Source organism: Grampus griseus (genome assembly GCF_964374135.1).
Source record: "Grampus griseus genome assembly, chromosome: 8".
NCBI classification, from domain to species: domain Eukaryota; kingdom Metazoa; phylum Chordata; class Mammalia; order Artiodactyla; family Delphinidae; genus Grampus; species Grampus griseus.
Genome location: NC_139002.1, coordinates 98718995 through 98860039, shown reverse-complemented (window position 1 = coordinate 98860039; position 141045 = coordinate 98718995). Strand labels below are relative to the sequence as shown.

The 141045-nt window shown below is 45.5% G+C and overlaps 8 protein-coding genes across 14 annotated transcripts; 3 read left to right on the top strand and 5 right to left on the bottom strand.

Annotated features, from left to right (window-relative positions):
* Positions 1 to 1998: 1998 nt before the first annotated feature.
* Positions 1999 to 49223, bottom strand: CTNND1 (catenin delta 1). 4 transcript variants are annotated; one of them, XM_082659756.1, is made up of 20 exons: positions 49018 to 49223; positions 26053 to 26169; positions 24323 to 24613; positions 22251 to 22322; positions 21361 to 21513; positions 20411 to 20946; positions 16767 to 17230; positions 15481 to 15664; positions 14502 to 14619; positions 13889 to 14042; positions 13466 to 13483; positions 12947 to 13015; positions 11982 to 12109; positions 11729 to 11879; positions 10779 to 10971; positions 10311 to 10425; positions 9150 to 9237; positions 5809 to 5871; positions 4935 to 5038; positions 1999 to 4174 (listed from the first exon to the last, which is right to left on the bottom strand). In XM_082659756.1, exons 3-20 carry the CDS (start codon positions 24515 to 24517, stop codon positions 4163 to 4165), a joined length of 2817 nt encoding a protein of 938 aa, XP_082515882.1. In that variant the 5' UTR covers positions 24518 to 24613; positions 26053 to 26169; positions 49018 to 49223; the 3' UTR covers positions 1999 to 4162. The 4 variants fall into 4 exon arrangements, 3 of the variants coding, with proteins under 3 accessions (XP_082515882.1, XP_082515883.1, XP_082515881.1); XM_082659757.1 differs by having other exon boundaries at positions 1999 to 4171; XM_082659755.1 differs by lacking the exon at positions 1999 to 4174 and adding an exon at positions 4225 to 4528.
* Positions 49224 to 56814: 7591 nt separating this feature from the next.
* Positions 56815 to 61957, top strand: BTBD18 (BTB domain containing 18; the record flags this gene model as incomplete). The annotated part of the gene is made up of 2 exons (XM_082660268.1): positions 56815 to 56938; positions 59946 to 61957. 2 exons carry the CDS (start codon positions 56815 to 56817, stop codon positions 61955 to 61957), a joined length of 2136 nt encoding a protein of 711 aa, XP_082516394.1.
* A 765-nt stretch (positions 61958 to 62722) lies between these two features.
* On the bottom strand, positions 62723 to 64465 carry SELENOH (selenoprotein H). Its single transcript, XM_082659964.1, has 4 exons — positions 64177 to 64465; positions 63944 to 64089; positions 63671 to 63801; positions 62723 to 62903 (listed from the first exon to the last, which is right to left on the bottom strand). Exons 1-3 carry the CDS (start codon positions 64296 to 64298, stop codon positions 63701 to 63703), a joined length of 369 nt encoding a protein of 122 aa, XP_082516090.1. The 5' UTR covers positions 64299 to 64465; the 3' UTR covers positions 62723 to 62903; positions 63671 to 63700.
* Positions 64466 to 64863: 398 nt separating this feature from the next.
* On the bottom strand, positions 64864 to 73521 carry TMX2 (thioredoxin related transmembrane protein 2; the record flags this gene model as incomplete). 2 transcript variants are annotated; one of them, XM_082659871.1, is made up of 8 exons in its annotated part: positions 73283 to 73507; positions 68560 to 68620; positions 67985 to 68098; positions 67645 to 67721; positions 67303 to 67409; positions 67061 to 67126; positions 66852 to 66981; positions 64864 to 65744 (listed from the first exon to the last, which is right to left on the bottom strand). In XM_082659871.1, the coding sequence occupies exons 1-8, from the start codon at positions 73469 to 73471 to the stop codon at positions 65598 to 65600; spliced, it is 891 nt and encodes a 296-aa protein (XP_082515997.1). In that variant the 5' UTR covers positions 73472 to 73507. The 2 variants fall into 2 exon arrangements, with proteins under 2 accessions (XP_082515997.1, XP_082515998.1); XM_082659872.1 differs by lacking the exon at positions 64864 to 65744 and having other exon boundaries at positions 66889 to 66981; positions 67072 to 67126; positions 73283 to 73521.
* A 362-nt stretch (positions 73522 to 73883) lies between these two features.
* On the top strand, positions 73884 to 80438 carry MED19 (mediator complex subunit 19). Its single transcript, XM_082659754.1, has 5 exons — positions 73884 to 74136; positions 77899 to 78155; positions 78303 to 78399; positions 78714 to 78808; positions 78909 to 80438. Exons 1-5 carry the CDS (start codon positions 73920 to 73922, stop codon positions 78975 to 78977), a joined length of 735 nt encoding a protein of 244 aa, XP_082515880.1. The 5' UTR covers positions 73884 to 73919; the 3' UTR covers positions 78978 to 80438.
* Positions 80439 to 80574: 136 nt separating this feature from the next.
* ZDHHC5 (zDHHC palmitoyltransferase 5) lies at positions 80575 to 103504 on the bottom strand. 2 transcript variants are annotated; one of them, XM_082659753.1, is made up of 12 exons: positions 103445 to 103504; positions 99193 to 100387; positions 90974 to 91095; positions 87261 to 87418; positions 86335 to 86507; positions 86077 to 86179; positions 85391 to 85482; positions 84838 to 84970; positions 84242 to 84365; positions 83695 to 83807; positions 82367 to 83226; positions 80575 to 81934 (listed from the first exon to the last, which is right to left on the bottom strand). In XM_082659753.1, exons 2-12 carry the CDS (start codon positions 99294 to 99296, stop codon positions 81769 to 81771), a joined length of 2148 nt encoding a protein of 715 aa, XP_082515879.1. In that variant the 5' UTR covers positions 99297 to 100387; positions 103445 to 103504; the 3' UTR covers positions 80575 to 81768. The 2 variants fall into 2 exon arrangements, with proteins under 2 accessions (XP_082515879.1, XP_082515878.1); XM_082659752.1 differs by lacking the exon at positions 103445 to 103504 and adding an exon at positions 103224 to 103349.
* Positions 103505 to 108411: 4907 nt separating this feature from the next.
* Positions 108412 to 111754, bottom strand: CLP1 (cleavage factor polyribonucleotide kinase subunit 1). 2 transcript variants are annotated; one of them, XM_082659597.1, is made up of 4 exons: positions 111651 to 111732; positions 111399 to 111473; positions 110261 to 110888; positions 108412 to 109850 (listed from the first exon to the last, which is right to left on the bottom strand). In XM_082659597.1, exons 3-4 carry the CDS (start codon positions 110864 to 110866, stop codon positions 109179 to 109181), a joined length of 1278 nt encoding a protein of 425 aa, XP_082515723.1. In that variant the 5' UTR covers positions 110867 to 110888; positions 111399 to 111473; positions 111651 to 111732; the 3' UTR covers positions 108412 to 109178. The 2 variants fall into 2 exon arrangements, with proteins under 2 accessions (XP_082515723.1, XP_082515722.1); XM_082659596.1 differs by lacking the exon at positions 111399 to 111473 and having other exon boundaries at positions 111651 to 111754.
* A 6467-nt stretch (positions 111755 to 118221) lies between these two features.
* Positions 118222 to 119440, top strand: YPEL4 (yippee like 4; the record flags this gene model as incomplete). The annotated part of the gene is made up of 4 exons (XM_082659256.1): positions 118222 to 118449; positions 118631 to 118674; positions 119013 to 119121; positions 119351 to 119440. Exons 1-4 carry the CDS (start codon positions 118309 to 118311, stop codon positions 119438 to 119440), a joined length of 384 nt encoding a protein of 127 aa, XP_082515382.1. The 5' UTR covers positions 118222 to 118308.
* Positions 119441 to 141045: the final 21605 nt, after the last annotated feature.

The following is a 141045-nucleotide window of genomic DNA, read 5'->3' as shown; positions in this document are numbered from 1 at the left end:
GCCAGGGGAGTCGAAGCCAGTCATCCTGGATTCTAGTTTGAAGCTGAATTCTTAAGCAGGTCTTTAGTGTCTCAAGTTGCAATTAACTCACCACAGGCATTTGAATAACCTAGGTTACTTAAGATTTCAGATTCCTGAGTCCCACTTATTTAAGCAATTTTTGGAAACGCAGCATGGAAATCTGCATTTTTAACAAGCTTCCCAGGTAATTCCTGTGTACTTGCTCAGATCTATAAGGCTGGGTGTAGTTCGTCTGTAACTCTATCTATGAAAATACCAAGATAAACCTTTACTATCCTGTACTTCAGATATAAAGACAGACAAAATGAAAAATAACGATCTAGAGTAACTGATCCTTAGTTCTTCCTGGGTGAGATACTTCTAGTCTGTAACAAAGTGCATTAGTTCAGCAAGAAAGAGCAAGTGGCCAAGTGAGGTCATAGCTCTGAGCTGTCAGAAAGTATGTCACAGCAAGACTCATTGCAGCTATTTCACAAACATGTTCACAAAAAAGACTCACTGAGGCAGAAGAGTGGTTGAGCATAATCTATAACCGCCTCCAGGGGAAAAAAAAAAACAACTCAGGCTCTAAAGGATCAGGGAACAAATGGGCAAATCTTGACAAAATACACAGGATTCCTAAAGTTCGTATTAAGAGATACCAAGAACCTTCAAAAGCATTACTAAATCAGCGTCAAGAAACAAGATACAGGGACTTTACAAATCATTCTTTTAACACCTTGTTTTAGTTAAGGGCAGAAAAATGTTTTTAAAAGACCACAGATCTCAGCTGCATAGAATTCTCATGGATTGCACATGAGAAAGGGTCCATCTGTTTCATTCTCTAATCTAAGCCTAACATACACAACAATGCCTGGCATATGGAAGATGCTGGGGAAATATTTATTGAATGAGATAAAACAAATGGACCAATCGAGAGAAGAGTAAGGTTTCTATGTAGCTCAATGCCAGTGCATAATAAAGAATATGACAGAAATAAAGGCTATTCACCAGTAGCCGGGTTTTTCTACATTAAAAAAAAAAAAAAATCTCCAGCAGGTCTGCCAACCCTCTCTGCAAAGCAAACTAATAGCTTTTGCCTCTGTGCTTCATCCTTCTGAAACTACAACTGCCAGACACAAACCAAGCTTTAAAAGGTTATCAGCTACAATGCTTAGATTTCCTGGTCTTAACTAGCCCAAGAAAGTTTTCATACCCAAGACCTAGTTCAACAAAATTGAGACATGAGCATCACCAGAAGAAGCTATATATTTTTAATCTAAAGACCGGGCATACAGAAAGCATTTTACATAAATTCTCGACTCTTAATAATGTAACAGGAAATATGGGCCCCAGAGGAATAAGCCCCTTTCTGTAGGTCTTAATCCTTGGCCTCTACAGTAAAGACAACCCCTGGTAATCCAATGAGTATTTGCTACCCACCCACATATTACTTGGGAGGACACAGAGGAAGCAGCTATAGGCCTGCCCCTTATCATCTTACTAAAAGATTGCGAATAGCCTGAGAAGCAACATTATGGCCTAGTGAGCCTTTTAATTCTACATATTCAGACTTATTAGGATGATAGCTGGAGCTGGTAGTTTCTAATCTTCTACCCATAAATGTTCAAGAGGGTCATGAATTGCAATGAGCTTTATTCAACGTTAGTTTTGTCAAATGTCGCAAAAGAATCCCAGTGACTTATTAATTCTTTATACTTCAGTTTCCTATCTCTAAGTTAGCAATAAGCTTCCCGTGCTCTACTTAGCCACATTTAATTTTTAAGAATCTTCAGAGGAAAAATGTTTCATATATAATTAAAAAGAATGTTTCTTGTTAAGAGTTGGGATTGAGCTCAAAATAAATCAGTCCTGGTACAATCCCCTTCTAGTTGCTCTGCAGAGAAAAAGGACACTGATACATAAGGAAGTAACCAAGATGAAAAGGAGAGAAGAGATACAGCTTAAAGTGAAGAAATGACACACACCCCCCACATACACACTTTAAAAACTTTATTTATATAAAAAAACTCATTTGTTTTTAAAAGCATTAACAAGAGAGAAAGAAAAACAGAAAAGGTATGGAGCAGAAGACATGCCCCTTAGTAGTGTTCGGTGGGAAGGTGGGATTTTTGGTTCTCTGAAACTGAACGTTTAGTGTTTTTATAAATGAAAAGGAAAAAACAGTTAAAGGTCCCCAAAAGCCCATGGCTGTTCTATTACCCACACCCCACCGACAAAAAGAGCACCAGGAAAAGAGCAGAAGAAGACAAGAGAAACCAAGAGTGGAGCCACATCTGGATGGGGGCGATCTCCCCTGTGCAGTATGCTCTCAGGGTCACAGAAAGGAAAAGGCTCCTTTTTGCCAGAAAAGGAGTGGGACGAAATGTGAAGGGGAAAAGGGGTAAATAAGGAATTCTAATGCAGAGGGAAGGCGGGTGGGGGGTTGTGCACTTTTCTCCTACCCCAAAGCCTCAATATATAAAGGAAGGGGGAGAGAGGAGCATAAAGATTTCCAGTTGCATTAAACAGAGCTTTTAGATTAAGGGGAGGAGTAAAAGGCAAATAAGGGAAAGGGTTAAAAAAAAAAAACAAAAAAAATCAACCGCATAGCAGCTGATTCCTCTAGCCCAACCTGCTAATATACATTAAACTAAAAGGAGGAGGAACAGGGGTGGGGGGGTGGTCGGGGAGGGGGATATGGACACGACTTCCCTATAACCCCTTCAGAGTTGACAATCATTCTGCGCAACTAAGGAGCAAGAGTCACACCACTCACTCCTCCCACCAATCTCATTTGGAGGTTCATCAGAACAGGATTTTTGCAAAATCCCAACATATACAGTTGAGAAAAACCTTCTATGACTAAAATTAGAGGCTATTCCAATTCCCAGTGGAGGGACTGAGGTTCTCTAGGCCACCTCTCCTCTTCTTTCTGCTATTTAGGGCCAAGAAGTAGGTAAGAAAGCAACAAAATATAATTTGCAAAATCATGAGAAATGAGACTGCAGAGGCAAAGAAAGGCACATGGAAGGGAAGGAGGAGATGCACCCCAGGCCAAAGGCACAAAGAAGAGGCAAAGCCAGGGGCGAACCCCACCTTTTTAAGGGTAAAGGGGGCAGGAGTATGTACATCAAGTCCTTTAGTCAGCCAACCAATCCAGGGAGGAAGCAGGGGAGGATGGGGCTATAAGGGTGAGAAAAAGGAGAAATAAGGGCAGGGGGAAGCCAGCTTTGTAGCTTCCTGACAGTTTCAGACTAAATGATTCATGTACATTCCTACTCGCTCCTCCTAGAGGCTCTTCTCCCCAGAAGACATCTTTCTGCTCCTTCTCACCCAAGAAGTCTTCCTTGACATATTCTCCTCTTTCTACAGCCTCTTGAAAATGGCCAGGCCAAGTCAGCAGACATTATTATCACAGGATGGGAGAGGAGGGTTAAGGACAGCCTCAGTAAGGGGCAGCAGCTGCAGCCCAGGGCTGGCATGAGGCTTGGAGAAGAGATGGAGTCTGTAGGTCCTTGATGGTCCCTGCCCTGGAGATGAGGAGGGCAAGGTTTCTTAATCTCCGCTCTAGGAAACCTTCACTTGCTCAAGGGCCCTTGCCAAGTGGTATGTGCCAATGTCGCCGGCCGTCTTTGCTTCAAAAATAGTCATTAGGAATAAACGAAGAGCTCACGCCCTCCACTCTCCAAAAAAGTAAAGGTCCCTTCCCCACCAAGAGAAGAAAAATCTTGCTTAAGAATCATGGGTTTATCAGATTGCTGGACACTGCATATATAGCATATAACTTCCAATTCTTCCCATAGCTTCCAGTGAGGATTCCCACTCTCTCCCTCCCTCCACACAAGGCCAAGAGTTCCAGGGAGAGCTGGCAAAAAGAGCTAATCTGCAGCAGTCTCTCAAGATATGCATATAACTGAGTCAGGCTTCTTGGGAGTAATTGCAGGGGATCTGGAGGGGGGAGGAGGGACAATTAAGCTTCACTGGAAGAAGTTAGGGAGTTGATGGAAAGAAGGCAGCCACTTAGGGCTACAAGGGCAGGAGGCAGTGTGGCAGTGGGCACAACAGTCCAGCGAAGAAAGGGAAAAATCATCAGTCCATTTCACCACCAAAAAATAAAAGTACATATATTATAAGCCCAGATGTAGCGGAGAGAGTGGTGCTAAATCTTCTGCTGTAGGGAAAAAAGAGAAAGAGATGTTAATAGGGTTGGGAATAAGGAGAAACAAAAGAGAGCTGAGCAAATCTGAAGGGAAGAAAGCAGCACATAATGGAGAATCAGATCACCAGCGGCACGTCCCAGCCTCTTAAGAGGTAACAATCACAGAAGCAGCACCCCTAAGCCCCGTGCGGCTGACTGATCAGATCAGCATGATTGGCAAACTGCTGGCACAGAGACCTCCTCCTCAAGGATGATCTTGGGGGTGGCTGAAGGACGTACCATGGGGGGGTAAGACATTTGGTCCCCCTCATCATCCAAAACCAACACATCCACCTCTTCCTCCAGAGATTCCTGCCCCTCGTCCTGCTGTGAACACATGCAATGTGTTAGTATGAGAGTAAGAAAACATGAGTGCGTGCCAGATCTAGGGAAAATCCCCAGATTCGTAAACTCAAACAAAACAAGGTAATAGTAAGTGAAGGGCAAGATATTCAAACAAAGGCAGGCACAGAAAGGGAGCGACGCGAGGACAGGTCAGCTGGCGCTAGCCACACAAGCAACGTATTTATAGCCTTCTTTCTCCCATCTCGACCATCGCAGAACAATGGCACCAGAAATCCCAATGTGAGTCAAAACTCCTACTTTTCCCCTGAAAACCCCTACAAGGAAAGGTGCTGTCTTTCACTAAGTCCTTTTTTCCTATTTCACAGGACATGCAGGCTTCAAAACAGAACTAGCCTCAGAAGGACAATAGTATATAAAGAGAATTTACCATCAGGGGCGTTCCCTTCAATGGCTCCATTTCGCCTAGATCCCCAGATCGATCCAGTGTTCTATTGTGGTCTCCTCTCTCATTCAGTGTGGAATAGTTGTTATCTAGTTTAAAAAAAAAAAGAAGTACAGAGACATGATGTTCCCCTCTAGTGTAAAATATGTATTAGGCAGAGAAACGTGATTTAGGCACCTCTTTGGTAAAGCATTTGAGCTTTACCAAAGGCATTAAGGTCAGGTGGTCCTTGACATAAAAAAACTTACATCTAACTGGGAAGGCAAAATATATCATATATGATAATAAAGCTAAACTGAAGAGATCTATGAAGGGTACTGGAATTAGGAGAAGATAGTGAGGTGAGCTGCAATAGTTAGGAAGGACCTAACAAAGTAGACAGGAATTCAGCCAAGCCTTTGGGGATGAAGACCGCTTACAAAGCAAGTGGGAAGGACATTCCAATAGGAGGTATTACAAGAGCAAGATAAAAAAGTATAGAGTGAAGAGACAGGATAGCAAGTAGACTAGGTGGGCTCAAACAGAGTATATGGAGAGTAAGACAGAGCGAACCTGGCGTCAGACTGTGAAAGGCTGTGAGCAACAGTTTAGGGACACACGCTTGATTCTGTATTAATGGGGGAGGAATATGAAGCTTTTTTTTTTTAACCTTTGAGCATTTGGGAATGTGGAAAAAGGTAGACAGATCAGATTTTACTACACTTCCTTGAATCCTTCCCAATGGAATGTCCAGCCAGTGTCCTTCCAGGAAGGTGAATGGTGCGGGTGCTGGAAAGAGCTACAGAGCCACACGGTTCTCCTCATCCCATATGATATATATGGCTTACTCCATATCCTTAGGCAGGAATTAATCACCTACCTAATGATTTTGTGTTTGATCCCATACTGCTCATCTGAATTTCTTCCCGATCAGGTTTCTTATCTACAGGGAGTCAGAAAGTTATCCAGGTCAAAATCCAACTCTTCAAAATCTAAACTCATAAAAATTGCTCTCTAGTCTGTCCTCCCTTCCCCCTCCCTCCCATCAAACTTTTACTAAGCACCTACCACAAGTGCCAGGCTCTAGACAAAGCCCTCATGGGACTTAAAGAGATCCCTTTCCTCCAGACTCTAACATAAGAAACGATTCACTCTAAGCCAGCAGGTTTCAAATTATTTGGTCTCAGGGCCCCTTTATATTCTTAGAAGTTATGAGGATCCAAAGAATGTTCACTGGTATAGACTACATGTATTAATAGCTACAGTGCTTTTAAATATTTATTTCATTTAAAATTTATTTTAAATATTTATTTCATTTAAAAGAACAATACTTATTCCGTTAACATAAATAATACTTTTAATTTTTTTAAAGAAAGCATTGTTTTACATTTTTGCACATATTTAAAGTTTGGTTTAAGAGAAGGTAGCTAGATTCCCGTATCTGCCTCTGTATTCAATCCGTTGTGATGTTATTTTGGATGAACATAAATGACTCACTCTGCTGTACAGCAGAAACTGACACAGCACTGTAAATCAACTACACTCCAATTAAAAAAAAAAGGATAAAAATTAAAAATGTTTTCTTCTCACCAGAAAGTAAAAAAAAAAAAAAAAAAAAAAAAGAATCAAACTGATTCTTATTTAGTAGCATCACAGTGGATAGTGTACCAAATTGTTCAAGATGGCTTTATAAAACGTACACACTTATCAAAAAAAATAAAAAGCACTGTTTTACATTTTTGCACATCTTTAAAGAGAAGATAGCTAGATTCCCATATCTGCCTCTGTATTCAATCCGTTGTGATGTTATTTTGGATGAATTATATAAAGAAAATCCAGCATCACACAGATAAGAAGTTGGAAAAGGGAGGAGAACTTTATTAGTCTTTTCAGATAACTGTGGATATTCTTTGATAGTATACTAATACTCGACAAGGCGAGTTTCTTTAAGGTTAGCGCAATAAGGAATCTGAATCCAAACTAAGCCTCTCTTCATAGTCTGTTAAATTAATATCTATTGGTCTGTCTTACACTTTGAATGGATCAGTTACTCATGCATGATTTTGAAAATCATGCACTGGTCACTTGGAAAATACTGGTTCACAGAGTTATGCAGATTTTCTAAATGTTAACACATTTCATGATATAATATCAAAAAAATCACATTCATTAACATCGCCACTGATTTCATTTAAAAGTATATTAACTATTGGGATGTTACCAGGCTCACAGTGACAGATACAATTCTTCCAAAATTTAAAATTTTCGGGCTTCCCTGGTGGTGCAGTGGTTGAGAATCTGCCTGCCAATGCAGGGCACACGGGTTCAAGCCCTGGTCTGGGAAGATCCCACATGCCGCGGAGCAACTAGGCCCATGAGCCACAACTACTGAGCCTGCGCATCTGGAGCCTGTGCTCTGCAACAAGAGAGGCCACGATAGTGAGAGGCCCGTGCACTGCGATGAAGAGTGCCCTCCGCTTGCCACAACTAGAGAAAGCCCTCGCACAGAAACGAAGACCCAACACGGCCATGAATAAATAAATAAATAAATTTTAAAAATAAATAAATAAAAATAAAATTTTCTCTTGAAAATTCAGGCAAGTACTGTCAGTTATTTTTCCTCAAACTGACAAGCTCACTGTGTTCATTTTCAAGAAAATGTCTATTTTTTTTTAAGTAAAAATAGTGTTCCAAAAAAAAAAAGTGGTTAGTGTACCTAGTAACTCCAACAATAGCACAAGTGCTTTTCCTCAAGATTACCATCATGCTTTGGTATGCTGCAGGGTGCTTTATGAGAACCCCCTATATCATCAACACAGGTTATTAAAAAGCTGTGTACTCAAGAGCAGAAACAATAAAATTAACATTGTTACAGTTCCATCAAGTACGTTCTTAAGTGAACTTGGCTCCTTTTTTTCCCCCTACCCTCCCAAAACTGGCCCTTCTTATAACTGCAAGTACATGGCAACGAAGACTACAACAACTAGTTTGGTTTGGTGTCATCGCCCTGGTTTACACTCAGCCTCCAGCAATAAAGCACCACCACTGCTTATGCACCATCAGCACAAATGTCAACAGATTTGGTGATCCTCAGACCACATTTTAAGAACCCTGACTGAGGCAAAACCCAAGTGTCACTAAGATTAAAAGGGTTACAATAAGCACTAAATATATGATTTGTCTTTTGAAGAAAAATGTATCTGCTCACATGGCAGTGTTTAGAGGATACAGAATAGGAGTGGTTATCTCTGGATAACAGAAATAAGTGACTTTTTTTGTTGTCATTTTTCTGGTTTGTATTTTCTAATTTTTCAACAGTAAACATATACTACTTGGTATTATATGAAAATTCAAAAGGGAAAAAAAATCATTTTGCAATATACAGATCTTCCTCGGACTTACAACGGGGTTACATCCTGATAAACCTATCATAAGTTGAAAATATAAGTTGAAAATGCATTTTAATACACCTAACCCACCAACCATAGCTTAGCCCAGCCTACCTTAAACGTGCTCACAATACTTACATCAGCCTACAGTTGGACAAAATCATCTAACACAAAGCCTACTTTATAATAAAGTGTTGAATACCTCATAATATAATTTATTGAATACTGTACTAAAAGTGAAAAACAGAATGGCTGTAAGTGTATCGGCTGTCCACCCTCATGACTGCATGGCTAACTGGGAGCTGCAGCTGATGCTGCAGTGTGAGACGCTGTCCCACCATGTTATCGCTAGCCAGGGAAAAGAGCAAAACTCAGCATTGAAATACAGTTTCTACTGAATGCACATCACTTTTGTGCCACCACAAAGTCGAAAAATCATAAGCCAAACCGTCGTTAAGTCAGGCACTATCTATATACATATGTCAAATCATTATGCTGTACATCTTAAATTTATACACTGTTATATGCCGAGTATATTTTAAATAGAGGAAACAGAGTAGGGTTCGCTCCCTGGTCATTTTAAGTCCACAAGCAAAGATGGGGGAGTCACACGCAGGCTAACTGCCTGTCTTATTTGCTGATGCTCAGGTCTACCAGCTTCTGGGTTATAATCCTGAGGTGAAGTATTACTCTCCCTCCACCAAAAGACAAGCTCATTCAGAAATAAATATATATGCTATTTCATTAGATGGTAAGCCATCTAACGAAAGAATAGCAGAAGAATAGCAGAAGTGGAATAAAAGCAGAGGGCTATGTCCCCTGGTTACTGTACCTGATTTCTGGTTCCGGTCAATGAGAGGGAGAGTGCTATCATCATATGAATGACTGCTCTGGCTTCGAGAAGCATTGTTTAGATTCACCTGGAGGCAAACAAAACACAATAATGTCACAGAGTACTGAATTCACCCTTATCTTATTCCTTAATGGGCTCAGACTTCTAGGTCCTTATTCCCGAATACGATTCTTACCAAAAGGTAACTCGTAAGGGTTAAATAAACACCTATATAGTGAAACAAAACTAGGATATTAGGGCTTCTCTGGTGGCACAGTGGTTAGGAATTCGCCTGACAATGCAGGGGACACAGGTTCGAGCCCTGGTCCGGGAAGATCCCACATGCCGCGGAGCAACTAAGCCTGTGCGCCACAACTACTGAGCCTGAGCTCTAGAACCTGCGAGCCACAACTACTAAGCCCGTGTGCCACAACTACTGAAGCCCACGCGCCTAGAGCCCATGCTCCCAACAAGAGAAACCACCACAATGAGAAGCCTGCATACCACAACAACGAGTAGCCCCCGCTCGCCGCAACCAGAGAAAAGCCCTCTTGCAGCAACGAAGACCCAATGCAGCCAAAAATAAAATAAAATAAAATAAATTAAAAAAACAAAAAAAAAAACTAGGATATTAGGCTTCTATTTGTGTTCTGAACAGATTACAAAGGTATCAAACACTCACGCTATCAAGGAGATACAGTCTCAGAAAATGACAGTTCAGAAAATGGCAAACTCCTTCAAAGGGCTAAGGCAGATTCGGAGAAAGTCAAAAAGGCCATCATCATCCTTCATTACCACTGGCATTTACACTGTGCTATGACACAGAGGAAGACCAGAGCTATTTCAGCAGCAAATGAACTATAGGCACCATTTTGGGGGGAAAGTTAATAAATGATTTCTTTACACACAGAGACTTGGGGCAAAAGTAGACTCAGGGGAAGTTCCCTGGTGGCCTAGTGGTTAGGATTCAGCGTTTTCACTGCGGAGGCCCAGGTTCAATCCCTGGTTGGGGAACCATCCCACATGCCGTCAAAATACAAAAGAAAAAAAACAAAAAAGTAGACTCAGTGTGACAGTGAAACAGAAGAACCAAAGACAAAAGCATTACCTGAGACCAAGGGGAAAAAAAGGTGAAAGTCTCAGTCCCAAGAGTTATTCTACCTGAAAGTCTGACTTCTTCCATCCTTCTTTTTCCAGTGGCTTCCGCAGTTCCTTGTATCCCCAGATTGTCTGTAATACAAGCGCTGCTGCTCGAACTTCTTTTTCTGAGCGGTTCCTTTTGAGGAAAGTAACACCAGATGGAATTTGGATGTAAGACAAGGGAAGAAGCTGAAAACTTGTACTCTCTAATATAATGTAACGTACGGATATAAATCCCAAAACGGGCAAGATCAAGTATTCACCAAGTCCCATATTTTAACTCAAACGGTGACACAAAGAAATGTTTGATGTAAGAGTCTTATCAATTTATGGATCAACATGAAGACAGAAAAAAGAGCAATACCTCTTTATACTTTCCATGTAAATAAGGGAAAATAACCTTAAAAAGCAAAAGGGGAAAGCCCCTTCCCAGCAACCCCTCTCTCATATTCAAACTTTTCCAGTTGTAATTTTAAGTGTTAATCTCACCCTGATTTGTTGATCAAAACCAGCTTCTCAATACCCTGTGTTTCTCGAAGCTTTTTGGCAGCCTCCAAGTTCTCAGCAATAACTTCATTGATGGTATTCAAAACAGAGACCACAGTGTCCTCAGAGAAATTCTGGGAAGAGCTCTGTTGCCCTCCTGGCAGATTCTTTACCAAGTTAGGAATAGCATGTTTACCTATAGCGGTGAGACAGGAGGAATGTGTGCGGGGAGAACAAGCTGAGTCAGGTTGTTAGGAGCCTAACACTACACTTAATCGCATTGCTCATATCAAGCATAGATACTATCCACATGAATCAACTTCCTTCTCCTGTAGGATTATCATTTCAAAAGAGCAAAGGACCTGGAATAGCCATGGATATACTGTCCTTCCTACTCTTTTATTTATTCTCTCTTTCAGTCACATTAAAACAATCTGAATACTTTATCTCAAATATGCTACACAGTCCATTCAGAGAGTCTAATGAAAATAGTACACTGAATACTATACTACAGAATATTATACTACTATTATAGCTTAATAGAACAGTCATTGTGAATTTAAGAAAAACAAAAACTGGGCTCTGTCACTTATGAGCTATATTAACTCGGGACAAATTACTTAACTTCCCTGACCCTCAGTTTCCTTATTCTAACAAAAAATTTTAAAAAAAGGACCCTTGTAAAGTGGTGACATTTAAATGAGAATATACAGACATGCTTAACAATCCCTAGTAACAAAGTACATACTCAATAGATAGATATTGTTATTCTATTTTTGAAGAATCAGCCCCTCTTGTCTTTCCAAGAACCATTGAACTATAACCTTCTCCAACCTCCAGATTCACAAACTACGGAGGACTAGGATTCTTCCTCAGCCCTTTCAACAAATAAATTATTTAGCACCTGTTGGATCAAAGGTGCTGTACTAGATGCTAAGGTAACGGCTCCTCACCAATTAATTCTTTGTTGCGAGCATCCACAGCCAGATTTCTCAGGGCTCCAGAGGCAGCTTTCACGACCCGCTCATGTTCACTGGTCAGGAGGTCAGCAATGGCAGAAAGAGCCTTCTCTTGACGCAGAGCTGAGCGGATATATCGACCATACTGCAAGTAGCACATGGAAAGAAGTAGAACAGATTATAAATGGTAGCAAACTAGTTAGCTAAGTCCTCCCATCTCCAAATCCATTTTGTAAAAGGTACTCACCGTCCAGCGCCCAGCACACAAGTTCTGGATGGCCCCTGCTGAGGCTTCTAGGATGGCAGGATTCTTGCTCTCCTTGAGGAGTGAGATGTATATCCGAACCACCTCTGGCTGAAATAAAAGTTCATAGCCTGCACAAGAAAGGACAAGAAAGCAGAGGATGCTTATCAGTACCTACGAACCAGGCTCTGGCTGGTTGAACTCCAGTGTTAGTACTCTGGATTAATGGGTTTATGCTCCAATACCAGTAAACTCTCTAAACCCTCCCACCCACCCAACAGCAAACTCAAGAGATCTGACTACTACATCTGATGTAGTCAGATGTAGCCTTAAGAATGAATCAACCATGGCAAGAGCAAAACAGATATCAACTCATATGCAACTCCTGTCTCTCCCTCCTCCTAGCCTCTTCTCTCCTCCCACAGTTTACTCTGACCTTGCTTGGCACTCAAGGGATTCATTTACTCATCGATAGCACTCAGAGTTAAAGATTCCTTATCTCAGATGAATTATTTCTAACTTAACTGAGTCATTCTGCCCACCTGAACTATGATTAAGTGAAAGGGGCTCAAATTTAATAACATCTGAATTTTTATATCCATGGGGAGCTGTGAATTTTGGACTCACCATATTGATGAATATAAAGATCCAAACTGTGATAAAGAGACTTCTTATAACAAGTAAAGTTTGAGTCCCAAGAACTAGTGGCTACTTAGGGTACTTAAGTTTCTGGTCTAGACTACCATCAGGTCCTTATCCTCAAGTAATCTGAAGAGTTGCCATAACAAGAAGTCCTTTGAAAGTTACTGTTATTAGTTTCCAAATACTTCTGTCATCACTTCAAATCCTTAAGTCAGAGGAGACAGAACAGTGAACGTACTGTACAGCCTACTGTCAGGCTGCCAAGCACCTATCTGTGGACTACATTTATGAGCTCTATGGAGCCTGAGAAGAAAAAGATGACTTACCTCGAGCAGGACTAGTTCTTTTAGGGAAATCCACTGTGTCATTTATTGGATCCTCTGTGGGTTTTTTCCCTTTGGAAATTAAAAAAAGGGGGAAGGGGTAAAAAGTTTAAGAAAGGGAAGAGTCCATCCAGTATATTTTTTTATTCTTCAGTCAAAATCTTTGGATCAGAGATGCATCAAGAGGGGCAAAAAACAAGAAAACAGACAAACAGACAAAACACCAGGATCCCCAGCTTGTCCCTATCAGATACAAGAACAGAAAACAGGCAGCACGTGGGTAAGACAAGGATAACCACTACTGTTGCTGCCGTCCTGAGTCCTGATAACTGGGGCTGCTGTCCAGAAATAGCATGCCATGAGCCATTAGCTCAGAAGAGCTACACTTGTTTCAGTGGCCATCCTCAACTGAATTTTCCTACATGCATCCACAGGGAAGGGTTAGGCAAAGAAACACCAGGGAAGCTAAAACCAAAACATGCAAATTAGAAGTAGGTAAGCGCCTTAAAAGATTCCACTCACCTCTGGAGAACCACTCATCTTCCAGTGCATCACCCAAGGTGGAAAGTAGAGGAGAGAAATGAAGGAAGAAAAATGCGGCAGGGAGATGTCAACAGGATCATGGGAAAATAAGCAGGAAAGCGGAGAGGAAAAGAAAAACACAGGAAACACAAAGGAGGAATGGGGGAGAAGGCCCCAGATTAGTTGAGTTCTCGGCCTTCACTGCCCAATTACTGATGCCAATACCACCACCGCCGCCACCACCACCACCGTCACCACCATGAAGCACACGACACAGGGGAAGCGGCAGCAGAGCAAAAAGACACCCTTGACTGGGCTGATTCCTGTACTTGCTCAGCAAGTGTTTTGTACCTAAAGCTAAACGTGTTCCTTCCTCTCCCCATCCTTACATTAAAGAGCAAGGAACAAGGAACCAAGACTCACCTTTGCCCTTCTTGGCCCCAAAGCAACTGGCAGCATGTGGCCCAGTACTGTTGGCAACATTGGGAGGTGCCTCTTGGTAACGTTCTGCTTGTGGGATTTCTCGGTGAACTTGATACGACAAGTTCCGAAGGAGGCAAACACAGTTCTCCACAAGCTTGGGATCACAAAATACAAGGTTCAATGAGAGAAGAGAACAACTATAGTGAGTTCCTAGCAAGTACAGGCTTCCACGATTCACGTATTAAAATATTTATCCTCAAAAGCACAGCCCAATTCATCATCTCTCACAATACCTCAAGTGCCCACGCTTCTCAAAATTCTTGTAGCCTCAGGCTAACAGAAGGTTTCTGCTACCATTTGGTGTGTTAACACAAAACTCAGGCTCACTCTGACTTTTCCTAATCAGAAAAAAAATGCAAGTATGGCTAAACAGCTTTAAAATATATAGGTGAAGGAAATTCTAAAGAAAACAGTTTTCGTCTATGGTGAACGCCCACTTTAAGGAGTGGGGGCTGGTATAGGTATCTAATGTTATTTGAAAGCCTGAGATGATAGGTCTGCACTATGGGTACCTCATGGTTGTTGTGAATGGAATTCTCACCCATTAACCTACCTTGCTGTCTGAATCTTTCTGTCCAATCTCAGCCTGAACAATGAAAATGAGAGCATCCACCAAACCGTCACATTCCCGAAGTTTCCGGCGAGCTTCACTCCTCTCCGAGCTGACATTCCTGAGGGAAAAAGGAGAGGCTTCAAGATGACTAAAATCTAGAAACCCTCTCTTAATATCCTTAACATCTACAAGCCCCCTTAATATCTTTTCTTTTCACTGTAACAAAAAACGAGTACCTGTTATAAGGAAGGCACTGGAGTTGACAGAAAGTTGAATAAAACAGTTCCTGCTTTCAGGACATTTATAACCAGGCCAGGGAGAGGGGTGTATAAATAAAGTATACCAACAACAATAATTTAAGACAGAATAGATACTTCTTCTATGGAAGTACAAGTGAAGAATAGGGGCAGAGCACATAGGGGTATATTCCAAAGAGAGAAAGAATATATCGCACATTTACGGGGTATTAGAAAAAGAAATCAGGAAAACTTACATGAAATAAAAGCACTTGAGTTTAGCTTCAAAAGATAAATAAGCAGAGAAAGGCATTGCAGACAGAGGAAGAGCTCTTCCTCACTCTATCCTTCTAGTAGTTTGTACTCCATTTGTTGCATTTATCGCAGCCTGACTTGAAATACAAATAATTGAAGGCAAGAACACAGGTACACACAAGCCTAGGACTAAACGACTGCCTTACGTGGAGTACGTATTGAACAAATGTTTACCAAATTATATGAACAAAGTCAAAGAGGCACAGAAGTGAGGAAGATATGTGGTTTACTTGCCGTTCCCCACATAAGGCATATATGATATGCAAGGGAGTAGTGACAAAGGTAGAAAAACAGGTTGAAGTCATAGTATGCAATACAAATAGGAACGGAGGCTGAGTGACAGGCTAAGGAGTTTAAACTTTTTTTAAAAGCAATTTAAGTTAGTCTTCAAAAATTCTACCTTCATACTCTCAGAACCCTTATGTTACCTAAGGCAGCCAGCTGTGTTGGTGAGCACGGACTCCCACTCAATGTGGCGCGGCTTACAATCTTCACTAGGTTCCCGCTCCCAACCAGAATGCGGAATGATCACTTCATCTGTCAAGGCATGCAGTGCATGGTCCACAATCTCCATTTTGATTGAGTCATGGGATGAGAGATTCCACAGGGTTCCTGGCAGAGACAACTCATCAGATAGCTCTCCAGCACCCAAGACGGTATGCTTGAAGAATGCCAAAGAGAATGCCCTATTCCAACATTTCTCAGTCTTCCCCAATGACCAAATACCTTGTAATGATATTCAAGCTCTAGCCTGTGACCCACAATAATACATTGTACATTATGGCTCAATACAAATATACATCCCATGAAGTAAGGTTTCATAAAACAATACTTATTATAAGCCATACCCTCTAGGCTATCTACACCCACTTCTCAATCCCAGCGCCACTGACATTTTGGGCCAGATAATTCTTTGTTGTGGGGAGCTGTCCTGCCCAACATTAAATGTTTCGTGTATGTCCAGCGTTTACTCATTTGATGTTAATAGCACTCCCTCCCAACCTTCCCAAGTTATGACAACCAGAAATACCGCCAGACATTGCAAATTTCCTCTGGGGGGCAAGATCACCCCCAATTGAGAACTAATGATCTATGCTATTTCTTTTTCTTTCTTTCTTTCTTTCTCTTGGAACGCTGATTGTGATCCACAAAGTTGTGTTCAATACACACTAATGGAGTATGACCCACAATCTGAAAAACCACTCTTCTAAAGCAAGGACCACAAGCACAAATGCCTATACATGCCAGGCAGGTGAGTCAGGACAAGCAGGTATTTTAAAGAAATTACAAGAATATGGGTTAAGTGCCAACTGACACTCAGCTTCAATTCTGGGGAGACAACTTCCTAGGTAGTGGCAGTTGGTCAGAGATAACATGTTGGAAATTACTGCGAACTGGAGAGCACGTGCCCCAATCAGCTCAGACCAGCTACTGCCAGGTAGCAAAATAGATCCATTGCTACCAGTTCCCGCACGTTTAAAATAGAAGGCAAGAATCTGGAATTTTAAGTGAAATCTTCTGCGTTTAAAACATTAGCAAACAATGCTTTAAAATTTGGAAAACCTTGCATGATCCAAATCTGTGAGATGGATCTGACCCAAAGGCCACAACATTTAATCAACAGTCAAAGGACTAGAAATCCTTCTAGTTCTCAATCTCTCTAAGGAATAACAGTGACCCTAACCTAGCAGTTTCCCTTGGGCCTAGAACTCACCAGTAATAACTTCAGTGAGGTCCATATCACGAGCCTTTCGGAGTAATCGCACAAGAGCAGGAACACCATCACAGTTTTTTATAGCAATCTTGTTATCCTGGTCACGCCCGAAAGAGATATTCTTGAGAGCTCCACAGGCGCCAAGGTGCACTTCTTTCTTGGGGTGGTCTAACAAGCCCACCAGTACTGGGATACCCTTGAGCTTCCGAACGTCAGTCTTCACCTTGTCATTGCGGTAGCACAGGTGTTGCAGGTATGCAGCTGCATTGGACTTGACAGCATCCAAACGGAATCCTAGCATGGCTATCACCTCTGGCAGCTCTGGCTGTCTCCAATTTGGGGGTGGAGGCCCTCCCTTGCGCAGGCTATCCAAGCTCGCTAAACTTCCCCGTTCGTGCTGGGCCAAAGGAGCCCAATAGTACTGGTCTGATGGTACCTCCTCACCAATCATGTCTTCATAGCTCCTGCAGTGTTGGAAGAACCGGAAAGAAAAAAGGAATACATTAAGTTGTTAAGCCTGGTTTCTTGGGGGGCTCCCATTACCCCTCATCTTCAAGGAATGAGTAACCCCAGCTCTAGTACACTAGATCTTATCTCTCCTTTGCATAAAAAATATACCGATCAATTTTTCTTAATGAGATAAGGCAATAATCTTAAACGCATCTGCAATTAGATTAAAGCTGCCATTTTTTTCTATGAAGTTTACTAGCTTGGAGGAGCAACAAGCATTCGGAGAGTTAATCACAAAAAAGAACCAAATCCTGACTGCTTAGCGTTTGAACGATATCTGACACCTACTAAACTTCTCCAGATAGAGATTGAAATAAACCTTCAGACAGCAGAGTTAATGAAACCAACTGACTTGGTACCACAGAAATTAGCGAACAATGTCTGAGAACAGCTCTCATAAGGCCTTAGGCTAAAGGGAAAATAAGGCATTTACTTACACACAGGAAAGAGCTGGTGGAATAAGACCCTTAAACACATTTCACATTTAAGTCTCTCCTTACCCTATTTTGGAAATTATTAAAAAAGAGATGATACAGTAAAAGCAGTAAAGGATGTCTTAACACCTCATGTGAGGACTTGGCTTTGGTATTGATGAGGTAGGTATAAGCTTGAACATTAGTTTGCACTAGTTCATCCCAAGGTCATCTCTGCTACTCAACAAATGTGTTTGAGACATAATTTCTAGTCTCCAATTTCTAAAGACAATACTTCCAATTCTGTCAAAATAGATACTACTGACCACCATCACATTTGGGATACCCAGTCACTATGAAAAGGAACAGACAGAGCAACTGAAGGTAAAGAAAAACATCTAACCAGAGATATTGCTTCCTATTTCAGTACTACCAACGACCACTAGAGGGTGAGTCTGTCACACTATTATTTATTCATAACCACCAGGAAGGAAGAGACCCATTATCAGTGAGCTCATCTCACTCTGTGGCTCCCACAGGAGAGAGGAGAATCCATTGTGTGGAACTCTCCAAATAAGCCCGTCGTTTGTTCCGCAAAACCACTCCCACTGTCACCAAACCCTCAAGGTTTTAGCCTGAGCAGAGGGCCTGCCTCATAGCTGTCAACATCAACCACTCAAAAGTGATTTAAATGGACAAAGCAGTTAGTAAAAGATCACTATTTTGCAATATCAGTGAAACAAAATAAGCAGGTTATATAGCTGAGTTTTAAAAGTAGGCAACTAAACAGCATATTAAGATTCCATTTCAGTAGGGAAAAAATAAAGTCAGAGTGTGTTTACATGTATAAGAAAAAGAACTCAAAGGAAAAGCATCAAAATGTTAACAGTAGTTCTTTATCAATGGATGGTGTGCTTATCTAGTTTTGTAGTGATGATGTTTTTACTTTTATTATTATTTTAATATAAGCAATTACAAAACAACTACCATAACTGAAGATTTTGGTCACTCAAGTTATTTTTACAAGTGGATCATGACATTCTTTCCTTTGTCTTACAAATAACAAAGCTGTGTCCAGAAAGATTAAATGACTTGCTTAAGGCTACACAGCTAGTGGCAAAGGCACAACTAGAACCAAGGTCTTCTGGTTCAGTGCTTTTTCTACAAATCATTCTGCCTTACTGTTTTCGTTTGACCTTGTATTACTCTCCTAGCCCCAGAACAGGAAGCAGCAAATGTTCTTGCTAGTCAAGCAGGTTTCCAAGTCCAGTATCACCCTGGAATAAACCCAAGAACCAAGCCCAAGCCCTCTTTCTTTATGTCAGTTGCCACAGCAAGGGACAACACAGAATGACCTGGCCACCAGCACCCACCTAGATCCAATCCCTCTACTAATGAGGAAGTCAGAAAAAGCAGACTTGTCAACAAAGAGAAGAAGCCAACACCCTAGGCAGACTCCTTTGGTGATAGCTGTTATCTACCACTACTCCAAGTTGCACCAACTAAGGCCTGATGTGCCCCCACCCCAGGAATAAAAGATGAGTCACATGGGAGGTGGATTTGCTGTCCAAAAGACACCTGAAAGGTGAGTGACTCAGGCTTAGGTAATGAGGCCTCTACCCCTGGGCCCAGCCCAGTCTGCTGTTCACCAAAGCTACGTCATATAAGTAAAATGAGCACCAAGGCATTTGTTTTAGAAAGTCATGACCTCATACAGAAATTCAGCAACAGCTGTTAGGATATCCTTACCATTAAGACATCCATAAATCTTCTCCCTTCATTCTTATCGTTTCTCTTTGCCTGGAAAACAGTCTCTGATTTATTCTAAAGCAGGACTGGCAGCCCATGGGCCAAACCTGTTTTCTGTACAGTCCCAAAACTAAACTAAGAATGGTTTTTATATTTTTAAAAGGTTGTAAAAAGAAGAACAACGGCATACAACAAAAACAATATACTGTTTGCAAAGTCTAAATTAGTTCTATTTGGTCCTTTACAGAAAAGGTTTGCCAACTCGCATTCTAAAGCATTTTTTCAAGGCAAACCATCTACCAGTCCAAACGTCAATTACTACCTTTTTCACATCACCAAAGAATCCCCAGGGATAAACAGTAAAGTCGGAATTAGTGACCTTTCAGAGTGTCAATAATGTACCACCCTCTAAGGAAGCCACCCCCATTTCACTTTACAATCAAATGTAAGCACCTAAGCACAAAGTGTCAGGGTTTTCGTGAGATCAAGGTTTGTTTTTATTTGAGATTAAAACCATCACAGCGAAGGTTCTTATATATACCCTTAACTATCTATTCTGGCCTAAAACCCTCAACCTTGTTCTTAACACCAAACCAGAAGCTGAAGAAATTCACAAGAACAAATATTCCATAGCCTCAGACACCAGGTTGCAAAAGGGGGTCAAATCTTAGGCAGAAAATATAGAAACTCTTGGCACAGAAACAAAGGCCACTCTTCAGAACACAGACCAATAACCATCACAAGTTGTTTTCTATAATTAAAATATATGATTTCTACAATGAAAAAGAGACAAAAAAGCATGTCAATACTTAGTAAAATCAGAAAAGGGAAGAAAAGGGTGGTCTTCCACAAAAACAGGCAGAGGAGGGGCCACAACTACCTCTGATCCCAAAAAGCACTTAGACGGAAAAGGAAGAGCAACCCCTTTTTGCTGTCTTTGAAAGACCCTTTTCTTCCCTTTTTCTTGCCTACCTGAGGCGTCGCCGAGGGTCAGAGGGTGTCCCAGTCCGACGGCCAGTGCCATAATCAGACATCATGCCGTAATCCACGTCATCGTAGCCCATGCTACGCTGGTCATCCTCGAGCCCATAAGGCTCTGGATGAAAACGATGCAGATCCACACTGCTCCCACCTACCCGAACCTGTGGCTGGGGCCCATAGACATCCTGTCTACTGGGTGCCCGGTAACCTTCCATGCTGGGCCTATACCGCTCCTCAATGCGGGTCACCCGGGACAGACTGCCATAGTTGTCACTGCTACTTGGATAACCATCTTCATAGTGGCGGCTATATCCATCAGGAGGGTAGTGGAAGTTCCTGGGAAGGGTAGCAGTGCCTGCTTGCCCCACATAGGGGCCAGGGCCCCCGTTGCCATTCTTGCGGAAGTCACGACCCAGAGTCTGGATATAGTTGTTTGAAACTGATGAGGCATCTACAGGCAGCCCATCTGGTCCCATAGGGACTGGCTGGACTGTCCGTGTTGTCACAGTCTTCACTACTTTCTTGACCTTCAAGTAAAGAAAGAGAAAAGAAAAATTAATGAAGTGAACAAATTAAGCTTAAATTCTAGACCACTCTAAGAAAAGAAACGAACCTCTACCCCCAGCTCGCTTTACCTAGAAATGCCATGCAAGCTACCACCTACCCTTCTCTCCATCTTATAGGAATTCTCCAGGCGGGAAAATTGCACAGGCAGTTAACTATGCCTCTAAGGGAGGCTACTGCAGGCTCTTCCTCATTCCATTAGATCTTCCCGTATCTCTTCTATCTTCTCTGTCTACCCAGAGATCACTTTCTCTATGCCTTTACCACAGATCAGTGGCTCCTCACCCACCCTAATTAAGTGCTCAGCCCCTCCCCTTAATGAAGACCATAGGAAGAACTTCCCCATCATCCCAGACCTTATACAAGTCTTAGCTTACTGTGGTCTCTGTGCGCCGAGTGGTTCCATCATCCGAGGTCTCCACAGAGACAACAGACATGGCTCCCTCAGGGTCCTCCTCCGTGTAGGTCTCCACAATCTGCCCTGGCTCCTGCATCCTGGGGATGGTGCTATACAAAAGGTGACTGTGATCCTACATGGAAAAGAGAAAACAGAAAGAGCTATTATTAAGCCATATATACTAACAATCCATCCCAATGAGAGGCACTGCCTCCCTAAAGACACTGCACCTTCTATGGGCCCCAGGATTTTTAGAGGGGTGCCTGTCCCCACTTTTGAATTTGTACAAAAGGGCAGAAGACATAATTTCCCAGTTCTAGTCACTTAACAAACAGGAACTGAGTTAACTATAGCTACATCAACACCCAAGTGACAGAGACAGCAGATATAACTTCCCAGTTCTGATCATCTAAGTGAATATGAACCGTGTTAAACTGCAGCTACATCTACATCTGAGGGATCCTTCAAAAAAAAAAAAAGTTCACCCAATAAGAACTTTTAAGATGAACCAGAAAACCCCAGTAAGAGCTATCTTCTGAATAGCTCTATGCTATTCTTCAGATATGCCTAAGGCTCAAGGTCAGCCAGATTCTAGGCATGGTTTTCTGCAAAGTAGAACCACGCCCATTCTAGAAAAGGGATGCAGTAATTGAGAGATCAAATACTGGATCAATGGGCATTACAATTAATTCCAAAATAAAACTACATTTATACTTTGAAACTCCATTTTTTAATTTTCCTAAATGAAAGAAACTAATTAATGGGCGCTTACAAAGTGCCAGGCACTTTAGAAGACACCAATATGCTCTTAAGCTGAGGAAGTAAGAAAGATATGAACAAGCAACCCAGACCTTGAGCCAAAAGAATTACCTGGGGTCCGTTGAGTTTTAGATCTGAAAATTTCTGTCGCTCAAGGTCAACATCGCCCACAAACCGGCCGTTCTGAAACATAGCCCACAAGAAGACAATTCATTTTGTGGCCTTCTTTTGCTCTATCAAACACAAATGATCTTTGTTCCAAACAGGAAAAGGCCTTTCAAGAAAACATTTGTGGCCTGGAGTCCTTCTGTCAGTACAGATAAAAGAAGCACATCACTCCTTAGACTTAACACCTCAAAATTGGAACCGGGCCTAGAACTCTGGCAGACTGGGTCTCTGGAACATAGGAACGTAAGCTCTATGAGGGCAGAGGTTTATTGTGTTTTGGTTTTGGTCAGTTTTGTTCACTGTCTCCCTAGTGCCTTGATCAGTGCCTGGCACATAATAGGTACTCAAAAACTATTTTCTGAATAAACAGCAGAGACTCAGATAAGTTCCCCACAAAATCTTTTTGGAAAGCCATAAGAACATAAGGAAACTTGGAAAGCCTAGGTTGGGGGGTTTCCAAAGCCTTCTTTATTGTTTCATGCATCTTCATGCTCTACAACCACTGGAAACTCCCATACCAGGCAGCTTTTTAAAGAAAGAGGCAAGAAGTATGAGTTTCTCTTTCCAAGTAGAAAGAAAACAAGTATCTCAACTCCCCTCAAGCAGATGTCTCAGTATCTTCATCACCAATTATTAGAGCCACAGAACACGTTCAAAAATGTCATTCTTAAGTTGCTCTGTCTTAAACAGCAGGAAATAATCTAATAACATTATACTACGTAAAAATACATTTGACTACTCCCCTTCAAAAAGAATACAGTGAGATTCAGCCACCTTGGGAGACTCTTCCCCCACCCTACTCCCATTACATAGGGAGTGTAATGCTGTAGGGAAAGGAAGTTAAACATTACTTTCAGGAAGAAGGAAGGGTGTGGTTTCATTGCTGAGCAGAAGTTAAAAATAAAAGAGAAAGAGAGAGAGAGAGAGAATCCACGTACTAAATCCTGGAATTCCCCACCACCTCCAAGGCTGAGCAATCCTGCTCTCCTTTTCAATACATACCCCTCCCTCAACCCTAACCCTCTATTCTTGTTCCTATAAAAATCCTAGGAACACTGAAAACACACTGCTTCCAAATTCCTGATCATCCCCAATTGGAATTATATCCTCTCACTCAACACGCTCCTTAGCATGAGGGACCTTCTCCATCTTAAAAAATAAATAAGTAATCAATGAAAGGACTTATTGGAGCATGAGCACTGTTCTTCATTCCCATCAGAGATCTCTTAAAATGAAGTCTATCAGGCAATGCCTACTACATACACACACACACACACACACACACACACACACACACAAAACCTCAGACAGATTACATCACAGCGAAGTCAGACTACAGAAACCATAGGAAACACAAGATACTTCTCATTTCTAACACCAACTCTCCCAAGTCACAGCAGAGTCAGCCAACCCAGAGACCACTGGCTCCTGTGGTTATTTGGGTTAAACAGCAGCATGATGCTCGCTCTCCACCTCTAACCGAAAGAATTAACAATAACCCCTTCCTCCAAGGAATGATCTGCACAGCCAACAAGAAGAGCATGGCGCAGGGATGCACAGTTTATGAACGCTGACTGCCACACCTTCTGAGCAAACTGTTCTCTGAGGGAGGATACAAGATGCCCAACTGCCCCAACCACTAAGTAGGCATTTAATTTCCTGAATTTCTGATATGGGGGTGGGGGGGGGGGACATACAAGAAAAAAAACAAGTAACCTGAGTACAGCTTCAAATTATAGGATCTGCCATTACTAGAACTGCATCCCAACCCAGAAACCCCACTCCAGCAAACAAGAAGTCAGATGGATGCTTCTAGAGATAAGTCCACCCAACTCAGCACAGCAGCAATATTCCCTATCTCTTAATCAGTATTTATCACGCCTGTAAAGGTTATCATGAGGCATGGGCACTGGACAGCCCATAACCACGAGGAGAGTAGTTTCCCAAGAAGGATCATAGTCTCTCTATGACCATGCCAAAGTCCTACCTGCAGGTCTGATGGAGAGAGGGGTTACCTGATGCCGGCGGGTGAGGGTGCCGTTGGCCATGAGCGGGTTGGCATCTTGTGGTGAGACCCGGACGCGTTCCAGTTGCGCCGAGACGTGGCGCCGTTCCTCCTCCAGCGCCCGGGTCAGCTTCTCAAACTGGGCCTCTTGTTCCTTCACAGAGGCCAAGATGCTGGCGGTCGACTCCACCTCTGAGTCGTCCATGAAGGTAAGGGGCAGAGCCGCCGCAGGGCAGGGTAAAAAGGGAAGGTGGATCACAGGGGGAGGAGGAAGGAGGGAGAAGGCCCCCCTCACTTCACACTACCGGGAAAAGGTAAGAGAGAGGAGAGAAAGAAAAGGTCACAGGTCAGAGAAGACAGATGAATTATTAATCCCAGAGCCAAAGATGCCCTCTCGTGGTTTTACTGCAGCACAGAAAGAGAGCCACCACCAAGCCTGGACCCACCACCAGTGTCTGTTCAAGCAGGATCCTTTGGCCATTACCCTCTTCAACACCCCACAAGAAATACCTATTGAAAGGAAAAGTGCAACTAGATCCAAGGGAGAATGTGCCTAGGGGCTGTAGTCATGACATGAGTTTAAAATTAGGTTATTCTCCCCTGGAAAAATTTGCTGGCATCAACTCAATGAAAGATGTAACTCCACAGTATAGACAAGCACACGCTCTCCTGCTGGGGCGAGCCACCTCTGAGATACGGGGGCAGTACAGATCTTACTTAACCTCTCCCAAATCTGAACACTGAAATTGCTGGAGTGGTGGCAAAATATACTAAATGAATATGCTAAATTAAAACGCCGGTAAGAAATGGATGCAGTAAAAAAAATTCCCACCATCAAAGGCAGGAAATAAAACTAAAGCCCTCAAATTGGATACATTTATAAAGGGATTTTTCTACTTCTAAAAACTATACTACAGGGCTTCCCTGGTGGCGCAGTGGTTGAGAGTCCGCCTGCCGATGCAGGGGACACGGGTTCGTGCTCCAGTCTGGGAGGATCCCACATGCCGCGGAGCGGCTGGGCCCGTGAGCCATGGCCGCTTAGCCTGCGCGTCCGGAGCCTGTTGCTCCGCAACGGGAGAGGCCACAACAGTGAGAGGCCCGCGTACCGCAAAAAAAAAAAAAAAAAAAAAAACACTATACTACAATATTGAGGGCAGAATGTGTGCCTTGGCTAACAGAGGCAAGAAAGCAACAGAATAAAAAAGTCTATGTGTAAAAAGGCAACATTTTCAGTGACCTTCACATCTCTTTGTGGAGTAGGAAAAGGAGCATTATATTAAATTATAAAGTTACCCCTTGAAGTAGTTCGTATTCTAACCTTCAATTAATAGCTGGAACTTCCTACATCTCTGTTATCCTGCAGAAAGCTCTAAACAGGCTACATTTTTACCTCTTTACATATTCCAACTAAGGGTAAATATCCAAGTATCTGGAGGGTTTATGTGTACCACTTCCACAATAAATGATATTCAGAAGCGAAGAGTTCCCCATACCCTATTACATAATCTGCAAGCTGGCTAGTAAGTGGAGGGGCATTGTAGTCATACTGTTGGATTTAGTAGGGTTTCTCTCTTATAAGTTGGCTATAAGAGACTTTCTGGTCAGCCCAAGATATACCACATTGAAAGGCAGGTTTTAGAATAAACCCTCTCCCCTATTCCCCACCCTCTCCTCAACCCCTCCAGAAAAAAGGCACTTAAAAATTTTTTTTATTCTTAATAAACATATTTACATACACACCTGTTTAGAGAAGGTCGTAACTGATTGGTTTAACAGAGAACAGCCCAGTCTAGATTCAAAATATCATGGGAGAAGCATCCCAGCCACCACAGCAAGGAGGAAGCAGGAAGAAGAGAGCTGTAGAAATATTTGGAGGAAAAATAGGAATGAGAGGAAAATAAAATATACCTAATACATTAAAAAAAAAAAGAGCAGCAAGGGCACGTGTTGGGGAAAAAACAATCTGGGAATGGAAGGGAGTAATTTAAAATACGACTTGGAATTGCTTAATGTGACAAATGCCCTTTGGACTTTGCTCTGTTTTCAAATACTTGGACCTTGGTCGTAGTTTTCATTAAAACCTGGATTCTACTGTCATGTCAGAGTTCCTCTACATGTATTTCTGTAGAGAACCAGGAGCAGGTCATAATATGGATATATATCCACTTACCCCCTGTTCCCAGCAACCAAATTGGGAAGGAAAAAAAAATGGCTGTTGGAATGCCCTTCCCCCTCCTTCCCACCCCTAAGGCAGAAACTTCAGAGCCCAGTCCCAGCATGCCCACAAAGATATTGAGAAACCAATGCAATAGTCGTCGTGGGGAAGACATGTGGGGACTAGCCTAGGCTAAGCCTTTAGCTTCAGTTCCCTTTCCCACGCTCCCCAGAGCCCTACACCAAGCACAATCGCTTGGGCCTGCTTGCTTTAGAGTATATGTAGTATTCAGCAAGCAAGAGTACCCAGAGGAACTGATAAATAGGTGCCCAATAAACTCCTTAATTAATTCTCCATCACCAAGACTCCTTCCAGTGGATCTAGATCTCCTTCCAGTGGATCTAAATCCAAGAATGTGGCAGTCTTTTTTCCAAAGTCCTCCTACCCAGGCTCTGGGCTCCCGCAGTCACTTATCAACTCCTGTTCTTCCTTTAGGTCCAAAGCCCATTGTCACTTTCTCAATTCCCACCCTGCACTCCAACAGGCCACTCAAAGGTCTTTAATAAGTAGCCTTATTTTTTTTGAATGTTGCTCCCTTTTCATCTCTGTTACTTCATTTGCACTTGCCCTCATCTGCTATGTACAATGACCTATGAACCTTCCACACCAAGAGGACCCGGAGCTGGGGAGATTCTTCCAGTTCTGGGTTTCAACAGGGTCTGTCTGAACTGTAGTTAGCACTCTGGCAGTCTCTGCCCTGTAATCTTCTTTGCTAATAAAAGACCAAACTACCACTACTTCAGGCATACAGTGCCAACACTCCCTGTTGCACAGAGAAACTGTCACCCTTCCATAAAATTGCCACTTTCTGCCCCCACAACTTTAGCTAATACAATACAGGGAGTTAGGAAGGGCAGTAGGGCCTCTACCCAGGGCTCTAGGTCGGGAAGCAATATCTGGAAAAACATCAGCTTCTCCCATCTTCGTGGCTTTAAAAGCTGACCACCTGGCTCTAATTTGGAGAAGAAGGCAGAAAAGTTAAGAAAAAGAAGATCAGATTCCTAGGCCTAACAGCATGGGGGAAATTTTCTGCCTGAAAGAGGGCAGAAGCAGAGCTTTGTAGGACAGAACTGGACTCAGAAGACAGGTCCAAGTCCTGGCTCTGCCACTAGCCAACAATGGCAGTAAGTCACTGCCACGTTCTCATCTGTAAGATGCCAATACCACCAGCCCCGTCTAACTCAGAGTTGCTGTGAGGATCGGCTGAGAATTTAATGCTATACAAATGTGAGGTATTAAGTTGTTTCAAGAGTTAGTTTCTATCTTCCAATTACATTACTTAATAGTAATGCCTCAGCCCAAAACTATTTTGTGAACTAGTAGACGAAATTAACTGGATCAAGTGCATAACTGGGTTCTAAGGAGAGGATGAGGCTGGTTTCCCTACTCCAACACTATTTACTAGGAGGTCCCACCTAGACCAGTGTTTCTGGGACACAGGGTGCTTCTCCTAAGTGCCTGGCAGTTATCACAGAATTACACATCTGCTACAATGAGCTCTCGATTCCCTGTGTGAGGCCTTAGCAGTTTATTACTAAGGAGAAAGGGAAGGTGAAAAGAACTAGCAATTACTGAATGTTTTACATTTACTATCCTGGCAATCCTTACAGCAACTCTAAGGAAGTTTTACTGCAAATGAGAAAACAGGCTATAGGTGTAGAAATTACCCAAGGTCTCAGTTAATAGCAAATTTTGAACTTAAGTCCAATATAAAATGGACAGTCCAGCACCTCTCTCTTACAACTCTTAAGAGCTTTCTACCCAAACATCACAGGAAAAAGGGAAAAGAAAAAATTTCCATTTATCTTTAGGTTAAAGGGTTATCCATAATGTCTACAAATAAGAAATAAGTGGGAGAAAAGAAATAAATGGGAGGAAAAAGAAAGCATATGTGGGGGAAGAGAACAAAGCAGTTAGGCAAGATATATAGTACCCCACCTCACAACTCAGAGACTTGAGAGTCTTCTCCATGCCAAACATACACATCATAAGAAAATTATACTATAGACCAGAATCTGCAAACCATTAACTGATGTTGGCAGTTAGAATCAGGAAAGCCTCAAGACTACAGGCCAACATCTTTACAGGCTGGCCACTTACTATGGATTACACTTGTTCTCACTTAAAAAAAGTTCATCGGGAATTTCCTGGTGGTCCAGTGGTTAGGACTTGGGGCTTTCACTGTCGTGATCCCGGGTTCAATCCCTGGTCAGGGAACCAAGCTCCTGCAAGCCAAGCTGCACAGCCAAAAAATAAAAAAAGATCATCAAGGAATTGCCAAGGTGAGGGAGAGGAGCGAAGTGAACAAGTGAACCTTGCAATTCCCCTAACAGTAGATTTTCTCAGAGTAACTGGTTTTACTCTTTTTTTAAAAAAAATAAATTTATTTTATTTATTTTTTTATTTTTGGCTGCATTTGGGTCTTCGTTGCTATGTGCAGGCTTTCTCTAGTTGCGGTGAGCAGGGGCTACTCTTCGCTGCGGTGCACGGGCTTCTCGTTGCGGGGGCTTCTCCTGTTGCAGAGCATGGGCTCCAGTAGTTGTGGCGTACAGGCTTCAGTAGCTGCGGCGTGTGGGCTTCAGTAGTTGTGGCACGAGGGCTCGGTAGCTGTGGCTCACAGGCTCTAGAGCGCAGGCTCAGTAGCTGTGGCACATGGGCTTAGTTGCTCCACGGCATGTGGGATCTTCCCGGACCAGGGATCGAACCTGTGTCCCCTGCATTGGCAGGAGGACTCTTAACCACTGCGCCACCAGGGAAGCCCTGGTTTTACTCTTAACAAGCCATAGGTCCTATAGACCTACGAGTCTACAACAAGGCTCCCACATTCAAGCAATGACAACAGTAAACATTCAATCTCTTCTGTAAGAATTCTGAACCAGAAGAAGTTGAATTAAATCAAATACCCAGAAAGACCAAACAGTCTGACAATGCCAACCAGGTAAAAGAGGAAAAGAAGAAAGTCACTTGCCAATAGCACAGTCCCCACAATGACTTGTTCTACTGTAAATTGGCCATAGAAATATAATTTGAAATTTTAATTTTTAGAGGTTAAGAACATAAACTTTGGAATCACACTGACTGCGTTCAAATCCCAGCTCCATTGCTTCTTAGCTATATGACTTTGGGCAAATCTCTCTAATCCTCAGGTTTCTTTTCTGTAAAATGGGAAAAATAAAATACACAGGGTGGTTGTGATGATTAAACGAGACAATCCATGGAAAGTACTTAGAAAATGTCTTGACGCACAGAAAGCTACTGCTACCAATACAATACTATTACAAACAATTAACACAAGAGACTAGAGTTTTGGTCGTGTTGTTAGGGCTTTTGAATAAACCACACGTCTCCACATGTTCCCCTCTCCCACTTACTGTAGCTCTGTAAACTACAGGAATCCTTCACACTCTTAAAGGGAAAAAAAAAAAAAAATTAAACTCCAGGCCAGGGGTCAAAAGACCCGGAGTTCAAGTCCTGGCTCTGCCGAAAACAAACTGTGAGACCTTGGAGAAGTTATAAATAACCCCTGTAAGTTTTACTTTTTATTACTTTTCAGAGTTTAGCTTTAATGGGCTAATATATGTAAAACTACAGGCTGGGTAACTCTGAACGTGTCTGCCGCCTCCATGCACTTCAGAGAAGTATATCCAAAGAGATGAGCAGGATCAGGCATAGAGGCCTCTGCGGAAAGCAGAAAAGTTACGGGTCTTCAGATGGAGAACTCTAAACCCCGAAAAATAGTCTTTGGGTTCTTAGGAAAGAAGTGTTATCTTCTGTAGAGCCAGGTCCAAATGCAGCCCTCTTCACTTCTTCCTATTTCTTCATTATGAAATCAAAACCAATTTTGATTATCCCTTTGATTATCAGAAAGTTTTTTTGATTATCAGAAAGTTATCCCTTCCCTCTAAATGCAATGGTAAGCAAAATTCCTCTTCTACATCACCCTAGGGATTTCAAACTGCTTTTTTAAAAAGCACACTGAGCCTTCTATTAAAGAATACCAATCAATAAAATATAGCACCTGTAACACTACAGAACTGTATTACATAACATTCAAACCAAAAAAGGTAGGTCTTCCAAACACCGAAAAGGCATTCATTTGCGTTAACTGGCATTTGCCGCAAGTTCAAAGCAATTAATGCTGTTCAACCACAAACAGAGAAAATTGGCACCTTATTTTTAAATCAAAAGGAATGTGTTTTGTCAATAGTTTTTCTATGGTTTCTTATCACAGAGTGCTTATACCAAAGTCCAAAGTCTTAGTACTCCACCCACCACTTGAAGTTCCACCATCCAAAGCTTAGAACAATTCAAAGCTCAGTCAGAACAACTCTCATATTTCTCCCTGCTGGAAAAACTCACTCCCACACTAACCCCAAGTCTCTGAACGTGACTTGCAATAAGATGGAGAAAGGACTCTGCTCACTTCACAGTCTCATGTCAACTGGGCACTTCTCAGAATTACAAAACTTGACATTCCAGAAATGGCATTGTCTTAGGTGTTTAGCAGTTTCTGTGCTTCCCTGGGGATCTGCTTTATGATAGGCTCAGCTTCTCCACTTAAGAGCACTCAAAAGGCTGACTGAAGGAGTCTCAGTTTTACAAGGAAGGACTAGGTCTCACTGTGTCCAACACAAATCTGATGAATTAAGGGAGTCTCCGGCAAATCACCCTCCTCTTAGGAAGGAGTGATCATTCTATCTCATTGGAGTTTCAGAGAAAAAAGGGAAAATAAATATATGAAAGGATTTTTTTTTAAAAGAAATACTTGTTACAAGGCGGCTGAGCTAGCAATCTCTATAGGTCACTAGGACACCTTAAACATTCTAGTTACCTGTCAGGATTTAAAGTTTTTACTGTGACTTTAAAAGGAAAAAAAAAAAAAATCACCTCCACCGTCTTGACCCTAAATTCAGAAACCAGATGGAACATTCTTCTTGCTCTCTTTTCCCCTCCCAAGTATTCTGGGAACCCCCCAAACCATAAGATACTAAAATGTCTAAATGCTAGACTGGCTTTGAAGCAAAGGAAGGGTGTGGCTCTCAGCTCCTGAGGGGGCCCAGGACTGAAAGGGTATGGCAAGAAACAAAACCTGCTTCTCTCTGGAGAGTGTATGACACACACACAGGACTGGTCTAACAAGCCCTTCTGATCTCTCAGGCCAGGCCACCTCCTTCTCCTCCCCCACCACCCACGTGCCTCTCCAAGGCCTTCCACTGGGACAGATAACACTGAATTTTCTCTCAATCCTGAGCCTCTGAGACACATCAAGTTACTTACCTGTATCCCTGTTGCAACCCTGCCAAAGGCACCTCACGCAGCCTTATAAGGAGAAAGCAGAGCTTTAGGGAGAGGCCAATAAGGAAACAAAGATAAGAAGGAGGGGCAAAAAACAGAGGGAGGTGTCAGACTGGAGGAAGGGGAGAGGCCAAATGCCTTTCTCCATTCTACAAAAGAAGGGGAAAAGAGAGGAGGTCAGGTATACAATGGGAAATTAGAAAAAGTCTAGTCAAAATGGAACAGTAGTGTTTAACTCCTGTCATAAAAGAGAAATCCTAAAATTAACTAGGACACCTTACACTCTTCCCTACCCTAGGCTAGAGGGAAAAAATTCATGGAAAAAAAGCTTAACCTTAAGGTTTACTAGAGCCCACCCAACTGTCTGAGCTCACAGTCCTTTTTTAAAGTGGCAGCTTCTCACCAAACCTCCTAACTTTCTATCCCTGGCATTCCCACCATCTCTCTGCCCATCATTTGAAGATGACTTGGAAAAGCTGAAAGCATGTAACTGCATCATAGTTACAGTCCAGCTTCCTAAGAAAGCCCTGAGCCCTGAAGAGAGCAACAAGACACCCCTTCCATTAGGTTTAGAGTATGCCTCCCTTTTGAGACAAGCAAGAGAGAGAAGGTGTGAGTCTATGAAGAAATCATAGGAAATATGAAGGTCCTATTTCAGCTCAGGGCAGATAGCTGAAGGGAATGTTTCTCCCTATCTAAAAGAAGGAAATCTGACCTTACAGGGGGAGAGAAGTTGTGAATCATTAATTACTGACCTCCCCCTATAAATTATCACAGATACTCTTCCCAACAACCTCTGAGGTAATGTTGGCCCCTTTTATAGATGAGTAAACTGTGCATCAGAAGTACTGGCTTCCCTGGTGGCACAGTGGTTAAGAATCCACCTGCCAATGCAGGGGACACAGGTTCAAGCCCTGGTCCGGGAAGATCCCACATGCCGCGGAGCAACTAAGCCTGCGCGCCACAACTACTGAGCCTGCGCTCTAGAGCCCACAAGCCACAACTGCTGAGCCCGCGTGCCACAACTAATGAAGCCCCTGTGCGTAGAGCCAGTGCTCTGCAACAAGAGAAGCCACTGCAATGAGAAGCCCGCGTGCCGCAACTAGAGAAAGCCCGTGTGCAGCAACAAAGACCCAATGCAGCCAAAAATAAATAAATTAAATTTAATTAATTTTTAAAAAAAGTATTCACTATCCTGCTCAAGGTCATCATATAACTAGTAAGTGGTAGAAACGCATCTCTTCTACTCCAAGTCCATGTTCCTTCTCCTTGATAGAGTGAAATGAGTATGAACTTTCTACGCTTCCTGTGGTTAAAAGTCATTCTAACTCAAATAGAGAAGGTGACCAAAAGTAAACTTTGGGGGGAGGGGGGGAGGGGAGTGAGAAAGGATGAGGTGGAAGCACCTAGACCTTTGGGTATTGCCTTCATTCTAAAGAGCAAGACCTCACTCAATTCTGGAGAAGGCCAGAATTGAGAAATACCTTAGATTTCCCATTTTAAAAGGAAAAAGAACTCAGGAGAAAAGGTGAGAGGAGCAAAAGTAATAGTATTACTTGGTACACAATCACCTACTTTTCCACTGACTGGCCCGCTATAGAAATCTGACTACTTGTCACATTCTCTAATCACAGCTCAAGAAAGAAATCTAATCACAAACATCCGTACTCTCATTTTTAACGTGACATCTCACTAAACCAAAAGCAAAGATCAGATCAGAGGTGGGGTGGGAAACAGAAGGAACTAGAAGCAGGGAAGACTGTGCTAGCCAGCATCAGAACAGAGGGGAGGGATTGTTCTAGCGGTATGTTAGCAATCTGCCTCTAGGGCAGCTGTCCTCCTGGGTAATCAAAGGCCGGCTTGTGTGTGTGCTCAGGGACTAGCCAGCCTGGCAAGAAGCTGAGGACTCAGCCACCCAATCCACAAAGTGAGAAGAGATGCCTGTTTCACAGCTGGAATGGAGGGCAGGGAAAACACAAAACAAGAGGAAAAGGCGGCGGGAGGGGGTGGGGGGCGGCGGGCGGGGACACAGAGTGTTACAGGTGCTATTTCAGTCTAGACAGAGGAGAAAAAAAAATCCTAGGAAACTACCAACCATTCCCTAGTTAAGCGCAAACAGAGAATTGCCAGTACCTCTCAATACTAAAATAAAAAATGGGTAGGTTTCTCCAGCTCTGTATGTAGTAAGATGTCAACTGGAAGGATGAGACCTAAAATGTAGGGGCCCGGCATTGCCTGGTTCTCTCTATTCCTTTCAGACTCAACAAGGTATCTGCAATATACACAGTGAATAAACATAATACAAATAAACATCTATCTCCTTCTAAAATTCCTTTCTTAATTAAATCCTAGAGATCTGTAAATAATAGTAGCACACATAAAAGTCAGTGAGATCCCCAATACTACGAGATCGAAGCCATTTATATAACTCAAGTGCTAAAACGCAAGAGGCCACAGTCAGAATTCACACTCCCTAATCCCTCGGAGTAGCTAGATGCTCTGAGACCCATTAGACACACAAAGGCTGCTCTCTTCTCAGTAGAGCCCTGTAGCAGGGCTGCTCTCCAGGGACAAAGAGATTTCACAGGAGAACCACAAAGACATCGCCCCTCTCCATTCCCCCACTCCCAGCTTTCTCACTTCCTGTCACAGTAGCACCAGACCACAGTCTCCCAGAAACAAACAAATACAAAGTGCTGGATTCTGGGCTTCAAGCCAACTGCATTCCAGGGCATCCTGTCTACCAATCACCAGCCAGAGCTCCCACTTTGCCCTGCTCAATTCCTTATCATGTTCAGGGAAAACAACCCTCCTCCCCGACCCAAGCCAACACTACATAGGACAAAGCTCAGGCCTTTAAGAATCATCAGAAAGATACTGTGTGAAGATCTAAGGGTTCAGAGGGGCTGAGGGGATTTTCAACATTCCCGCTTAGCTAGTTTCTTCACTTTGGAGGCCGCGGATCTTAAAACTGGTGTTATACTCAGCTCAGCTACGTGTGATACATCTCATAGAAAGCTTCATCGTGGCAATCTGATAACCAACCTGAATTCAGTCAATGGAATATTCCCACCTGGAAAAACTACTTCAGGACACATCCTCTGTCAACTTCTCTCTCACCCATTTCTACTGTTTTCAAAGTCTTTCAAACTCTTTTCCCCACAAGCATAAAGCTGATTTTTTAAGAGGCCCCAAACAGAACAAACAAAGGCAGCAGACTCCACCCTACAAAGAGGCAGAATAGGTATCAGCAGATGCTAGGAGCAAAGTTATCTACTTCCCTAGGGAATGAAAGGAGGCCCACTAGGAATTGCACAGTAGTTCTTGCAGCAAAAAAAAGTCAACACAACAAACAGCTTTTCCCGCTCACTACTCCCCCTGGAGTGGATCAGGGTCTGTAGACTTGGAACCTCATCAGAAAAGAAAGCCTCCCTTCCTAGTAAGGGTCCACAGCTGACACCAAGAATGGGATAAATGATACATTTTTCTGCTATCTTAAACAAGCCCACTGGACGTCAGCTCTAAACTTCAGAAGCAAAGATGCAGATAGAAGTCAAGCTCTATTTAGCCAGACTCTTGAAATCCAAAACAACACCCTTTGCCCCCAGGGCTCAATTCTTGCATAAAGCATAGTATAAGGCTCAGCACAGAGTTCTCAAACCAGAGGGACATTCCAGGCAACTAACTAGTAATACACTATCATTTCTCATCTTTTCTCCTCCCTTTCTCCTCCACTCCTTTCCCCTTCTTGGATCTGCTAGAAGTACTCTGTGCAGAAGCCTGATTCGGATAGTACATGCTGATGCAAAAGGAGATAAGTCTAAAACAGCACAATTAGAAGGAATTAGTCCATATCTGGCTATGATATAACCAGATGAAAGGAAGTGGGGCAGGTATATACACAATAGTCAGCCATTCTAGAACGGGATAGAAAAAAGAATATTGAGCAACACTACATTTTAGAACAGAACTTAACAGCAGGTCCTAGCCACTGCAAACTCTATCACTGAAGTACACACACAAAAAAGTTAGAGATCTCTTACCTAGCACTAAATCGGACTAACTCCCTTTTTCACTCAAGAATAATTTTAAAAATTAGTTACAATTGTTGGTATTCTTATCCAATTCTCCCTTATTTATAGCCCAGGCCAAATAAATCAGTCAATTAAGTACTACTGTGTGAGATGGTTATATAAAAAGCAGATAAAAATAGTAGAGTAGAAGAGTTTTCTGAGATACTTAAAAAAAAAAAAAAAAGAGGGTTATAAAAGACACACCCCAGACAGAACTGGACACATCCGTATCAATGCTGCTACTGCTACTCCAAAAGGATGCTCCGCAGGTTCTCTGCCTCAAACTGAGTAGGTGAGACAAACTGCACGCTGACTCAGAAATATAGAAACCCACGATGGGAAGGAGGGAAGGAGACCAGTATAGCCAACTGATCGCAATTCAGCACAACTTCTTCAAAAGTCCTGGTCTACTTGTATCTCTGGCTGTTTGCAGACATTTAGAAAACCCAACCAAAGGAATAACAAATGGGTAAGGAGAAAGTCAATGGAAGGGTCCAAGACTTAAGCTGAATACTCAATGGTTGGAAAAGTATGAATTTGTTTTGCTATATAACTTCCCACGTACCCCCTTTCTCTCCAAGTCAGGCCCAAAGCTGAAAGAACTGGAGGGAGGGGAGGCAGAGAGAAGAATGTGATTGGGAAAAGGTTTTGCTGCATTCCAAGTAGCCAACATCCCACATAGCATTAAGAGTGCCCAAGAATCCAATCCCACTACTGCGAGTTGCTAGGACTCTGCTAACACACATCCAATTCCTCTACCACCCTCCCGCTAAGCACCCTGAAAAGCAGCATAATTGAGATAGCTTGATGAAGGCGCCAGCTGTTTCCACCACTCTCCCTCCCCCCAACCCCAGAGACCACAGTTCAAACTCACATCAAACACGTAATACAATTGGCCAGTAGGAAGGAGAAGCCAGAACTAAAATAGCAGGAAGAGTGCCAACTGGCCCCACTTAGAAGGAATGCTTTCTTGGCTCAATTTAAAATAAGAAACTTTTGTCATCCACTCCCCTCTGCCCAATTATGTTCTCCTTTCCACAACCTACCCCTCAGTGTCAAATGGATTGCAGTTTCTTCCCTACAACTCCTTGATCTATTTTCAAATGTCAGAGAATACAGGGGAGGTATAAGGTTGAATGTAAAATAATGTCTGGGAGATTGGAAGCCTTCCTGGACTGCAACAGCCAAACCTAGCACAGGGCTATCACATAAGGGCAAGTAGACAGGAGCCCACAGAGCACCCATCACCATGTTACAAGCAAGGAAAGAAGGGAGCAAATGCTTGTGCTACTGAACATTGATGATAGCCCTATCTCCCATGGAACGAACAGCCAGCTGAAGTAGTAATGTGATCAGCCCCTCCCCCACCCATATTCTAAGTTGACCAGCATTAGCCAAGGAGGAAGGGAAGGAAGCCAGCACTTCCTTTTCAGACAGGAAGTAACATTGGCCCTTCCTGTCGAGTTTTAAACAAATTGTCCAGCTGAGTTTCAATGTTAACATCCTCTCCTGAATTTGTTCCACAATTTCAAAATGGAGAGGGGAAATGGAGATATGGTCTAAAAGTTTCCCTTCCCCCTAAGAGGCAAGTCCTCAATTCCATACTAAGTGCTGGCAGAATCCCCAAATCAGGCAGTGACATCTGTAATTCCAAAATAATACGGGATACAGAGGTAGAAAACTTCAAATTAGCCACCTTCTTACCGTGTCTACTACCATGAACTATTCTTCTCTACTTCTTATACTAAGTAAATAACCACCCATCTGAGAAATCATATAGATATGTAGCTTAACTCAAATGTTCAGATCTTGTGGTCCTCAAGCCTAAGTGATCAGAATCACCTGGGAAGCTTTTTAAAAAATACAATCTCCCAAATCTACCTCCCCAACCCTCATACCTCAATTTCTGGAGGGAATGCCTCAGAATTCATGTTTGCAAAAAGCCCTCAAAGTGATTCTGAGAGTCAGCTACTGGGAACCACCGTACTGGCCTATCCCTGACAACCTTCTGACCACCACATTCCTCTCCCAAAAAAGCATTAGTTATAAAATACATTATTTGGACCTGCTTTACTATTCAGCAGACAGCTCATTGTTCAGTCTGGATTTGAAAGCATGGATTTAAATATATAAATGGCCAGAATGACACAATCCTAAATGCTATATTCTAGACTCAGAACCTAAAAGGAAGAACTGTCTCACTTTGGAATCCTGAGTTGCTACAGTGGTGGACATCCCTATTTACACTGCAGATTGGACAACCCAACTATTTTTTTTTAATTTAACATACAGAGCTAGAATTTTTATTTAATAATATGAAAATCCAACCAAATCTTATTAAATATTTTTATAAAAATGAAACCATACACAATTCTAGGATTCAATGTTCATCTAGTTGCCAATATAATAATTTCATACTGCATGCATGTTGTCACATATGTACATATTCAAGAGTAATACGAGTTATTAATAATCTAAAATGTGCCACCATGTAACCTGCAACTGTTGTGAAGACAATGTACCAATTTGTAAACCCAGTTATTTTTTAAATGACTCAGTTTAACTTTCCTCCAAGGAACAAAGAGCTGTGCCACATTTTCAAAGACTGTTCCACATTCCATCCCCAAAGAAGTCCGAAGTCCTAAATCTAGCATTCAAGACCCTAGATAATTTTAGCCCAGTTGACAATAGAAGTAACCAGAAACTCTGGATTCAAGTGTTACCTCTGACACTTATCCAAGTCACTAACTTCTGGTTTGAGTAAGGGCAAGTGAGTAGCAAGATGTTTTTAGAAGAGGCATAAAGAGAAATATTTCCACAAAGAAGCATGTCACTGAAGACTTAGGAAAGAAGAATGGCATGGCAAGACATACTTTCAAGACAACTACAAACATCTATAAATGCTGAAGTAATATACATCAAGCAGTTATTTAAAGCAACTTCAAAATTGGGGGAACCTGATTGCCTAGAGTACTTCCTGCAAGATGATATACAGTTACCTGACCAAAGAGGAAGCAGATGGAAGGGGGAAAAATGTTTCCTGATTGAGGTCATGGCCCAAGGATGATATTATGTAACAGAATGACAACTAGATAGTTATAATTAAAAAGAAGAATAGAGGGTAACCAGGTCAAGTTCTAGGGCTAAACTCCTAACAGAGAGAGACAGAGAAATTCTTTCACTGAAGGACAGGCTAGCTAAACCAGAAATCTTAAGAGGGAAAGTAAGAATGGGTGATTCAAGACACAGCTACTCTGGTAATCAAATATCCTTTTACTTTCCATTACGGGGTTGCCACAGAACATCAATCACTAAACAGTTGGTGCTTCTTCTTCAATCCCACCAAAGCCAACCAGGCCAAGTGGTTCAGCAACACGCTTTAACAACCATTACTGCTTAAACACACATATAGAAAGGGAAAAGAGACATACGGTTAGTTATCAGGACTGATCACGTCCCCTGATGTGCCAGACAGAAATGTGGATACGGTGACCTATAAAATGGTACCTGAAGCCATTTAATTCCAATGATTAGGGCTGCGGGGAAGCAGGAGCTTTTTGGTCTAATGAGCAAAACGAAAAGCAGCAGATAAGCGGGGTAGGCATAATATTTGGTCATAAACCAAATCAACAAATGTACTCAAAAGGAAACTCAATGTACTCAAAAAGAAGGCTGTCACTTCTACTATTCATAGAAATTTGAACCTGTAGATAAGAAGGTAGAGAAATAGATTTCTCTAGGGAAGAAAATTTTGATCTCCCATCCCAAACACATACAAGCTTATTCTAAGTAGTTGCCTTACTTTTATCATTCTCCAAGACAAGGGTCATCAACCTATGCAAATTCTGCTACTTTGCAAATTATGTGCTGACTATACTCACATGCAACTTCTACAATGGGACGAAGATGGAGGCTGGGCCAGGTGTTCCTTCAACTCCTTACAAAGCCTACACAAAAAATCGTTAACAGCTGTTGTCTCTGGGGTCTGAAGCGAGGAGACTTTTCTTGGTACCGTATAGTGCAGGAGGAGGTCCTACACTGTGTCCCCCCTTCTCTCCAACACACACCCATTGGACCTCTCTGAACACATATACTGCCCCCATCTCTCTTGCTTGCTGGTAACAAACCAGCCTCAGGGCCTCTGCACTCTGTACCCATATCTATAGGACTTCAATCTCTAATTTCTTAAGTCTCTTTCAAACATACCTTGTAAGTGAGGCCCTCCCTGACCACTCTGTATTAAACAATCTCACTCCCACCCCTGCACTTCTTATTCACCACCCTACATATTCTGCTTTATTTTTTTCTCAATAGTGTTATCACACTCTGACTTACTATATATTTACTTGCTTACTTAATATCTATCTCTTCCAACTAGAATGTAAGCTCTGTGAGGTCTATTTGGTGCATAGCAGGCTCTCAAATTTCTTTTGAATGAATGAATGAAGATGTTTTACTTTTTTAATGAAAACAAAAAGTTAAAGTTTAGAAAAATAAATCAGTATTACTTCATTTTTCTTTCTACACATTTTTTCTAACTGTGACCTTAGGCCCATCAATTGGGGTCTCCAGTAGCCTTACCTGCAGATTTGGCTGACCTTCAGCGGGGTAGACATTCAAATGGCCAATTCTGCCCTGGTTTACAAAGTAGTCAACAGAGAAGAGAAGAACAGAGAGGTTACAGTACTTCCCCCATTCCAACAAAGAAACAATGGAAAGAAATCAGATTGGCACCAATTTCTCCTTTAAAATAGACCACTCTATTTTTAAAAGTGTACTGAATATACACCAGCTACTTTATTTCAATGAGATTTACTTCACTTGCAATGAAATGGGAACTGTAGGTGCCTTGATAAAAGTACCGAGAAGTTGACTTAATTTCTACAACAATGCCTTATAACCTCAACCACCAGAATATATTTTGGTTTTTCAAATGTAAGCTCCCTAAAACAAAAACCTTTTCACTCCACAAAGAGACCTCTCAATATGAGACCACATTCCAATACAGAACATGGGAAGCACACACAAAATTGACAATGTACTTTGGGAAAACTAAGTATCTTTTGCTCTACTGTCAACTGAACCAAAATGAGTAATTAATGAGTAAATGTGGATGAGATTTGAAAATCGAAAAAATAAAACCTAATCTTAATTACTAGAAGAAATCAATCTTCTTGAATCATAACATTTAATCCTAATCTAGACCTAATTGAAATAAACCAAAAGCAGTATCCTAATACTTGTACCTTCACCACATGAGTACAATTTATTCTATTTTAAGAACTAGAAATTTCTTCCAGGACTTCCCTGGTGGCACAGTGGTTAAGAATCCGCCTGCCAATGCAGGAGACACGGGTTTGAGCCCTGGTCCGGGAAGATCCCAAATGCCGTGGAGCAACTAAGCCCATGCACCACAACTACTGAGCCTGCGCTCTAGAGCCCACTCGCCACAACTACTGAGCCCATATGCCACAACTACTGAGCCCATGTGCCACAACTACTGAAGCCCGCACGCCTAGAGCCGGTGCTCTGCAACAACAGAAGCCACCGCAATGAGAAGCCCGTGCACCGCAACGAAGAGTAGCCCCCGCTCGCCACAACTAGAGAAAGTCTGCGCTCAGCGACAAAGACCCAACGCAGCCAAAAATAAATGAATGAATAAATAAATTAAGAAAAAGAAAGAAATTTCTTCCACATTATGTGTCAGTGAGGCAAAGTGATGCCCATGAAGACCACCAATCTAAGGGGAAAAAAGACGGGAGGCAAAAAGACAAAGGGAGACACCAAATAAAAAGGGGAAAGCAAATGAAAAGAAGAAAATGTAGGAGAATCAGTAGAGGGAAATGGGGGTTTAAAAAAAATATGGAGAGCTGGGTGAAGGAGTTATGACAGGAAGCTACGGAGTGTCAATAGAAATTAAGTTTAAATACTATTCAGAACACTAGTTTCATGGGTTATTTAGTATGAGGGAAGGAAAAAAAGAAGGAAAATCTTAGGCTGGAAGAAACCAAAAGTTTCCAGGCAAGGCTGCATCTAACACATATGTATTTCCCACAGGCCACAGTTTAGCTTTTCCACATAGAAGAGCAGACTTTTTTCTTAGAGGCACACTTCTCATAGGAAGCACTGATGAACTCAAAATTTCTACAAGTCTCAGTTTAAATAAAGGTTGAAAATAGAAAATGATGTTTCCTGAACATAAAAAAGGGAGGTTTATTTCAAGAAAGACATAGTAAAAAAAACTGCCTTCATTGCTATGTAACTGTTTCCTGTACATTCAAAACTAACGTTATCCTAAAAAATCCTGGTTGGACAAGTGAGACGGCAAGGAAAAGAATCTGGTTCAAAGTCAAGAATAATAAACCCAAAGAGAGCTTTTTCAACCCACTCTCTGCCAAGATTAAAGGAAGTTTATCCTTGGGTGCTAGAGTTCTGTCTCTTGTAGACACAAAAAGGTGGGAGAAACTTGTATTGCTGTTTTTTCCCCTAAAGTATCCAAGACTCCTAAGAAATTACTGCAAGAGATTCAAGCTTTGCCACCAGCTTCTCCTCCCTCACTCACACCTTACTTTACTTTATTAAGGGTTATCCATTCCCCTAGCACCCATATTTTGGACAACCCTGCCCATGTAACTCCCCAAACCTGCCTATTGCTAAAGGCACTTTTTTCCCCATTAAAGAAAAAAAGTTAGCCTATCCATCCAGGATGCCCATTTATTCTGTAATATAAGCATCTATATCCACCATAGAGTCTCAGGTTTTAAGACACCTTAGAGGGAACTTAGTCCAACAGACAAATGATGTTTGTTTGAGTTCACTTAAAGTATCCATTCTAATAGCAAACACAAGGTGTTCCCATGAGCTGGGCAACATCCTATGAATTTTGCACGTATTAAGTCACTTCATCATCACAACAATCCTGTGAGATGGTTAATATTATTGTCCTTATTTTACAAACAAGGAGGTCAAGGCATAGAGCAATTAAACAATTTTCCCAAGGTTACTTGGCTAGTTAAGTGGTAGAAGATTTGAACCCATGCAGTCTGGCTCTGGCATCCATGCTCTTAACCATGCAAAGCTGCCTTGCCTCTCTACATTTATGGAACACTGAGATTGGAAATTCCCTGTTTAGTCAGCATATTGATCAAAAAATACAGAATAATTAAGCATTTGTGGCAAAATTTTAACAATTGGTGTCAAGGTGAATGAAAGGTATATAGGAGTTATTGTGCTACTCTTCCAACTTTTCTGTAAGCTTGAAATGTTTTCAAAATAAAAAGTTAAAGTTTCTTTTATCATCACACAATGGCACAAGTTTTGTGAAAGTGATGCCCAAATTATCTGTTAGCCATCAAAGAAGGCTTTAAGAAAACTCTGGATCCTTAGAATTCCCACTACATGCCTGATTTAAATTGCCCACCCCGGGACTTCCCTGGTGGTGCAGTGGTTAAGAATCCGCCTGCCAGTGCAGAGGACACGGGTTCGAGCCCTCGTCTGGGAAGATTCCACATGTCACGCAGCAACTAAGCCCACGCGTCACAACTACTGAGCTTGTGCTCTAGAGCCCGCAAACGACAACTACTGAGCCCACGTGCCACAACTACTGAAGCCTGCGCGCCTAGAGCCCATGCTCCGTAACAAGAGAAGCCACGGCAATGAGAAGCCCACGCACTGCAATAAAGAGTAGACCCCGCTCGCCTCAACTAGAGAAAGCCTGCGCACAGCAACGAAGACCCGGCGCAGCCAAAAATAAATAAATAAATTTTAAAAAAATAAAATAAATTGCCCACACCACTCCAGAAAGGCTTAAGAACTCACTGGAGAGGAAATGGCCTTAAAAATGGGGAACACTGTCCCTGAACCAGAATAGTAAATGTGGGCCCCGTTCTCAATACTCAATATTTAATAATCAATAACACGCAATTCCAAGTAGACTTAGTGGGAAAAAATTACTTCTAAAAATACATTATACAATATAACTAACTACAAATCAATCCATACCCTTATATCCCACTTGAACAGTTTTTCTTCCCCGCCTTCACAATCTCCCTGCCAGGCTATATCAATGCCCTCTATTGCAAACCTTGGAGGCAGCTGCATTTAGGCAGAGCAATCCCTATTTCAGCTTCTCAAAGCATTTAACCCCTTTTGCAAGGGAAGAGAACATGAAATCACATACTGATAACCTATGGCTTGTTCCTTTAGGCAAATTTCTTGTTACTATTATTCCAAATTTCCCATGAAAATTAATTTGGGTTCTTAAACTCATAGACTTCCCACTTTGTGAACAAAATCTCCTGAAGTTTCACAGTGAAAGCAGTGAAAAAAGTACAATGATATCCAAACATACTTTCTTTGAAGCACTAATGTTCAAAACTATGTTCCCGGGCTTCCCTGGTGGCGCAGTGGTTGAGAGTCCGCCTGCCGATGCAGGGGACATGGGTTTGTGTCCCAGTCCGGGAAGATCCCACATGCCGTGGAGCGGCTGGGCCCGTGAGCCGTGGCCGCTGGGCCTGCGCGTCCAGAGCCTGTGCTCTGCAACGGGAGAGGCCACAACAGTGAGAGGCCCGCGTACCGAGGAAAAAAAAAAAAAAAACACTATGTTCCCAAGCTTTTTGTTTTTATTAACAAGTATAAAAACCATTCACTTCCAACATGGCTGAAAGCAATAGTTCCCTGCTGCTGCCCTAATATGTTCTGGGTAATGAGTTCCTCTCCCCAAGAAAATGGCTGCATTTAAGGTTTCAGTGGTTGAAGTTAACAGCTGCCTATAGTATGAAATGAACTGACTAGGACCCTTACTTTTTTCTTTTTTTTTAAATTTATTTATTGATCTATTTTTGGCTGCGTTAGGTCTTCGTTGCTGCACACGGGCTTTCTCTAGTTGCGGTGAGCAGGGGCTACTCTGTTGGGGTGCTTGGGCTTCTCACTGTGGTGGCTTCTCTTGTTGTGGAGCACAGGCTCTAAGCGCATGGGCTTCAGTAGTTGTGACACACAGGCTCAGTAGTCGTGATCTGCGGGCTCTAGAGCACAGGCTCAGTAGTTGTGGCACACGGGCTTAGTTGCTCCGTGGCGTGTGGGATCTTCCCGGACGAGGGCTCGAACCCATGTCCCCTGCACAGGCAGGCGGATTCTTAACCACTGCGCCACCAGGGAAGTCCCGGACCCCTACTTTTTACACTATTATTTGTACCGTCTGCCCAGAAAGAAAACAGGATTAAAGAGAAATTAAAATTTTAAATCTTCAATTATTTCCAGAAACTTTATTTAAAAATGGAAGGTGGGGCTTCCCTGGTGGCACAGTGGTTGAGAGTCCACCTGCCGATGCAGGGGACACAGGTTCGTGCCCCGGTCCGGGAAGATCCCACATGCAGCGGAGCGGCTGGGCCCGTGAGCCATGGCCACTGAGCCTGCGTGTCCGGAGCCTGTGCACCGCAACGGGAGAGGCCACAACAGTGAGAGGCCCGCGTACCGCAGAAACAAAAAAAAGGAAGGTGGGAGATGTGTAAAAGGTTGAAACTACAGACTAAAGTTTCAAAATTACATTGCAATTTTATTAATCTTTGTTGAATTGCTTCCTATTTCAACTTCCTTTCAGCCTTCCCCACAAAAGTCCCTCACTGATTCCCATAGTGCCTATTTAACCAAAGCTTACTAAGCACCTCAATATATCCCAGACACTAAGATAGGTGCTAAGAGGATACAGAGGTAAAACAGTACCTACACTCAAGCAGGTCAGTACAGAGGGAAAGACAAAAATAAAAGATAATTTAATAGAGACACAGATGTAGAGAACAAATGTATGGACGCCAAAGGAGGAAAGTGGGGGGAGGGGGGAGGGATGAACTGGGAGATTGAGATTGACAATATATATACTAATATGTATTAAAATAGATAACTACTAAGAACCTGCTGTATAAAAAATAAATTAAATAAAATTCAAAAAATAAATAAATAGACAATTTTAATACAGTGTGATAAACATTATTTGAACTACCTGCTACAAACCTCTCCCTGCAAGTTGGCAATATCATTCCAAACCACATGCCAGAAAATTCTCTGGAAGAAGAAATTTCACTGACAATCAAATGAAGTTTGAGACATTTCTAGTAAGTTTAAGAAATTCGAGGAGGGCAATGGTGTGCATATGGAAAGACTCCTGTTCTAAAGATTGAAATAATAGCCATTCTAACATAGCTCGCTCCCCACCTCCCCACAGGCTTTATGGGAAATGGATTTTTTTTTACGTACATTACTCTAACACGGAGGGGGTTGGAAATCTAAATGAGCACTGACCTTCAGCAAGATGAGCCTCTAGCAAGGGCTCATTTTAGTTCTGGCTCTTGTTTCTATTCTCTGTGGAGAATGGCAGTGTTTTAGTGGTTAAGTCCACTAACTTTGTAGTTAGTCAGACCAGGGTGTAATCCTGGCCTTGGTCACTTACAAGCACTGAAATTTTCAGCAAACCTCAGCTTCTCTGAGGCTCAAATTCCTTAAAGAACAAAAAATAAACCAAGAAACAAACAAACAAAAAGTTGTTGTAGGAAATTAAGTAAATACAATAGTTTATGCAAAATGCTTAGCACTCAGTAAAAAAACAAGGAGGGGGGTGGGGGAGGGAGGGTGGGCAGTTATTAACAAGGGACCACCAGGTACCAAAATAGAAAGCAATAAATTATTACAGAGCTAATCATTTTGCTATTCCAATTGAATAGTGATCTATGCTTAATTTATTTGCATCCATCCTCTCTCACTCATCCCTAGAGAGCAACTACCTCATAAACCCAATTCAAGGCTGAATTGCAATTACTTGGAGCTTTTTTTTTATTTTTAAGATTTCCAATAGTCCCCATTTTTATCCTAGCTGAAAGAACATGTTCTAACCCCTCTAACTCTCCATAACTGGAACCCTAAGAAAGGCACTAGGGCTCTAAGCACCCAAAGGAGGCCCCCACCTGGAACATACCATACCTTAGTCATATAACAAAGAAACCAACAGCATATAGGAGTCAGACAAGGAAAGAAAAATCTGCACAACTCTCACTTACTTGTCTTTTTTTACCCCAAAACCAAAATGGGGAGCAAAACAAAAAATAAAAGATTTACTTATTCACACCCCTTATTATATTTCCGGGAAGAACTAGTAGAGGTGAGGTAAAAGACAAATCTTCCATCTTATCAACCAAAAGGCTCTAATAGTACACACCAGTCAAAACAATGCCTCAGTTCGTGAAACAGTCCTGGACGCTAGTTAACTAGGATGTTCACTGCAGCTACACAAAGCCCAGCATTTAAAGCTGGACCCAAACCACCACCACTCAGTCATCCAGAATCTATTTTCAAACTGCCTTTGTACTCCTTCTTCAGATTCCCTCATCCCTCCCCCTAAAGGCTGAGTGGGAAACTGACACTCCGGTAGCAACATGACCAATTCTCCAAAGATCCACCAAGAAACCCCTAGGCTGGGGTCAAGGCAGAAAGAGCATTTGAAAATCTGGAAATGAAACAAGAACTACAGCCCAACAAACTGTACACACTGTCCTTTTTCTTTCTTTTTAACTGCACTTGCTATAATTAGGAGATCCAGACATTAAAATCTTACTGTAGCCCTTGCATAAATTATATTAAAAGAAGGAACAAAGTTCCATTTCCTCTGAAGCCACAACCTCACAAGAATGAAATCAGCTTTCAAGAAATACTCATGTCTGGAAAAGAAATTCAAGGAAGTGCTCTAGTCTGAAAAGAATTAAGGGGTGGGGGGTACAAAATCAGAGGATTATTATAGATACATACCAGTTTAAAGCTAATGAGCAGCTTACATATTAAGGCCCACCTTGTTACAATTAGGCAGTATCTATTGCAGTTTTAATTTTCAAATGATTCGCATTTTCAAAGGGAGAAGGAAGAGAACATCCAGTTTTCAGCCACTGATGAGTTGGTTATATGGTTATCTGGCATCAGTATTTTTACAAGAATGTGTTTGCAAAACAAAAACAAATCTTAAAATTAAATATAAGATATGAAAGCAGTCATGGGCCTTCAGATCTTAAAAACTTCTGATTTCACGGCAAATTAACCAAATAAAAAACTCACCTCCAAAAAACAACTTTCAGTTTGGTTTAAAAATAAGAATTCCCCTTGTGCTTTCTCAACTGCATCCTAAACACTAAAGTTTGTGTAAGTGTTTTACTCTTAGCCTAACCTTATTTTAATCCAAGGCCCTTTCAGAGAGCACAAAGCTGAAAATATTTTCACATGTGCCACTTTACTCAGGTGAACTAACAAGCATGATTAGAATTTCCTTACTCCTTTAAGCACATAAACCAAACGTTATCGTATATGCAGACTGAACATACAATACCTCCACAAATCTTTGCTAGCAAAGGTAGTTTTAGAAGTAAGGGGATGGCAATTCAGTTACCATGGATCCATTTATTTTCTTTTATAAGGCAAAGCAGGGAGGCTAAGTCTAGAAGGAGAATGAGGCTCCTACCCACCACACCTGGAAAAGTAAAAGAAGGATCCACCCAGGAACAGCAGGGCTGAAACCGATCTGGGCCGTTCAAACTCTCTATGGGAAAAAAATATCACCATTTAAGCTGCAAAGCTCCCTGCAACTTTCCACTTCCACAAATCTAATGATAAAAGGGAGAAAAAAAAGTTTTGAAACGTATGAAGAACCATCTGTATAACTAGCTTCCGACCCGGACAAATTCCTTTCCCAACCCACACGCAACATGCCAAAAAAACCAACTTTTGGTTTGGGCTCTGAAAACAGAAGTTTGTTAGCCTAACCTAGAAAAAAAATACATAAAATCAAAGAACACACCATAATGTAAATTTATGGAATTGCTCTCACCCCCCTGAATCTATTCATCTCCCTACATTAGAGAGACCAGAAGTTTGTTTCTGGGTCTTGAATATTTTACTTTGCTTTAAATATGATAAAAATACCAAAATTCCCCAAAATAAGTAGAAAGAAAAATTAACTGCTTAAAAGTTACCCGTCAGCATAACAGACCCTCTCGTTTTTAAATTCCCTCGGTTACCATAAGACAAAAATTCAACTTGGCTTATCCTCCTTTACCCGTCTATACACATATTTTTTAAAAAGGCACACACCTCAAATGTGGACTTCTAAAAACCAGTCCTTTAAGAAAGAAAACCAAGGCTTCGTCAATGTTCTGAGAAAGACAAATCCAGCAAGGTTGTTGATTTTTCGCCACCTCTTCCTCCTTTCAGGATCTTTCCTGCTCTTCTTTCTCTCTCTCCGTCTTTTTTTTTCTCTCAGATCCAACACCTAAAATGGAAGTTGCACCCAGCCAGAGGCTAGGGAGCCTGGGTGGTGACAAACTGATCTGGCAGCCCTACCCCCTCGCTTTCCTAAGTGATGTCAGCCCCTGAGAACTTCCAATAGGAGCCGGGCATAAATCAGGGAGCTGATTTTATCCAATAGGAAACTTTATTATAGGAAATTAAAAAAAAAGGGGGGGAGAGCAAGAGGAGGAGAAAAAGACAGGGGGAAGTTTTATATATATATTTATATTTAAAGTGGAGACCTATATGATCTCTGAGGAATTATGCAGAGCTGGGAGGGGTCGGGGGAAGGGGGCTGAAGGAATAAGGGGTTTTCAGAATGGCATGCCTAAGAACCTCGGCTCTCTTTGATGGTAGGGTTCTTGCTCCCTCCTTCCTTTCCGGGTGGGGAAGCAAAAAAGAGCTGATTTTATTTGCCTGCTGCTATTTGGTTTGTTGCTTTCTACCCCAAAGCATTTCCCCAAAGGAAGACAGGAAGGGAAGGAGCGTGAAATGCTAGAAACAGGACTACAGTGTGTTGATTGGGACGGTAGGGGATATCTGAGGTAAACTCTCAATTTTATTGTTTTGGTTTAAATGCATTAGAGTTAATTAGAAAACCTAATGCTTGGACTTGTTAACAATGTTCAGTGTCTATACTTTCAACCAGAAGGAAGCTGAATCCACTAGGCTGTTGAGGAAAATCACTGTCTTCCCATTTGTCCCCAAATCAAAATAATGTGGGTTTGAGGGGGAGAGTAAATGATATCCAATAAACAATATATTTGGAGGAGACGAGAGCATGTGTAAGGAAAAGAAAATCTCATACCTAGAAAATTCAATTTATTTGTTAACTTTGAGCTTAAGACTGTCTAGTTCATACATTCTGTTTATGCTTGACCTAAATAAAGGATTATAGCAAGTATTCTTTTTCTGAATTAAGAGTTATCTTTAATATGTTCTTAGACTATTAGGCCATGAAGGACAGAGATTGAAATTTTTTTTTTTTACATGCTTGACAAAGACTAGTATTTTATGGTCATTCGGGGATTAGCTATGTGAAAATCATACTGATAAATTGAAATTTTTCTTTCTTACTGAAAAATCTGTCCTGTAAACTGCTACCAAATGAATCTTCATAACAGTTTCATAATCTAAAATAGTTAAGAGCATAGGTTCTGCAGTCAGACTGACTGGCTTCAAACCTTCTCTTCTGTAAGTATACTTAATCAAGTCAATGTACTACATATTTTGTGACCTTGTAAAAGTTAGATAATCTCTCTGTGACTCAGTTTCTTAACTATAAAATGGAGATAATAGCTATATCTCTTTCACAGTACTGTTGTGAGAATTAAAATACACATAAGGTTCTTAAAATAATGCATGGCATACAGTACAAACTCAATAAGAATGAGTTATTATTACCAATATCTACCCTACCAAAAAACTTTCAGTGATTCACCACTGCCCAATAATAGCAACGAAAAAATGAAGCATCTATCACGTGAGGGCACTTTGCACTCACTGTCCCTAACTTCTCAAACACCACCATGGAGATAGTATTACCACTGTTTAGAGACGAGAAAATCAAGGCTCAGCAAGGTTAAGAAACTAACCTGAGCTCATCTGGCTAAGGAGTGAGCCCCTCATCAGTCTGACTCCAAGGCCCATGCTCTTTCCATTACCTTACACTGTGGTCGGGATAAAGGCCAGGTTCCTCGTCTGTTTTCAAGATACCATATCTATTCATCCAATACATTAAAGTAACACTTATTAACCATAATCTGACCTTTCCTTATCTTTCTAAACTGGAATTCCGCTCCTTCTCAGGATGAAAGTGCCCTTCTAATCAGGTTTATCTGATCGTTATCCACCCCCTCATATTTGGTCTATTGTCTCATATACCCTCATATTTGGTCTAATGTGGCCAAAAAGGACTTCTCTCAGAAGTGCTGGAAGACGTTACAGACATCACAGCACTTGTCTGATGGGGTTTAAACAAACTGTAATAGAATAGGAAATGAATACATTTGACAGAGAAACAAACAGCCTTTAACTCTCATTGTCTAAGAATCTTTTCCAGTTACCTTATCACATCTTCTACCTCTACTTTCCATCTATTCCTAGTCCTACATAGCAAGTTTAAAAGCCAAAGATGAAAAAAAAAAAGCCAAAGATGATTGTCAAAGGAAAACAATCAACATATATGTTGTTGATTCACTGGTTCCTAGATCAGAGCCATTATCTAGAATATGCTATGATTTTCTAGAGATGGATTAGGCTTGTTTCCTTCACACCACCACTAACTTTCAAGTATTTTGCCTTCCTTTTTTCGTGTGTATGTATGTGTGTGTGTGTGTGTTCCTGTCTCCCTCACCAGAAGATAAGCTCCATGAAGGCATAAAAAATGTCTTTCTAGTTTATGGTGTATCCCCAGAGCTCAGCCTTGTATCTCATATTTAGCAACAGATGAATAAATGAATGAAGTCTGTTAGCTTACTAGTTATATAATCCTGGACAAGCCATTTAACATTAATGAATTTGTAGATAACATTCAAAATAAAATTATATACAGGTCAAAAAAGTTAACTCAGTGGTGGAAAAGTTGTTAAGTTTTAAATTTATCTCAAACAGCCATCTCCAAATAAAGAATCACAAGGATTAATACTCACTGAGAGAAACACTGTTTATACTCAGTGAACAGAAAAAAGACTAGTTCCTTCTGGGTTATTCTGAGCACCATCCCACTCTTCCAGACGTCAAGGATAATGAAATAGACAAGTTTCCTGCTCTCAAGTTTACATTCTAGTTGGGGTGGTGTGGGGGGTGGGTTGCAGAAGATTAACAGATAAGATGTCAGATGGAACATTATGCAGAGATCAAAACAGACTGATGAGAATGACTTGGGGCTTGTTCTAGACTGGATGTCAGGGACAGTCCCTCTGGACAGGTGACATTTAAGTTGAAATATGAATGGTAAGAAGCAGCCAACCATGAGAAAATATAAGCAATGGCAACTACTAATGCCAAAGCCCTAAAGTGTGGGGCTGAAACATACTGGATCCAGCAGAGCATGTTGGAAATGAGGAGGGAGGGATAGATAGGTGGGAATCAGAATACGAAGGGTTCTATAGGTTAGAGAAAGGAGTTTTGATTTTATTCTTAGGTAGAAGAAAGCCTGAGGGGATTTTAAACAGCAGAATGACATAATCCAGTCCACATTTTGAAAAGATCTGGCTGCTTATGTGACAAATGGATTAAAGGAAGGGCAAGAGGACCTCGCTGGTGGTACAGTGGTTAAGAATCTGCCTGCCAATGCAGGGGACACGGGTTCGAGCCCTGGTCCGGGAAGATCCCACATGCCACAGAGCAACTAAGCCCATGCACCACAACTACTGAGCCTGCTCTCTAGAGCCCGTGAGCCACAACTCATGAGCCCGTGAGCCACAACTACTGAAGCCCATGCACCGAGAGCCAGTGCTCCGCAACAAGAGGAGCCACCACAATGAGAAGCCCGTGTGCAGCAACGAAGACCCGACACAGCCAAAAATAAATAAAAATTTTTTAAAAATAACAATAATTTTTAAAAGTAGGGTCAGGAGTGAAAGCAAGGAAATTAGTTTGAAGGTCAAGTTGCAGTGATATGGAGTTGACTACAGCAGTAGCAGTAAAAATGGAGATAAGTCAATGGATTGAGGATGTGTTCAGAGATACAGGGTTGATTTTGTTTGGGGCTTTTTTTTCTTTCCTTTTTTGCTTTTTGGGTTTGTTTTTTATGCATGGAAGACTACAGTCAGTGCTCACTCTTACAGCTCTCAAAGTTTAACTGCTCCACCAACAACCATCACCACATACACACAAAGAAAAGATACCATAAAATGGTGAAAGATTAGAGAAGAGCCGTGAAATAAAATTATACTTAAAAAAGAAGTGTTGGGGGCTTCCCTGGTGGCGCAGCTGTTGGGAGTCCGCCTGCCGATGCAGTGAGAGGCCCGCGTATTGCAAAAAAAAAAAAAAGTGTTAAAATATTATGTAGGGTAGAGCATTGTGCTGTGATGGCTCTACTTCTAAAACAGACTAAAACTATAAATGCCAAGGAGAAGAAATTTTTTTTTTTTTTTTTTTGCGGTATGCTGACCTCTTACCGTTGTGGCCTCTCCCGTTGCAGAGCACAGGCTCCGGACGCGCAGGCTCAGCGGCCATGGCTCACGGGCCCAGCCGCTCCGCGGCATGTGGGATCCTCCCGGACCAGGGCACGAACCCGTGTCCCCTGCATCGGCAGGCGGACTCTCAACCGCTGCGCCACCAGGGAAGCCCAGAAATTTAAAAAAATCCAACTCCAAAAAAACACTGGCTATCCATACAAAGGAAAACAAAACATTTTTACTCTTTTCTACCCTCTGATGACAACACGTTACCATACAAAGTTTGTCATTTTTGAAGCCCTGCGTAGGATGGCCATTTATCATTCCCTTTAGAAAATCTACAAACACAAGATGTAACTAAAATTGGATTAAAAAAAAAAACATAAAACCAAGAAGTGTGTCCTCGTACCTCTTGAAAATTAATCTAATCCTGATAATATATTCATGAGGAGATATAATACTTATATTTTCTTTACAACCCCAAAGAATCACCTATAGTGGTATTGCACCTGCGTAATCTAGTCTTGATTCCACAGTAACAGATGCGTGAACAAGTATTGTTCTGCCTGTTTTTCCTTGCTTGCTCGCTTTGTGTGTGTGTGGGTGCTGACAACATCTAAAACCTGTCCTTCTGCTAAGTTTTATGTCCTTTCACGAACTGTTACCTCTTCAAAATATGACGGCAACCAAAAATGTCTTCTGTTCCTTGTTTCTTTCTTCGTTTTAAGAGCAGAAGCCTCAAACTAGGGAAAATATTACCTGACTTGGAAATCCACCCCCACCCCGCATATTTCAATCACCCACCTCAAATCCTTTTTGAAAAGGTGTAAAATATCAATAAAGATACACTTGAGCGCCCTGTACTACTCACCCCTCTACGTTTTGTCCGTGGGCAGGTTCCCCTTCTCTCAGACATCGTCCTTCCTGCCTCCAGTTGGCCTCCGCGGGGGCTGCTCCGGGCGAATTCACCACACCTTGTCCCCAGTGGCGTTGGATTCAGCCGGCTCTGTCCAGCGCTGGACATACCAGGCAGCTACCCGAAGCCGGGACCCGGGTCCTAACGCGCACGGGGGAGAGAGCAGCTGTCCAGATTTCTAACGTGCCTTGGCATTCTCTCTAAATGTTTAATCTCGAGATCTTCTAATTTTTGATATCATCCCTAAGAACAGCTGTTTCCAGTCGGGAAGTGTGCGAAGGAAATCAACACCAGTGACCCCCTCCAGACGGAAAGGTCTGCCACCCCCTGGGTCACCAGGTCTCCGAGATGCGGGGCTGGAGTGGAATCTGTGAAAAATTTGAATTCAGAAACTAGCCCGAGGACCTTGTTCCAGAACATTCCTGGCCTTAGGAGCCATCTAGTGAGAGACATGGGGGGACAAGGTGCAGCTGGAGCCATCCAGAGGCCTTCTCCTCCATTACGCCTGGGGCACTCTTAGTGAGGCCGAGGCCATTCGCAGCCTCCTCAAAGGGAAGCCGCAGATGCCCTTCTACCACCTTGGAGCCTGCCCTGTTGGGAGTCCTGAGCCTCTTTTCCGTGTGTTTTCATCGGGTACAGAGGACGAGGCTGGCTTCCAGAAGAATTCCTTCCGAGCGGGCCCTTCCCCCTTCCTCTTGCAGCCCTACCGCCTTCCCGCAGCCTCCAAGTCCCTCGAGACTTAGCCTCCCGCCCAAAGCGCTCGTCCTGTGATTGGCTCTTTGAGGAGCCTCGGCCAATAGGGATAACGTATTCGGGCAGACGTAGGCCCGCGAGCTGGGCGAGGAGGAAGGACGTCGGGGCCGCGACGTGCGGTGAGCGGAAAGGTGGCGCGAGGTGTGTGGCACCGGCCGCGTGGCCTCAGGCTTTCGCTGTCACCACTTCCCAGTGCATAAGGATCCCCGAGCCTGCGGCAGGACGAGGGCACCGGGGAGTGGCTGCAAAGCCCGTGCGGCCGGAGGTGACGGTGTTGGGTGAGCCTTGAATTAGGGCCTCCGGGATCCCCACGCTCCATTCCCAGAAACCTTTGCGCCGAGAGCTCTCTCTTCAAAGGAGTTGGGCCGAGGCGCCCAGCTTTGCAGGGCCTTCCCTGAAGCCCTGCTTTCCCCCGCCAACCCCGATTCCCTTGGTTCTGGATGGGGAGAACCCTCAGGACGTTGTGCAGCTTTGCTAAACCCCACCCCCACCCCCAGCCCCGTCCCGCGCGAGCCTGGACCTTGGGAGGAAGCAAGGCAGGCCGGACCGAGGACCCAAGCACGGAGAGGACAGCAGGAGCATCTCCTGCCGCAGAGCTCTTCCAGGTTGGGTCTGGAGACAAGGCCCAGTGCTGGTGGATTGGGAAGCTTCCCCAGGGCCTACCTCTGGGCCCTTGCAACAGCTGCCATCCTCCATATCCCCATCTATCTGGCTGGGATGGAACTGAGCCTACAGTTTCTTAATTTACCTTTCCACTCTTTTCTTTCCTGATAGTTTGACGTGAACTGTTTGGAGCTTCTGTGCCACCTGACAGAAAACTGCGTGCCAGGGAAGGAGCACCAGCTGTGCAGTGAGTGTGGGGATCTCAGTGCAAAAAGCTGGAGACGTAGTGAGCCTGAAGTCAGAATACCCAGCTTGTGTTGGGAGGGGTAGAACGCTTAATTATCCTTCCTTTATTGTTAGCCAGAGAACTGACCAGATTGACAAACCTAAAGGCCAGATTCTTTGCCCATTTCCAGGTGGAATCAGGCTCACTTCGGTCAAGAACATCTGAACCCACGGTGGCAATATTCTTAATGCTGTGAGAGACCTTCCCACCAAGTCCAGCAGCTTCTTTTCTTTACTGTGCACCCTCTGCTGGTTAGTGTGGTAGAGTGAGCTCAGAGAAAAGAAGGTGTGTACGACTTCCTAGAGGTCATTTAATACTCCATAGTGTTTTGTTAAAATGTGTTAAATTGGGGAACTATATACCCATGAAACTCAGAAATGTGGTGCTCAGGAAGAATATGAGTAGTGAGCACCATAGGAGTTGAGTTTCTGGCAATGTGAATGAGGAAGGTTTAAGGATAACAACAACTCCATTGTTGGAGTGCTAGTTTCATGCCAGACACTCACAGTACTAAGCAATTTGGTAAAATTGACTCATTAAATCTCTAAAACAGCCTTACGAGGTAAGTACAAGACTGTTATAATTCCCATTTCCTAGATGAGAAAAGTAAGACTCAGAGAAGTTAGGTCATTTGCCTGAAATTATACAGCTAAGCTAATAAATAACAGAGCTGTGATTCAAATCTAGGCTGTTTCTGAGCTCCCACCTGTAACCACTAGGATGTTCTTTCTTAAGATACCCTTGGCACAATTCCTGGGCTTATGGTTCCTCAACTCATGCTTTTGTCTCCCACTTTCAAAATTTCCCTGTCATTTCAAAGACAAAAAAAAAAAAAATTAGGTATAATTGTGCTTCTGAAAGGTATTATTTCACCCACAGGAATCTGATCCATGAAAACCTAGGTTTTTTAAGAGACCAACATGTCCTCTCCTGCCAGTCCCAAAATCCTATACAGGAATCCCCGGTTCCTCCGGCTAGCTTTTCTGCAGCTTCATCACCAGCAACAGAGTGGTGTGTTCTGTGATGTCCTTCTGCAGGCAGAAGGTAAGAGACTAGTAGGGACTCAATTGAAAACTCACCATAGACTAAGATAAAATGACTTCAGGGCCAAGCAGTGAAGGACAAAACCAGGAAAGTGTGTAATTATTGCCTTTGAGTGCTGTAAGCTATTTGGTAAAGAGCTGTTTCTAGGACAGGTACATTTTTCAATGAGTGAAAGTGAGATTATGCCCCTTCTCTTAAAAAATGAAACTAATTATAAAGTTCTGTAAGCACAGAAATTCGGTAAAACATGGATACACCGTAGTGGGATGGTTGTGAACGTTGAGTTAACATACGTAAAGCACTTAGAACAGTACTTTTAATGTACTAAGCACAATGTAAGTATTAGATACTTACTTAAATGATACTATTACATATTTTCCTTTTTTCTTGTCTTCAAATTGATGGCTTTTATTGTTTTGTTGTTAAACCTAAAAACATATAGCTTATTTCCACCCCTTCCCTTTACACTTGAAATGTTAAATCAGCTTGGGGTAGAGCCTGGTATAGTGTAAAAGGCCTAAGACTAGAAGTCCGAGTTTAAGTCCTAGTTTTGTTACTAACAGTAACAAATGAGCAAGTAACTTCACCTCTTTCCAGTTCACTTTCTTCATTTATCAAAAAGGATTATGACAGCCAACACTGTGTAACACTCTAGTTTGCAGAGCACATACAGCACAGTTTAGTGTCTCATTTGATTCTTACAACAGCCTTGTGAGATGTGGAATGTTACATGGTTCCAGCAGTACAGATGAGTGAATTGAGGCCTAGAGAGTTAAGTGACTTGTCTATTGGTTCTCTTAGGAAGTGCAGAGTTGGGATGCATTCGTTAATTCAAAATAAACATAAAAAGTATCAACTGCCCGGTGTATGCTAATGTACTTTACTAGCATGGCATATAGTATATATGAAGATAAGTCCATCCTCGTAAGGAAACCATGTAAAGGGGAGACGTTCAAATAACCAGTGCCTCCAGATAACTGGGCAGTATAATAACACTGGGGTGAGTATAAGCTGATACAGGAGCACAAAAGAGGAGCATCCTTCACAGACTTGAGTAGGTTGGGGGATGGGTGTTAGGGACAATTTCTTGGAGGAAATAACCCCATAGGGGACTTCCCCGGTGGCGCAGTGGTTAAGAATCTGCCTGCCAATATAGGGGACACGGGTTCGAGCCCTGGTCCGGGAAGATCCCACATGCCACGGAGCAACTAAGCCCGTGCGCCACAACTACTGAGCCTGTGCTCTAGAGCCCGCAAGCCACAACTGCTGAGCCTGCGTGCCACAACTACTGAAGCCCGTACACCTAGAGCCCATGCTTCACAAGGGAAGCCACCGCAATGAGAAGCCCGCGCACCGCAACGAAGAGTAGCCCCGGCTCACCACAACTAGAGAAAAGCCCACGCGCAGCAACGAAGACCCAATGCAGCCAAAAAATAAATTAAAAAAAAAAAAAAAATCAACTGTTAAAAATAAATAAATAAATAACCCCATAGGTGAGTTGTGAAGGACACATAGAAGTAGGAGGAAATGGGTAAGATTTTCCCAGGCAGAGAAAACAGCATGTACAGAGATGTACACATGTGACCAGGGATTTGCGAGTGGTTCATTATGGCTAGAGCACAGACTATGAGTGTATTGATCAGAGGTGTGGCTAGAGAGATCAGCAGGTCTGAAGTGTTATATCAAGGAAGTTGGTCTTATCCTCAGCACACTGAGAAATGTATTTAAAGGTTTCAAGAAGGTCCTAACTGCTTTAGAAGCAGCACTGGGGCTGCAATGAGAAGAATTATTAGATTGTTATTGAGCCCAGATAGGAGGCTATTTTGGAATCCAGGAGAGAGGGAATGGTGGCCTGAACTAAGGCACTGAGAATAGAAAGAAATATATAGTTTATGAGCTATTCAAGAGAATTTACAATACTTGCTGCAGTTAAGAGCATAGACTGTAGCCCTGGGTTCAAATCTTGTCCCTGCTCCTTAACTGTAATTGTGGGCATGTTACTTCACTATGCCAGTTTACTCATCTGTAATGACAGCTACCCCACAAGGTTGCAGTGAAGATTGAATTAATGCTGATAAAATCCTTAGACGCCTGGCACATAATAAGGACTCAAGAAGTATTAGCTTTTTTAAAAAACTTAATATTTGACTAGATGCAGTGGGTAAGAGAAAAGAATCAAATATGACTTATGGTTTTCAGGCCTGGGCAATTGGATGAATGTGCTATCTTATTTTGAAGCAAAAATTGGGAAGTTTTGGAGTGTGGGGAATGATGAGTTCACTTTCTAGAAAGGTTGCATTGGAGGTACTTGTGGGACCTCCATGTAGTCATGCAGGCTACGGCATACTTAATATCTCAGAAAAGATACCTGGGCAGATGTAGAATCTGGGAGTCATCAGCAAGCCTTTGGTAACTGAAGCCATTGGAGAGATGGAAATTGCCCATGAAATGCCCATAAAATGAGAAGGTTGTTCAGGACAGTGGATACCAGGCAGCGAAGAGAGCTCAGGAGAGAACTGAGCCCTGATCGTCCATATCCAGAGCTCATGATCTGTTAGACCACAAGCAGCTTCTACAGAAAGTTTTAAACTCTTGTGTGAGTCAAAAACATTTACTCAGCAAGTATTTGATCCCCTACTTAGTGTCAAGCACTGGCTATATACTTCAGTGAGCAAGACAGACACGGTCTCTGTCCTCACAGAGCTTACAGTTTAGTGAAGGAGATGGACACTTACAGCGCAGAGAGCTGAATGCTGTGATAGCTGCAGAGCACCTAACCCAGACGGGGTAGGGCGGGGGAAGGCTTTCTGAAAGCCTAAAATAGGTAGAAACTGAGTTAACTAGGTAATGGCAGAATGTTCCAGGCAGGTAGAACTAAATTTATCCTTCAGCTAATGTGGAGGGAAACTGAGAAGAGGCAGCACATTTAGGTAGTAATGTCTGTGCTTAACCCGTGAACATGCCAGTCGGCATGAGACAGATAAAAAGTGTTTGGGTTTCCCTCCAGGTGAGGCAGTCCCAGCCCATTGCTGCATCCTTTCGGCCTGCAGCCCCTTCTTCACAGAGCGCCTGGAGCGGGAGAGGCCAGCTCAGGGTCGGAAGGTGGTGCTCGAGCTGGGGGGCCTGAAGATCAGGACACTTAGGAAGCTGGTGGACTTCCTGTATACCTCAGAGATGGAAGTATCTCGAGAAGAAGCCCAGGATGTGCTTTCTGCTGCCCGGCAGCTCCGTGTATCTGAGCTAGAATCCCTCCATCTAGAGGGTGGGAAGTTGGTGAAGGCGCCTCAGGGTCGAAGACTGAACAGGGAGTGCCTACAACCTCCAAGTGCTGCTCCCATCTCTGCCAGGGTGGTGGCATCCATCTGCCGCCCGCGAACTCCACTGCCTGTTACCCAGACTCCCTGTCCTCTTGGGGCAGTGAGATTGAAGTCCTCGGGGAAGGAGGAGGGGCCCCAGGAGAACAACCGACAGAACACAGAGAACCTGTCGGGCACGCTTCTGCTCAAGAGGAAGGCCAGAGCCTGCCCAACTCCACAAGAAAAAGGCTCTTCACCATCAAGCCACAGTCAGGGACCTAAAGAGAACAAAAGTTACCCTGCCCTTGGTCCTACAGCACTTTCCCCACCCAGCTTGTACCCCTCTGTGGACGAGCGACTGTTGCCCAGGAAGATCAGGCTGAGCCGCTCAAAGCTGTCTCCTGATGTCTGTACGTCCAAGCCTGCCGGCCTTTTAAGTGGACCCAGCTCAGTACCCCCAGCCCCTGGCCGGCGTCTCTGGCGGCAGAAGAGTATAAAGAAAGAAGCACCAGAGGACAAGCAGAAAACAGGGCGAACTAGTCCTCTGCAGAGCACCCCAAGCCAGTCTGGTCTTGGAAAGTCGGGTGGGAACAGGAAGCAGAGCCCTGAGGTCAGGGCACCTAACTCAGACCCCGCAGAGGGGCAGGTCGGCAGAGTGAAGCTTCGCAAGATCGTCAACGGGACCTGCTGGGAGGTAGTTCAAGAGCCTCCCCTCAAAAACTCTCCAGATAGCCCTCAGATCCCAGAACCTGAAGACTCAGAAGAGCCTCCAGGGACTCGGCCGTCCTCAGGTAACGAGCAGGAAGTGACGTCTGCTAGAATAGAGCTGTGTGACGACTCCCCCATGCACTCTAGGCTACAAGACATCCTGCTCTCTGCTAGCCACTCCCCGGACAACCCAGTGGTGAAGTCCGGGTTTGGGTCCAGTCCAGAGCTGACAGGGCAGGAACCGGGACTGGATATTGACTGCAGAGAGCCCTATGCATTTGACACAGCCCTGCTCGGGCAGCCGTGCGAGGCTGAGGAGTACCGAATCACCAGTGCTGCTGCCACCAGTGAGCTGGAGGAAATCCTGGACTTCATGCTCTGTGGCTCAGACATCGAGCCACCCATAGGGTCTCTGGAGAGTCCCCGGGCTGAGGGCTGCAGGACCCCTAGTTATCACCTGACAGAAACAGGAAAGAACTGGATTGAAGGGGAAGAATGGTGTTTGCCAGACGTGGAGCTCTGGCCCAGGGAAATCACAGGATTGGAAAAGGAACCTGCTGGTGAGAACAAAGGGCCAACTGAGCCTTTTAGCCCCCTTGTCATGGCCTCTGAGGTGAGTGAAGGGGAGGTGCTTTCAATGGGAGGCTCTTGGACTCCAGACCTGGAAATTCCCAGCTCCCAGCCACTGGATGGTCAGAGAGACAAACTTTTCCACATCAACTCCCTTGAGCCTCCCCAAAGGTCCTATGGGGACCTCTTACCTCCCTGTTCAAACTGGGTAGAGACTGGGCTGGAAGTGTCCCTAACTCCGGATGAAGTATTATACCCTGCTCCAGAGGCAAGCAAGGAGGGATTTAGCAACTCTGAGTTGTTGGATCCACTTCCTGCTAGCCCTGAAGAGGAAGAGATTGATGTGGTGGACTCGATGTCAGAGGGGATCGTGCCCATAAGTATTCCCTCCGTATGGCCCGACCCTTCCTCAGAGTCAGAAACAGAGGTGGACATACTAACGTAACGGAGTGGGGAGGGCAGGTTAGAGGGACTGGGAGGGTGGGAAATGTTGGCTAACAGAAGGTACACGGGCGGGCTGGCACATGCCCTGTCCTCTTAGCACAAGAGGCAGATATACCCCCAGCTCTCCTTCCCTCCCCAGGCTTTTGGAGGCAGACAAAAATCGTTCCATGAGTAGAAAATTATGAACTTGAACCATCTTACCTCTTTATAATCTATTTTGCAGTTAGTGACAAGTGAAACAATAAACTGTGTGTCACAACTCTAAGTGGGTCATAGGTAACAGCCAACAGCCAAAGCCAGGTCTCCCAGGTCAAGAGGCAACTCAGGAAGAGCTAAGAAAGACCAGCCCTCTGTGGTGGGGGTTCTGTGGGAGAGAAAATGTTCCAGAAGGAGGTGTGAAGCAATGCTGGGATGGAACACTAAGTGGGTGGGAGTGACAGGATATTGTCTAGTACCTAACGTGCGTGGCTTAGTCACTGCCAGTATGGTTAGTCTAGCCAGAACCTCCACAGGGGCCAGGAAGATGTACTTCCATCATCTCTTCGGAGAAGTGAGTTGAAAAAGATACAGCTGCTTTTTTAAAAAGAAATTATTTAGTTTTTCCCCATAGTTTTTACAAGTATTTCACATGCTCTAACAGGGACCACAGGAGTTCCAGGTTAATTGGTGACCTTAGGTTATGAAAAACACAAGGGGGACCAATCACATAAGGCTGGCTTAGGGCATTCCTTACCATAAGATTAAGTTTTACTTCATTACTCATAGATTATATCAAACTCAAATACTTTAATTTTTATTAAACCAATCCAAGAACTTTTCAGTGCCTTACTAGAGGATTGCCTCACAACTGAACCGCCGTTTCTGGAGAAGAAACCACAGCTTCAGGCACATGACTGAAGTTTGGCCATGTCCCGTCATAAATGCTCCAACATCACCAGGGACAGAGGCTGTGAAAATGAGAGTGGGAAAAAAGTTAGAGAAGGGCTCCAGGCAATCATATGGCCAGCCCTCCTCCCTTGAACCCACAAACCCAGGAGAGCTCAAGGACTGCATCCTCCCCCGACATCTCCCTCAGCGTATCAAGTGCCTGACAACATGCCAAAGCACTCTGTGAAGCACTAGGGATAAAGACAAGGTCAAATCCTGTGACCAGGAGTGAGAGGACTACAATGCAGGCTTATTACGTGGGTGGTAACAGAAACAACACACCAGTAACAAAAAAGACAAGAGGACAGGAGTAGGCATACCTGAAGTTACACAAAGATTTGATCAGGAAAGGGGAGAATCATAACCCTTACCAATAAATACGGGAATCCCCAATAAATAAGTGGGATTTACAGGAAAATGAGTTTTTTTAAACAATTTATAAAACTGGTCTACACCCCAAGGGCAACAATTAACTGCATCCTCTAAGGACACAATTTGCATTTTTGTAATCATTTACATTACCATCGGTATTCCACGACTTAGCTCAAAGACAATGGAATGAAACATGGAGTTAGCAAAGGGCACACTGGATAGAAATCATTTTTTGCGGACTTCAGTTTTTCCCACCAGTAAGGGGAAGAGGTATTCCCACTAGAGGAAATCCTGAGAGCAGAAAAGAGTTATGAAAATGTAGGTCCTGCGTGAAATAAGGGGTTTAACAGTAAGTGCTGCTCCGCCAATAGCCACACCAAGATCAGTCCACTCTCCCCCATTTCCCATTTCAAACCTCAGCGTGAGGACTTCTGCCCAAACCTCCCTACGAAAGGTACTTCTTCAGCTCCTTCACCACCTCTTGAGGTTCAGGGAACTTGAGTTTACGTGGGGGCCCCTTCTTAATCCCAGTCCAGAGCTCCGCACCTGGGAAAAGTCCACGTGAAGCGAAATTACTTTGCAATCCACCAGCAAGTCCCCGAAATCATCAGGTGGCGGCGGTTTGAGACCAGCGCTTCCTCGCCTCGGATCCATGCCCCCCAACGCCCCGCCCCGGGCCCTCACTCACTGCTGCCGTCGGGTCGCAGCAGTGTCACCTCGAAGCTGCCCCTCCGGGGCTTGGTAGGGTTCACCTTCACTGGAAGCTCCGGGGCCTCCAGGCGCAGCGCCTGGCTCAGGGCCGCGGCGTTGCGCCCGTAGACGCGTCAGCTCATGCTAAGGAGAGATGGGGGAGGTCAGAGACTGGGACCCTTGGTCTGCGGCGCCCTTGCCCGGCCCCCATTACTCCCCAGACCCCCTCACCAATGCTCGATAACGACGCTCGCCTCCTCCACTTCCTTCTGGCTGCTAGCCGGCTTCTCCCGCTTCTCGGCCGCTGCGGCCAGCGCCGCCTCGGCCTTCCGCTTCCTCCCGCGGGAAGCCATGGCGCCTGGAGCCCGGCTGGGAACCGAGCCGACCTGGGGCGGGAATAGGGTGGAGACGCGGCCACCGAGGAGAGGCCAGCCAAGCTCCAAGATCCAAACCGCAACCCACTCTGCTCTCCAAACAAAACCTCTTAAACTGCAGAAAGCGTGGCGGTGGGCGCCCACGTGGCCTGGGGGCGGAGCCTTCGGGCAGAGCCACTCCGCACGTAGAGACGGGGGAGGTAGGCTCCAGACCGAACCACCAGTGCTTGGGGCGGGGGGCGGGCAGCTCTGACAACGAGCCTGGCTTCACACAGGCTTTTCTGTAACCGCGCGACCAGCTAAATGGTGTGCATCACGATCCCTACCCAAAACCTCCTTCCGGGAACCCGCGGACCAATCCCAAACCAAGACAACTTAACTCTAGGGTTAAGGAATCTAAACCTTCGCCAGCTCTTCGCAATCCTGGGGACCGATGTACAGCATTTGGTGAAACTGATCAGGATGCCCTTTGAAATTAAGATGGACAACTCCTCTGCAGTTGCCCGGCTTTTCTAATACGAGAATAACACACAAAGGCGCAATCAAAAGTAAATCCCAGCCTCTTTATTATGGAAAACCATCAACTGGGTGTGAGGAGGACGTAGGAGGGTGAGTGAGACCCTGCCCAGGGGCTTTCTCCTCCAGGGCCCACCACACAAAGGAAGTCTCAAACTTCTATTCCCCTTCCTCCCAATCTCCATAAAATAGGGAGATAATTCAATACTATCTTCAATGAGAAAACTCTGTGGTTAAAGGTTCCTCCTTGGGACCAGTGACAGGCTTATACTTTTTAAATATAGGCCACAGACCAAGCCAAAAGGGCTTAAAGAAGCAAGAGTCTTGAGGGAAAAATCTTAGCACTAACTCTGCATCTTGGCCTGTTATGTTAGGGTTTAATCTAATCTAAGCAGGCTGTGTATATCCACTATGAGGAATAATGAAACCAGCGTGTGATGGAGACGTGTGGGCAGCACACAGCAGTTGACACACTGGCCCAAGCTTGGAAGGAAAGCATTTCCCCCTCCACCATATAAGATCTTTCCCTCCTTCCAGTCAAATAGCAGACCACAGCAGTAGAGGCCTTCCTGGAGGATACCTGTCATTTCCCTGGATGCCTCTTAAAAATCAGAAGCAATATCCTGCCCCTCCTGGGCAGAGCCAAACAGGGAAAGAAAAAAAAAAAGGCCAAGGCGTCAGGCAACGCTTGTGGCTACAGAAAGGGCAGGGCCTCAGAGGTGCCTGGGATTGACAGGAGATGAAGTACTGGAGGCAGGGATCCTATTTGTCCTTCTTGCTCTCCTCATCTGGCACTGCAGTGGGCACTGGGGCCACAGGGTGCTCCTCGGGGATATTATCTCCAGCCTTTGACAGCTTCTTGGCCCGTTGATATAGCTCATTCAAGTTGAATTCTCGGATCACATTCTCCTGCGCAAAAGAGGTGCACACATCAGGGTTCAGGTTGGAAGGGGGTGTTATGTCTGGGAAGTAAGTACAGTTGACCCTTAAACAAAGGTGTGGGGTTAGGGGCGCCAACCCTTCTTACAGTCAAAAATCCACCTATAACTTATAGTCAGCCTTCCGTAGCCACAGTTCCTCTGAATCCGTGGTTCCACACGTGTGGCGGCTTCAACCAACCTCATGGATCGTGTAGTGCTGTAGTTACTTTTTTTTTTTTTAATAAATTTATTTATTTATTTTGGCTGCATTGGGTCTTTGTTGCTGTGCACGGGCTTTCTCTGGTTGTGGTGAACGGAGGCTACTCTTCGTTGCAGTGGCTTCTCTTGTTGCAGAGCATGGGCTCTAGGCGCGCAGGCTTCAGTAGTTGCAGCACGTGGGCTCAGTAGCTGTGGCTCGCGGGCTCTAGAGCGCAGGCTCAGTAGTTGTGGCGCATGGGCTTAGCTGCTCTGCGGCATGTGGGATCTTCCCGGACCAGGGCTCAAACCCGTGTCCCCTGCATTGGCAGGCGGATTCTTAACCACTGAGCCACCAGGGAAGCCCTGTAGTTACTACTGAAAAATGTCCACATAAGCGGACCCACACAGTTCTAACCCATTTGTTCAAGGGTCAATTGTATTTAGACACAGTCTAGGAAAGGAGGAAGCAAAGGACAGGAATCTACTCTAACCCAGCTGTCCTTTTTTGGGTACCTGGAAAAGTCAACTGATATATACGTATTATGTGCCGGTCACTATGCCAAGAATTATGGTTACATTATTTAATGTAACCTGCAAAACAAAACCTGTGAGCCAAGTGCTACCATCTCCAATGTACTGCCAAGGAAAAAGACTATAGGTACAAGAGCCATTGAGACTAAATCTTAACAAATAATTGTTGCCCAGTACTACCATGTCTGGCACATGGTAGAAACAGTATAAATCTGCTAAGTGAATTCATGAATGAGGTCTAATAACTAGTCCACACTCTCAAAGCTTATGGGCAAGTAGCAGAACTAGGAATTAAACCCAGGTTAGGCTCTAAAACTTACCTACTGTTCCACACCCTCCTCCAAAACTTGCCCACTCTTTCATATACCTCAGAGAAAGTCCAAGAGACAGCTCGTCCTTTTTTGTCAATCTGTGGCCGCCGCATGACCTCCTTTCCACCTTGGAATAGGATCAGGGTAGGGAGCTGCTTGGTGAGGGGTGACATGCTCACTTGGTACCTACAGGGCCCAGAAGGTGCTCTGTAAATGCATCTGTGTATATCACTCTGAATGATCCCCCGCCCAGGCCCTTACATACCGTGTACTAACATCAGTGTAGCGTCCAACGTCCACCTTCCCAAAACTTAGCCCTGTACAGTTGTACCTGAGAAGTAGATTATTTAACATGGTGAAAGAAGAGAGAATGAATCAATGAAGTAGAAGTACAGATATTTGGGGATGGGGGTGGGAGTGCCTTTGGTTGCAATATGCAAAAATCAAGGCCAAAAACAATGGAAGGGAAGGTATAATTTCTGTCATCCCTCCCTTTGTCCTACTCACTTGAGGGACAGATCAGCGTAGATAGGAGCAAATGACTGGCAGTCATTAGACCAATTGGCAAAGAACTCCACGATCCAAGTGACCCTCTTGTCCTGCTCCAGCTCTTCCTGTCACACACAGAGAACAAACAGTGAACCGGATTACACAGGCTCCTGGAAAGTTTCAGACTTTAGCACCTAATTCCTCATCCTGGCTTCCCTATACCTCTCCTCTAGATCCCGCAGTGAACGAGTGCCCTTAACTTCCATTCTGAAGCACCGCTGTTCCTCCTAGTGAGTAGAGAGCACAACTACAAAATCACCCACAAGGGACCCAAGAAACAGAGGGAGAAAGAGTACTCACATCAATGGTTTTATCATTGAAGTACTTGATGTACTCAGGGCCCATATACAATGGGGGTTTGCATGTCATCAGGAACACTAAACACAGAAAAAAGTCGTCACAGGAAACATATAAGGCCTTGGGCAGCGGATTTACTTTCAAAGCAACTCAAAGATTTCAAGCACCAAAGAGTGCATTTTGTGGACATACACACATTCCCTTCCTCTTAAAATCTCTGTAGATTCTTATCATCTAAGGCTCACACATAATTAATTAGGTATAAGATATGGCAGAAGGTTATGGAGAACCTGGTTTGGGGATGGAATTTGGTTCCCACAACCAAGTCTTGCGGTCTCCTTACCTATGCAGAGCGTGAGATAAAGCAGGCCCACGCGAATATCCAGGCGGAAGAAAAGAATCGCATTGGCCACTTTACTAAACATGAAGATGTTGCCGATATGTTGCTCCACAGTGACTGAAACACAGAGATGTCACAGGTCAGGCTGGGCTGCACGCTCCTATGACCTATTATTTGCCCCTGTTCCTGGAGTATTTTGAAATGGGAGAGGGGGAAGAGGATAAAAGTCCAAGATCAGGCTTCCCTGGTGGCGCAGTGGTTGAGTCCACCTGCCGATGCAGCGGACATGGGTTCGTGCCCCGGTCCGGGAAGATCCCACATGCCGCGGAGCGGCTGGGCCCGTGAGCCATGGTCGCTGAGCCTACGCATCCGGAGCCTGTGCTCCGCAATGGGAGAGGCCACAATGGTGAGAGGCCCGTGTACCGCAAAAAAAAAAAAAAAAGTCCAAGATAAAATTCAGCCTTGGCACGGAATGATGGACAAGTTCACCAAATAACGCCCCTCTCATAACATGGATGAAAGCACCTCAGAGGTCACTAGTCCTAATCTTGAGAGACAGAGAAGCAGGCTACACTTACTGGATCTGCGGTTCTTCATCATTACAATGGCACTGAGGAACATCAGGATCTCTACTTCTCTCTGGAACAGAAATCAGAGTGACAGGAATGCCATGAACAGAAATGATTTGGGTGAGCAAGGGAGCCAAATATGTAATAAAAACCAACAGAGATCCACACTGGGAATGGTAACCATAGCGAAATAACCGGAGTCAGCTAAGGTGTAGTGGGGAAAACACCAGTCAGAAGATCTAGATTCCAGTTCTATCCCTGCCACAAACTGGCTGGTGCCCTTCAGCAAAGCACTTAACCTCTGAGCTTTGGTTTCTTTGATTGAATATTTCAAAGTGGTGCTGTGAGGATTAAATAAGATGAGTATGAAAGAGTTAATATAAAGTACATGGTATAAAACTGTAGATACTACAATCAACTCAGTGTGACCCTGGTAAAATAACACTTTTCCAGGTAAACTTTCTCAGTAATATTCCATTAATACAACATATGGTTCTTCCATTTGTTTTTATTTAAGTTAAATCACTCCTCTCCACCTAATATTCATAGTGATAATCCATGCACCTTTAATATAATTTGAGAGCTGAAGGAGGCCTTTCAAAGCTCTCAAAGATCGTTTTCAGTACCCTTGGCTTACTGTTCTTTCTCTTTCTAGAATGTAAGCTCCATGTGAATGAGTGAGACAGACGATAAACATGACATAATTTCAAAGAGTAAAGACTGCAATGAAGAATAACAAGGACTTTGTGAGAGAAAGTATACGGGGAGGGTCTGAGGCTTTCCATACCTTTCTGTTTATAATACAGGGATCCAAATCTTTACTTCAGACAGAACCAATTAACTGCGATTTACAGCTAGCAGTCAGGGACTTAGGTTTTTAGCCCCAATCTCCAACAAAAAGCAACTGACTGGATTTAGAAATGAACATGTAAAGTGGGGGGTAGGGAATGTGACAGACCTTACTAAATATTACATCCGAGTAGAAATTAGGAAGAGTTTTCAAGAATGAAGCTGGATTAGAATTGGCAGTTATAATTATGGAAAGATGAATTTAAAAAGGGAAGTATGGCCAATCAGGAGACCAGAGCTAGGACTAAAAGGAACATACTCTAAAGAGAGAGAATGGGTCTGTGGTAAAGACTGGCCATGTATACTCCAAACCTTATTTCCTTTTTCTCCTGGGCATACTGCAGGTAGACTCCCTCCTTCGATCTAGGGAGAACTGTGTGACTAGTACTCCTAAATGGAATGTGAATGGAAGTGATGTGCCTCTTCTGTGTCCAGGTGGTTAAGAAAAGGTATGTAGGGCTTCCCTGGTGGCCCAGTGGTTGAGAGTCCACCTGCCGATGCCGGGGACACGGGTTCGTGCCCCGATCCGGGAAGATCCCATATGCCGCGGAGCGGCTGGGCCCGTGAGCCACGGCCCGCTGAGCCTGCACTTCCGGAGCCTGTGCTCCGCGACGGGAGAGGCCACAACAGTGAGAGGCCCGTGTACCAAAAAACAAATAAATAAAATAAGAAAGGGTATGTATGCCCTTGCAGTCCAGCTTTCTTTCTTCACCTGCTGGCTTGATGATGCTGGGATGATCTTAAAGCCATCAGTTGAAGACAGCATGAGACAGGGTTCCAGAATAACTATATAAACCTGAGCCCCCTTGGTTGTTCACTTGTTTATTCATTGTTTTCAAGCTTTTTATTAAGGAAAATTTCAAACAATACACAAAAGCAGAGAGGATACTGAGGGTAGTAAAATATGCCACTTTGACATAAGGATTATTTTGAGTCTAAAGGCAATTCAGAAGAAGTAGAATAAAGCAAAGCTCCCTGCCCTCTACCTATCTGTCGAAAGGTAGGACGTAAATTCTCAAAGGTGTCCCTCCAACCTCTACCAAGGACAAAACTAATCAGGGGAGATAACTTTAGACCCTATCAACCTGGAAACAGCACCAGAGGAATCTACATAACAAACTAGCCTTTACCTACCATTAGTTTACCTTTCCACAGTTTTCTGCTCTTGCAAGCCTAAAACTCTTTCCTTCATCCTGTCATTTCTCCACAAACTTATTGTTCTTTGTTGAAGATGCCATATAAGCTGGAAGCCACCTCTTTGAGTTACTGATTTTTCCCTGGGTATCTCCCCTGTATACAAGTTATACATGTTAATAAACTTCTGTTTGTATTTGTCTTTAATCTGTCTTTTATTAGGGGGTCTCAGGCAAGACCTCAGAAGGGTAAAGGGAAAACTCTTTTCTGACCCCTACAATACCTTAATAAACCCCTATTACTCAGCTTCAATAGTAATATCTTGCCAATATGGTTCTATTTCATCTATGCTACCCACTTCTTTTGCTGGAGGAACTTAAAGCAAATTCCAACTACATCATTTCACCTGTAAATACTTCAGTATGTATTGCTTACAGATAAGAACTTTTTTTAAAAATTTTTATTCATTTATTTATTTATTTTTGGCTGCATTGGGTCTTCATTGCTGCGCACGCGCTTTCTTTAGTTGCAGCAAGTGGGGGGCCACTCTTTGTTGCGGTGCGTGGGCTTCTCATTGCAGTGGCTTCCCTTGTTGTGGAGCACAGGCTCTAGGCACGCGGGCTTCAGTAGTTGTGGCATGCGGGCTTCAGCAGTTGTGGCGTGTGGGCTCAGTAGTTGTGGTGCACGGGCTTAGCTGCTCCGCGGCATGTGGGATCTTCCCGGACCAGGGCTTGAACCCGTGTCCCCTGCACTGGCTCGTGGATTCTTAACCACTGAGCCACCAGGTAAGTCCCAAGGACTTCTTTTTTAAAACAAAACAAAATACCATTATCATACCTAACAAAATTAATAATAATTACTTATTGTTATCTAATACCTGGCCCTTATTCAAATTCAAAGAACAAAGTATTAGATTTTGTACAACTTTGTACAGTTGTTTGTTCAAAGCAGGAACAAGCAAGCAAGAACCACAAATTGCATTTGGCCAATGTGTTTCTTTGGTCTTCTTTAATCTCTAAAGGATACCTGTTCTTCCTTTCTATCCCAGGCTATTTATCTGTTGAAGACCTTGAGTCATTTGCACTGTCAACTGTCTGACTTTCTTGGATTTGGCTGCTGGCAATACTCATGGTATGCGTTCTGACGATGATGATCCTCTATTTCCCATATTTCTTGTAAAATGGTAACGAAATCTAGAGATGTGAATACAATGAAATCCAAATCTTTTGCCAAAAATACATCATAGGAGGTACTAGGTACTCCCTACTGAATCACTTCAGAGGACATAGCAACCTTTCATCTGATGGCTTTACATGATCATTGTCTACATGTATTATTGCATTCGAGAATGCTACATGACTTTTAAATGCTATCACTCCTTCTGCATTAGCTCAGATTTTTCTTTATCAATTATTTGGTTACTCTGACAGTATGTAGAGGAAAAGCAAAATACTTGATTCTTTCTTTTTATTTAACAAAATAGAAATAAACTTTTATTCTGTTAAGCCACTGAAATTTTGAAGTTTACCTGTTATTGCTAACATTATTTACCTTATATTCTAATTTCCAAATCACCAAGGTAAATCAGCAAAACACAGATTTTCCAGGAAAACAAACACTGGCCATAAACCCTACATAGTTTAAAAACAAAAAAACATAACAGAGTAATATGAAAATATAAAACCTTACAGTATTTTGCACACAATTAAGACAAGAGAATACAGAGAAATTTATTGTATAAAAGGTCCCTCCTTTTATTAAAATCTTTATTACTAACCACTTATATGTTTGAGTCTCATTTTGGTTAAAGTGGTATAGATAAAAATAGAATCTTTTGAAGTAGCATGGCTACATTGGAGCTAATTAATAACACTGGGAAAGGACAGAGGAAGTATGAAAAAGTAAACAAGGGATGGAGAATAAAAGTAAGGAAGTGGGCTCTGTTAAAGGTCAAGACTCATTTTGGGGCTGAAAAAAGGACAAAAACTCAGGTGATCCTCCTTTCCCAGAACACAGATGCGGCTACACAGCAGAGGTCAGAGAGCTTCAACTTATTTTTCTGAGTGGTCTCTCCACTCCAGCTCAGGGAATACTGCAAGAGGTCTGAGATAGATTTCTCTGCAATGTATTTTTTACAATTCCATTTCAATAGCCCTAACCATTTTATTCATTTTTACATCCCCAGGATGCAGCACAGTGCGTAGCATTAACAGTCCTCACTCAGTAATTGTTAACTGAATTAAGCAATGGCTGACAGAGCGTGCTTATACCATGGCAGAAGAGTGGTTTCAAGCCCTAGTCACTCACTAGTTGTGTGACCTTGGACAAGTCGCCTAACCACGCCTAGATCAATTTCTTCATCAATAAAACAAGTATACTACTTGCCTTGTTTAACTCACTGGTTCCTCAAAAGGCTTTACATAATGAGCAGCTCTGGAAAACAGTGTACTTGCCTAGTTTGGGTAGGTCTGTTGTCGACTATGAACCGTGAGACAGAAAGGAGCTTGGACTCAAAAGGGAGAAGGCTTAGGCTGTTGTGCAGGCTAACCGGATGTTTTCCCATCCTAAACAAGAGGTTTAGGCTCGATGACGATCCACGCCCTACACTCCTAAAAGCCTGTTAAGTCCGCTAGAGGCTCGGAACCTCAGATGTTCTCAAAAAGGTAAACCTCGGGGCTCCCGGATGCAATCACAGGGGCAGGGGCAGGGACAGTCAAGGTCGCGGGGTCCTAAGGCGGGGGTCGCTCACCCAGTCAAAGTCACACGGGTTACCATCTTCGCGTTGCGTAGGGAGACTGTGGCAGACAGGAGGCAGCTTCCTCACGAGTACAAAGGCAGCAGAGAGCAGGGCTGACAGAAGGTAGTAAGGTCGGGCCAGCCATCGTGAAAGTCGCGGCACTGAATACACTAGAGCAATTAAAGGTGCTAGGACGGCCATCTTTCCGGCCCTTGGGGCGCCGACCGCTCTTCGGCGTCCGTAGGTCTGGTCCCGCCTCTCCCACCATTGAGGCTTCCATTGGGCCCAGTGTCGGATGCACCACCTCTGGACCCGGAATTAGATATCTGATTGGCCTCTACGGCAGGTAAAAACTGAGAAAGGGATTTGATACTTTATTGGCTAACCTAGCTGTCGCTTTTTCTATGTGTCATATTATTGAATATGACTGTGGCGAACGGAGGTAGGAGGAGAATTTAATAAAGGTAGGTAATACTTCCGGAAAGTTCTCAGAAGGCGCCGGAAGTAGTTACCGGAAGAGGGTAGGCAGGGCCCGAGGCAATCCAATGGTAAGAGGCTCCTGGAGGAAGGGGGCGGTACCCCGGGAAAAGATTGACCAATGAAAGTCATTAACGCCAGACACCGGGACAGCGCCGGGGCAGAGGGGACGATGGAGAATTTCACGGCGCTGTTCGGGGCTCAGGCTGACCCACCGCCGCCCCCAACCGCACTCGGCTTCGGAGCTGGAAAACCTCCACCCCCACCGCCTCCTCCTCCGGGTGGAGGGCCCGGCCCCGCCCCGCCCCCAACCGCGGCCTCGGCCCCTTCCGGCGCTGACAAGTCAGCGGCAGGTTGTGGCCCCTTCTACCTAATGCGGGAACTGCCAGGTGAGTTCGAGGCCTGGCCAAAGCCAGCCAGTCAGATCACAACGAGGAGGGAATGGGCGTGCCTCTCAGCCGGCTGGCAGAGGTGAGAGATAAAGTAGGCAACGCGTGTGGGGATTCCAGAGCTGTATATCGGAGCGGACTCTGAGACTCTGAGGATTCACAAGCAAAGGGATGACACGAATTCTTGGGATGGATTGAGAATGAGAAGAGTGGATATCCGTGACCACCTTTCACGCTCTATCGTGCCCCTGTCCCTGACAGTGGCTTATGGTTCACTAAAAATTATCCAGAGTTTGAGTTTGCAACTTGAGAGTTCAGATTTAATATCCTTGCGAACTTAGTTTCAAATCTGCCTCAAACTTCCTGTTGGTTTGGGGTGTGTTGCCTTCCTTCCTAATCTGGGCCTCGGCGTTTCCCTCATCTGTTGGAAGTGATTAGAATTTTTTTTAATAAATTCATTTATTTATTTATTTATTTTATTTTTGGCTGCATTGGGTCTTCGTTGCTGCGCGCGGGCTTTCTCTAGTTGCGGCGAGCGAGGGCTACTCTTCGTTGCGGTGCGCGGGCTTCTCATTGCGGTGGTTTCTCTTGTTGCAGAGCACGGGCTCTAGGTGCGTGGGCTTCAGTAGTTGTGGCTCGCGGGCTTTAGAGCTCAGGCTCAGTAGTTGTGGCGCACGGGCTTAGTTGCTCCGCAGGATGTGGGATCTTCCCGGACCAGGGCTCGAACCCATGTCCCCTGCATTGGCAGGCGGATTCTTAACCACTGGACCACCAGGGAGATCCTCAAGAGTCATTCTGGATGTGTTACGTCTCCAGGATGCCTTTTAGTTCATCCCAAGTCCTACTGCTACATCAAGAGCTGAGGGAAATAATAATGAATATTGTTACACACTTTGAGGTTCACAGTGCAGTTATTTATGTTATAGTATTTAATACTTAAATAGTCCCTTGAGATCGGCATTGTTATCTGCATTTTATAGTTGAAAAAACTGAAGCAAGGACTTCCCTGCTGGTCCAGTGGTTAAGAATCCGCCTTCCAATGCAGGGGATGCAGGTTCAATCCCTGGTCGGGGAACTAAGATCCCACATGCTGCAGGGCAACTAAGCCCACGCGCCGCAATTACTGAGGCCCCGCGCACCTCAACGAAGATCCCGCCTGCCGCAACTAAGAGCCGACGCAGCCAAATAAATAAATAAATATTTTTTAAATCTTAAAAAAAAAAATAGCGAGGTTGACTTGACTTTAGTTAATTACTGGTTGATGTCTACCAGCAGTTTCTTTAACCTTAACCTGTTCTGATTGTACCTATTTACATCAATCACTTGATAGATATTGACTATCCGTTCTGGGCAAACACTGGGTGTGTAAAAAGGGAGCATGTGATGAGAAGGGAAGAGAGATCAGTAAGCCTGGTCCTTGCTTTTAAGCAGCTAATTTTACTTAAGAATGAAAAGTATGTTGTTTAAAGATAAAGTAATGACTGTTATTTCTTGTCAAGATCAATGTCATTATTTTCTGGTCATGCCTCACATACAACTACTAAGAACTGCGTAATGGTTTTCAAAATGTGTTTCTTGTTGTTCAACATGACAGCAAGAATAAGTTGTCACTTTAGCTGGACTTTGAAGAATTCATACTGGTGAGGAAAATTAGGAAGAATTTTCCTATAATTAGGTCAATTTTTCTAAAAGAAATTTTCTAAAAGGAAACAATACGAGGGGTATTTTTTTCAGGAGATGATGGATACCCGTTTGGATGGATCAGAAATTTTACATAGGGGAGTACCAGTTGGTCAGGCCCCAAAGCTAAGTTACAGTAAGATGTGTTTAACCGTGAGTGACAGTCAAAAGAATTTGAGCTTTTTCCTGAGGGAATAGGAAACCATTGAGATATTTGAACTGAGTACTGCTTCTAAAGATATCTGGAGAATGTGGGTGCCATGTACTAGAATAAAGGAACCATGAGTGAGGTGGGGAAGATTTGGAGTTAAAAAAAAATTAAATCTGCAGTGAATTAACTAAGACAATGTTGGAAATGGAAGGTTAGTTGTCAGGAGAGGAAACTGAAGAAGAGAGATTTATAAGTCATCTTCATAGAACTGATGGGCAAAACAGAAAGTTGGATGGACTCTTAAAGAATTTACAAAAAAGCACAGAGTGCCTTCTCACCTGAGCCTTGAGAATAATCACCTGGAAGGAGAGCTGACAGAGAGGAAAAAAATCAGGATACTCTTAATGGCAGGAAGCAGTGCTGAGCTATGAGAAGTACGGGGGCACTGAGTCTCCTTCCATTACCGTGGACCACTCTTCTGAGATATTTGGCTTGGGAAGACAAAGGAAAAGAATAACGTAAGGCCTGAAGGTGGGGAAGAAAAATACATTGTTCATTTAATGTGTGCTGGGCACCAGTGGTACGTGAATGAACAAGGCATTTTCTCTGCCCTCAGTGGGCTCATAGCTCAGAACCTGAGTTTTATCAAGTGAATGATTATAAACAAGTCACTTTTGTCATTTGTACCCTGAGTGTTCATCATAACTATACATGAAATTGTAGGCTAGATATTTCTACCCTCGCCACTGGACCCTAGTTAAATTACTCATAAGTTTGTATTCTTTCAAAAAAGCCAGCTGTGAAATATTTATACTAATAAAGCCTTCCATTTATATAATACTTTATACTTTCCAATATTTCATTTGAACCTTAAAAAAAATTGTGTAATTAAGGTAGCTTTTACTCCATTCCATAGATAAGCGGAAACTGAGACATAGAGGACGGCTAGGATTAGAAATCTAGTTGCCCAGCTTCTAATCAAACCTTTCTTTCTTCTAGGCAAAGCTATCATATTTGGTATTATTAGGAGACTAAAGATGGTGGTAACAAAAGTTATGTAGCAGTAGCTAGAAAAATCTGTTTTTCTCTGTAAAGGTGATTAGTGTTTCTTGCTAGTTTAAAAAAAAAAAAAAGGAGGCAAGACACTCAAGCCACTGGGTCATATTTGACCCTAAGTTTGGTTGTAGCTGAGCTGTGAGGTTGTATTATTCTGGTCATGGCCAAAAGTATAATTTCTCATTAGTACATTTATGAAACACAGAACAGTGCACAGTGCTTAACACAGAGTATAAGCATCATGTAAGTTATTACTGTGGTTAGTCCGAGTGTATCCTTCATTGGGTTAAAGCAGTTTCCACTGCTGCCCTATTTGGATTTTTGCCTATTTTTTCTCCTTCTCATTCCAACCTACCATTCTATAGTATTATATTTTTAGTGTTTATTGTATGTTATTTACTTTTGCTATTTCTTACTTTTTAAATAAAATTATTTATTTATTTATTTTTGGCTGTGTTGGGTCTTCGTTACTGCGCGTGGGCTTTTCTCTAGTTGTGGTGAGCGGGGCTACTCTTCGTTGCGGTGCGCGGGCTTCTCATTGCAGTGGCTTGTCGCAGAGCATGGGCTCTAGGCGCGTGGTCTTCAGTAGTTGTGGTGCATGGGTTTAGTTGCTCCGCAGCATGTGGGATCTTCCTGGACCAGGGATCGAACCCGTGTCTCCTGCTCATTAGCAGGCGGATTCGTAACTACTGTGCCACCAGGGAAGCCCTATTTTTGCTATTTCTTACTTTAAAAATAACTTTTTAAATTATTTTTTTTTGGGTAATTCTCACTTAAAAGATTAATTTACTTTCCCTTCTGGGTCAATGACTTAAAAAAAATTCTCTCCTCTTGGTACTAATTTTTCTTATTATTATTCTCCCTGTATCTTCTAGGCAGCACAGAGCTGACAGGCAGCACTAATCTGATCACACACTACAACCTGGAACATGCCTATAATAAATTCTGTGGGAAGAAAGTGAAGGAGAAGCTAAGTAACTTCCTGCCTGACCTGCCAGGGATGATTGATCTGCCTGGTTCCCATGACAACAGCAGCCTCCGCTCCCTCATTGAGAAGCCCCCTATTCTTGGTGGCTCTTTTAATCCTATCACAGGGACCATGCTGGCTGGCTTCCGCCTCCACACAGGCCCGGTGAGTCCCCTCATGGGGAGGCCTGAGAGGCACGGAGGTGGTTTTTCTGTCTACCTCTGTTCCTTCATAACTTACTGAGCAGAACAGATGATGGGAGCAGGGGATTCCCTCCCTCTACTCACCTGGACCTTCCTTTGGTTCCTTCAGTTGCCAGAGCAGTGTCGTCTGATGCATATTCAGCCTCCCAAGAAGAAGAATAAGCAGAAGCACAAACAGAGCCGTACCCAGGATCCGGTCCCCCCAGGTAAGAAGTGGTTCTCTTCAAAGCCAGAAACCGGACATTCTGAATCTGTTTTGACCTTCCTCAGTTAAAAACCCAGTCAAATTCCTTATGAGCCCTGGACTCCCAGATTCTCCTTAAAGAAGAAATTGACATAATGTGGGTCTCCTGGGCAAGTAGGACCTTGGGGCAGGAGCTTAAGCACTGCCTCCAAATCCTTGCTGGTCATTTGAAGAAAAGCGGTTGCCCTTGACTAGGGGTTTTCCTCTAGTCTTCAGACTTACAGCAGTGGAGAATTTTGAACTCGACAGGTGATAGGCTCCTCATCTCTCCTACAGAAACACCATCTGATTCAGATCACAAGAAGAAGAAAAAGAAAAAAGAAGAGGATCCTGAACGGAAACGGAAGAAGAAAGAGAAGAAGAAAAAGAAGGTATGGGAGCGGCTGGTGTCTGCAGCCCGGTGAGTTTTCCCGTCTCACTCATCCTAGGTGGAGTCTGGCTCTCTTACTCTTGCTCACTTTTCTTCCCCAGAACCGGCACAGCCCCGACCACCCAGGCGTGGGCAGCTCTCAGGCCAGCAGCAGCAGCAGCCTCCGCTAGCAGGACCAGGGGACTCTGCCAGGAGGACCTTCCTGCTGTACTGAACCCGCTGACAAAGCTGCCTTGCAGGCTCTTGGCCACCGCCTTGGGAGCATCCCCTGCCGCTGGGACAGAAGCCAGCTCCTGCTGTGCTCAGTTAAGATGAACACACTGTAAGAGAAAAGGGCTCTGCTTTTGTAAGCCTCAGCCCAGTTTGCTTTCTCATGGACATCTCTTCCTCTCCCAGGAAGCTTTCTTTTCATCTCTTTTGTGCCATTTGTCTTGATTTAGGACTTTATCTGATTTTTTAGGATTTTTATTTTCTTAAAATTGCATTTATCAAACTGGCTGAAGTGTGGCTGCCTGTTAAGAGGTAAGTGCCTTTCTATGAGAGTCAGGGTTTAAGCCAAGGCATGCTAAGATCTGAGGGGATTTGGGTCTTGTATTACATTCTCATCAGCAGGCAGGGAAACAACCAAAATGAGATTGGGGAACATGGTCCAAAGGCGAGGCAGAGCTTGCTAATACCTTTCCACAGCAGACACATAACACTCTGCCTGTAATGTTGAGAACCAGTAACCTGGATGATCTTCAGGCTCTGTCTCAAGGAGTGGATTCACTTAGGTCTCAGCTATGTTCTGCGTCAGTTTTGTGTTGAAACAGAGTAGCCAATGGAAAAAGCACCCACAGTCACCAACATATTTCAGCAAGGTTGCTTCTTGGTCAAGACTATCATTTTTTGAAATAAACCTCTGGCAAGCAAAGGTAAATGCTTCTCTTTATAAGAACTTTTGACCTGCCTCATTCCTTAAGACAATGAAATTACTTGGCCGATGTGAAAACATGTCTAAGACAGGAAAAAAAAAAAAAGGTAGCCTAAACTAGCAAAATGTAAAATAAATCCCTTCAGTCTTTGCAGCAGGCCAGATAACCAGAAACATCCATGAGAAAACAAGCTAATGCAATCTGACTTTAAGCTCAGTTTGACACAGAACAGTTAAAATCTGCTGCAGTGAGCCAAGACTGTTCACCTAGATCAGCAGGTGGAAAACCACTCATTCAGCTCGTTTTAACTAGGATTTCAGAGCAAGAGTTTAAATACTTAAGTTATGGACAGTGAAAATAAAGGGTTCTGGCCAGTTTTCTGAGATTTAGTATCTGATGGTGCCTTTTTAAAGTGAGGACACAGCCTTTTGCTTTCGACCAACGGAAGAGACAATATGAGATGTCAGACTGCCACCCATATATCCCTCTAGCCTATCTGCCTTTAACAGGCTTTCATACTGTGATCATCCACTGGCTCACCTCTGACTACATCCAAAATGAGCTTTATTTTCCAGAGACAAAATTCTGTATTAAGGAACAACTGTGGCAAAAGTCAAGAGCTCTCTAAGCTTTGAAATGACAAGTTTTGGTGGTTCCAAAAGACCTTTTTCTGAAACATCTAAATCACTGAAATAAAAACAGGACCTCTTGTTTAAAGTGGTTATTTTCACTACAGTCCTGCTTAAAGTTGGACCAGGACCAGAGACGCTTATGCGGTTTTCCATGTAACTAACTTCCCATCAGAGATCATTCACCCTGCCTTAACCACACAAAATAACACAAGTCAGGGGGAGCTGGTTAGATCAGGATTTCTTTTTATTCCTTGTTGGTTTAAAATGGCTAATCAGAATAAAAAATAAAAGGGCTTCTGTTTAGAGGCTGGGGTCTCCCCTACTTAAAGGTTAGAACCCAGGTATCCCCTCTACCCAGCACCATACTGAGGTGGGCTGAGGGGTAACCCCCCAAGGGACAACTGGAGGGGCCTAGGCCTGCCACTCCTTCTTTCTATCCCGTTTTTGGCATGTGATGAGAAATATTGCTTTTTGGATTCTTCTCTCCCGGCCTTGAATTTAAAAATAATGTCAACCGTGTGAGTTGGGGGAAGGCTTTGAGGGGCCAGTTGAAGAAGCCCACCACAATTCCTCTCCCCCAAGAAGGGGGGATTATCCAGTATTGTTTCTGGAGCTCAGCCAAGCTCTTGTCCTGATCTCCCCACCACCACCACCAAAGTCATGGGGCTGCGACCCCTTCCCTGGGGGAAACTAAGTGCCAGTGAGCCTAGAAAACAAACTCTCCTCTCCAGGTCCTTCCCTCCTCTGACCAGAACCCCACCCAGACGCGCCTCTCCCTGGGTTTCTTTCCTGGTCACTTAGCACCAACAACAGGGGGTGCTATTTCCTTAGATGGTAACTGGGACAAAGAGAGGGAACCACGGGGGAAAGGAAGACTTCAATCGATGTCTCCCCTCTTTTCCTGCTGGTCTGAGGAATAAGAAGAGTAAAATCCCCCTCCTTATACATATCCCTCCCTCATTTTCCCATCCCAGGATAGATATATAATTTCTTTGATATTTTATATATATATATATATTTATATATATATATATATATAATGTACACACACACCTGGTAACGCAGAAGAGGAAAAAAATAGAATCCGTAACAATAATAAAAAAAATTATTTCTGGTTTAAAAATGATCTGGTTCCCTCCCGGCGAGCAATTGCACAAATGTCCACTGAGTCTGGTCCAGGGGTTAAGGAAGGGGAAGGTCTTAAAAGGTGAAGGGGGTTGCTACCCCAGTCTCAGGGCCCCAACTCTCCAACTCCCCAACCCCACTGCATTTTATAAAATGTCCTCATCCTCTTGGAATCGGTTGTTTAAAAAATGTCCATGCAGGGGAGGGGAGCCCCTTGAGGAAAGGAAGGTGGCCACCTGGGGCCCTTTGGTGTAGGCGCAGAGGTGTGGGGGAGGGGAGCTGCCCAAAGCTCACACCGAAATCTCATAGGTGGTGCCACCCACCCCTGACACCTTCTTGACTCCTCCCCTTGTAGGGCTACTGAGAGGTGGCTGGCCTGGGCCAGGGGAGGCTGAGCCTATATTCTTGGGCTGCCCGTTGGTTTTGCTGTAGGCGGTCTTGAGCTGTACTTCATCTCTGGGAAGAAAAGAAGAGAGAGGTGTCAGAAATGGGACACACAGCACCGAAAAGGGAGGTAGTTTAAAAAGTTAAGAGAAAAAAATGTGCTTTCTACATATATACTTTCTTACACAAAGATTCCCTTTTATTTTACTGCCCTGCTTACAAGCAGCCTGATACCCTCTCTCCTCTACTTATTCCTTTCACTCTCAGGCAAATAAATTACTTTTTAGGAAGACAGAAATAAGAAAAAAGTATTAATCCTCAGTCTCTTAACAGGAATAGCCCGTGAAGGCAGCTGGAGTTAAGAGTGAAAACGAAGGGCTATCTTACAAGCAGGATAACCCTGGGTCCACTTGCACTAAAATGTACAGGTGAAGCCCTGATACCTTCTGCAGGGCACTACGCTACTTTTAAGTCCATTGGGGGCCAGGATGGACTAATACTTACTTGGGTGTCAGTAATGGCTGCAAGGCCACTTCCTCTGTCTCAGAGACACCAGATGGGGCTTTTTGGCTGCTGTAAGACATAGATCGGCCCACGTAGGGGGCAGTTGGGCCTGGTTCAGGGGACCCTAGTCCCCGGCCCCTTAGCCCATCTGGCTTGCCAAAACGGGGGACAGCTGGGCGTCCCAGTGGAGTCTTGCCCAAGGGTGATCTCTTCGAATCATCTGAGGAGGAACTAGTACGAGGGGCGTGGCCTGAGCCTGGTGTTGACTGGATGCCTGAGTCCCCCAAGCCTGGTTCTTCCTCACGGCCTGGGAGTGGGGGTGACTGGCGTAGCAGCTTCTCTCGTTCCTGGAGGGAGGCCACGATATGGCGCGACAGATTGTCGTACCGAACTGGTGAGGGCTCTCGGTGCGTTGGGCCGGTTGGCACCAAACGTGGGTGCCTCTCGGCTTCCCGCTGCTGGGCCAGTCGGGCTGACAGGAAGGGAGAGGTGTAGCCTAAAGGTGGGTCTGGCTCAGGCCCTGCCTGCACGGACTCAAAATCAGGGCTGTCTGAAGGAGTGAGCAGACTGTCGTAAGATAGGCTTCCATTACGTGTCTGGTTGGCCAGGCTCTTATAGGAGGTGGAGGTTGTGCCCTCTGAACGAATGGACTGCAACTGGCCCAGCTCAAAGCCTGTGCCCTGGGCTGACTTGAGGCTGGAGGAGCGTGAGCCACTGGACAGTGGATCAAAGTGAAAACTTTTGCCAAAGGTGGGAGAACGGAAGCTCTCTGGCTCCAAGCTCGGCTCTGAACGGTAGCTGGGATGACGGCTGCTCTCCGCAATTGAGGTTGGCTCCTTCAAGCTGTCCCCACGACTCAACTGAGGGAGAAAAGCAAAGCAGGTTCTTAGTGCTCCCCCTCTTGTCCCCTCTTGGGACAGTAGGCCCCAGAGCCCAAGGAGGCAGTCAAAAACAGTATTTGCTACGTGCCAGCAATGTGCTTAGAATTTTCACAGGCATTATCCTGTTTAACCCCTAAAGTAAATCTGTAAGTAGGAACAAATAATATCTCATTTTAAGATGCAGGAAATGGGGCTTAGAGAGTTTAAGGAACTTCTCTGTGATGGCACAACTGGGTTTTGAACTCAGATCTGATGCTGTAATCAATGCTTTTATCTATTATGCTACCGTGACCTCTCTTGGATGAAGGACAAACTGTCAACGCTGTTACTAAGCCAACAATTAGTAAAATGCCTTTGGTTTTCTTCTCTTCCCTCTGCTTCTTCCTCCCCTTCTCCCAGAACAGCTGGCATACATGACAACCCTACTCCTTAGAGAGTACTCAGTACCTTGGCGCTGGAAGAGTGAGGCATGGCGGCTGATGCACTGCTGCTACTGTAGCCCGGCCGGTACTTGTACATGGTAGGGGTGGGGGGGCTGTCCTTGCCCAAGAGGCTGCTCTCTGCAGGAAGAAAAGGCCCAGGGGGCACCACTTTACAAGCTGTTCTTTTGACCTGGCTAGAGTTCCTTAAAGTACCGGGGGACGACAAGGTAGGAAAAGATATACCAAGCAAAGGAGCATAATGATTTTGCTGAAACCAAGACTACAGACTCATACCAGCCCAGAACACAGAGTGAGTGAATGTACCAAACAGATCCCAGAATGTTCTCTGGTCTGTCCGGATGCTGAGAGTACACACAGACACACAGAGATGTCCAACTCACTGCCAATAGCTAACTGTTATGTCATCCCCTTTCTCCCGGCTGTCCAAAGAAGTGGTTCAAGTACCACTTGCTGGGTTTTCTCAGTCACAACACAAGCATTATCTCCCAGCCCTTGCCTGTGTCATCTCCACAGCTAACAAATAACATTCTCACTCCTGCTTCTGCCCTTACCCTCATTAGTAGCCAGGCTGAGGTGTGTCCGCAGCCCCGTGTAACGGCTCAGGTCCGGCTTAGGAGGGGGTGGAGGTTCAGCATCTGCAGACTGGCTTTCTGTTATCTCCAAGCTTCCTTTAGACTGGATAAATGAGGGAAAATCAGATTTGGAGAACTGAGCGTTAGGGCAACTCAAAGTATGAAACTGGTATAAGAGGGGCACTGGGGAGTCATCACATACTTCTGAACTGGAATTGGAAGACAGGACACAAGATCAGTTTGGGGACGGTTTTGGAGAAAGAAAAGCTTTCAACAAGGGTTTCATTCTGTCACTTATTTGTTTATTTTCACCAACATCTACTTGTTGAGCTCCTACCATCTATAAACTGCTATGTTAAGTCCTATGAAGACATGCAAATGAATGGACTAAATTTCTACTGTCAATGAACTTACAATCTAATGGGAAAAAGAAGATATGTGTTTAAGTAACTTTAACACAAATCAGAAAGTGATAGATACTATAAGAGAGATGTAAACAAAGCAAGTATCCATCTCTTTGCCATGGGTGAGACCCCCCCAAATTACCTAGCTTTACTTCCCTAAATTCTCCTCACCTTAGTTCTCCTCAGCTCTCCCTGGATGCCATTGTCCATGATCTTCACAGTTATCTGCCCATCTGACACTTCTGGCCGAAGGAAGGGTGGTCTGATTACAATTGTCTTCTCTTTCTTTGGTCTCCCCAAATACCTGAGTGTCAAGAGTGAGAGGGCTTTCATTCATTCATTCATTCCAAAATATCTAATGGTTGCCTACCTTGTGTAGAGCAGTTTTACAAATACAAGAAACAGTCCTACCAGGCCAGGGAAAAGATCAGCATTGAACTGATTGCTTTGATTCTATGAAGAACAAGAACAACAGCAAGACCAGGCCTATGGGCAGATACACCTAGCTCAAGGCACTCGAGTAAATCTCATCCTCAGTTCTCCAAAGCGAGTAACATCTAAAGAATACAACTGAACTCACAGGGTCCATTAAAGGATGGTGTGCCTCTCCCTTGTAGGCACTTCTCATTCTAAGAGAACCCTCCCTAAAAGGCAGCCAGAACAAACCCAAAGAAGACAAAAGTGTTGACCAAGGGTGAACACTAGAGCAAAGGGGTAGGTGTACCTGGGTGCTGGGGAACTGCAGAGTACACGGCTGACATTGTTACAGCAGCCATTAGTGAAGGGGTTCACACCTCCCCGGAATTTACCCGTAACCTAGAGGGAGGGAAAAAGGACCAGATCAGTCAAAAAATGGGACCTTGACCTCCAAAAGCCAAAACACAAATCAATGACAAATTATTGTGCACCCACTATCGGGGAGATATAAAAATGAGTAAAATACAGTCCTACCATAAAGAAGCATAAGCTAAGAATGGGAACTCCAAAGTCAGGGTCATCAGTTCAAATTCTGGGTCCACTTCATGGTAGCTATCTGACCCTAATCATCAGTTTTCTTATGTAAAATGGGGATAAATAGCTCTCTAAATATTGAAAACTAAGATAACATAACGTAAGAATAAGCAAGTAAGGTTAGCTATTGTTATGGGCACAAAAATAATTGTTTTCCTTTAAGCAGGACTATTAGCTTCTTGAGGGCTGGCCCAGGTCTTTTACTGTTTCTATTACCTCAGAGCCTAAATCGACCAGTATACAGCAGACATTCTATAAATGTCTGTTAACTAAGAAATGGCCCATACTCATGCTTACATGAGGAACCTGGACACCTCATCATAAAAAGTATACACTAATGAGAGGGCCAAGAGACACATGCCCTGCTCTTCAGGGATCTCCCATCACTTCTCCCCATACCTGTTCATTGGTTGTGCGTCCCCTAGCCACCAGCACCACGTGAAATCCCGTGAGGCCAGCTACTGGGATGAAGAATAAGCCAGCCACACACATCACTGCCATTCTGAAGCCAGACAATCAAGGAGAGCAGAGCAACGTGATTTCGCCTTCCCCAGCCCGTGCTGTAGCCATCTTCCCTTTGACCCTCACTGCCACAGGACTCAACTTTCTACATTCTTCCCCCTCCCACTCCTGCAACCCACAGGCCTTGAAGGATACGTGACAGCCGTGCGGACCCCTGAGAGTTCCTCCATGTGGTAGAGGACATAAAGGAGGCCAAAGCCAAACACACCCATAATGTGGGCTGTCAGGGAAAGGAGGAAGAGGAAGAAATAACGGTAGTTCCGGCGACCAATACAGTTGTTCACCCAGGGGCAGTGATGATCAAATTCCTAGGAGCAAAATGAGACAGACTGAGCGGCATCCTTGGACCACGGCACTAGATCATTTCTGTCAAGCAGAACAAACAGCAGAACTTAAGTGTTTAATAATCTGTCATCATGTTCACCATTTAGTTACAAAATTTAAAAACAGTTCATGCAGTTTATCTTGCTCTATCAATCTATAAGGAAGACGTTCCAGAGGTTGATCAAAGGCCAAGGCCACCTCTCAGTTTATCCTATGTGACCAAGGAACTCTGAGAGGTACAAATGTCAGAGGCTTTACAGAAACATTAAGATTCATGAAAAAAGAGGCTTAGAAGAAAAATCTGGCAGGCAACTGCTTACAGCTAAGTAACAACGCACTGAAAAAAGGGTTAAAAATAAAAGACAAGGAACGCAGAAGAAAGAAATATAATTGGAAAGGTTGAATGCAGCAGCATGATGAAGTGGAAGGAATGGAGAACACTAAGCAGGTCAAATAACTGAAAAGATGAGCCCAGGGATGGAAGGCTGGAGCTCTGACTAATGGTGCTGGGAAAGCCTATGCCTACCCACTTGGGCTCCTCCTGTAACAGAATATTTATGCTCTACCTCTCGTGTGTACATCGTTGCTAACACTTTCTGCCAGAGCTAGAACACAGCCCAGGCAGTCAGACAGGGCTACATTTTCGTCCATGGCCAAGAATCCACTGGATTCAATTCTTATTCTGTGGGTAGGAAGAAGATAACTTAGGTTCAGCTAACCCCACCCAGAGTTCTTACCTCCACACAGTTGTCACAGACGCTGCAGTGGGAACATCGAGGAGGACGGTAGAAGCGGCAGGTGGCACACCATTTCATGCGCACCTGGATGCCCTTGATCTCCACTGTTTTGTAAAGGGGAGCTCTGAAGTCATCTTCCTTGTCTTCATCCTCTTCAGCTGTAGAGAGTAAAAGTTAATGAAAAAATGACTATGCTAGAACTGTGTACTAGGCACTAGGGATGCAGTGATATTTAAAATATGGCCTCTGCCTTCGAGGAATTCAGTCTAATGGTGAGAGAGACTAGGAACTAGTAACTCTAATACGGTGAGATCAGCTCTATATACAACACTATGGAAACGCAGATGAGGAAGCAATTTATTCTACACTGGGAAACGAGGTTTAAGAATATGACTCAGAGGTGGCTCTGATATGGATATGCTGCTATTCTTGGTTTACATATTATATTTCAAAAGAAAGAGACACTTTATATATCAAAGTACATCTATAATGAGTTTGCGTAACAGTTCAGTGTCTACAAGTACACGACTGAACTACAACAATCCGAAAGGGGAAGTAACGAACTAACATCAACCTTTTTTCCACACACAGACACCCTTGCCCAAAAGATCTTCCCCTAGTTCCCTATATACATTTCAGGACTGTTTCTTGGTTGCAGACATTCTCTTTACCTGAATGCCCTTTCAATTTTCAGCTGTCCGAAACTCACCACCCCACTTCAAAACTTAAAGGACATCATTTGCCTTCTCATCTATAGTGTGCAATTTTCATTTTTTATTATTAATCTAAAAAAAAAATACCCGTGAGGAGGAAAAATTAAGTAAGTGATGGTATAGGAATTAGAAGTTTTCAAATGTACTGACTTAGGGAAATGCTAACAATGTAACTAAGTGAAAAAGTACAAGGTAAAGAACTGTACAAACAAAAAGATCCCATTTTGAAAACAAATAAAAACACACATATATATGCTACAGATTTACGGTATATATAAATAAATATTGTATGTATAAATCTTCACAATATTGATTGGAAGGAAATATACCACAATGTAACAGTAGTTATCTCTGGGCTGGGAAATATATTTATCTTTTTTATACTTTCTATATAATGAATATTCACTACTTATTAAAATCTTTTTTAAAAAAAGTTTTTTAAAGGAAAAAAATTCAAATGCTACTTATATTGAATATCTGATTCTTCCACACTATCATGTATCAGAAGTGAGCTTTCTCTTCTTAAAGTACTACAGTTCTTTGATTACTCTTTAAAGTTACCACAGTGTATTTATGTAAATGTCTTCTCTATCTTCCCTTCAAGACCGAGCTATTTGACCATCATAATAATCATTCCAAATGACCATATCATAATAATCAATAAATATTTGATAAATGAACATTAAACACTCATTAAAATAGCCTTCCTTGGCTTTAGGGACTCAAAGCACCTTTTGTTAATCTACGCTTTGAAACAAAAGTCACCATGCACAGTGACACAGGCTTTGTGAGCACAATGAATTTCAGAAAAACCTCATCTCACTGAAGTTGCTATCCCAATCCCACCTGCCTCACTCTTACAAGGTAACTTCACATTTGAGAGAAAAATGAGATGTCATCAGTAACAACCATCATCAGTTCTCTTTCTATCTCTTATTCCACTAATGCTGGTTGGTCCTCACTCTCACCTCCTATTCCAGAAACAGCCTACTTCTGTAAGCATAACCCTTCCAACACGCAGAGGAAAGCATCTCCTTCCAGATGGCCACTCTTCAATTACCCTCTTTCATCACCTCCTGCTTCTCTCTTTTCTGGTTCCACCTCCTCATGCTATCAACATGCTAAAGTCTTCTGTATCATTAAACAAACAAACGAAACTCCTCCCTCTGCCCTAAGATATTCCATCTTCTGCCTTCTCTGCTTAACTTCCTGAAAGAATAATCTTAATACTCATTGACTCTGCTTCCTCATTTCCTATTCACTGCCTTCCAAACCATTATAGTTTTGGTAATTTAACTGTCTCTCTCCCGCATACATACATAAACACACTATTAACTATTCTTGTTGGGAATTCCCTGGCAGTCCACTGGTTAGGACTCAGTGCTTTCACTGCTGGGGCCTGGGTTTAATCCCTGGTCGGGGACTAAGATCCTGCAAGCCATGTGGCCAAAAAAAACAACAATGAAAACAAAAACAAAAAACAACTAGTCTTGTGTGTGTGTGGTTTTTTGTTTTGTTTTGGTTTTGTTTTTTTGGCCACACTACGCAGCACGCGGGATCTTATTAGTTCTCCAACCGGGGACGAACCCATGCCCCCTGCAGTGGAAGCACAGACTCTTAACCACTGGAACACCAGGGATGTCTCAAACTATTCTTGTTAAGATCACTAATTTCTTAGACACTAAAACAATGGGCAACTTTGAGTTACCACACTACTGGACCTAATTTCCGATACTGCCAACCATCAGCTACTTCATGAACTTTCCTCAGTTCCCACTGTGTCCGGTTTGTCCTCCTCCTAACTTTCCTTGCTCAGTCCCTCTTCAGTGGCTCTTCAGCGGCTCCTCCTTCTCCTCATTATTACAATGTTAGTGCTGGTCAGGCTGACTTTCGTTCCTTCCTAATCTCATTCTACTCTCTCTAGGCGATCTTACTCCTGTTGCTTCAAATACTACGTGGCTGAGGACTCTGCCATGAGTCTGACTACTCAACTGCCCATTGGGTAACTACCTGAATGATCCATTAAGTATCTCAAATTCAACATGTCTAAGATGCTCTGTCTTCCCTCCAAACCCACTCAACAGTCTATAACTTGGGTCTTGGTTTATAAAGAACCAGCATACAACCTATCTTTCAGGTTAGGAACCTTGGAACTACCCTAGACAATTCCTTCACCCTCTCGCTCTCCCCTAGTAAGCAATTAGTAATGAAAAATTCTGCTGGGTCTACTAATGAAAAATCTGTAAATCCAGCTTTGAATTCCAGTTCTCATCTGGTCTGCATTATTGCAATAGCCTCCCAAAAGGTATCTGTACATTCTTATAAGAATTATTATTGTAAAAGGAAATGTGATCCTGTGATTCCCCCAATTAAAGACGTCTTGCTGTCCAAAGGAAGAATTATAATCTATTTAATTTAGCACATAAAGTCTTTTATACTTGGCTCTGGTTTATCTCTTGCCCCTTCTGGCCCCACCATGCATTCTAACTTCCACCCACTGAATTCTGCATTTCACAGCTACAATTCTGTATATGCCGCTTCCTCTTCCTAGAATGCCTTTCCCTTCCATCCTCTACTCGGTAAAGTCCTTCCTACCTACCTTCAGCAGCATTTCCCCAATTTATCTGGGCAGATATAAGTGCCCTTTTCTAAGGTCTCAGAGAACCTTTCTCATGCTTCCGTTACAGTTTGTTATCACACTGTCACTCTCTAATTCATCTTAGATAGTATCAAAACTAGCAACAATGCCCAACCCATGTGCTCGAAATAAATTTCTGCTGAATGAGTAACTGAAAATCAAAGAGTTGACCCAAAGTCGATCAGATGCCTAGAAGTTATGACATATATTCCTAAGATCCTGACTTGCTTTTCATCATTAGACTATAAAAGTATCCCAAAACCCAAGACTCCTAAGGCCCCAGACCAAATGTATAAATGTCCAAAAATCATTCTTTTTCAAAGGCAGTAAGATACTTCCAAGAGAGAGGAGGGAGATCTTACCTCGAGGGAAAATCCCTGGGTCCATGAAGGTGGCCATGCTGAAGTTGGCCAGCACAAAGAGAAAAACAATCGCATTGTAGATGGGCACTGCAGGTGACACGTAGAGGCTTAGTCCTGGACAGCTGCACAGATAATAAAGAAAGTGAGGGGCTGTCTCTAACACTTTGGACACCAACCACATAAAAAAATCTATAAAGATTCAGGGACTTCCCTGGTGGCGCAGTAGTTAAGACTCAACACTCCCAATGCAGGGGGCCTGGGTTCAATCCCTGGTCAGGGAACTAGATCCCACATGCATGCCGCAACTGAGAGTTCACATGCCACAACTAAGGAGCCGGCAAGCTGCAACTAAAGGCCCAGTGCAACCAAACAAATAAATATTAAAAAAAAAAAGATTCAGTCCCCATACCTATATATAAATCTTGTGTGGTTCACCTTTGAAGTCTCAAATTATCTTTATCCTTCCCAACAAGTGGGTCTAGTTTCCCACAGAAATACTCATTTTAGGACTTCCGTAGTGGTCCGGTGGTTAAAAATCCGCCTGCCAATGCAGGGGACACACGGGTTCGATCCCTGGTCTGGGAAGATCCCACATGCCGTGGAGCAACTAAGCCCGTGCACCACAACTACTGAGCCTGCGCTCCAGAGCCCACGCACCACAACTACTGAAGCCCGCCCGCTCTAGAGCCCACGCACCGCAACTACTGAAGCCCATGCGCTCTGGGGCCCGCAAGCTGCAACTACTGAGCCCACGCACCACAACTACTGAAGCCCGCGTGCCTAGAGCCTGTGCTCCGCAACTAGAGAAGCCACCGCAATGAGAAGCCCATGCACTGCAATGAAAAGTAGACCCCACTCACTGCAACTAGAGGAAGCCTGCGCGCAGCTACAAAGACCCAGCGCAGCCCAAAATAAATAAGTAAATACTCATTTTTGATCAAGGTACAAGACTCATAACCCTTTGCACTAAAGTCTGTGTTCTTACCTCGTGGATCTTTGCACATGTTTTGGACTCTGTCCTTACCTCCTTTTAACCAGGCACAAGAGCTAGGGACTAAGTATGTAACTGACACCAGCTGCATTCCCTTCTCTGGAACAGCCTGAGGCTTCTGGACCCCAGCCATGCCCCACTGACCTGCACATTCACCCAAAGCATGGGACACCACCTGCCTCTCTGGCTTCTCTTCCCTCCTCCCGGCTGGCTCTGAACTACTCTCAACTGCCTAAAGTCTCTCCAGACACATTATACATCAGATATTCCTCAGAATTTTATTCAACTAGAGGCTAGTTCTCAAGGTAAAGAAAAGGAAACCACTCACAGGTAAGGAAGGATACCAAGACACAGGACTAGACCCCGAGATGAATAAATGAAGCAGAAGAGTGGAGGAGAAAAAAAAGGGAAGATATCAGACCAAAGCAGCCCCAAATCCTGCAGGAAAAAAGAAACTGGCCACACATATCCAATATTCCACAGGGTTCAAATCAAGAGATATGCTTTAGGTAACTTTTCCTTGACAAAATAGTGACCTAGTCCAGGATTAAGCTCAGTTTCTGTCAGGATATATGTCTCAGGAATGCTGCAAGAGCTCTCCCTTTCTCTGAAGATGGTTCCTGGGAGCTGGAAGTGTCAAAAGAACATGTGATGTGCTGCTTGCTTGGTCAGTGGTATCAAACACCCTCTCTCCTGTCTCAGCTCAGGAAGAACTTCCCATAACAAGACAGTGGCTAAACACGCTAATCTGCTTTGTGGCTGAGAACTTAATCTCCAGAATTAGGCCAGCATCTGTCCTTGTTCCCTTTATCTAGACCAGCGGAAGGAAAGGAAAAGTTCAGTGAAGGAAAGGAAGAAGGGACCAAGAGAACAAGACAGCAACTGACTCCGGAGAATTAATCCACAGCAGTCCTGGATTCTGTTGAGAGGTTATCTGTCTCCATTAAAATAAAAAGAACACGGCTTCCCTGGTGGCACAGTGGTTAAGAATCCACCTGCCAATTCAGGAGACACGGGTTTGAGCCCTGGTCCAGGAAGATCCCACATGCCGTGGAGCAACTAAGCCCGTGCGCCACAACTACTGAGCCTGTGCTCTAGAGCCCGCGCGCCTACAGCCCAGGCTCCGCAGCGGGAGTGGCCACCACAATGAGAAGCCCGCGCACTGCAGCGAAGAGCAGCCCCTGCTCGCCGCAACTAGAAAAAGCCCACACGCAGCCACGAAGACACAGTGCAGCCAGAAATAAATAAATTTTAAAAAATAAAAAGCACAGCCCTGAATAGTGATTCAGGACAATTCAAAAGAACTGAGCTCCTCAATGAAAAATAAACTAATGATAAGAAGTAAAACTGATTGTCACAAAGCATCTCACAAGTCTTCACCATCTATTTATTCAAATTCCATTTAGCCATTCATTAAAAAAAAAATTTTAAGTAAATATTTATGATGTGCCAGGCTTTTTAGATAGTAATTATCAATTAACTCTGCTTCTCTTTATGGGTCAGTACATAATTGGGAGACAAAATAATGAAGCTAGAGCGCAGGCAGTGATTTCAAGGAAAAAACTTTCGACCTTCAGTCACAGCTCTAGTTTTATTCTACCAAAGTCTCCTATGGAAGCCTCTTCCTCTGGGGGTTCTTTCATTCAAAAAAGATGTCCCCATACCTTGGCAGGATTTGGGGTGGAATACAAGCAAGAAGGCAAGAGTCTTTACACAGCCCCACCCAAAGCCTGACCTCCTAGGATCTTAAAGAGGGAGGGAGAGAAACTGAAAACCAGTCGTCCAGGTCAGAGCACCTCCCTAGTACTTAGCTGTCACTTCAATTTCCACCCAGGGAAGAGGAGAAAGGGTGACTCACTTGACTCCTACAGCCTGGGAAGATAATTAGAAGGGAAAAAGAAATGAAATCCTTAGAACACTGAGGTGTCCGTGATTTAAATGTCTCATTCCTAGAACTGGCTACATGGCCTCTTGAGCTTCTGAAAAAATAAGGGTATTCTCCATCTCTGAGGGAAACTAAGGTGAATGAGAATGAGACATCAGTCCCCTTGCAGGCCCAGATGTCAGTCTTTCTGAACCCATTCTTCCTCCAGTTTCTGCATTTCCAAACAAAGCAAATCACTCCATTTCTTGGACAGCCTGCCAATGACCTGCCCCTAGATAATGAACTTTACCCCTACAACCTTCTTGATATCAACCCATCCCAGCTGAAGTGTGTAATTCTAGAATCAAGTTCCAATATCTGTTGCCAAAATAAAGCCTACCCTCACAGTGGCAGTATCTGGAAATGATGCAAATAACTCAACTTCACAGGCAACAGCCGCTCCTAGATTCAAGTCAAAGACCATTGCTTCCAACCTGAGCACTCTGAGGGAACATCCCACCAAGGAGAGGCCTGTGAGACCAAAGCCTGCTCCCACTGTACCCCACATTCTGCTTGGCTCCGGGAGAGGCTTGCCATTGCTACAGAACTTCGCCAGATTCCTAAGTGACCACCCCAAGTGGCCCATCTGAATCTGTTGCCTTTGATGGACGGAGAGGAGGGCTGGGCTGAGGAGCTGCTGGGCTCGTCCTTAGCCGATGGCGATAATCACAGAGCTCCAAAGCAGAGGGAGTGGCCGTAGCCCAGAAGGCTGGCTGACTCACCGATGAGACTCCCAAACCTACACCATCCCAGGGAGAACAGGCTCTTCTGCCCATCCCTTTAGCACTCCTGTTTTCAAGGCCAAATAAAATTGGGAGAGTGGGTTTCAATACCCACACTCCTGCAAATCTGTTTCCTAGCCCTCTCTAACTCTGCCCATTATAAAAAATGGATAAGTTCCTGGTAAGAAAAATAAAGTAGGAGTCAAGAAGCTTTGGATTTTAACCCTGTCTTGATCAATGCTTTGCTATTGTAGCCTTAGGTAATTCACAGGAAAGTCTCCAAGCTTGTTAGGTCAGCTACCTAATACAGGTACGAGAATGAAGGAGACAGTGTCTTAAATGAGCCTAGAATTCTTTTTAAACCAGCTGGTTTAATACTGAGCATTCATGGGATAGAAGAAACAAAAAAAACCACATTATTAACTATCTCCATCATCATCAATTATCATTCCAGCTCCACCTTCATCGCTAACTCCACTTCCTCTCCTCTGAACTACTAGATTCAAGAACATTTAACAACAGAGGCACTTTGCTCCTAAAGAACAGGTCTATGCATTCCTCCCATGCCTAGCACATACTTTGACTATGTGTATGAACACTGTGACTAGTGTTCTTTGGTGATGAGGCAAGGCTAGAATGAATATCTCACTTCTTGCCCCTGGGGATCCTCAAGATTCCACAGGAAAACAATCTCTCCGCTTCTAGTGGATAAATTTCTCGTAAGAGACTTGATTTGTCCTGTCTTACCAGACTTTCAAGCAGCTGAGTACAAGATACAGGACTTGGGCGCTTATTCCTTGTTGAGAAAACAACGTGGGGAAGAAAAGAACAACCACTGCTCAATTAATGCCCTAAATCACGAGGCTGCTCCCGCTCAAATCAGGTGCTAGCACCTCTGCAGTCATGGAAAAAAAGGGCCAGAAGGGAGAGTCACTGAGGTTGCCCAACTAACTCTGTGGATGAAATGCTTGAGAGAGGATAGAAGCAGAAACTGTAATGGAGAAAGCTCTTTCATGGATGGGACACTGGAAAGACCATCACGGATTTCTGGACAACCCTGACTCAGCCTTCCCACAGAGGATCACTTGCAGCGGAGACTTTACCCCCATGTCCTCCCCAACAATTTTATTTTATTTTAAGATTCTTTTTTTGATGTGGACCATTTTTAAAGTCTTTACTGAATTTGTTACAATATTGTTTCTGTTTTCTGTTTTAGTTTTTTGGTCACAAGGCATGTGGGATCTTAGCTCCCCAACCAGGGATCGAACCCGCACCCCCTGCATTGGAAGGCAAAGTCTTGACCACTGGACCACCAGGGAAGTCCCCACCTCATCAGTTTTAGAAACAGATATATGGGAAACTAGCTGACTTAACTCACAGCTCAAAGAGACTTTAGGGGATACAAGTCTGCGATTTATTTCAAATGGTATTGCCAGGAGCCCTAAGAAGGTCTCAGGGGTCCCCGGAAGGCAAAGAGGAGATACGCAGTGTATGGGCCTCTATGCACCAGCCTCACTCGAACCAGAGCAGCCCTACTCTGACATTTTAAATACTGGGGTTCCCCAAAAGATCTCATTTGGAAAAAAAAAAGGTCATATTGCTTAAATAAACTGCTCTAGGTCAACTTCCTCATTATACACAGAAGAAAGAGGTCCACAAAGGTTAACAGACTTTACCAAAATCAGCTTGCCCCAAACAGTGCTTATTCCTCTCACCTGGCACTGCCCCCTGCCAATCACAAAAGGAGACTAAGCCAGATGAGGGTCCAGGCCCGTTATCTTAAATGCAGTGTCTGTTACCTAATGGGGACCAGGAGGGTTACTTTAGCAGACACTCTCCTTCCCAAATAGTGAAAAGGGAAAAGAATTAACACAGGTTCCCCAATAACTCCTGCCTAGTTTTAGTACTGGACAAACCCTATAAATGAGAGGGATGGGGGCAAAGGGGGAGACCTCAACTGTTCTATTCGAGGTTCTCTGGGGCAGAAGAGGATCACCATTTTTTTGATGACGAAGCCCAACTGATAATTTCTGCTCATAGCCCTCCCTACCTGACAGAGAGACTCGGAGGGTAAATTGTTCCTAATTAGTGGAGGCCCACAGGCCTCCACTAATTATGTCTGCCAACTGAAAGGGCTCGTCCTCCTACTCCAGTCCTATAGGTCCTAAAGTAATTCTCACCTGGGGTTTATACTGATGTAAGAACAGACAGCTGTAGCCTAGAGAAGAGAACAGGAGGATGACAAAGTAGCTACAGGTTTAAGGCCCCAAATAGGAGCTGGTTCAAAAAGAGCCTTCCTCTTATCTCTATTTGAAACCAGTAATTCTTTTTTAGGTGGTATATGGTTTTAAACATAGAACTGAACATCAAAAGGGACAGAACAGCTCTGGAGAACAGCGGCACACCTCAGCCCAGGTGTAGACTTGCAGAGGAACTGCTATGGTCAGATGGCAAGGAAGAGATGAGAATTTCAGAGGTACCAAGAGCTAGGTAAGATAAACAGGGTATTTATGTCTCCCCAAAGTGGACAGGGGAAAGCCTAGGGAGGAAAAGACAGCCCAGAAACGTGTCCTGAGGAAACTGCCAGGGAGAACTCTAGCTAAGACTTAAGGCTCTTCTAACTTTGGGTTAGAGGCAGTAATTCCAAATAAGAGTCAATACTGTCCTCCAAAATTCTTTGTCCTAGGGCTGAGAGACCATGGAATAAGGAGGGCCCCCTACTCTTCTAGCATCAGGCAACGGGGAAGTAGGTTAAACAGCTTCAACTCTCAGTTGAGAAAATGTCTATGTCAGGACAACTCTTTGTGGCAAAACTGGTATAACCAGCCAAACACTTCAATGGTTCCAGATTAGCAAATTAAGAACAAGGTTTCTGCTTGTCCAAACTCAAGAATGGATGGGTTGAAAGAGAAACCACTTAGCCAGTTCCCCAAATTTCCTAACTCCCGAAGGCTCTGCCTCTTAAAGGAAAACAGACCCTCTCCAATTAAGCAGGTCTAAGGGTGTCAAATTGGTGTTGTACTTATCCCTCCTGATACAGCACCACAACAGCTACAAAGATACTAAGATCCCATATAAATGTCCCTTGGTTAAAATGCTGATTCCACTTAGTGGTCATAAGAGCAGAAACCAAAACAAGTCTGACACTGAAGACTCACTCCTTATGGGTAGGAGTGGAATCCTTGAGGGTTTCAACAGGTATGCTCAGGCTGAAGAGCTGGGGGCCAAAGAATCTAGGACTTCTACTCTTTAGAGGAAGAGGTGGGAAGCAGGATGATGCCCACACCTTAGATAAGAGATTCACTCTTTCCTTGTTTAAAAACTAAATAGGAAAACATCGTATTTACTTTACTTCTGCATTATTACTCTTTTGGCCAAACGACCCATAGTTTTTAGAATTCCTTCTGGCATCAGAAGCTCTGTTTGGGTGGAGGGGGCGGGTGCCCCTTCCCTCCTATCTCAGATTTAATTTGTCTGTACCCCAGCAACTCCTGCTCATTCATCCTTCAATGACTCCAAACTGCTTTTATTCCCTACCACGTCAATTCATTCTCTTCCTCTTGCCAGCAACCTCACACTGGCTCTAAACAGCACCCCACCATTAGGTCTGAGCCTGAATCACAGCAAAGTGAACTCCCCAGAAAATCTAGCATGCTCTGATTGTTCCAAGAGCCACAACCGGAACACTAACTCAATGACTCAACAGTTTAAAGCTCAGAAGCCTGGTACTTGTTAATTTATAAACAGGTAACGGCAAAGACGCTTGCCAGGTAGTCGACAGCTGAAATACCAGGGAAAAGGAAAAAGATGTAAATCACTCACGTCTCCTCCAGTAACAAGCAGACGAACAAAGGCTGAATATCCTAAGTGGGAAATCTTTCGACACCAACTGTTTTTCCTAATAGGACCAGGGAATGGGAGAAATGACTGTCATTCCCTTCAGCAGGAACTAACATAAAGGAAGCCTTCTAGAACTCTCTTCCTAAGTAAAACTTGCCCTTTCCCAGTGGCCTTCACTTCTCCAGGCTTTGGCTCTTAAGAATACAGAGAAAACCATCTGATAACACTAAGAGCCAAGACCATCTTACTGGTATACCTTCGAAATCAACTCTGAAGTTCTCTAGTACTCCCAGTTCCCACAGTCTCAAATCTAAGCTTCAGATATCCTGGGGAAAAGCCACTACTTTTTGAAAAACCTTTCATCTAGTCCAGTTCTCTCACAGAATTGACTGCTTAGGCTGCTTCAAGACTCTGGTGATTCCCTCCCATTTCCTTCCTAGTGCAGAATCATCTAACGATGAAACTGGGTAGGAAAATATGAAGACATCTGTGATTTCAAAGGAAGGGAGGCAGGGGAAAGTAGAGGAGTCAGCAGAGTAAAATTCCTAACAAGGTCGAGAGGGTAGGCCAGTTCTTACTCTTCTTGCCGCATCTCTGGGATCTGGATTTACCTGTATCAGACCTCAAACTCTCCCAGTCACTTGCCTTTGCAAGTAAGTAGCCGAACTCCAGAGGAAAAATACCCCCTCGCCCGCCTCCCATGGAGCTCCCCCGCCCATACCACCACTGGGAGAAAACTCACGTAAAGGCAAAGAAGAGGGTCGTAGCTCCCACTAAGAAGATGGCGGCTGCCGAGACTGGAACATACTTGCTGGGTTTGAATCTCTTTCCAGACTCCGCGGGCATGTTGGAGCTCTGATGGAAGATCTGCCCTGCCGCATAGCCCAGGCCCACACAGCGGCAGAACAGACAAGAAAATGGGATGAGGGAGACAACGGCCAGAGGAGTACAGAAGGAAACCAGGGAAGCAGAAAATTTAGAATTATCACCCTTCCCCCTCCCAAATAAAACCAAAGGTCAAAAGATCTCAAATGAAGGAAAGCACATGGGAGGGGGAAAGGTGATTCCAAATGATGAATAACCACCTCCCCAGAACAAGGCAGAAGGAGAGATTAAGAAACACAACTTGTACAGCTTAAAAACTGGAGACAAACAGTAGGCTGTACACATGAAAATGGCTGCAGGTAGAGAACATGGGCAGTCAGACAGATCACGGAACAGCTCATGGAGGGAGGCGAGTCTTCCAAAGGAAAGAAGGGGAGGATATCAGGGTAGGACGGAACACTTCAAGCAAGGAAAAATTCTTTGGAGGAGATACTACAGAACCTCCACGACTACCACACTTCCACAAGATGTGAGCAGCACCCAAAAGAGGTGTTTCTATTTCAATCCAAGAAGGAATCTGGCGCCCCTTCCAGCTTTAAAGAGAAGCCGTTTTTACTGCAGTCTTTGTCCCTTTCAGGCAGCTTTCTCAATGCCACCACTCCCACACCTTGACTTCAGGGCCTGTAGTCTGGCAATGGTGGTTTAATTTTATTTACTTTCTCTTGATGGTTAAAGCTGGGCAGCAGCTGTTACAAGGTTAAGTTGTAAATCCTTTTCTTTGAAGGGGGAGGGAAAACAGAGAGAGAGCTCGAGCTCGTGCAAGCTTGCCTGTCTTCAGTCTCTTGTTACTCCCAAACCCTTTAAGGGCTCCTTTTCCTATGGAGTTCATGCAAAACTAAAGGGAAACATATAATCCCTGAAGCCATGTTCTTCCCAATAAGCAAAATAAGATGAAGAAATCAATTCCACTCGATGATACTTTTAAAAGCTACTGTGGATGAAAGCAAAGTTCCAAAGAGGTCCCTGTTTCCAGGTTAGTCAATGTCTCTGATATTTCTTCTTCAATCTTGGGCTTTCTGGATGCAGAGTTCAACTGTGTTACAGTGCCTCACCTGGAGAAAAACAAATATCTTTATCAGAGAAATTTTTTCATGGCATTTCTTAAGACCAGCAAGGCTAAAACCCCACAAGCTACTCTGTTAAAAAGTGCCTTTTGAAAGAAAGATGATTTTCTACTTCACTATGTGTATGTGGGAAAGGACTGAGAATTGGGAGGACAATGGGTTCAGAATTCTTCACTCTTCTAAGTCCTCTTCATATTGAAAAAAGAAAAACATGGCTTCAGCTGGCCTAAGGTCATCAAAGAACTAGCTCTTGACACAGATGGGGCCCATCTCACCTGACACATATGGGCAGTAACAAATACCAAGAATATCAAAATCTAAAAACAAACAAAGGCACAGCAGTGAAGGGCAGTCCTAGAAAAGAGACTTGTCTTTGAACAAAGAGAATATTTATTGCTACAATGAAAAAAGAAAAAAGTAGGACGAAATTAGGACAGTCTCATTTCCTTTCTGTGTATGTCTCTCTCACTCTTACCCTTCTATACTTTTTAGTTATAAACTTGAAGAGGCAAAAGCTGAATTTCTGGTCTTCTGAAATAACTCATGAAAGGAGCTGGATGAGAAATGTCCCTGCACTGAAAGGTGAGATGCCCTCTATGAGAAACTGAGTCAACAAGGGGGGGGGGGGCTGGTTTTTTTCTTCCCAATTCAACAGTTTTTTATTCCTACATTGGCCTATTAGGAAGTCAAGTGAGCCCCACCTTCCCTTATATGATTAAAAATAACAATTATTTCTGTTGATGGTAGTAGTAAAATAACATTAGCACTTTGGATTTTATAGGATGCTTTTCGTCTAGTGATTGCAAAGCATTTAACTCATTATCTGGTGACACAGTTCCTTATCCCACTTGGTAAAACTGAAGTCTAGAGAACGCCTGAGGCCATTCCACTGAATGACTTAAGCAGTCAGGTTCAGAACCCAAGAGTCCACAGGCCCCTTTGCCGACACAAACCCTTTTTACCTCTTTCTCACCCACTACACTACCTGCTCAGTGATGACAACTTGGAATCTACAGACCAAAAATTTACTTAAGGTTTTTTTCCACCTAAGAGAAGTAATAGCTTCCTTAATTCCAAAGGCTGAAATTAAAATACCAGAAGTTTTGAATAGTGAAATATCAACGTACCCTGGAACTTAGCACTTCCTTTCTTTTCTGTGGCATGAAAGGCTAAGGTGCCTTCCTTCAAGATTCATTCATTCTCTCTCTCTCAAAAAAAAAAAAAAAAAGAGTTTTAGAGGGCCAAACAGCATTATTAGAATAGATTGATTCCTACAGGAATCAAAACCCAACTTTCTGAATTTAGGCTTAAGTAACTTTGTTAACAATGAGAAGCAAATTCTTGCTTTACAGACAGTACTATTAAAGTAAACTTGCCCCTCAAAACCCCAAAGATTAGAGAAGATGGAAAATTGCACTGCTTATATTTTATCTAGGGTAGGATATCATTTAAACACCATATATTATTTCAGATTATATTTTCTGACAGGAGAAAAGTCACATGGGCTAATACTGCCAAAGTAATTCAGAGACATAAAAGGCCACGGCATCTAGGGAGTACAATACTGGGAAACAAAAGATATCAGTGTCTTAGATGTTTAGGGCATATGCTTTAGAAGTGACAAGACAAAACCTAAGAATGTATTGGGTATAACAAAGATGCACCAAGGCTTAGCAGAAGGATGTACTGTGGGTAGCAGGGATGAGACTGCAGGGTGAGTGTGGCTCATCAGAGCCAGCAGTCTGGATCCATACCAGTGTAAGAAAGGTGTACAGGAATGTGTATGACACATTTCAGGCTTAATCTACGTAATAGTAATATGTATATACAAAACAAACTATAGAATATGTGGTTTCAAGGCTTTAACAAACGTTTAATACAAGTACCTCCTTAAAGGGGTAAATGGACATGGCAGCATGACTGAGAGCAAAAGTATTGTTTGTGGAAATAAAGTGGTATAATAGTATAATACAGTAAATCTGAACACAGTTATCAACGTTTCATGGAATAATCCACATGTCAAGATACTGGCTGAAGAGTCAAACAGAAGTTTAATATGGGTATTATCATCTTATACCGAGGTACCAAAGTACATGGCAATATAAATCTTGTAAGCATTTAAAGAACGAGTGATAATGAATATTCTGAAGAGATTTAATATAGTACAAAGGGATACTGGGATAAAAGGATAGAGATGAGAATATAAGGCCAACCTAGACAAGATGGCATTAACCAGTAAGTGAAAAATGCAAGGCAGAAAAATGGTCTCGAGTATAACATGTAAGTGATCCTACACCTCCTTTCATAACGCTGTCACTTTCTTACTTCTCATTTCAATGTTTTCATGCGGCCAAGTGGGTAAAACACTTTCTGCCCTGTCCCATAACAGATTCCTATACGTAAAAAAATGGCAAATATATTCGAGTTCCCACTTATAAAAAGTACAAAGTACTAAAAGCGTGGAGCTCCCGGCTGGTGGGGGTAGGGGAGGAAGCGGACGGATGCGAAAGAACAGGTAACAGGATGAGGCTTGAGCCAAAATAAGTATCAGAAGAATGGGGCGAGGGGACGTGAAACGCAGGGAAGGAACAGCATCCAGTCCCCAGCGCGGAGCCGGGGCACTGAGAAACACCGTATGGGGCAGGGCTGGCCGAGACAGAGAAGACGGAATCCGCGGCAGCAGGGCCCACTGGGGCTGCGGGAGCAGGCTGCGGGAAGCGACAGAGCCTCGGGGCGCAGGGCCGGGGGCGGAAGGGGCGGCGGCTGGGCGCCGGGAGCGGAGGGACCGGGGTCCCGAGCTAGGACCCGGCGGCCCGACACTAACCCGTTCTGAGCCCCGGCAGCCGTGGATCCCCGGCCTCTACGCGTCGTCCGTTTCCGGGGCCCAAGGGTCCCGCCGCAGTTGGATGACCCGGCCCGGGGGAGGAATGGGGCCTCAAGCCACCTCCCCCTCCTTGGTCCCCCTTCCCTAGAGGTCACTCTCCCCTCCCACCTTCCTGGCCCGGCACTTCCGGTTCCGCAAGGACCCGTGTCCCCAGTACTCACCCCCGGCGCGGTTCCCGTTACCGCTGCCGTCGTAGTCGCCACCGCCTCTCAGCAGCGCCGTCCGGCCTCTGAGAGGCAGCGCGCGGCCCCCGCACGCTCCACGCCCGCCCCGCTCCGCGCGCTCCCGGCCCGGCGACGCTCGTCTTCGAGCCGGCGCGCGGCCGTTGCCCTCAGTGCCGGGTCTCGAGCCCTCCCAGCGTTCTCATTGGCTCCCTGTCCCGGGTGCGCGCGACATCTCGCGCGGGGCACTTTTCTCTCATTCATGCGGCTCGCGCCGCCGTGCCCGCCCCCGCTCACTCTCCCATTCACCCATAGCCCCCACCCCAACTCCGCTCTAGGGCGTGCGCGCGCACCCTGGCGACCGCGGCGACCTCGCGGCCTGATTGGCTGCAGGAGCACAGCGCCGTACCACGCGAGAAAACGAGAACGCGCGCGCAGGGCCGTCAGGCTCCGCAGGCAACCGGGAGAGGAGGGTGGGCGTACTGCGCAGGAGTTGGAACTGGGGAAATGGCCGAGCGAATATTCCTTTTTCCTTTGTCCTGCTTTCTACCCCTCCTGAAGCAGAAATCCTCAGAAGTAAAAAATAATTATATGTGTTTACTGAAAGTACTCAAGAACAAGCAGCTACCCTCCCGAATTCGCCAACCCCCCCCCAATAAGTATGGTACAGTCTAGACAGGCTTCTGGCGTAACCAATCATCCACTGGCCCCTGCGTCTTCCTGCTTCAGCCCCTTCATGCATTGGCCAATGCGGTTTGGCCACTAAATAGCCCTCCCCCAATCCCTCCCCCCTTTTTGGATGGCGAAAACTTTATTTAAAACCATCTTTATGGAGCATCTTTATGGAACTCCGACGAGTTCCTTGGTACCAGCAGAATCCCAGGATGATGGAAAAGTCTGGGCTGTGAATTCCGCAGGGAAGGGCCGCAGGGACTGGAAGAGTCAGTGGGGGCCGAAGCTCCTGCCTAAGGCACGGGAGGAAGAGGAAGGAGAGCGGCCGCGAGCCTTGGAGCCGTAGTGCCAACCGTGGAAGGAGGCGCAGGGAATACGCGCTGAGGTGGTGGCAGCCCCCTGGAATGAGGGCCGGCTCTTGGCTCCGCTTATTTCCCTGTGTTTCACCGCAACACAAAGGCTGGACGCCCCCAAGCCTAACCTCTCCCAATCCGGGAATACAGACAGGAAGGAAAAGGTTCTCTAGAAGCTCCAGTCCCTGGCGAGCTGCTGGCCAGCTCTACTTAGCTCACAGCGCCACATTTTGCCCTAATTAGCCCAACACAGCTGTGAACCCAAGAGCAAGGCCCGGTGTTCTCTCATTTCGCTCAAGGCCATTTCTCTTTTGAAAGCGGCTCTGGCTATTACATAATAGTCTTTCAAAAAAGTGTTCCACCAGCCACTTCTCTGAAGCCAAGGTGTCTCACCTGTAAAGTGTGATTCTAAATCCTGTGGTCTGTCCTCGGCTTTGGTGTCAAATGTTGATGGTTTGACTGTGCTCTGATAAGTTAGCACTAAGCAGGAAGGGAAAGGAGAAAGTGTACCTTCTGTTTTCTGAGGTCTAGTCTAGTTCCTTCTCTGACATGGCATATATAACAGGTTCTAGTTCATTCTTGCAAAGGGCTTCAATCTGCCATTTATTGCACCACACTGGAGAGTTCTCTTTTAATGACAGTGTTCATTTAAAAAATGAAAAATTTAAAAACTTTAGACCTTATAGAAGGTAAAGGTAAGGTATTGGAGATACAATATTTGTTTTATTTATAGAGGATTTTCTATTTGTAAATCAGGTTGTTTCCGTAGGAATAAATCAAATGTCATTCTCCTATTGTATATTTTTCTTGGATTTTAAGACTTCATTTACCCAACTTCACGGATTAGGGATCTTTCTCTTCCCACTTTCAACAGTCTAAGAACCTGTAAATTGTTTAGTCTCTTGGCTAGACAGTGCTAAATAGGAATGAGTATCCTACATTCTGCCAACCAACCACATATATTAAACTCCCCTAGGACACTGGATTACTGTATGCCAAGCTCTTAGATAGGTGAGCACTAATGGTGGCATAATCACTATCCCAAGGTTTAGAGAGAGATTCCATTTTCTTATCCAGTTTTCCTTAGGATCGTGCAAGATATTTCCTGGAAAGGATGTTTAATAGAACATAAGGTTTAAACTGACAGCCACTTCTGAAAAGTACTGCACAGTAAAAACTAGACCAGGGGTCCCCAACCCCCTGTTAGGAACCGGGCCGCACAGCAGGAGGTGAGAGCGGCAGGGAAGCGAGCAAAGCTTCATCTGCCGCTCCCCCGCTCCCCATCGCTAGCATCACCGCCTAACACCACCCCACCCCCTCCCTCCGTTCTGTGGCAAAATTGTCTTCCACGAAACCGGTCCCTGGTGCCAAAAAGGTTGGGGACCACTGATCTAGACTAAAACAATGAGATATCCAGACCACCGAACTTCAAATAAATTACTTTGCTATATATGTCAAGTAATACCTTATAGTTTGTTTTTTTTTTCTAGTGTAGTTTATCTGTACTTCTTCAAATCCTCTCCACTTGCATTTCCTCATGTCTATAGATGGCAAACTACAGGGCCTTTTTTTTTTTTTTTTTTTTTTTTTTAGTTCAACTCTCTGGTATTTACAGGAAGACAGGAACAAAATTCTAGGCTTGGATTTAGGTGCAAAGAATGCCCTTTCAGAACCAAAACCACCAAAGACCTTTTTATGTTTAAATACTGCTGCCTTCCCTCCTGTCCTTCTGAAATGTCTTTGCTTGTGTTAAGGCACAGTTTCCCCTCTTGTGCTCTGGATCCCACACCCTTCATTTTCTTCTGAATTTTCTGACATTTTATTTGAAAAATGAAAAACACACCCATGTAAAGAACACACCCATACCCATCATTAAATTCTCTCCCTCTAGAATCTGTTGACATGCTGAGAGGCATCCTATCTAAAAACCTAACAACAAACTCTCCCTTGACTCCATAACCCCACCCCCACTTCCTTTCTAAGCAAAGCTTCTTGAGAGTTCTCTATAGTTGTCATCTCCACTTCTGTTTATCTATCTCAATATATTTCAACAGGATTTCATCCCCACCATTCCAAGACAACACCCTTCAAGGTCAACACCGACATCCATGCTTCCAGATCAATAGTCAAGTCTCCTTCGCTAGCTCCCATTATAATTTACCTTTTATGTTTGGAATGCCCTGAAAGCCCATTATTCTGCCTCCTTCTGATTTCCACTTACACAGTCCCTAAGTGACTTCATCCAATGCCATTGCTTTAAATGCCCTCTGTAGGCCAAAAGCTCCCACGAACCTTCAACCCTAACTCTCCCCAACCCTCCAGACTCATGTTTCCAACTGTCTATGTGGCATCCCCTATAGATGACTAATAGCTCAAACTTAACGCTGCCGAAGTAGAACTCCTGCGGTTTCCTTTTCCCCTCTCCCAGAGTTTCCCTGATCTCAAATCGGATCTAGTTGCTCAAGTAAAAAAATGTAGGAATCATCTTTGATTCCACTTGCTTTTCCTCACCTCTTCCATCAGCAAGTCCTATCAATTTTACCTCCAAAATATCCCAAGGCAATCTACTCACCAACTCTACCTCTGCTGCTCTCTTCTAATCCATTCTCACATTGAAGCTACCACAGGTCTCCTAACTTGTGTCCTTGCTTCTTCTCTTGCCTCTATAACCCATTTTCCACACAGCAGCGATCTCTTCAATGTAAATTATTGATAAATCATGTCATTCGTCTGTCCAACCACCTGCTATGGCCTGAATTTTTGTGCCCCCCTCCCCCAATTCTTATGCTGAAATCTCCAAAGATGATGGTATTAGGGGATGGAATCTTTGAAAGATGCTTACGTCATGAATGTAGAGTCTTCATGAATGGGATTAGTGCCTTTATAAAAGAGGCTCCAGAGAGCTTCCTGCCCCTTTCACTATGTGAGGACACAGTTGAGACAGGCAATCTGCAACTTGGAAGACAGCCCTTAGCAGAACGTGACCATGCTTGGTGCCTTGATTTTGGCCATTCCAGCCTCCAAAAACGTGAAAAATTTCTGACGTTTATAAGCTACCCAGTCTGTGGTATTTTTTCACAGCGGCCCGAAGGGACTAAGACATTACCCCTCTTTCATCATTTCCCACTGCTCTTGGATTACAAAAGCCCTACATTATCTGGTCTTTGCTGCCTCCCTCCCCCAACCCCAGCCTCAACTTTTACCACTCTCCCCCAGATTCACTACACTCCAACCACACTGGCCTTTCCCTTCATCCAACACATTAAGTTTTTTTTTCCCTTTCTTAGGGTTTTGCACTGTTTCCTCCACCAGGAAGATTTTGCCCCAATTTCACACAGCCATTCAGGTCCTAACTCAAAATGTGTGCTCAGAAGAGGCCTTTCCTGACCATCCAATCTAAAAAGCCTCCCAGCCACTCTCTCCTATCACCCAACCTTAAGTCTCTGCATAGCACTTACCTTTTTATGTTTAGTGTAAGCTCTGCAAGACTTCATCTATCTTGTTCCCCCATCTAGAATGGTCCCTGTCACATAATAGGTGCATGATAAAAATGTGTGGAAAGAATGAATGGGGACTTCCATGGTGGCGCAGTGGTTAAGAATCCGCCTGCCAATGCAGGGGACACGGGTTCGAGCCCTGGTCCAGGAAGATCCCTCATGCTGCGGAGCAACTAAGCCCGTGTGCCACAACTACTGAGCCTGCGTTCTAGAGCCCGTGAGCCATGACTACTGAGCCAGTATGCTGCAAATACTGAAGCCTGAGCACCTAGAGCCCGTGCTCCGCAACGAGAAGCCACCGCAATGAGAAGCCCGCGCACCGCAATGAAGAGTAGCCCCCGCTCGCCATAACTAGAGAAAGCCCGTGTGCAGCAACGAAGACCCAACACGGCCAAAAATAAATAAAATAAATAAATTTATTTAAAAAAAAAAGAATGAATGGATGAAAGGCATCATGATACTTATTCAATAATGCAAGTCTAAACCAGGAATGACAATTATTTACAAGAGATCAAAGAGAATGGACTCTCCCAGCTTGCCACCTGAAAGCTCAATTTACATTTTGACTTATGGTCTGGTTCCAATTAAACAACAGATTTAGCATCTATTTACCTAAGTGCCAAGGAAAGGGGACTCATCATAAAAATTCACCTGCTTAGCTCACAGGTGTTCTTGGCTTTCTTCTCTAGGCATTCAGCAATAAATCATTCCAATAATGTTTCTATAATGCTTAGGGGAAAAACAAAAATTTTAAAAATTACACCAACTTCTGTGATATGGCAAAAATGTTTATTAAAATCTTTTTTTTTTTTCCCCCAAGTATGAACTTTATTGGAAGGAGTCCTTCGAATTCACTCTCTCATCCTGGACAAACAAGCTAACAAGTACTATATACAGAATATAAAGCAGTAGTAAATTAGTCCACATAGTAGCACAGTGAAAAAAATGGGTCTTTTCTGGAACTCAGATCATTCAAAGTGGCAACTCAGGTGATCTAAGAAACCAATTATATTCTCATGGTTTTCCTTCTGGTTCAAGATCTGAAGAGTTAGGTTACCACCACCTGTTTTAAGAGGTAGAATATACGCTTTCGAGTAGTCCACCATTTACCAGTCAGCCTGGCCTCGGGAGCTTCTCATACCTCAGCCCATCTGCCTTAGGTGATGGCCAGAAGATCTCTATGCCCCAGGCAGCAAAGCTTCCTGCTCGTCTCTACTTAAGATCCATGAACCGGATATCCATAATGAGAAGGAAGTTCTTAGGCAGTGGGCGGGGGGCTGGAGAGAGAACAGTAAACACCTGATGCTCTAGGTCCACACTGGTCACCACGATGAAGCCGGCCACACTGGTCTCTGAAAGGTTCTCCTCTGTGCCCTCAGCAGAGCTGACACTCAGGAGGTGGTGCACCATGTCTCGGCCAGGGCTGACGGGCACTAGCTTGAGCTGATTGTCCTCCTGAGACATGCCCAGAGGCAGACAGGAGTCTGGGATGGTGGGTGCCCCAACTTTGTAGATTTTCACATCTGAAAATTTGACATTGAAGGCGTGGGGATAGAAACAACCCCGGAATCCATAGAAATACTCACGGATACGCTCATCCCTACATTCCCGCCGGAAGTCCTTGGAGCGCTCAACCACGCCCCCGGATTTAGGGAGCAGCACGGTGCGTACAAAGTGAGGTAGGTCCCGTTTCAGTTCATTGTACAGTCGTTCTTGATCCAGAACCACAACTACGTCCACCTCAAAGGCGGAGGCTGCATGCACCAGTGCCTGGTAACCAGAGCCCTTGACCCAGCCACAGGTGTTAATGACACAGCCACTCACAGAGGCCCTTCGGTTCACTTCACACCTTTGGTTGAACACATCTGCTAAACGAGATGTAATCTGCAGAAGAAAGGATCGAGGTGAGGGAAAAAAAAAAACCCACAGAAACAAACCAACCCACAGCTCTTTTAGCCTTCTTTAGAATAAGTGGAATTAGATATAAAAAAATGGACATTCTTAATGGCTGTGGTTGTGACCCCATAACATGGATTTAATTTTTATTTTATGTTGCTTCTTCTGTCTCTTGTGTTTCATGTCCTAAGTAGAAATTTAATAAATCACTTAAGAACAGGTCCATAGAAACGTGTACCAATCTGAGGTTGACTTATTTTTGAAACCGTCTTTTCCAAAATCATGTGGCAATAATACCAGCTGAGAGGGAGCAAAGAATTTTAACTGGCAAACTTCTGCACAGCTTCCAAACCTGACAGCAGCCCTTCCCTCCACCCCACCTTGGCCCTGGCTCTGACCTTATTATAAAGCTTGATGTTGGTGCCAGGAGTGGTGGAGCCAAAATGATACACCAGAGGGGCCTGGATAGAGAATCCCTCTTCAACATCTGCTGGCCGCTCAATGTAGAGGGCCCCCATGGTACCAGGGATGGACACAGAGCCCTGGCCCACATCCAACTCCACGTAAGTGGGCCGGCGGCCCAAACGCACTGCGTAGTTGAGCAGCAGACGGCACACTGTGGACTTGCCCACATCAGTGGGGCCCACTACCATCACCCGGGGCCCTCGCTCTTCTTCCTTCTCCGCCTGCCTCCGCATCTGCTCCAAGGCTGTATGAGTGTTGAGATAAAGCAACATAGGGGTGTCCTTGGAGACATAAGCCACCTCGGTGCGGCCACTGAGCTGTAGAGAACAGCCATGCCAAGTGAAAACAGCCACCTTGGCACCAGCATCAAAGGTGAATTTCTTGTTTCGGGTCAGCTCTGTGCCAAAGATTTCTGCCATGCCAGCGAGCAGCTCCAACTGAACTGACTGAGATGCCTCCACCTCAAAGCGAAGTTCTGTTTCTCGCTCTAGTTCAAATTTAGTGGTTGGCTTCTTGTCATCATTGGCCTCCTCTCCCATCTTTTTTGTGTGGCTGCTGTGCCTAGAACACAAATATCAGATCAAAACAGAAGTCAGGACTCACTTCAAAATCCTCCAGTGGACGTTTCTCCTTACCTTGCTTCATACTTCTTCTTACCTCCGATCACCATCTGTCTCACTATATATTTGTTTATTGTCTGTCTATCCTCACTAGGACGTAAGGGGGGGTATTTTTGTTTGCTGCTGTAACTCTAGTACCTAGAATACAGCTTGACAACCCAAAGGCACCTCTATAAAAACACCCAGTGAATACATGACTCGGAGTAAGAAAACGGTATCTACAGTTTGAAAGACTTGATTACATCACCTTCATCGCCCTACTGGGATACTCCAGACTTAAAAAGGCAATAGATGCCCAATCCCTAACCCTCTCAGTCAACAAGAAAGGGAACCAGCAATCCGGATGCAAAGCAGAGAATACCGGCTTCGGACTCAAAACAGCAATAAGAAAACAGCTCAGCAACCACTGGCAGTGTCTTTAGACAAATAAAATCACTTAACTTCTCTGTACCTTTTCCTCAGCTGTCAACTGGAGGAACTTACACTTCCTCACACAAAGTGTTGCTCTGGGGATTAACAGCGATTGCTGGAGTGGGGGAAAAAAATCACTACATAAACTAGAAAACGCCGAGGAACAGCGAAGAATCATCTCCGATCCCGGATCGCAGCTCTAGGTCCAGCATCTGTCCCAGCCTCCCCAGGCACCGAAATCTGCCCAGGCTCCAAGGAAGCGACGGTTGCGTTCCTGAGCTTATTATCTTACCTGTACAGCCAAGAGCCCAAACTTGTAAACCAAAAAGCCCTCACTAACTAGGACCTAAGCCTAACAGCTTGCCTCGCTCGCCTAGACCCACGCCGGAAACTCAGGCGTTTCCGCACTTGCGCAGTGGAGAAGCCGCGGCCGCGCGATGCCCCCTGTGATATGTAGTTGTGCCAGAACAGCCGCGAGCGATCGAGCTCGCGCAGCCGCTCGGCTTTCTGGGACTTGTAGTTAATGGATTGTTTTTGATCGTGACGTCAAAGGTGGGCGGGCGGCGGCCGTCATTGTTCGCGAAGCCCGGGGGCGGACGGAGGAGGAGGAGTGGCGGTTACGCCCCCGCGCGGGGCGGGCACCAGCAGAGGGGGCCAACGGTCGCTGAGACGCGGCGGTCAGGGCCTCTCGCCACAGTACTCTCGCTCACCTGCCATCCGGGCAGGGGTAGGGCGGCGGGATGGGAAGGGGACTCGCTGGTCTAGGTCCCACGATCGCCTGGAAACGGGGAAATTAGCAGAACCGCATTTGGATACGAGGAAACCAAGGGGTAGGGAAAGTGGAGGAAAACAGCTTATCAGAGAGTAACCTGGACTGTCATCCCCAACCCGACACAATGTTTGCCCCCTAGAGAGCATTTAAAAATTTTTTTTAAAATAAACGAATAGAAGTCCAAGAATTTCTTCCAGTTACTCTGCAAGTCAATCATTACCCAACAACCTCTCTCCTATTGAGCGGGGAGTTTTGTTGGGGACTCTGTTTCCCGCCCTAAATCCCTGACAGTTATACAAGGTCAGTCATTTAACCCCACAAGCAACAGGTTAGGCCACGTCTTTAAGCTTCTGATGCGTTTGGACTTTGGAATCTTGTATTCTTTGGGCAAATCACAGACTTAAACACTCTGAGACCCAGTTTTTTGACTGTGAACTAGCGATAACAGTACCCAACCTCTTCAAGTCGTTTTGAAGACTGCATAGGATGATGTATGTAAAGTACTAAGCCCAATGCCTGTAACATAGAAAGCATCTGATGTTAGCTCTTAAGTTATTGTAAGTTGAGGAGGGGAAGCTATAACGATGCCATCTATCTGTAGTTTACATTTTTCAAAGCCCTTTCAGGTATCCTCTTTCACAGCCACCAGTAAAGTCAGCGTTATCATCTTCAATTTCAGGTGAGGTAGGAGACTAAGGTAGGTGAAGCGATTTGCCCAAGCTAGTACTCAAACCCAAGATTTTGGAGTTTGAGTGCCGTTATAATAATAGCAAATGCATAGTGCCAGATGCTACACAGTGTTCTATGGGCATTACAGGTATAAATCCATTAAATCCTCACAAGAATCCTGTGAAGTACACACAGTAATTGTCATCCCTGCTTTAGAGATGAGTACTTTTTTCAGTCCAGCTCACAGGGTTAATCTGAGTACAAAAGCCTGGTAAGATTTTCTGGGTTGCCTTTTTCCGGCTGGCCCCATTTTACCATTCCCTTCCTAAGAGTGCCTTCCTCACGTCTCACTTCTTTTAATTATTTTGGCAGCACCGGGTCTCAGTTACAGGACGCGGGATCTTCGTTGTGACATGCGGGCTCTTAGCTGGGGCATGCGTGCAGGATCTAGTTTCCCGGCCATGGACCAAACCAGGGCCCCCTTCACTGGGAGCACAGAGCCCTACCCACTGGACCACCAGGGAAGTCCCTCACTTCTCACTTCTCACAGTACTTTTTCTTTGGTGGTTTGCTTTAATTATTTAATTCATTCACCACGCCTCTATTAGTTCTCCAGGGAACTACCACATATCCCCTAATCTTTCACCATTCTTCAAAAATTCAATTCTAGTCTTCCCTTTGCAAAATTCTCTCCCTTAGGGAGCTCATCCTCTCCTGTTTCCATGCAGTCTATCTCCCAGATTTGTTTCTTTGCCTCTCCCTTGAGGCAATTTCTCCCAGTTATCTGAAGGTCATCTTAATTTGGGTATTGTATAGCCATCTCAAGCTGACTTTAGGGAGAAGAAACCCCTCCCCCTCCTTTGAACTGCTCTCCATTTTGCTTCTTAAACAGAGTCAGGGCAGAACATTGAAAGCATCTATGCTTCCCTACACTCTCCTTCCTCACTTTCAATCTTTCACCAAGCACTCCTGTCATCTCCACCCCACCCCCAAATAATACTGTCCTCACGTGTCTTGTTTATTCTCCTCTCCAGCTAAATCCTTGATAATTTTCTTCCTGAGTTCATTTAAATTAAGTGGCACCCTTTTTTGCTTCCACATTTCAAACCTTGCCCTAAAAAACTACTCACCTTCCTTTTCCCACTTCCCACTGTTTTCCTCAACAAATGCCTCCTCCACTGACATTTCCCTTCTCATCTGTTGCCCAGGCAAGAATATTTCCCTCTCTCTTTACTCAGTTCTCTCAATTCCAAACCTCTGGTGACATCACTCAAGATACCCACACTGTGTTTTCAGAATTTACCTTAAACCCCAGAATCTTCCCTGATTAAATATTCAGAATTCCTTTCACTTTTTCAGACCCAGCTAGCAGTGCCTCCCATGAACCTTATTTCCCTACCTTAACTTTTCCCCCTCCTTGCTTGTGAAAAGTACTCTGTTTTCTGAATGTTAGCCTTGGTTAGAAGTGGGAGTTTTTATCTTAGAGGGTCATATTGTGCCCACCTGCTTTAGCAACTTGCCCAGGGCAACACTCCGTGAGAAATATTCTGGGTCAACTGAAATATAACTGGAAACCGATACAAAAATAGCAAGAAAGATGTTAAATTCTTCATCAGACATAAATCTGGCATGTGTCTCTTGAGCTATCAGAATTTAATAGTAAATCTGCTCTGGGTTTAGGGGTATTAAGTTGAGAACATTGTTTTGAAATGACAGTAACTATGGTTTACTAAGTGCCTATCACGTGCCAGGCATTTTTTAGGTGTTTACACGTTGTCTCGCTTTACTTCACGTCTCCATGGGGTAAACGTTATTAGCTTCATTTAGCAGAAGAGCAAAACAGGGGCACGAAGTTTATCAGTAACTCACCCAGTGGTGTCTGGTAAGTGTATTGGCAGAGCCGGGATTCCAGCTCAGGTCCCTCTGAGACCAAAGCCAGACACTTGGACAACATCTGAAGAGGCAACTCAACGGCTGTTTTGTGAGCATCTTCTGTATGCAGAGTTCTGTGCTAGGCATCGCAGTCCTGGGATGCAGAGAGGAGTTTCCCAGAGGACCTGCCTCAGAAAGTTTATAGCCCAGTAGAGAATCTTATGTAACGTGGGTGTAGCACAAGTAATTTGGAGGTAGGTGATAAGACGTTCCTGCATGTGAGATGTCATATTTGGTCTATGACTCCTTCGGGGGTATTCAGCTGGAGGCTTTGAGGCTTGGAAGTGCCTGGTACAAGCTTGGGGGCACTCTATGCCGTATGTGACAATTACTGTGTCTTTCTTTTCCCTGCGTCAAGGCTGGTACCAGAGCTGAAATGGGAGATGTATCATCTTGAATGTGCGCGCACGCTCCTGACTCTGCACCCGTCTCTCACTGTCACCCGCCTAGCCACCACCTTTCCTCCAGTCCTGCCACCCGTACTGTACGCCATCCTTGCCCAGCCCTGTCCTTCCCCCAGGTTCTTGCAGTCTCCTTGGCCACACCGCCTTCCTCCAGAGCAGCCAGCCTCTCCTCTTGCCCCCGCCCCTCCCGTCCCGCCCCTCTGCTCCCATCCCTCTGCATCACTCCCCCAGCCCCATCCCTCAATGCCTGCGCGCTCCCTTCCTCCCAACCCTCCTCCTGTGTCTCCCAGCCCTGCTCTGACGTGGGAGGTGAGGGGGGTGGGGGATGGATGACTCACAGTGTTATGATGCAGTTCCACAACATACAGCTACATTCACCCACAGCCCGAGGTACAGACGGGAGACAACCTCTGGCCCCTTAGCAGCTGGCCAGCTTTGCAGCCCCAGTCTTGAGCCCCTAACTACCCTCCCCCCGCCCCCATCCCCTTCCCCATTGAAGGAGCGGAAGGAGAAGAGAGAAGAGTGAGCAGAGAGATTGAGAGAGAGAGAGAGAGAGAGAGAGAGAGAGATAGACGGAGATCTCTGGAGCAGACCTCAAGGTGAGGGGGCAGCCCTTCTCCAAATGAATCTTTTTCCCTTTGCAAATTTCCTCCTTCTGCTGCGTGTTGCTTTCTCCCCTTTGCAAAAGCATTATTCATCCACCCTTTGTCCTCCCTTCCCCCTCCCCGCTGCCTCCGCGCCTCTCTCAGCTCCTTCATCCCTCTCCAAGCTCTGACGGTTCCCGCACTTATTTCCCGGCAACTCTGGCTGCAGCATCAGGCATCACTGTTTATTGTTTTGCTGCTGGTGCAGACCCCCAAAGCCCGCCCTGGGAGCCGGCTGCGCTGCTAATTATTCGGACCCTACCCTACTAAGGAATGCCAGCCCGGAGGGGGCCGAAGCCTCAGAGCAGATGAGAAAATCCTTTGTGAGCAGGTGTCCCCCTCCCTTTTTGTTCCCCTAAGAGGCACGGGATTCGCACCTGTTTCCTGGAGCCTCCGCCTCGGCGCCTCTGCCGTCAGCGCTGGTTGCTCGGCATCCCCCTCCCCCAGCCCTCCCTCTCCCCCACCTCCCACGGTCCAGCCCCATCTCACTTGGGGGAGCATCCTCTCCACCGCACTCCGCTTGCCTTTGTTTTTTTCCCAGTCATTTGCTCTACTCGCTTCTCTCGGTAATCTGAGATGGGGAGAGAAGTGACCCCTCCTCCCCTCCCGTGAGTGACTCTCCGGCCTTCTGTGCAGCCTCTCCTGGGCTGGATGGGGAAGCAGGGGAGAGAGAGGGAGGGAGGCGTGCTGGAGGCTGGGGAAGGAGTCTGAGAGCTAGGACCCGGCCCCCTCCCCAGGCCCCTCGAAGGTGTGTTAGTTGGAGCGCGTCAGAGGGGAGCCTGCAGGCAAAGTTGAAGGCAGCCCTGTGAAGTGGAGGCTGAAGAGTGTTCTGCTGGTGAGGAAGGCCCGTTTCCTAGAGCCAGAGCCCAGTGTCACCCTCAGCACAGCCCACGGTGTCTTCCTGGGCCCCAGCAGGGGGAGAAGACCTGAATCTGAAGATGGTCTCTGCCAGGGGGTCTTTGTAGAGAGAGTGCCTGGCGGCCCCAGGAAGCACTGAAACAGCAGGGGTGCTGGCGGCCACCGCAGAGGACAGGATGAGAGCCCGTCGCCCTGGCTTGCTCAGTCCCACTGCCTCTGCTCTGCCTAGTGGCCTAGCATTGCCAAAGCACCCAGCTGGCATCTCGGAACCAGACTTGGGCTGAACCGTCCACCACGGGCTTGAAGGCCCCATGAAGGAGGGAGAAGACAGCCGCTCACTTGCTTATCAGAACCAACAGGGGACACCTCCCTCGTTATCCAGCACCCTCAGCCATTCTGGGTCTGGAGTCTGGGCATCTTCCTCAAAATTCTTAATCAGGACCCAGCAATTATTTTATCTCATGTCACCCACAGAGTCACTGCTGTTTGTCCTGCCCTTAGGAGAAGGTGAAGAGAAACATCCTCTGCCTTGGGCCCCAAAGCACGGGTTTTGAAAATAAGGGCCTCCACTTTTGCTGCCCGTCTTAGACGCTGCTCCACCCTACAGACACAGCTCAGGAGCGCTGGCCTCCCCGACACAGTCCCCGTTGCCCATTGGTTCCAGCTGTCAGATGCGCCCGAAGGAAAGAGAGTTTCTCTCCTAGGCTGGGTGCCCAAGTCCTTAACCGAGGGCTGAGGCAGCCATTACAGAGGGCAGGAAAGAGAGACCGAGGGCCTCAGAGGCTGAGAAGACAAGCCCAGTGTTGCTTCTGGGCCAGAATGAGTGGACCAAGGTGCAAGACCGGGCAGCAGCCACGTCTGAGGTCTTTGGTACCCGATGAGACATCCATCAAGTTCTAGTTCCCAGAATGCAGGACTCCAGCCCCAGAAGAGGGCTGGAGCAGAGTGTGTGTACCTGCCTGCCTGCTCTCCTTCCCTTTCTCATCACGCCCCTCCCTCCCACACAAAATGTGTGATGGACCAATTATATTGCAAACGGAGGCCATGAGAAAGAAGAACTGCCAGGCACCCCCAACTTTTTAAAGGCTCTGAGCTCCGGAGACACAGAGCCTACCAGTGCATGTGGGACGCAGATCCTCAAAAAAGAACTGAAAACCAAGGAAAGAACGCTTGCAAATGACGTTGCTCCCATGGCAGCGCTGGTGCCGGCGGGCTGCTCTCGGTGGAAAATGGTGGAGGCTGCTCCCGCCCCAGGAGGGAGAGACACCACCTCCTGGGCTAGAGGCCTGGATCCGCTGCCAGGCTTGCCAGAGCAGACTGTCATCCAGGGGACAGGGAGACACAGTGCGACCGGACGCTGAGGAGGGTTGCTGGCGATGTGGGGGGAAGTAGGGGTGGAGGTGAGCGGAGCCCCATCTTCTCCATCCCCGCAGGAGGGGCTCCTCACGTGGTCTCGGCTCTCCTGATGCACCTTCCCCTCTTCCCAGGTGACTTCCATTTCTATCTGGTTCACGTCTGGGGGGGCCCTGGCCGGGCAGCCCCCCCACATCTCTCCTGCCCTGAAACACGGCTCTAGCCAACCTGCTCCGCTGCTTCACCTGCGACCGTCTGTGTGGGAGCTGCACGGCACCAGCCCCTCCTGCCCGCCAGGGCATCGTCCTCCAGCCCGTCATGCCCAGCTGCGACCCTGGCCCGGCCCCTGCCTGCCTCCCCACCAAGACTTTCCGCAGCTACCTGCCCCGCTGCCACCGCACCTACAGCTGCGTCCACTGCCGCGCACACCTGGCCAGACACGATGAGCTTATTTCCAAGGTACGCCAAGTGGGGGCCTGCCACTCCCCTCCGCTCTCCCCCCAGGGTAGTCCAAACATCACCTAGGGGTGAGGCAACGAAGTCCAGCCTCCCTCCTCCGCGTCCCGGGGTGACTCAGGGCAAGGGTAACCCTGGGGTCAAGGGCTACCCAGTAGTCACTGTCTGTCCTATGTCTCCACAGTCCTTCCAAGGGAGCCACGGCCGAGCCTACCTGTTTAACTCCGTGTGAGTCTCCCTCCCTCCTTGTGCATGTGTGCTTGTGTTGTGAATAATTTTCCTCCGGGAGAAACAGGGTGAGCCATCTGAAGGCGGCTTTGCACCTGCTGCCTTTGCCTCTCCTTTTGCGAAGTGGTTCAGGAACTCAGTCTACAGTTCTGCGGGGAATCCCAGCACCGGAAGAAAAAGGCCCAGGCACGAGCCAGAAAAGGGTGGATTGCTGAGGGCAGGGGCTTCCATTTGGAGGGTTAAGCTCTCTCCAGATGGAAGGTCCTTTGGGCTGTTCGGGGTCTAGGCTGACAGAGCGACCCCACCGGGTCCTGGGTCCTTCCTGTTTCCTGAGACAGGGTCAACGTGGGCTGCGGGCCAGCTGAGCAGCGTCTCCTGCTCACGGGGCTCCACTCGGTAGCTGATATCTTCTGCGAGAGCTGCAAAACCACCCTCGGCTGGAAATATGTAAGTACCGGGGGGACAGGGCCACCCTCTGAAGTGGAGTCTCCGTGGCCCTCCAAGCCCCGGTGCCCGCATGTTAGGTCTTTGCATGATCCAGAGGGGAGAGGGAGCTAGTAGTGGGTTGGACTGGGTGGGGGGTAGCGGGGTTGGGGATCAGGGGTAACACAGGTGGCAGCAGGAGTGCCTGGGAGGGAACTGCTCTGTCCTGCGTTCACGGCTTCCCCTCCATCAGGAACAAGCTTTTGAGACGAGCCAGAAGTACAAAGAAGGGAAGTACATCATTGAAATGTCACACATGGTGAAGGACAACGGCTGGGACTGAGGGGCTCCGGCAGGCTGTGCCCTTCCTCCGCATGCCCCACCCTCCCCACCCCTGTCCCCTGGCCCTGCCAAGCGTCCATACCAGCATGAGTACTGCCCCACCCCTGGGGGGAACCCGGCTCCCACCACCCCCTCCCCCGCCTCCACCTCGCCACTCCCAGGCCCCTTTGGAACGGGGCCCTGGGGTACCCCAGGGGTGTTGAAGGCTCAGGAGTGGGCAGCAGCCAGGGAGACAGACTGTGGGGCCTTCTAGCCCCAAGGTCCTGAAAATTGAGGGGATGGCGGGGCGTAGACTCAGGCAGAGAGGACCATGGGAGGAATCGGTGTTTGCTCCACCTCTGTGAATGAACAGAGGACCAACTTTGAGTCATGGGACTGGTAGATCCTAGGCCACAGAAGAGCAGGTGGGAAAAGGCTTGAGATGGAGTGAAATTTTGGCCTCAGACACCGGGAGATCCCGGAGTCTCTAAGGGTGAAGTTTCCCACCCCTGTGTGAAGAAGCAAGGATTCGTTGGGGGTGGAAATCCCAAATCCCAGGCCCCGGGTAATAAAAGAATCGCAGGGGTTTCCATTTCACTCCACTTGTTTATCTTGGCACTGAAGAGGCACTTTCAAGTATCTGACCCTTGCGTGGGGTAGGGAGAGTTGCCCTGGAACAGCCTCACCCCCAGCGGGCAGATTCCAGAGCAAGCAGGCGTTGTGGGCGTTCTCCGAGGCCCAGCCACTGCTCCCTGGCACCCAGTCCCTTGGGGGGAAGGCGGGAAATCAGTGCTACGGGGCCAGGCTTCCTCGTGGCTGCCACCAGCGAACGAAACTTTTGTATGATACATAAAGTGTTTGAGTCTATTTTTAATAAAAAGGGGAAAGCAACTGTGAGGGACTCGGTCCTCTGACTTTTCTTCCTCGTGCAAGTACCGTACCAGTCACATAACACCCCCATCCCAGGCCTGTCCCTTCACACCACTAGGGGGCAGCAGTTGCTTCGTCAATGGCAAGACACCAGGGGATGGAGATTCAGGTGAGGTTTTGCTTATAAGAGATGGCTTTTGTGAGTGGTATTCCAGCTGGAGTATCCAAAACAGCTCCTGTCTTTTGGAGCCCTTGACAAGTGAATCTGCTTTTGCCTGGTTCGGGCACCTGGAAGAGGTTTATTCCAGAACAAGGGTTTTCTTGGGTCCCATTGCCTTTCAGCCTGGCTCTGGAATGTTTTGGTCGGCTCATGGCCACACTTAAAGCTAAAAGGAAAATCGATCAGCCAAGGTGCTGCCTTAGCAGCTGATACAAAGTGGAACAAAATAGCTCAAAACTGCAGCATCAATGCAACCATGTGACGCAAGTGCAATTTTTGGCAGTGATGTGATCTTATTTTTGTGAGGTCACCGACATCTGCAGGGAGGATTGGACGCATCATGAAAATCATTGTTTTTGTGAGCTAGCTTGTTATTTACAGATTCATTTATTGATACTGCAACTATTTGTAAGCGCACCTCTTACTTGCCAGGCCTTGTTCAGCACTGGGGATGCAGTGGAGAACAAGGCAGCCACGGCCTGACTTCATGGAGCTTTCGGTCTAGCGCGAGGACAAACGAGAACCAGGCAATTCCAGTGGGTGACAAGGGCTCTGAGCGGGGATGGGGGCGTAAGCTCGGGAGCCTTGTAGGAGGGGCTTAGCCTAGACTTAAGGAGTCAAGGAAGGCTTTGCAGAGTGATGACTATGACGGCACTTGAAGGATGAGAAGTTGGGTGGGCGGGGCTTCCCTGGTGGCGCAGTGGTTAAGACTCCGCCTGCCAATGCAGGGGACACGGGTTCGAGCCCTGGTGCAAGAAGACCCCACATGCCGCGGAGCAACTAAGCCGCACCACAACTACTGAGCCCGTGTGCCACACACGGAAGCCCGTGCACCTAGAGCCCGTGCTCCACAAGAGAAGCCCACGCACTGCAGCGAAGAATAGCCCCTGCTCGCCGCGACTAGAGACAGCCTGCGCGGAGGCAGGAAGACCCAACGCAGCCAAAGATAAATTATAGTAAAAAAAAAAAAAAAAAGAAGTTACGTGGGCAGAGAGGAAGATTGAGGGGAGGGGGATATTTCAGGCCGAGAGAACTGTGTGTTAAGTGGCTCAAGTTTAGATGAAATGAAAGTTTCCAAAGCTGGAGCCCAGATGCAAGTGGGTGATGAGATAGCACAGGAAAGACAGGCAGAGGCCATAATACACTTAGGAATTTCATCTCAAGGGCATTGAGGAAACACTGAAATTTTCTTGCTTCTTAATAAGTGGAGTCACATCACCAAATGGCTGTTTTGTGCCCAGAGAAGAGGCTCAAATAGAAATGTTAAGAATGAAAAAAAAGGAACATGAAGCTAACTGTACCGTCTCAACTACTGTTGTCAACGTCAGGATGGAGAGGCTGTCTGGGCAGAAGGGAGGAAGAGACCTGGAAGACACAGGTGCTAGATGAAGGCAAATAAGCCATGAAGGAATGATGTCCAGCACCCCCATCTGAGAGGCCTGATGGGGGTCTGTCCCATGATTCAGTTCCCACATGCCTGGTGATGCCTAAAGCCTTCTCTCAGGTTCCAGCAAGCGACCCAGAAACGCTGTCCCTCTCAGTTCCACTTCCTGCACCAAAGTTCAGGAAGGCTTGTCCTTGAAAATCTCTGACTTTGAATGTCAGACACAAACTAGCCACCTTCTTAAAGCTCCCCAAATCTGCCTCTCTCTCAATTTACTTATTAAGCCAACTAGACACTGTGGGAAACAGGGAAGTGACTGGCAGTCATTGCCCTCAAGTTCTTTGCAGTCTCTCCCAGAAGAATCATTCTGCGAGTTGGGTTCAAGGGACGCTATTTAATCTTCAAGATCAGGCCGTGGGCAGTGCTGTCCGAATCTTGGATGCCCAGACAGGTGTGCCCTGGAGAAGCACCACTGTCAAATACCCTGTGACTAAGAGGGGTCATGCTGGGAACTGCAGGTGGAGATGAGGTCTCCTTTTCCTGCCCAAGAGCCAGGGAAGGAGCTGCAGGTGTGGAATGCCAGGGGCACACGAGTTCCTGTCCCCAGGGAGCAGTCCTTTCAGGTTAGCCCTTTTTCCTTTCCTGGGCATCCCCTTTTTCTCATGGAGGTCTATTCTGGTCCTAACAGTGCTTCTCCCAATCTTATCCACCCACACTCCGATCCCAAACTGAGTCTGGGAACTCCTCCTTCTAAGCCAACAAGCCACTACTTGTATCCTTAAAGGCTTGAACCTTTGGAAGATACTCTCATACAACCAGCAGGTGGCATCAAAACCCTCTACCCCTCAGCTCCGGCAATCTCAGTTGAGAATCCACTCAAGCCTCTCCAAAGAGACTGGTGAGCTGTCAGGCTTAGGACAGGATTAGATCTAGGCTCTGCAATTTAAGAGCTGTAAAACTTTGGCAGCTCTGCTGAAACCTTTCCGACTCTCAGTTTTTTCATCTGTAAAATGGGGGTGTTACTTGCCAAAGTCATTAGAGGTCCACCATAATGTACTTAGTGTCTAGCACGTGGACTGCACGTGGAAGCGCTTCCATAAATGTGAGCTATTCGTAGGACTACTCGTAGGGAGGATTCTGGGTGAGGAAGTCTCAATGCTGAGGAGGCAGCTGGCGCTGGGTAGCACTACGCGGCCAATGCCCTTTTAACATTGCACTGCTAGTGATAGGCGCAGACAGTAGCACAATGTGAAAAGAGCTCCGGCCCGCAGCAGAGGCATGCCGGCCCTGCCTCCTCGCCCCTTCTCCCAGTCCCCGGGCCACTCAGCTCTCCTGGCCTCCCTCTGCCCTTTCTCATCTTCAGTACAGCTTTCCTCCCTTCTCTTCCGTTCTCAGCGTAGGTCCTCTATTTTCCCCCCATTCCTCTGGCCTTCTTCCTCACGCCCTTCCTAGCATTGAGACCACCTTTTCCCTGAGGTTTTGGGGCTGGGGGCACAGGGTCCAAGGAGGCAGCTTGGCACTCAATCTTCACAGGAAATGAGCGGTAGAAACCCCCCAAATCTGGAGGTGACATGAAGCTGTGTTCATCTGGATTTGTATCTCCGGCAGCTTCCCTCCAGAGAGGAGCTGGCTGACCAGGACCAGAGAACCCTCTCTTCCTCCCTATGCCAAAGCTCGCTCTCCTTTTTAGTTTAGATAAAGGGAAGTTCTAGGCCTTAAGGGGACAGCCTCAGATGAACCTTCAGGACCAGAGGGATGGTGGAGAAAAGGTGCAGGGTCCCCAGGCTGCACAGGAGGGGAGGTGCTTCTGGAGGTAGAAGCTGCAGGTAAAGTCCCACCTCTGCATCTCCTCCTGGAGGTCATTAAATCCACTTTATGGGTTCAGCATTAAACGAAACGGTGCGGTTGATTCCCTCACCATTAGACATAGGCTTTCATTGGCAGTGGGATCAGAATCTGAGTTGTTTCTTGTTTATCCAGGGACTCCAGTTAGGGAGCTTTCAGCTCACCCAGAACTTCCCCATCCTGCCTGGTCTAACGGGCTTAAACCCTGGATAAACAATCCTGACACCAGCCAAAGGTTCAGAGCCAGGCAGAGCTCTAGGGTGGCACATTCCTGGCTAGAGCTGTGGCCCCGGAAGCTCAGCTCCAGTTCTGACCTGGTGAACTGTGTGCAGCCCAGAGGGTCAGGGGCTGTGGGGTAACTCCCCGGTGCACCGAACAGGGAAGGCCTCCAGGAGTTAACCTCCGCCTTCCACAGCCGGCAGCCGGAGGAATGGCGGACAGACTCCCAGTTGGGAGCTCTTCCTCTGGGCTTCCCCTCCGGCCCCCTCCCACCCCCTCAGGAAGCAGGAGAGCCTCTCTCCCGCCTTCCTAGGCAGAGTTTGTTCCTGTAATCTGCAAAACGTTCTAACGGGGACCCAGGCCCCACTAGGGCCAGTCGCCAGGCCTCTGCTCTTGGGTTGAGCAAAGCAGTCCCAGCAGGGAACTGGATCATGCCAACAGGGGGCAGAGGAGCAAAGGCAGGACTGCCCAGCAAGTTCCTGGAGGTGAGGGGAAGATTCCTCACCAAGGAGTTCCCAGATCTCTCCCGGGGGAGAGAAGGGATACGGGGCTGGGGCCAAGGTCCCTTCGGCTCTCACACCCAACTCACTGCAGAGCGGGCCCTGCGATTCAGCAGCCAGCAGGGCCCGTCCCCCAGCGTGGGCCCAGGAGCCATCCCCCAGCTCCTTCCAGAGGCGGGTGTGGAGACCGAGGAGGAAATGGGGGAGGGGAGGCCCCGGCTCAAGTTCTCTCCACTCCCCCTCCTCATTGGCCACCATCTTCCGGGCCCTGCTCCCTGGAGCAGCGGGGGATGGGGCCCAGCCTGCGGAAGGGAGAGAAAGGGCAGGTGGAGGGTTAGCTGGAGCGCCAGGGGCAGGGGCTGGCCCCGACTGTCTCCTCCCCCCTCCCCGCAGCCATGGCGACTGGAGGGGGAGGGGCCCGGGAGGGTCCTGAAAGCCCCGTTCCGTGAATGGGCTGAAAGGGGCAGGGGGAGGTGGGGGGAGGGGGGCGCGCTCGCCCTCTACGCCCAACGGTGCCCCCCCCCAGGACACACACACACCTAGAGGCTGGACCACACACGCGCGCACACGCAAACTCCCAGCCACACTCGCTGCACAACTCAGCCCTCACTACACACTCACCCAAACAGCAAGCCCCGGAGTGCGAAGCCACAGCTGCTCCACAGAACACACCCCTCAAAACCCCACAACTCTCAGCCCAAGAGCGGGCCTCACACGCACACACAGCCCCTTGGCTCATCCACAACTTCTCAAGATGCACAACTCCCCGCCCGGCTGCAGCCCTTCGGCCACGGCGCTTCCCTCTGCACACACCCGCCAAGTCCCCGGCACGCCCGGCCCCAGACGGCCCGGCCTCAGCCCGGCAGCAGCCGCCCTCCCCTGCGCACCACCGCCCCGCGGGAAAAGGACCGCGAAGCCGCCCCAGCACGACGTGCCTGCTGCTCGCCAGTTACGAGCGCTGCGAAAGGAACAAATGGAAGAGATGCCCACGAGGGGAGGAGGACGAAGAGGGGGAAGGAAGACGAAGGGAAGAGCCCAGACCAGCCCCCTCCCCTCACCGAGAGAATAAAACCGAAAATCGGTGGCGTTACCCCTCAGGGCGCTCAGATACCTACACAGTGCGCTTCCTTACGTTCCTCTGCCTGCCACCTCCTTCTTCCCGGGCTCTTTCTCTGCCCTTCCCTCCCTCTTGGCTTCCCTCCCTGGCCTCGCACCCCCTCTCTCACGCCCTCTCGCGCCCCGCCGGCTCCTCTCCCGGGCCGGGCTCGGATCCCCGGCGGCCGCCCCTCCGCCCGCCGGCCGGGACCAAGGTAGGTCCGGGGACCAAGCGGCCGCCGCGCCCTGGCCTCTGCCGATCTCGCTCTTCCCCCCTCGCCCCCTTTCTCCTTCCACACTCCCTGCCGTCCATCTTGAATACTTGGGATTCTTGAATGGAGGGAGCAGGATCCGCTCCCCCAGGCTCCCATTGGCTGTGGGTTAACCCTTTTGAAACGAGATCCTCCCTCTCATTGGCTGCCAGGCTCCCCTCTTCTCCCCCAACCCCCATCCCCTCCGCCTCCCAGCAGCCGGCGAGGTCTGGGCGCTCCCGGGCGCCCCCTCCCCTGGCCTCTCAGCCCCCCGTACCTCCACCCCCGGACGCCGGTCTCCCTGCCCTTAACATCACACCCGCCACAGGGCTGCAGGTGAGGGCAGATCCGGTTCCCGCCAAATGCGGCCCCAAGGGTGGACTGGCAGAAACCCTGTTCCCAGATGCCCCTCGTGCTGGACCTGGAGACCTTAGAAGATGCAAGAGGTGCAATTTCCTGCCTGTCTCCGAACCCTCCTTGAGCAGAAGTACCTCTCCAACAGGGAATCCACGCAGCCTTTCAGCTTCACCCAAGACGATCCGAGAGCGCTCCTGAACCAACCAGCCCCCCGGGCCGGGCAGGAAGAGGGCAGCTCCGGAAAGGATATCTGAGGCTCTTCTGAGAGGCTGATTCCCTGATCGCCGCAGGGCAGGTCTGACCCTACCAGGAATGTGCAGCATCTGGAGCTCTGCTCAGTCACAAACACCCCCTGGGACCAACCAACGCAGCCGCCTGGCCCTGTGCTGGACCCACGAGGGGCTCTGAGCTGGGAGCCCAGAGGGGCATAGGGGAAGGAGGCAGCAGGCCTGGGAATGGGGTACCTTTGTTCTACGCCCAGATCTGCCATAACATGCTTCGCCAGGTCATGTCGCCTCTCTGGGCCTCAGTTTCCTGATTTACAAAAGTTTGATCCGGAACTTCCTATAGAAGTTTCTGTGTGAAGATGGGAATGCTCTATACTGCATCATCCAATATGGTAGCCACTAGCCACACGTAGCCACACGTGGCTACTGAGCATTTGAAATGTGGCTACTATGACTGAGGAAATGGCTTGCTACTTTTATTTAATTTTAATCACTTTTAAATAGCCACGTGTAGCCAGTGGCCACCATACTGGACAGCGCAGGCCCAGAATCCCTGTGGTCCTGCTGGAGAACAACATCCCAGGAATCTTGCTGGGGAAAAAAAAAAAAAAAAAAAAAAATTCCTGGGGCTTCCCTGGTGACGCAGTGGTTGAGAATCTGCCTGCTAATGCAGGGGACACGGGTTCGAGCCCCGGTCTGGGAGGATCCCACATGCTGTGGAGCAACTAGGCCCGTGAGCCACAACTACTGAGCCTGCGCGTCTGGAGCCTGTGCTCCGCAACAAGAGAGGCCGCCATAGTGAGAGGCCCGCGCACCGCCATGAAGAGTGGCCGCCGCTTGCCACAACTAGAGAAAGCCCTCGCACAGAAACGAAGACCCAACACAGCAAAAATAAATTAATTAATTAATAAACTCCTACCCCCAACATCTTCTTAAAAAAAAATAATCCTTTCTCTTTGTCTTCAGGTGCAAAATCTCCCAGATGCAAATTGCAAATCACCAAGGGCATCAACGCCTAGGAAATGTTCGAATCCCTGTCACCTTTGTCAGGAACCCTTTTCTTATGATTGTCTGATCTGCTCTGTGGGAGCTGAGATACACACACCCACGACACACACGGAAGATTAGGGCTAGCAGGATTTGCAAGTTTGCCCAACCTTCTTGTTTTTTCAAAGATAGAAGCCAAGATATCGACAGGAGTTAGGGTGGGGGGTGTCACTTGCCCAAGGGCACACGGCAATTTAACACAATAAACTTAGTGCATCTCTTTGGAGCTCTTATACGCCCACCACGCATACTTTATTAAGTTAATTCACTAAATGCACTTCTCTAGCCCAGGCCAAAAGTGAACTGGGGTTGAAATCAGCCAATATGGCTGATACCAAGGGATAGCCAGCTCCATGGGAGAGGCAGACAGGCTGTCCAACCAGCACGTGAATACCCAGAGCTCCTGGGTTGTAAGAACATAGGTAGCTCAGAGCCTGTTTCCTAAATCAATGTGCTTAAGAGACCCCATTGTGGCATTCCCCACCATGAGGAGAGAAAGCCAGCCGAGAGACAGAAGAGTGAGCCTGGGTTTATCCTTGGGTTAAAAGCAGGAAGCAGAATTAGCAAGCAGCTGGGGCTTCTGTAGGAGGAGGGGTGCAGGGTGTCCAGGATTCTGGTAGCTACAGGCTTGGTGCATACAGGGCCCTAACCCAGCAGACAGAACAGCCCCAGGAGCTGGTAAAAGGGACTGTAGCGCCTGCCTGAGCTTGTACAGACCCTTGTCCAGTCCCCACTTGTGGAGGGCGTCTGCCTGGGTAATGTGCGCTGGGTAAGGGGAAGGCACAGAGCTGCCTGGAGAATGGCTTCTGTCCTCAGCACTTCTTTATTACAGGTGAAAATTGCTAAATGACTTCTCTGGTGACAGACAAAGAGTTCAGAGGAGGGAAGGATTGCTCCCAGTTGGGAATGGCATCTAAGAAGGCTTCCTGGAGGAAGTAGCATCTAAGACTTGAAGACCAGAAAGGATTTAAAGACAAGAAGATGGGAGGAAGGAAGACCAGGAAATGGCAAGGAGAGGAAACAACACAAAGGCTGGAAGGTGGGGAAATGGTGGTATGTGCTTAGAATGGGTTGTAAATTCAGTGGGAACCTAGGATATAGGAAGGAGAATAGCAAGGATGGAAAGTCAGGCTGAGAAAGGTTGTGGAGGGCTTGAACACTTCCCTCTAGGCTAGGCTCAGCTCCAATGACATCATTTTTCTTGAAGATGCCCTTACCCTTTTCCCCTGCCAAGAGATGCCTCCTACCTATTCATCAAGCTACCCCAGTGCCTCCACCCTCAGGTTTCTGCAGCTTCTACCTTAGTCTGAAGGCCGCCATTTGTGTTCCACAAACACCCTTCCCAAGGCAGAGTGGACTCTGGTTCCCCGCGAGGGGATGGACTCTCTTTGGTCCCTCTCAGCTCAGTCTCCAGTCTCTGGATTCCCTGTGCCCAGGTGTGAGCTGCATAAAGAAGGCTTCCTTTTTCACTTACCACCTTTTAAACCTCTGTACAGCCCCATCCCATCTCAGGAGTTTAAAATGGAGGCCAAGGGACTTCCCTGGTGGTCCAGTGGTTAAGACTCCGTGCTTCCACTGCAGGGGGCCAGGTTCGATCCCTGGTCAGGGAACTAAGATGATGCACAGTGCGGCCAAAAAAAAAAAAAAGGTACCCAGGAGCTATTTGGCCCCAGCCCCTCTTACATTCTTTTCTCCCCCTTCCCCCCTCGGGACTTCCAGAGTGCTCCTGGGCTTTGCAGTACCCTTTCTTCCTCACCATCCCCCAGTATGTCCAGGATCTTTCTGGAGGTGGCCCTTTGCCCTCCTCCCTAATCTCTGGAGTCCTCCCCAGATTCCAGTATACCACTTGTGAGACAGCAAGACCTTCTACCTCAGTCCTCTGCCTCTTGGAAGGACGCAGTCTGAAACTAATATTAGAGACAAGTTGCCTCTCTGCTTAAACATCAGTGGAGGGAACTTGGCTTCATGGCTCCTAACTCAGAGGTGACACAGGCCTTTCCATATGTGTCTCTCTCCTTTCCCCTTCTTCCACAATAAGGCGCCTTTGTGTCTCCTCTCAGCTGCTTATGTGTCTGAGGGCTTCCTGTGTGGAAGCCTCTGGAATCATTGCTGGGAAATATTCCTAGCCCCAAGGTGCTCGTAGTTGAGGGTTACAAGGCAGACACATAAAGAGGAAAGTCAGAGAACGACAGGTGTCCAAATAGACGCAAGAACCTTCTTTCGGAGGCAAACCCATTTCCCCGAGGTCTTGATGCTATCCTTGCTTCATCAGTTGCCCCATTTATTGCATCTCCAATCCCCTTCCATGAGCCTAGAGCAAGGTTCAGCAAACTATAGCCCACGGATGAAATCTTGCCCTTTGCCTGTTGGGGTTTTTTTTTTTGTTTTTGGTGTGTGTGGCTTTTTTTTTTTTTTTTTTTTTTTGGTAAATAAGGTCCATTGAAACACAGCCCTGCTCACTTGGTGACACATTGCCTATGGCTGCTTTCACACTACAGTGGCAGAGTTGAGGGGTCACCACAGAGACCACCCTACGGCTGGTAAAGCTTAGTATATTTACTAGCTCGCTCTTTACAACAAAGGTTTGTGAACAGTTTTGGACCCTGTCATCTCAGAAAGCTGTAACAGAACTCAAGGAAGTCAACTGAAATTACCCTGAGATGGGAGTGGAAAAGCACAGCCCAGACTTTCCCCCGCAGCCTACAGATACGCTCAAATCTTCCCATAACCCACCGTGAAACTTCTCACAATGCTGGTCAGTTTGCCACATCTCCCCTTCATGTCCCACCCACTCTTAAACCTATGCAGTCTGGCTTTTGCCCCTACTTTCCCCTGGAATGTTTCCCACTGGGACCACCACGGACCTCCCCATCCCTGGCCCATCATTCTTTTCTCGATTCTCATCACACACAACCTCTCTTTAGCTTCTGCCTCTCTTGACTGTATCAGTCTTGAAATGCTCATGGTTTCTGGGAGACTAGACCAGTCTTGAACTGCCTCTTATGTCTCCAACTATTCCTCCTCAGGTCCCTTCCCATGGGTGTTCTTCCCTCCCCTGCTGCTTAAATACACATTCTGCAAGGATTTGTCCGTGACCTCTTCTCCCCTCAAGCCTTCTCACTGGACAGAATCATCCACATACCTGATTTTAACACTCTCATTTACGTTGATGACTTCCCAATGTACAACTTCCGAACTGAAAGCCCAGATTTCTAACAGTGTGCTGCAGCTCCTCAGATGCTTGTCTTAGCGACCAGACAAGCTGAATTTGTTCCCTATCGAGCACATCATCCTATACCTCTGCCCCTCACCTACTCACCTTTGCCTCTTCTTCCATCTGCCCCTTAATTGTTGCTCTTCCTAAGAGATCTGCCCTTGACCCTTCTCTCTTTGAGGGCAATTTCATCCATTTTTACAGTTTCAACAATCACCTGTGCAAGAATCGCTGCCCAAGTCTATTGGGGTTGGCAAAAAAGTTCGTTTGGGTTTTCCCATAACATGAAAAAACCCAAACAAACTTTTTGGCCAACCTAATATATCTCCAGGTGTGTTTGCAGCTGCTGCCTTACATTCCCAAGTAGATGTATGAGGTAGGTATCAGGTGCTTTTGCCTGCCTGAATTCCATCCTGCTTCTAGTAACTACACCTTAGCTTTCCTCCGGGGAGACAGCTGTTCTCTACTTTCATTCCGCATGGTTCACACGAGGCTGACCTCACCTACCCCTTCAGGGGCAGTCCCACAACCACGTGTATTAGGTCTATGGCTGTATAACAAATTAGTCCAAAATTTAGTGGCTTAAGACAACACACATTTATTTTCTCACAGTTTCTGTGGGTCAGGAATCTGGGCAGGGTTTGGTTGGGTCCTCTGATCATGGACTCTCATGAGGCTGCAGTCAAAGTATCAGGGCCGGGGTCTCATCTGAAGGCTCAAAGGGGAAGGAGTTGCTTCCACGTTAACTTTCAGAGTTGCTGGCAGGATTCAGTTCCTCAAGTGCTGTTGGACTGAGGGTCTCGGTTCCTTGGTGGCTGTTGGCCACCCTCAGTTCCTTGCAATGTGGGTGTCTCCAACATGGCAGCTTGCATCAGCAAAGCCAGCAAGAGAGAGTCTGCTAGCAAGATGGAAGTCAAAGTCTTTGTAACCTAATCACAGAAGTGACAACCCCTCAACATTGCCATATTCTGTTGGTTAGAAGTAAGTTACTCAAGAGGAGAAGATAAAACAAGAGTATGAATCTAGGAAGCAGGATCACTGGGGGACATAATTGAGGCTGTCAACCACAGAAGACTGAGCCAATTAAACAACAATAATTGATTCAAGGATGGGTATCTGATCAAAGTCAATCAGAATTAGACCTGAGGGGCTTCCCTGGTGGCTCAGTGGTTAAGAATCTGCCTGCCAATACAGGGGACACAGGTTCGAGCGCTGGTCCAGGAAGATCCCACATGCCGCGGAGCAACTAAGCTTGTGCGCCACAACTACCAAGCCTGCGCTCTAGAGCCCGTGAGCCACAACTACTGAGCCCACGAGCCACAACTACTGAAGCCCGCGCACCTAGAGCCTTGCTCTGCAACAAGAGAAGCCACCGCAGTGAGAAGCCCACGCACCACAACGAAGGGTAGTCCCCGCTCGCCGCAACTAGAGAAAGCCTGTGTGCAGCAACATGAAGACCCAACACAGCCTAATTAATTAATATTAATTTTAAAAAAAACCCAAAAACATGCACACGTTAAAAAAAAAAAAAAAGAATTAGACCTGAGATGTTTGCCAGAACTTTGGAGAGAGTGGAATTGCTGGCATAGTTTTGCTGGCAGAAGAGGGTAAGCTTGAAACTGCTGTTGGTCATAACCACTGCCTCGTGGAGAGGAGAATCTGCCTAAACTGGAAACATAATAAGGAACAAGAAGGCAAGAGATGGGGAGAGACAGATGCCTGATAACATCATGTGAGAACCTGATACAGCCATGCCTACAGCAGAACCTCTCGAGTTTTCAGTTATGTAAGCCCAGACATTCCTTCTACTTACATCGGTTTCAGATGGAGTCTGCCACCCACAACCAAAAGGTTCCTAATGGATAAAATGTCTCAGAAATACCTCGGATTCAGTTTGCCCAAACCCAATTTAATGATCTTACCTTCAACTTCCCCACAAACCTGCTTCTCTTCCTTGATTCTATTTTGCAGTTTAAAAGCATAACACAATTGCTTGGGGTGAAAACCTTGAAGTCATTTTTGCCCTTCCTTACTTGCTGTGGAGGTTGGAATAGCCCACGCAACATGGGCTCTATAGAACCGTAGGAGATACCTTTTTCCTTCGCAAAGATGGGGGAGGCTCTAAGGTGACCCAATGAAATACAATCTTAACTATACAGCTAAACAAGTAACTAGGTTTTCCTCCAAGTCATTAGAATCTTACAGAATTTCTGGATGTGAATCACACGATTCAGAGGATGAGAATACTGTATCTGACCCTCATATCAAAACATACCATAGACAAAGTGAAATTCTGGCAAACTGCCTGGTGACCTTGTCCTTTGGAAGGCACCCCGGACTGGTTTTGTGAAAATATTCCTTCTGTCTCTAAGGCAGACTAGAAGAAATTGTGTCATTTGGAAGTCAGTCATAATTTCTTTGATGTCTTTCTCCTTAGAATTCCAATCAAAATTCTAATCTTTACCTTCCTTTCCCTCTGCCGCCTTCATCCAGAATTGCCCTAAATCCTGTGCATTCTACCTCTCAGACATGCCCTGTTTTCTCCATTCCCCTGTCAGCTCAATATCCACCTTGGGGTTTTGGATCATCTTCTGAAAAACTTTCTTTCCAATCTCCACTCCATCAGAGTGTGAGTCCACAACACAGACTTCAGATCATCTGCCCCAAACTGTGATGGCTCCCTGGTGCTTAGACAATGCCTTCTAACCTTTATTGCATTATGGACCCTTTATTTTTTTTATTAAAAATTTTTTTGGCCTCATTGCGTGGAGTTGCAGGATCCTAGTTCCCCGACCAGGGATCAGACCTGTGCCCCTTGCAGGGGAAGCACGGAGAGTCTTAACGACTGAACCGCCAGCGAAGTCTCTGGACCCTTTTTTTAAAAAGCTGATGAAATCTATGGGTAAGGTAACTCTTTCTGGAAAAATCTGTATTTTGTGTTTTGGTGTACATTTCAAGAGGATCCCGTGATGCCTCTGGCGTCTGCAACGTGGGCTCTATAGAATATTTAGATATTCCTAAATAGAATATTTAGATATTCCTAAATATCTTGATGACATAGCCTCTCATCAACTCGGGTGAGACCTTCATACAGAGACTACATTCCAAACTTCTTCGCATGGCATTCGATGCCTTCCAAACTGAACTCTACCTGCCTTTCTAGCTGCACCTTCTGCCTCGTGCAGTTATGGTTAGTTTATGTCCGATTCCCCACCAGGCCAAGAGCCTCCCTTAGAGCAGAGATTGTGCTTTTTTATTTTTCCTTGTTATGTCTCCCCAGATGGAACGAAAATTTCTCAGGAGCAACAATCAGAATGCCTAGATTAGTGCAGGATCAATTGTTAGTTCACTGCTAGGGTTTTTTTTTAATTTATCTTATTTTGGTGAGAATACTTAACAAACACTTAACATGAGATCTACTCTCTTAACAGATTTTTAAGGGTACAATACAGTATTATTGACAATAGGTACAAGGGTGTACAGCAGATCTCTAGGATTTATTCATCTTGCTAATTGAAACTTTATGCTGGTTGATTAGGAATTTTCCATTTCTCTCTCCATCCAGCTCTTGGCAATCACCGTTCCATTCTTTGATTCTAAGAGTTTGACTATTTTGGAAACCTCATGTAAGTGGAATCATGCAGTACTTGTCTTTCTGAGATGGGCTTATTTCATTTAGCATAATAGCTTCAAGGTTCACCCATGTTTTCACATATTGCAGAATTTTCTTCTCTTTTAAGGCTGAATAATATTCCATGTACGCCTTTACCACATTTTCTTTATCCGCTCATTGTCGATGGACAGTTGTTTCCACATCTTGACTATTGTGAATAGTGTTGCAAACTATTAATTTAAGATTTATTAATTTCTAACAGCAAAAGGATTTTAGGGTGATGGGCCTAGCTAGTATGATACAATGCCACAGGCTCCAGATCTATATTTGGGGAGAGTTCTGATTTCAAAAGTTTTCAGTTTTAGTGGACCCCACAGGGATGGGAACTTCTCAGATCTTGTGCCATGATTTTGGTTTAGAAAACCTCCCCACTGGTGAACTTCTCACCACATTTGCCAGTACTAATGCCAGGAATCATTTTTGGTAGCTGGAGCCCTTTGGGACCCTGGAGAGACTTTTTAAAAAAAAATTTTTAATTTAATTTAGTTTTTATTTTTTGGCTGCATTGGGTCTTTGTTGCTGCGCGCGGGCTTTCTCTAGTTGCGGCGAGCAGGGGCTACTCTTCGTTGCGGTGCGTGGGCTTCTCATTGCGGTGGTTTCTCTTGTTGCGGAGCACAGGCTCTAGGCACGCGGGTTCAGGAGTTGTGGCACACGGGCTTAGTTGCTCTGCGGCATGTGGGATCTTCCCAGACCAGGGCTCGAACCCATGTCCCCTGCATTGGCAGGAGGATTCTTAACCACTGCGCCACCAGGGAGTCCGGACCCTGGAGAAACTTAAAGAACTGGTTCGGGTGGTGGATTCTTAGGTGAGTTTATTGATCTCATATTGTAGCTCTGACTCAATCCCCACCCCCAGCACAAGCCGGAACAAGACATAGGAATGTCTCCTCTGTGGCACCAAAATGGACTTTCTCAGGAAATCTGGGGTGAGAGAAAATTGCTCCCCTTTGGCCACATTTCAAAATTCCTCCCACGTTCCAGTCACCCCCGCCCCCACCTCCCACTACATGGGACATTTCATACCACACGGTGGGAAGTAGAAGGAAGATATTATCAGTCCATAAAAGTGCATGATCTCCGGGGACAAGGACTCTGTCTGTCTTGTTTGACATTATGTTTCCAGGGCTACAACAGTGCCTAGCACATAGTGGGCTCTCAACTTCTACTTGTTGAAGGAATGAATGAATGAATGGGAAAACGGGAGAAGTCAATGATTTCGGCTTCTAACTTACAAATGTTTGTCCTCAGAACCTCTATCATTTCTTTGTGGGCACATGGGTCTTGTGATTTCACCCAACCATAAGCACTGAAGGATCTAGGTCCTACCAGACCTGTCAGGATCAATGGGATGACTTCAGATTTCTCTCATACGTAACATATGCAGCATCGATAAATCAGATGCCCTCATTGTGTGCAAGGGCCTCACATGATGGTATCAACGTGCTATGGTTGGAGTTATCAGTTAATATTAGTTTCTACCTCATGACCCATTATGGCCACTGAAGCTCCAGCCATCATGTTTTATTTCAGCCAATAGAAGGCAGGAAGAAGGACTGAAGAAGGGTGTGCCCCTCTTTTTTTTTCTTTTTTTACGTTAAATTATTAAGAATATTTATTTTTGGACCATTATCATTTTTTTGTCCACTTTTTATAAGTTTCCTACAATGAATGCGTGGGTGTGCCCCTCTTTTAAAGAGACTTTCCAGGGACTTCCCTGGTGGCCCATCCAGTGGTTAAAACTCCGAGCTTCCACTGCAGGGGGCACGGGTTCAATTCCTGGTCAGGGAACTAAGATCTCATATGCCGCACGGCATGGCCAAAAATAAATTAAAAAATAATAATAATAAATAAAGAGACTTTCCAGAAGTTACCTATGATTCTTCTCCTTATATCCCATTAGCCAGAACTTAGTCACATGGCCACAGCTAATTTCAGGGGAGGAAATCTTTATTTCCTCCAGGTAACCAGCTAAAACTCAGGGGCTCTATTACAAAGGAAGAAGTGGGGAACATATTGGGGGAGACTGTTAACACGTTGGGAGAGGTGGTTTGACCTGGAAAGTCTTACAAAACCAGAGAAACTTCTCTCTACTCACAACCCCACTCACTGCTCTCATCTGTGGCGCGGTGGTCACCAGCCCAATCCCACGTGAGAGTGGAGGGGTCTGTGCAGTGGTGAGAAAGCATAGCTGCTGGAGTCAGATAGCCACAGGTTCAAGTATGTCTCTGGACCTCTCCTTTCTTCCCTTTCTGAAGTGAAGAAAACAATGCCCATTGTGTAAAGTTATGGTGGGATTTCCTGGGAAATCCCTGGGACAGACTTGCTGCCCATGAATGGTGCTTTTTAAAAAAATTGCGGTAAAAAAACCTATACAATTTACCCTTTTAACCGTTTGTCGTGTACAGCACAGAAGCGGTAACTATATGCACATTGTCGTGCAACAGATTTCTAAGACTTTTTCATCCTGCAAAACTGAAACACTGCACGTGTTGAGCAGCAAGGCCCCTGTTCCCTCTCCCTCCAGCCCTGGCAGCCACCATTCTACTCTCTAAGAGTCCCACTACGTTAGATGCCTCACGTCAGTAGACCTGTACATCATTTGTCTTTTGGGACTGGCTTATTTCACTTAGCATAATGTCCTCAAGGTTCATCCATGTTGTAGCATGTGGCAGGATTTCCTTCCTTTTTTTAAACTGAATCGTATTCCTTTGTATGGACATGCCATATTTTCTTTATCCACATATTCTTTTTTTTTTTTTTTTTTTTTTTTGGCTGCATTTGGGTCTTCGTTGCTGCGCACCGGCTTTCTCTAGATGTGGTGAGCGGGGGCTACTCTTCGTTGCGGTGCACGGGCTTCTCATTGCAGTGGCTTCTCTCGTTGCAGGGCACGGGCTCTAGGCACGCGGGCTCAGGAGTTGTGGCTCGCGAGCTGTAGAGCACAGGCTCAGTAGTTGTGGTGCATGGGCTTAGTCGTTCTGCGGCATGTGGGATTTTCCCGGACCAGGGCTCAAACCCATGTCCCCTGCATTGGAAGGCGGATTCTTATCCACTGAGCCACCAGGGAAGTCCGATCCACATATTCTTCATCCAGTGGATGTTTAGGTTGCTTCCATCTCTGAGCTATTGTGGCTAATGCTGCAAGAATGGTGCTTCTTATGAGACTACTTAGTATCAGAGACTAGTTCTCTTCTTTCTTTCATTATCCTTTGGTGGGGAGCTTCATGGTTTGTTTGTTTTTTTCTTTTCCTGTGTGTAAATAATTGTTAGGTTAAACAACTTAGGTGGAAACAAGGTGGATGAATCTGGGAGTTTTATAGATACAGCATGTCAATTAGAGGGAAAGGGACAAGGTGCCTCAGGACGTTTACAGAGTACAGATTCTCTTTAGGCGGCCTATTTGAATAGATAAGAGGAGCTGCAGGGCTGTCACATTGTTGAATCCTAGAGCCACTAAAATTCTAGACTCCAGATGTTTACTTACAGGCAAGGTGCAGAACCATTGTCCAGTTCTGACTGAAGCCATCCACCCCTGAATCCTAAATCTTGACCCCAAGGATCAAAGGCCTCGAGCAGCAGTAAGGAAGAAAGACCATCTAACACAAATGTGTGGTTCTCTCATTGAGAAGTAACTTATCAGGCAAAACCCTAGCTGATAGTAACTATGAGAAGCTGCGCCTTGGTATTCCTTCCTCCAGTGGTTTCGTTAGGAGACACAGAAAATAAGAATAACATCAATGTCATCATTATAAAAGGAAATCTTTACCCAAATATGGATGTTGCACACTTTGAATCAAAAGCATTTGTTACGCATTTATAGGCATAGATGGTATCAGAGAAGCATGGACTGAATCAGCTTCCCAAAGAGCTTCCGAGTAGCTGGAGTGAGAAGGCAAACACTCATGAACATGGTGACATTGGCTGGGAAAAGTAGAGAACACTACTGGTGGGGAGGGGAGGATGTGGTTTGCACTGGACTTAGAAGAATGACAGCATTTAAATAAGTGGACAGGGTTCAGAAAGGCATTGTTTTCTTTTGTTTTGATTTAGCCAATATGTACTGAGGGCCAACTCGGTAGGAGCCAGGCTCCATGCTTGAAGCTGAGGATAATGACGAAAAGACATAGTCACTGCCTTCCAGGAGGTTTTCAAAACTATTTCATCAGGGGAGCAGATTTTTCTAATGAGGCGCACACTGCCCTGGCCTCACCCTCTGAAGGGGCCCAGAGGCACCCCCAGGACACCCAGTCCCCACGAAGCACAGCTTGATGAGCAGGGGTTGGGGATACAGGGCTGACAGTCTGGCTGTGGCAGCAGAAGGGGAGTTGGCTCTGACGCTGTACCCTGGAGCTGGCCACCAGTCAGGCACCTTGTGTCCACGGTGAGGCCATCCTCCAGAACCTTGCTCGCCCGTCTCACCCACCTGGCTGTTGCCATGCATTTTCTGCTCAGCCCCTGACCCTTGGCCCGTGGGACTGGTATTTGGTCTCCCACTGTGGGACTCCTTCAGACTCTGGCTGTTTCGTTGATTTAGGACAGAAGACGAGGAAGAAGTGCTCGTGGGGTTTCCAAGAGGAAACACTCAGCAATAAGCAGGCTCTTCAAACCTGAGACGGTGAGCTGGGGGAGTCACCACATGGAGGTGGGGTAGGGTAGGAGATGCGCTGGGATCCTGTGCAAATGGCAGAATCTGGTTCGAATAGCACTGCTAGCCTACCCAGCTGGGTGACCCTGAGCAAATCATTTCTGAGAGGCTGCTTTTCCTCATTTGCAAATCTGGCAAAACAATACCAAGTCACAGGATTACTGCTAAGTTTCAGTGAAATACTGAAAATGAAGCCCAGGGTGGGGCACATGATAAAAGCCCGAGTGAAAGGGGCTTAAGCGAGGGAGAGGAGTGGGGAGCTTCACAAGAGCCCCTGGAGTGTGGAGAGGGAAGAACAGAAGGCCAACAGCTGAGCCAGAGTGTGCCCTTAACTCTGTACAGCCGATCTCCCGGTCACTCAAGGAGAAATGGAATGGAATGGGGGAGGGGGCTGGGCGGGCAGCCTGTCACTCGGGGATGATGGATGAGCGAGCGTATTCCACGGCTTGTTATTAGTGCCAACTGGCCCTGAGATCCTTCCCCTGGGGGAGTGTTCCCTGCTCCTCCTGCTTGGGAGGCCCTCCTCAGGGCTCAGGGCTGGCGCTGGGTGTAAAGTTTGCCCTGAAACTCTGGCACAGTCTTCCAGCGGCTGGTGTGCATGTGCTTCTGTACGTGGGTGTGGATGCAGATATATGTGTATATTTGGGACTCTGGTATCAGCGTATGCATGCATGTGCACGTATGTACGTTTGTGTGTACTTACACACACCTATATGAGTGTGCATGTGTGCTAAGTTGCTAGTCAAGACATGGTTAAATATGCAATGAGAAGAATACATCAAATGCTAGATTTTTGTTGGGTTCACTTGAAGGGGACTTTCAGTTTGAAGAAGTCACTTGACTGGTAGGCAGCCATGTCCTGAGGGAGGAAATAACAGATATGACCACGCCCCTTTCTGAGGTCCCTGGTAGCCAAAGCAGGTCAGGATGCAAGAGGTGTCCTAGGGCTTCCCTGGTGGCGCAGTGGTTGAGAGTCCACCTGCCGAAGCAGGGGACACGGGTTCGTGCTCCGGTCCGGGAAGATTCCACATGCCGCAGAACAGCTGGGCCCGTGAGCCATGGCCGCTGAGCCTGCGCGTCCGGAGCCTGTGCTCCGCAACGGGAGAGGCCACAACAGTGAGAGGCCCGCGTACCGCAAAAAAAAAAAAAAAAAAAAAAAAAAAAAATTAAAATAAATAAAATATTTTCTGTATACTAGAATAATGTTATCTTAGAGTTCATTAAGCGGTGGCGTTAGCGCCAAAAAACACTCTCCAAAATCAATAACTTTGTAATGGAAGTTAGATATGATAAAACATTATGAAAAAGCCCAAGTAACTGTCATAACATGCCAAGAAGTTAGTTTAGGAGCGCCTACTCTGTGAAACGTGAGACTTTTAGTGTTCAGTAAATAAAAAATAGCACGAAGGCAAACATATTCTACAGTAGTTGAAGATTCCTTTCCCTACCTTTTATAATTACTCTTCTGGGAAATATAGTGTCAAATTATATGAGTCTTGAATTATCCAGCGTCTTCGGTAGCATATCTTTTTCGTAAGGTGTGATCTCCTCTTAAATGAAATTATGTACGCCATGAAAATGTCTCAGTTTGGTAAATGCGTAATGCATATTAGGTAGTTTTTACAGTTATTCTTAATCCCAGCCCTAAGGGTTTTTAGGGACCAGGGGGATTCTGACACAGCATGTGGCTCAGGTCGGGAAGTCTTCTGGAATCCAGGTAGAACCTAAAGGTATTGAACTTTTGAAAACAGTGGCTGAATGAGTGTAAATTGTTAACTCTGGAATCAAAGTTTAAATCCCTGCAGTAGCTGTTTAAGAATCTGGAACAGATTATGTGTCCAAGAGGCTACACAGGACAAAGTTTCAACAGTGACACCATGTGGCAGCAAGGACTAACTGCAATGCAACCCTAATCCCACTCGAAGATTCTTTCTCTGAACACCCTCGACTAAATCCACCAGCAGAGCATTGTGTCACTGGGGATGGGAAGCAGATCACTGGAACTTTGCCTATCCCAGAGTGGGACTGCAGGGCAGGACGAGGAGGTGGGCGTCTTAGATGTGTGTGTTTATGAGTGTATGGC

Excerpts from the sequence above, each read along its gene's own strand:
- ZDHHC5 (XM_082659753.1), bottom strand. The coding sequence starts at position 99,296 with ATGCCCGCGGAGTCTGGAAAGAGATTCAAACCCAGCAAGTATGTTCCA. Across the intron at positions 91,096-99,192 it reads ACCCTCTTCTTTGCCTTTAC|CTGTCCAGGACTAAGCCTCT; the intron begins GTGAGTTTTCTC and ends TTATCTGTGCAG. Across the intron at positions 84,971-85,390 it reads TGCAGTTCCCCAGCACCCAG|GTATTTGGGGAGACCAAAGA; the intron begins GTACACCTACCC and ends CTTGACACTCAG.
- MED19 (XM_082659754.1), top strand. The coding sequence starts at position 73,920 with ATGGAGAATTTCACGGCGCTGTTCGGGGCTCAGGCTGACCCACCGCCG. Across the intron at positions 78,156-78,302 it reads TCCGCCTCCACACAGGCCCG|TTGCCAGAGCAGTGTCGTCT; the intron begins GTGAGTCCCCTC and ends TGGTTCCTTCAG. Across the intron at positions 78,400-78,713 it reads CCAGGATCCGGTCCCCCCAG|AAACACCATCTGATTCAGAT; the intron begins GTAAGAAGTGGT and ends TCTCTCCTACAG.
- CLP1 (XM_082659596.1), bottom strand. The coding sequence starts at position 110,866 with ATGGGAGAGGAGGCCAATGATGACAAGAAGCCAACCACTAAATTTGAA. Across the intron at positions 109,851-110,260 it reads ACATCAAGCTTTATAATAAG|ATTACATCTCGTTTAGCAGA; the intron begins GTCAGAGCCAGG and ends TTTCTTCTGCAG.
- CTNND1 (XM_082659755.1), bottom strand. The coding sequence starts at position 24,517 with ATGGACGACTCAGAGGTGGAGTCGACCGCCAGCATCTTGGCCTCTGTG. Across the intron at positions 22,323-24,322 it reads CCCTCACCCGCCGGCATCAG|AACGGCCGGTTTGTGGGCGA; the intron begins GTAACCCCTCTC and ends GCTATGTTTCAG. Across the intron at positions 21,514-22,250 it reads TAAAACTCAACGGACCCCAG|GATCACAGTCACCTTTTGTA; the intron begins GTAATTCTTTTG and ends TTTTCCATGTAG.